This window comes from Carcharhinus amblyrhynchos, chromosome 23, assembly GCF_965287045.1.
Source record: "Carcharhinus amblyrhynchos chromosome 23, sCarAmb.v2.hapA, whole genome shotgun sequence".
NCBI classification, from domain to species: Eukaryota; Metazoa; Chordata; class Chondrichthyes; order Carcharhiniformes; family Carcharhinidae; genus Carcharhinus; species Carcharhinus amblyrhynchos.
The window spans coordinates 6,690,458-6,834,636 of record NC_137346.1 but is presented as its reverse complement, the minus strand read 5'-3'; the positions used below and the strand labels follow the sequence as shown (position 1 = coordinate 6,834,636).

At 43.9% G+C, this 144,179-nt stretch overlaps 2 protein-coding genes across 3 annotated transcripts; both read left to right on the top strand.

Moving 5' to 3' along the window:
• The first annotated feature begins 32,198 nt into the window (after positions 1–32,198).
• dhx40 (DEAH (Asp-Glu-Ala-His) box polypeptide 40) lies at positions 32,199–62,250 on the top strand. Of its 2 annotated transcripts, XR_013889287.1 has the most exons (18): positions 32,199–32,642; positions 33,515–33,660; positions 34,707–34,826; positions 35,893–36,126; positions 38,470–38,536; positions 39,856–39,987; positions 43,573–43,672; positions 45,719–45,805; positions 46,499–46,681; positions 48,700–48,780; positions 50,533–50,690; positions 52,482–52,596; positions 54,574–54,682; positions 55,083–55,177; positions 56,445–56,514; positions 57,544–57,772; positions 58,894–59,204; positions 61,239–62,250. XR_013889287.1 is itself a non-coding variant. In XM_080210642.1 (17 exons), the coding sequence occupies exons 1-17, from the start codon at positions 32,444–32,446 to the stop codon at positions 59,004–59,006; spliced, it is 2,238 nt and encodes a 745-aa protein (XP_080066768.1). In that variant the 5' UTR covers positions 32,199–32,443; the 3' UTR covers positions 59,007–61,226. The 2 variants fall into 2 exon arrangements, 1 of the variants encoding a protein (XP_080066768.1); XM_080210642.1 differs by lacking the exon at positions 61,239–62,250 and having other exon boundaries at positions 58,894–61,226.
• A 14,535-nt stretch (positions 62,251–76,785) lies between these two features.
• cltca (clathrin, heavy chain a (Hc)) lies at positions 76,786–140,589 on the top strand. Its single transcript, XM_080210792.1, has 33 exons — positions 76,786–76,927; positions 77,043–77,187; positions 97,202–97,409; positions 100,796–101,064; positions 101,590–101,751; positions 102,552–102,665; positions 103,872–104,045; positions 107,448–107,645; positions 108,030–108,230; positions 109,591–109,743; positions 111,047–111,169; positions 112,069–112,206; positions 114,520–114,684; positions 114,785–114,965; positions 117,249–117,412; positions 120,532–120,657; positions 121,283–121,425; positions 122,047–122,281; positions 123,112–123,234; positions 124,065–124,210; positions 125,458–125,641; positions 125,723–125,915; positions 126,073–126,230; positions 126,706–126,870; positions 127,213–127,320; positions 127,542–127,709; positions 127,785–127,934; positions 128,718–128,849; positions 129,827–129,937; positions 130,324–130,494; positions 131,185–131,406; positions 138,813–138,888; positions 139,606–140,589. The coding sequence occupies exons 2-33, from the start codon at positions 77,146–77,148 to the stop codon at positions 139,725–139,727; spliced, it is 5,025 nt and encodes a 1,674-aa protein (XP_080066918.1). The 5' UTR covers positions 76,786–76,927; positions 77,043–77,145; the 3' UTR covers positions 139,728–140,589.
• Positions 140,590–144,179: the final 3,590 nt, after the last annotated feature.

Here is a 144,179-nt window from a genome sequence, read left to right as displayed (position 1 = left end):
ACTGTGAAATTCCCCTAGTCATCAGGCTTTGGTGCCTGTTCAAGTCAATGCACCCTAACCAGCACGTCTTTCAGAATGTGGGAGGAAACCCACACAGACACAGGGAGAATGTGCAAACTCCACACAGACAGTGACCCAAGCCAGGAATCGAATCTGGGTCCCTGGTGCTGTGAGGCAGCAGCGCTAACCACCGCACCACCGTGTTGCCCCTGTCTATTGATCTATCTGCGTCACTGAAGTTCCTCATCCCTGGAACCATTGATATGAATTTTTTCTGCACTCTCTCCAATGCCTTCACATTCTTCCTTAAGTGCACATAGCAAATCATCTGAACCTGGACATTATAAACTTGATACCAGTAATCACATCGCAAGATCACTTTACGGAAATGAATGTTGACATTCAGTGTCACATTAGGGCTGAGGTCCAATTTCATGAGACAAAGTTAGGGAAGGATTTGTCTGTTAATTAACTGGGAACTGGATAGTTAGTGGCCTGAACCAGCACTGACATCAATATGTTTAATATTCTGATCTGTGACTGCAATAGAAAGTCCCCTCCGCTTTCTCATTCCTCGTGTGTTTTTCACCGTCCCTGCGAAGGACAGCTTTCCACTCGAATCGAATTCAGCCTGGAACAGTCTCCCCACTGCCTTAATGTCGGCTGGGACTCAGTTAGTTACTTTATTGCCCCAAAGTCAGCAGGGTGTGGATTCAGGTTCTACTCGGGAAATGTGAGATCAAGGCTGACCTTCCTGGAACACTACTGAGGGAGTGCTGCACTGTCTGAGACTGGGGCCCAGTCTGCTCTCAGATGGGCATAAGAAGGAGGCCATTCAGTCCATTCAATGGGATCATTGCACTATCCCCGTATCCCTCGATAGTTTGGATCTATAGAAATCTATCGATCTCTCTCTTGAACATGCTCAGTGACTGAGCCTCCACAGCCGTCTGGGCTAGAGAAAGATTCACGGCCCTCCAAGTGAAGAAATCTCCCCTCATCTCAGCCCTAAATGACCTGCCTCTCATCCTGTGTCTCAGTCTCTGGTTCTAGACTCCTCTGCTGGAGTAATGGCAGTAACCTGTACTTTTTCTGGCCCAGGCACGTTCATCACTACTTGCGTCCTTGGATCATCAGTTATCATAGAATCGTAGAACCCTACAGTGTAGAAAGAGGCCCTTCGGCCCATCGAGTCTGCACCGAACACAATCCCACCCAGGTCCTACCCCCCCTATCCCTACACATTATACCCACTAATCCCTCTAACCTACACATCCCTGGACACTAAGGGGCAATTTCTTAGCATGGCCAATCAACCTAACCAGCACATCTTTGGGCTGTGGGAGGAAACCGGAGTACCTGGAGGAAACCCGCGCAGACATGAGGAGAATGTGCAAACTCCACACAGACAGTGACCCAAGCTGGGAATCGAACCCAGGACCCTGGAGCTTGAAGCAGCAGTGCTAACCACTGCGCTACCATGCTGACATACAGTTATGTCTATAACACATTGGTTAAGTACTTTGGTGCTTACAGGTTCGAAAATATTTCTTGATGGCAACACTGACGTCTAGGGCATCTCTCTAATCCTTGAGTTATTCACATGTTTACGAACAATCAGTCCCTCCATGTCTACTGGTTACATCAGGAGTCCGGTCTCAAAGACAATAATTCTGGAGATCTAACATGATCCGCTACCAAAGTTTCATATCATGACACCATGTCATAGTTATGTACTTAAAATGTTTTTTTCTCTGTTTTTGGTCATGTGATGAACTTTCTTCTCTTTCCAGCATTTTTTTCATTGGCCTTTTTATCGTATTGGTTTTTGTGCTGTTCTATTGTTCTGGAATTTAATCTCAGTTTCTTTCTCTGCCTGAATTGCTGATTCTGCTGCCAGTTTCACTGCTTTTACCTCTTCAGTCCATAGAATCCCTACAGTGCAGAAGGAGGCCACTCGGCTCATTGAATCTGCAACAATCCCACCCAGGTCCTATCCCTGTAACCCCACACTGTTACCCTGCTAATTCCTCTATCCTCCCGGGACACTAAGGAGCAATATAGCATGGTCAGTCAACCTAATCAGCACATCTTTGGATTGTGGGTGGAGACTGGAGCACTCCGGAGGAAACCCACAGAGATACGGGGGGAACATGCAGACTCTGTACAGACAGTGACCCAAAGCTGGGAATCGAACCCGGGTCCCTGGAGCTGTGAGGAAGCAGTACTAACCACTGTGCCACCATGAGAATAATTTCTCATTGTCAAGTTTCCTTTCTTCAATCTCATTCATCTGATTCAATTCTTTACTGAACTTGCTTTTATTTTTTGATTACTTTTTCAAAGAGTTCAGTTAATTCTCCATTATCTCATGAAGTTCTCCTGCTACTTAATTCGTTTTGTTCATTTTTGCCATTTTTTTGTTCAAGTTTGCTGTCAGTTGTTTCATCTCATTGTTTTAATATCTTCCCTCGAGCTTTAATTCTTTTTGCCAATTCCTCTTTATGTTCAATAGTTCCTAATTTCTTTTTAAATCTTTAATTTCTGTGTTTCTTCCAAATCCATCATACTCTTACTGGACATACACATTTCAAAAATGGAACCTTCAATTCTACTTGTTTTAACTCCAACTAAACCCTTTTAGGCTTCACTGTTAGTCAGGTCTGTTCCAATGAAGTGTTCACTTGTTTCCATTTTGGAATTCTCTCATTGCTCTTCTTGTGGGGTCTTTCATTGCCCTCTTTCTGGGTCTGATACTCTGGTTTATTGCCCTTTAAGGGACAATAGCCACATGTAGTCGCTGTTGCAATGTAAGAAACACAGCAACCAATTTGAATATAACCAGCTCCCCACAAACAGTAATGAAATAACTGTTGATTACAGTTGCTATGCCTTTAAGAAATGCGTTTATATAATGTTTCTTGTGAATGGTGTGTTTAAAATTCAATTGTTTTACATGGTGCCAATTTGTCTGCACCAGGCAGCTCACATGCCTACAAATGCAGGCTAATGATTGACTTAAGCGAGGCATGTGTTTGTTTTAATCTGAGTTAATGTATTTTTGCTTATTTTGTTTTTTTCCCTGAGGTTTCAGAGTAGGGTTTTGATGAGGTTGATTGGGAACATAAGAACATAAGAAATAAGAGCAGGAGTAGGCCATCCAGCCCCTCGAGCCTGCCCCGCCATTCAATAAGATCATGGCTGATCTGTCGTGGCTCAGTTCCACATTCCCGCCCTCTCCCCATAACCCTTAATCCCCTTGCCTATCAAAAACCTATCAACCCGCATCTTAAATATATTGAGCGAGGAAGCTTCCACCACTTCAACGGGCAGAGAATTCCAGAGATTCACCACCCTTTGAGTGAAGAAGTTCCTCCTCAACTCCGTTCTAAACCGCCCCTCCTTTATCCTGAGGCTGTGCCCCCTAGTCCTACTGTCCTTTCTGAGCGGGAAGAGCCTCTCCACCTCTATCCTATCCATCCCATTCATCATTTTATACGTCTCAATGAGATCTCCCCTCATTCTTCTAAACTCTAACGAGTACAAGCCTAGTTTATTCAGCCTCTCCTCATAGTTCAACCCCCTCAACTCCGGAATCAGCCTAGTAAACCTCCTCTGCACTCCCTCCAAGGCCAAAATATTCTTGCGTAAGTACGGCGCCCAAAACTGCACACAGTACTCCAGCTGTGGCCTCACCAGTGCCCTATACAGCCGCAGCAAGACCTCCCTACTTTTATATTCGAATGTTGCCTCCAGACCTGACAATCTCAATGCACACATGGCTAACACCTCCACCTTACATAGAAACCCTACAGTACTGAAAGAGGCCATTCGGCCCATCGAATCTGCACTGACCACAATCCCACCCAGGCCATACCCCCATATCCCTACATATTCAACTACTAATCCCCCTAACCTAAGCATCTCAGGACACTAAGGGCAATTTTTAACATGGCCAATCAACCTAACTTGCATATCTTTGGACTGTGGGAGGAAACCGGAGCACCCAGAGGAAACCCACTGTCAGTAAGCTCATCAAACCTGTTGCTGCCTTTACCGTAACTCGCACCAAGTCTTGTTCAGTCCTCTTCCTCACGCTCAATCATCTATTCTGGCTCCTGGCTCACCTCAATTGTAAACTCTCATTGTACAGTCCCTCAGGTAGATGTATCAACATCCTAGGATTTACCATTGACTGAACTGTCCTATTCCTATAAACACTGTGGCTACCAGAGCAGGTCAAAGGCTAGGAATCCTGTGGTGAGTAACTTATCTCTTGACTTCCCAAAGCCTGTCCACCATCTACAAGACATAAGTCAGGAGTGTGTTGGAACACTCTCCACTTGCCTGGACGAGTAGAGCTCCAAAAACACTCAAGAAGCTCAACACCATACAGGACAAAGCAGCCTGCTTGATTGGTACCCCATCCACCATCTTAAGCATTCACTCCCTCCACTGTTTCAGTAGCAGCAGTGTGTACGACCCACAAGATACACTGCAGCAATTCACCAAGGTTCCTGAGGCAGCACCTTCCAAACTCACAACCACTTCCATCTAGAAGGACAAGGGCAGCAGATCCATGGGAACGTCAGAACCTGGAAATTCCTCTTCAGGTCACTCACCATCCTGACTTGGAAATCATCATCAAATCTCTACAGTGCAGAAGGAGGCCATTTGGCCCATCGAGCCTGCACCGACAACAATCCCACCCTGGTCCTGTCCTATTCCCGTAACACCACATATTCACCTTACTAATCCCCCTAACATACGGGGCAATTTAGCACAGCCAATCCATCTAACCTGTGCATCTTTGGACTGTGGGAGGAAATCGGAGCACCCGGAGGAAACTCAGGCAGACACGGGGAGAACATGCAGACTCCATACAGACAGTGACCTGAGGCTGGAATCGAACCGGGGTCCCTGGCGCTGTGAGGCAGCAGTGCTAACCACTGTGCCACCAGTATTTTGATCTGAGTCACTTGTACCCTGCTGATTGCGGGATCTTACCGTGTGCAGATTGCTGCCACACTCCCTACATTGCAATCGCGACTGCACCCCAAACACACTTCATTGTCGGTGAGTCGCTTCTGAGGTGCTACGTAGGGGCGAGATCTTTTATTCTGCTATTTGCACTGGTCGAGATCTCTAAGCATGAATGACCCTCCGCCTTCAAGAAAAGATAAGCCTTATCACTGCACACAGGGTGCCAGGAACGGGAGCCCATGCAATCTGGAGCTCATTGACTCACTGCCATCTGGTGTACAGCCTGTCAGGGGAATGCCCTGCCACCTGGGTTTTAACCCATTCAAAGCACATCCCTGAAACAGCGAGTTAAAATCAGGCCCCTCTTGAGGAGTTCCTCTCTCTGCATGTGTCAATTCGCAAATGAGGCAGCATCATTATACCAGATTCTTGGTGGCTGCAGCATTGCCATGGAGATGATACAATATGCAGCATTTATAGGTCCATCTGTTATGGGTAACCAAGACAACACACTGATGTCCTCGGGAGCTGACTGTTTGCGAAGATGATTTTCTGTGCTTGGGTAAAGAGAATATAAATAGATGTCAGCAGCTTGCCGTTTCACACATTAATATGCTTCCTTCTGCAAACTCTCCGGGTCGACAGTGTCGCTCCTGATCCACGGCTCAAATAACAATCTCACCTGAGTTATTTAATCTGACAGATGGAGAGGGGAAGGAGACAGAGCCCCCATTAAACAGATAACTCTACAATCCCGGTTCGATTCCCGGCTCGGGTCACTGTCTGTGTGGAGGCTGCACATTCTCCCCATGTCTGCATGGGTTTCCTCCCACACTCCAAAGCTGTGCAGGTTGGGTGGATTACAAAGAGCAAAGAACGGGACAGCACGGAAACAGGCCCTTCGGCCCTTCAATCACATTCTCCTATCTAGACCAATCGCCTGCATCCCTCTATTCCCTGTTTGTCCATGTGCCTGTCCAGATCAGTTTTAAATGTTGCTAACGTGCCTCAACCACATCACTTGGCAGTGCATTACAGGCCCCCACCACCCTCTGTGTAAAAAACTTCCCCCACACATCTCCATTGAACCTTTTCCCCCCTCATCTTAAACTTGTGCTGCTTGTAATTGTCATTTTTGCCCTGGGAAAAAGCTTCCAACTGTTCACCTTATCTATGCCCCTCGTAATTTTATAAATTTCGATCAGATCGTCCCTCAGCCTCCATCTTTCCAGGGAGACCAATCCCAGTTTATTCAATCTCTCTGTGGCCATGCTTAATTGCCCTTTAATGTATTACAGCATCACAGCGTTATAAAGGAGTATTGGCTCCAATCCTGTCCAACTGGAACACAAAACAGCTTCCAAAAACTACTTCCTGAATTTATATACTTCATCAACATCTGCCTCCCAACTCAAACCCCTGAATTCAACCCCTTGGACAGGACCCTAAAGGAGAACTTGTCAAAACCTAAACAATTCTCTGGAATTCTCTGCCCGTTGAAGTGGTGGAGGCTGCCTCGCTAAATATTTTTAAGAAGCGGGTTGATGGGTTTTTGATAAGAGAAGGGATTGAGGGTTATGGGGAGAGGGCGGGAAAGTGGAACTGAGCCACGACAGATCAGCCATGATCTTATTGAATGGCGGGGCAGGCTCGAAGGGCTAGATGGCCTACTCCTGCTCCTATTTCTTATGTTCTTATGTTCTTATGTAATGCTGTAACTCGTGATAACTCGAACCAAGCCCTGTACAAACAGTAAAAACAATCTCCCACTTAGCCCGTCCTCACAAAGCGAAAGCTAATGAAGAAATTCACATCCACATTTATGGTTACAAGTTAAAGCACCAACTCCAACTGAAGGAAATTTGGCATGTCCGCTACCACTCTCACAAACTTTTACGGATGCACCATAGAAAGCATTCTTTCTGGCTGTATCACAGCTTGGTGTGGGCTCCTACTGTGCCCAAGACCGCAAGGAAATACAAAAGGTCGTGAATGTAGCCCAATCCATCACACAAACCAGCCTCCCATTGACTCCGTCTACACTTCCTGCTGCCTTGGCAAAGCAGCCAGCGTAATTAAGGATCCCACGCACCCCGGACATTCTCTCTTCCACCTTCTTCCGTCATGAAAAAGATACAAAAGTCTGAGGTCACGTACCAACCGACTCAAGAACAGCTTCTTCCCTGCTGCTAAAGACTTTTGAATGGACCTACCTCGCATTAAATTGACCTTTCTCTACACTCTAGCTATGACTGTAACACTACATTCTGCATTCTCTTGTTTCCTTCTCTATGAACGGTATGCTCTGTCTGTATAGTGCGCAAGAAACAATACTTTTCACTGTATGTTAATACATGTGACAATAATAAATCAAGTCATACTGCAGTGTGAGATTAGGTAGGACACTAACCTTCCAGCAACATCTATGGACAAGATCAAGTCCAGAAACTACTAGGTTGCCAAATGAACTGGCTCAGCATGGGGAGCTGTCACCATCTAAACATCAGCACACACTCCAGTAGACAGAGTGGTTTATTAAGATAACTTTATTTATTAGTCACAAGTAAGGCTTACATTAACACTGCGTTACTGTGAAATTCCCCTAGTTGCCACACTCTGGCAGCTGTTTAGGTCAATTCACCCTAACCAGCATGTCTTTCAGACTGTGGGAGGAAACCCATGAGGACATGGGGAGGTCGTGCAAACTCCACACAGACAGTGACCCAAACCGGGAATCAAACCCAGGTCTCTAGCACTGTGAAGCAGCAGTGCTAACCACTGTGCTACCATGCCATCCCCACTGTATTAGAATATCATATAGACAGACAGATAGAGGGGAAGATGGAGAGATAGATAGAGAGTGAGAGATAGCTAAAGATAGATAAAGAGAGAGAGAGAGAAAAAGACACAGAGACATATGGAGAGAGAGACAGAGAGCAAGACATAGAGGGACTGATGGAAGGACAGGTACAGAGACAGAGAGACCGAGAGAGAGACACACTGGGGGACAGATGGAGGGACAGATAGAGAGACAGAGAGACAGATTGAGGACAGAGAGAGACAGAGAGAGGGAGACACAGAGAGGGGACAGATGAAGGGACAGATAGAGGGACAGAGAGAGACAAAGAGAGGGGTGATTCTCTCAGCCCATTGCGCTGCTCTAGCAGGTTCCCCGCTGGGCGCCACAACCTCCATGTGTCAGATGTTAGAAGTCGTCAGCCAATTTCCGGCACAGAACTGATTACAATGTTTAAATAACTATTAGAATATCATAGTCTCCACAATCACTACCCCCTCCACCCGCCCCTGACCTGCCCGGCCAGGAGAGGTTCCCTCCAGCAGGGTTTACAACTGCTCCCCACTAATGGGGAACCTGACCCTGGCTCTGCCCAATGGGCACCATGGCACCGCCCACCAGGCATCCGGCAGTGCCAAGGAGGCAGGGCCTGATGGGGTGCCACCTACTGAGGCCAATCCATGACAATGGGAGTCCCGCTGCCACTCTGCCAGAGGATCGCTGAGAGAGAGGGAAGAGGGTGATCGGGACTGGCCATCCGGGTGGGGGGGATGGGGGCGGTCAGGGCTCCTGGGGGGAGGGGGGGGGCAGCAGATCAGGTCTGGCTGTTGGGGGGAGACATCGAGCCTGGCCGGGAGAGGTCCAGGGGGCCAGTGATCTGGGGTGGGGGAATCAGAAGGCCAGCGATGCAGGGCTGCAATTGGCAGTGCGGGCCAAATGTCCATCCTGAAAGGTTGGTGCATGCGCAGTGGCCCTGCTCAGCGCTGTCAGCCTCTCGGGTGGGAATAGGCCCTGCTCCGGATTTTCAGAGTAAATCTCACTCGGGCACTCTGCAGTTTTCACACAAATTCAACACTTAAGAGTTGTTTTGGGAGAACTGCCCCCAAAGAGAGAGACGGAGAGAGACGGAGAGAGATGGAGAGAGAGAGACAGACAGAGAGAGATGGAGAGACAGATGGAGAAAGGGACAGAGAGGGAGAGACAGAGAGAGGGACGGATAGAGAAACAGAGAGAGAGACAAATGAAGAGACAAAGTGAGAGACAGAGAGAGAGAGAGAAGGAGACAGATAGAGAAACAGATGGAGAGACAGATGTAGAGATAAAGAGAGACAGAGAGACAGATAGAGACAGAGAGAGAGAGACAGATGGAGAGAGACAGATGGAGAAACAGATGGAGAGACAAATGGAGAGAGAGAGACAGATTGAGAGACAGATGGAGAGAGAGATCGAGAGTTGGATGAAGGGACTGATGGAGAGACAGAGGGAATTTTGTGACACAGACACAGCTACCATTGGTGGAATGATTATAACCAGGAAGAGGCACGGGCCGAGATCTGGAGGAGCACAGAGATCTCCAGGAATGTGAGAAACTAAATGGGCAAAAAAAAACTGGGCAGCAAACCAAACAAGGAGATGTCAGGACAGATGGCCAAATGCTTGGACAATGAAGGGGAGGGGAATGTCCTAAAGGAGGACAGAGCGAGAGGTAGGGAGTGCGAGAGAAGGAGTTCCCTGTGATTTGGTCCTATAAGCACCTTGCTGGATGTTCAGTTAATCCCTGTGGCACTGTGAGCATTGCCAAAGAGCAGCCGCCTGCCGCCATGTTGATGCAGACTCTGACGCTGCCCCCAGAGACTCACCTTCCCACACACACGGACAGTTTCTCTCATCTCTCCTCTATTGGCCATTGCAAAGTTTTTACTGACAGCCTCACCCACTCCTGGTGTGGCCCACTTTCCGCACCATCCTTCACCTATTGGCTTCACACTTTTGTTCTGATGGTGCCCATATTAGCGCCTCTCCCACCACCAACACCCCCACCAACCCCCCCCCCCCCCACCCCCACCCCCACCCCCTGAGTTCCCATCATGCCTCACGTACACCGTGAGGTACCTGCAAGCACCGGGAACATTGCTTTGTCAACAAGTGACTGGTTTAAAACGATTAACCCAGAGAGAGGGCAGGAGGGGAACATGTAAAGCTCTGGTATGGTAATGTGGCCCCTGGAAGGGGGCAATGATTGGGCTGGATCCCAGGGAGACGGAAGCCAATTGGGAGTGAGGGGCTCGTGTCCTGGGGTAGGGGAGGCCCTCAGTTGGAGCCAGGGACGGGTGGATGTGTATCGCAGTTCCATAAGACCCCTATCTTGTATATTATATTAGATCAGTTAATAAACCATCCCTTGTTGAAGCCACATTGAGTCACCTTCCAATTTATGACACTCTGGGGTCGACCTCTGTGTCAGAAAGCTGCAGGTTCAAACCCCGATCCCGAGACTGCAGCAAGATCCCACAAACAACAATATCACAATGACCCTTCGTGTCAGGGGGACTAGCAGAGTAAATAAGTGTCAGAACGGGGAAAGGGCCTGGGTTGACTGTTGTCAGTACAGCCTCGATGGGGTGAATAGTCTCCTTCTGTATTGTAGGGATTCTATAATCCAAGACAGGAAAATCTCCATCGAATCTCTACAGTGCAGCAGTAGGCCATTCAGCCCATCGAGTCTACACTCTGAACAAGCATCGTACACACGCCCCCATTCTATCCCATAACAGGTACATTTAGCATGGCTAATCCACCTAACCCACACATCTTTGGAGTGTAGGAGGAAACTGGAGCACCCGGAGAAAACCAGCATGGGGAGAATGTCCAGGCTCCACACAGACAGTGACCCGAGGTGGGAATTGAACCCAGGTCCCTGACGTTGTGAGACAGCAGTGCTAACCCACTGACAACCTCCCCCTCCCCCACCCCCGCAGACCACCCCACCCCTTCCTGGAGGCAGACCCACCCGATAGGAGGCAGACTCCCCAACCCCAGCAGAGCACCCCCCTCCCAGCCCGCCTGGATCGCTGGCCTCTCTTCATCCCAGACTGATCCCCATGCAGGGGAACCCCCAACCCCCACTGATCGCCCCCGAGGCCCCGTCCACAACTGGCCCCTCCCACTCGGCATTGCCTAATGCCAGCTGGGCAAGGGTACTTTCCCCTTTGGGCACTGCTGGGGGCACAGGCTGGTACTGCCAGGGTGCCCATGCCAGGGGGCACCCCCACTGCCTGACCCCCCGGGGGAGGCCCCCTTCATCCCAGCAGGATCTCCTGCTAGTTCCACGAAGGCCTGGAAAATTCCACGCCAGGCCCATAATTACATTTAAAATAGATTTAAAATACTTTTAAAACAGATTAAAATCATTTACCTCTCTTTCTGCCTGTTTCCAGCGCTGTCCCGACTGTGCCCGTTCTCTAGCTCTGGGAAACTTGCATGTGTCGGGATTGCACGCACAAGTCCTGCAAAATGGCCAACACATGCGTCTGCCGACCTGACCCAAAAGAAAATTTGTGGGTCGCAATGGGAGAATCGCCCTCATTGTGTACCGTTTTGGTCTCCTTGTGAGGAAGGATGTTTTTGCTCTCGAGAGAGTGCAGCGAAGGTTTACCAGGCTGATTCCGGAGATGGTGGGACTGATGTATGAGGAGAGATTGACCAGGTTAGGATTGTTTTCACTGGAGTTCAGATGAATGAGGGGGTACCAGATAGAGATTTATAAAATTCTAACAGCGCTAGAAGGGTAGATGCAGGGAGGATGTTTCAGATGGTGGTGGGTGTCTAGGACCAGGGGTTCTAGAGTCTGGGGATTTTGGGTGGATCATTTGGGACAGAGATGAGTAGACATTTCTTCACCCAAACAGTGATGAGCCTGTGGAATTCATTACCACAGGAAGTAGTTGATGCCAAAACAGTGAATGTATTCAAGAGACAGTTAGATATAGCACTTGGAGCCAACAGGATCAAAGGTTACGGGGAGTGAGCAGGATTAGGCTATTGAGTTGGGCAATCAGCCACGATCATGACGAATGGCGGAGAAGGCGTGAACGAGCAAGTGGTCTTCTCCTGCTCCAGTCTTCTAAGTTTCTATGATACCATCAACACATCTATTCCACTAGAGGCCCAAACATTCTAGACCACTGCTACACAAATATCAAAAATGCCAACCGCTCTATCGCTCACTCACACTTTGGTAAATCTGACCACAAGGCTACTCTCCCGGCTTATAATCAAAAACAGAAAAGAGAGAATCGGTCAAACAGTCATGCAATGTTGGTCTGAGGAATTGGGCAATATACTATGGGACTGCTTACAATCGGTAGATGGGTCAGTATTTACAAACTCTGTGACCAGCCTGAACGAGTGCATCACTACAGTAACTGACTTCATTAGTAAATGCGTAGAAGACTATATGCCAAAGAAACAAATCTGCGTGTTAGTGATGGCACAAATCAATTCCTGCCTGCCAGACTGGATGGATCCACTACAGTTCACCAATAGCCTCAACAGATCCAGAGCAGGTGCCATCTCCGTGGCCTTACACTGAACCCTAAAGTACCTAGGTCACAAAGACACAAATGATAGACTCCTATTCATAGACTACAACCCTGCCTTTAACAGCATTATTCCTATGAGACTCAACTCCAGATTTCATGACCTGGGGCTCGGCTCCTCCCAGACACTTGCCAGACATCTCAAATAACTTTTGAAAGTTTCTGCCTGATACCATCAAAGTTGGCTTTACCGCAATTTAGAATTTTAACTTCTGGGACAGACCTATCATTCTCCTTGGCTATCTTAAAACTAATAGAATTATGGTCACTGATCCCAAAGTGATCCCTCACTTACAGTTCTGTCACCTGCCCTTCCTTATTTCCCAAGAGGAGATTATGTTTTGTCCCCTCTCTAGTCAGGCCATCCACATACAGAATGAGAAATTCCACCTGAACACACTCAACAAATTTCTCTCCATCCAACCCTCTAATACTATGGCTGTCCCAGTCAATGTTGGGGAAGTTAAAATCTCTGACTATTACCACTCTATTTTTCTTGGCGCTATCTGTAATCTCCTTACATATTTGCTCCTCAATTATTTCCCACCGACTATTTGGGGGCCTATAGTACAACCCTATCAAAGTAATTTCCCCCTTCTTATTTCTCAGTTCTACCCATATAGACTCAGTGGCCGAACCCTCAAATATATATTTCTCTCAGTACGGCCTTGATGTTTTCCCTAATCGAAAGTGCAACTTCCCCTCCTCTCTTACTTCCCGTTCTATCTTTCCTATAGCATCTGTACCCTGGAACATTAAGCTGCCAGTCCTGTCCCTCCCTTACCCATGTTTCAGTAATTGCTAAAATATCCCAATCCTATGCATCCAACCAAGCCCTGAGTTCATCTGCCTTGTGTGTCAGGCCTCTTGCATTGAAATAAATGGGGTTTAATCTGGACTTCTCTTGCTCTCTGTCTTGCTTTTGCCTGATCTGTCTATTACTAGGATTACTGACATTGCCTTTAGTACTTAATGCGCTCTCTTTAACTTCTGTGCTGTCCTCAAACTTCTCTTCTGTCTCCCTACTGCTTTGGATCCCATCCCCTCCCAAACTAGTTTAAACCCTCCCGAGAGGCTCTAGCAAATCTCCCTGCCAGGACTAGGACTAGGGGGCACAGCCTCAAGATAAAGGGGCAGTTTAGAACAGAGTTGAGGAGGAACTTCTTCACTCAAAGGGTGGTGAATCTCTGGAATTCTCTGCCCGTTGAAGTGGTGGAGGCTCCCTCGCTAAATATTTTTAAGACGCGGGTTGATGGGTTTTTGATAAGAGAGGGGATTAAGGGTTATGGGGAGAGGGCGGGAATGTGGAACTGAGCCACGACAGATCAGCCATGATCTTATTGAATGGCGGGGCAGGCTCGAAGGGCCAGATGGCCTACTCCTGCTCCTATTTCTTATGTTCTTATGTTAGTCACCCTGCACTTCAAGTGTAACCCACATAGTGAGCAAGAAACAATACTTCTCACTGTGTGCTAATACACGTGACAAAAATAAATCAAATCAAAGTGCGGGTTAGGTTGATTGGCCATGCTAAATTACTCCTTAGTATCAGGGAACTAGCTAGGGTAAATAAGTAAGGCTTTCGGGATGGGGCCTGAATGTGAGGTGGTCTGTGCAGACTCGATGGGCCGGATCTCCTCATTCTGCACTGTAAAGATTTTAAATCTTTCCTGCCTGAAAAAGTTGGACAGGAACTAGACTACTCTCTGGAATCAGTTACATTCTTGGACACACACATCTCCATTAAGGACAGCACTTCACTGTACCGCAAGCCCATGGATAATCTCACAATGCTCCACTTCTCCGGCTTCCACCCTAAGCACGTTAAAGAAGCCATCCCCTACAGACAAGGCCTCCTTACATACAAGGTCTACTCAGATGGGAAGGATCGTAACAGACACCTCCAGATGCTGAAAAATGCCCTCATAAGAACAGAATATGATGCTCAACTCATCAATTGTCAGTTCCGATGTGCTGCAGCGAAAAACTGCACCGACCTCCTCAGAAGACAAACACGGGACATGGAGGACAGAGTACCCTTCATTGTCCAGTACTTCCCCGGAGCGGAGAAGCTACGACACCTTCTCGGGAGCCTTCAACATGTCATTGATGAAGACAAACACCTCACCAAGGCCATCCTCACACCCCCACTTCTTGCCTTCATACAACCTCAAACAGACCATTGTCTGCAACAAACTACCCAGCCTTCAGGAGGACAGTGACCATGACACCACACAACCCTGCCACAGCAACCTCTGCAAGGAGTGCCAGATCATCGACACGGATGCCATCATCTCACGTGAGAACACCATCCACCAGGTACATGCTCTTGTCTCAGCCAACATTGTCTACCTAATGCGCTGCAGAAGAGGATGTCCTGAGGCATGGTACACTGGGGAGACCATGCAGACGCTACGACAATGGATGAATGAGCATCGCTCGACAATCACCAGGCAAGACTGTTCTCTTCCTGTTGGCGAACACTTCAGTGGTCACGGGCATTCGGCCTCTGACCTTCGGGTAAGGGTTCTCCAAGGCGGCCTTCACAACACACGACAGCACAGAGTCGCTGAGCAGAAACCGATAGCCAAGTTCCGCACACATGAGGACGGCCTCAACCGGGGTCTTGGGTTCATGTCACACTATCTGTCACCCCCATATCGACTTGCCTGGGTTTGCCAAATCTCACTAACTGTCCTGTCTGGAGACAATACACATCTCTAACGCTCTCCCCACTCACACCCTGTACCTTTAAGACTTGATTACCTGTAAAGACTCGCATTCCAGCCATTATCTTGTAAATTGAGTTTGTGTCTTTATATACCCTGTTTGTGAATAGAATTCCCACTTACCTGACGAAGGGGCAGCGCTCCAAAGCTCGTGGATTTTGCTACCCAATGACCCTGTTGTTGGGGTGCTGTCAGACTGTGTTTATGATGTGGGTATGCCGGCGTTGGACTGGGGTAAACACAGTCAAAAGTCTGACAACACCAGGTTTTAGTCCAACCTATTTATTTGATAATATACTCACTAGCTTTTGAGGGGACAGCCTCTTCGTCAGGTGAATGGAGAGTTCAGAACAGTTCAGAACTCTCCATTCACCTGACGAAGAGGCTGTCCCCTCGAAAGCTAGTGAGAATATTATCAAATAAATAGGTTGGACTAAAACCTGGTGTTGTCAGACTTTTGACTGTGTTTACCCCAGTCTAAGGCCAGGGCTGAAGTAGCAGAAGGCGGTCCATTACCTTTTATGGGGAATATGCAAATAAGTAGGCAGGAATTTTAATCAAAGATTTTCTTACTGGAGAGGATCAGTCAGAGATTAATGGGAAAAATAAAGCAGGATTGATCAGCTTGGTGCAGAAGATTCTCAGTAAGGTAAGAACATGGCTTTTTGAAACAGAGTAAGTATGACTGTAAGATGTAGTGTTTGATATTGGCTGGCCATGTGGGCAAGTGTTTTGCAATATTTACCTGGGAGGGGTGGAACTGTGATTTTGGTGGTGGTTTCCCCTGGTTGAGTTTATCCCATGATACTATCAGTGTGCTGATACCTGTGATGTCCTGAAATGTGGGGGTATTCAACTATAAAATGTGGTAGTGGGGTACTGTGCTTTGCCTTGATGTGTTTAAGCTCATGCATGTTTTCTCTGCTTATGTGCTAGTCTAAAAAGTCTGACAACACCAGGTTTTAGCCCAACCGATTTATTTGATAGCAAACCCACAAGCTTTCGAGGTTTCCCTCTTCGTCAGGTGAATGGAGAGTTCTGGCCTCGGACAGAGCAATATAAAGCACAGACAGTTTAGAGATTACTGATTAGAATGCAAATCTTTACACCTAACCTGCTGTTCAAGTCTTAAAGTGGCCGACAATGTGTGTGGAAGGAGCACTGATCACAGGTTAAAGAGATGTGTATTGTCTCCAGACAGCACAGTAAGTGAGGTTTTGCAAACCCAGGCAAGTCACGGGGGCTACAGATAGTGCGACATGAACCCAAGATCCCTGTTGAGACCGTCCTCATGTGTGTGGAACTTGGCTATCAGTCTCTGCTCAGCGACTCTGCGCTGTCGCGTGTCGTGAAGGCCGCCTTGGAGAGCGCTTACCCGAAGGTCAGAGGCTGAATGCCCGTGACCACTGAAGTGTTCGCCAACAGGAAAGGAACAGTCTTGCCTGGTGATTGTCGAGCGATGTTCATTCATCCGTTGTTGTAGCGTCTGCATGGTCTCCCCAATGTACCTAGTGTTCAGGGGGCAATGGATGATGTATTTTTATCATTAACTAGAGAGGCTTAGAGAAAAAAATGCTATTGTGTCATTCAGTAAAAAGTCTGACAACACCAGGTTTTAGTCCAACCAATTTATTTGATAGTAAACTCACAAGCTTTGTCAGACTTTTTACTGTGTTTACCCCAGTCCAACGCCGGCACATCCACATTGTGTCATTCATCCAGAAACAAATGATACCCCCTTCTAAAATGACTTGTTGCATTATATATGCTGGCACGGTGGATCGCACTACTGCCCCACAGCTCCTGGGACGCGGGTTCGTTTCCTGGCTTGGGTCACTGTCTCTGTGCTGTTTGCGCGTTGTCCTCGTGTCTGCGTGGGTTTCCTCCGGGTGCTCCAGTTTCCTCCCACAGTCCAAAGATGTGTGGGTTAGTTGGCCAGGCTGAGATGTGTAGTTCAGAGGGATTAGCGGGTAAACATGTAGGGATAAGGAAGTGGAGCCTGCGTGGGATTGTGGTCGGTGTTGACTCGATGGGCCAAATGGCCTCTTCCTGCACTGTAGGGTTTCTATGATTTCTATATACCTTGGGAAATGCTCTACTGCAAAATTTGTGATAATAGGAACTGCGTTAATACAAAATAGAGATTGATCATTTTCTAATACAAGCTGCTGTTGTAGGTAGTTTTCATTGAAAACCCTTAAAAATACAATTGCAATGATCCAAAAACTCAGCAGATTTGTGGGGAAGAGTTGACGGGGGCAATTTTCCCACAAAAAAACTTTGTGCCTAGATTTTCCTGTCTTTTTTTGGTTGTACTTAGTGGGATGAATTTCTGGCAGTCTGTGAATCACTGAATTCACTGGGAGGATTCATGCCAGTAGGAGGGCCTACTCCTGCCCGAGAGGCAGGCATCAGTGAGCGAGATCCAGCACATTGGAGAATAGGATCAAAGGTTATGGGGAGAAAGCAGATTGAGGCTACTGAGTTGGGTGATCAACCATGATCGTAATGAATGGGGGAGCAGACACGAAGGGCCAAATGGCCTCCTCCTGCTCCTATCTTCTACATTCTTTCAATGGGCCATTGTGCATGCGCCAACCTATTATAAGGGAAACATTTTGATTCCAACGTTTCTTCCTTTAGTTCCAAAGACCTCAACGCTTGCAACATTTTGCTTTTGTTTTAAATGTTCAACCACTTTAAATCAATATATTTTTCTTATGAGCGAGTAGGCCATTCAGCCTCTCGAAGCTACTCTGCCGTTTAACACATTCATAGCTGATCTGACAAGTCTGATTCCACCTCACCCTGATCTCATATCACTCCCCTTACTGACCCAGTATCTATCCACGTAGAGGTTTACAGCACGGAAACAGGCCCTTCGGCCCAACTTGTCCGTGCTGCCCTTTTCTTTTAGAAAACCCCTAAGCTAATCCCAATTGCCTGCATTTGGCCCATACCCCTCTGTACCCATCGTACCCATCTATCTAAATGTTTCCGAAAAGACAAAATTGTAGCCGCCTCTACTACTACCTCTGGCAGCTTATTCCAAACACTCACCACGCTCTGTGTGAAAAAATTGCCCCTCTGGACACTTTTGTATCTCTCCCCTCTCACTTTAAACCTATGCCCTCTAGTTTTTTTTTAATTTCAGAAATATACTTTATTCATGAAAAAATCTCAATTAAACCATTGCAAACTTATGTGCCTAAAAATTTCAAACAGCGCGCAAAAGACATTTTTACAGTCCCGGGTGGTTCGTTTTTAATGCTGCGTACGTTTATCGTGGCAAACTTTAAGGCCATTTTTACAATTTAAAGGACTTGTCAGTTCTTGTCCGCATGCTCTAGGGGTCGCATCCCTGTGACGTTGACGAAATTCTGCAGGGCTGAGGTGGCAGACCGACCCTGGCTCCGACCCCCGACAGCGACTGGGTGACATTTGTGATGTTGGGCTGCCGTCGGTTGGTGCCGGGGTTGCAGGCTGGTCTCCACGATGGACGTTGTTAGTGTCCTCGTTTCTGCTCTGCGGGGTCAGGACGGCCTCGGCAGCACTGGTGCCTCCGTCGCCTGGATGGGCCACGTCCGTGACGGTGTCGGTGGTGGTTTGCGACTGCTGTGGTTCCCGTGTCGCTTTAATGCTGGGCCGTTTGACATTTCGTCATCTGCCAGCTTTCTTTTCCTCGTCTGAGGAGACGTCACTACTGGAGGCTCCGGCTACCACGGATTTCCTTTTCCGGTTGTTTTTCCTTGACCTTGCGTCCTGCCAGGGGTTCTCAGGGCCTGCTTCCTCTTGCTCCATGACCTCTGCATCCTCCGCTGTTGGTGGTGTGGATGTGTCATCCTGCTGCATTGGGGGGGGGGGGGGGGGGGGGGGTGGTGGTGGTCCACCCCTGCTTCGGAAGCTTTCTCCGGATCAGCTTCCGTTGCGGTGGATTTCTTGTTTCCTGAGACGAGAGGGGCATTTGCCTTCCTTGCTTTGCCTCTGGTAATCTGGGCGTAGGTGACTTTCCGTACCCGGGGAGGAACGTCAGCACGTCCTCCGCTGGGACGTAGGGGTTATACATTTGGAAAGTGATAACCCGGTTCCGCTGGGACGGCACGGTGAACAGGGGAGAGGGGCCCCTCTTTGCCTTTCTCCTTGAGCGCTGTCAGGAACTTGAGGCATCCTGCCAGGCTCCTGAACCTGACGTCCACGTAGGGCTGGTTGCTGTATTCAGCCTCACCGTAGATGTCTGCTGCTTGGAATCCGCAGCACTCGAACAAAACCTTCTCGACGAGGTAGTCGCGGCCCACGGGCGAGCCTTCTCCTGAAGGTTTGACCCGGATGGTGTTGGGCAGCTCTTGGCCTGTAGCTCTCGGAGCAGCTGCAGCCATAGCTCCAGAACACTGAGTCGTACTGTACCAGCGTTAGGTCCAAGCCAGAGGCTTGAAACCAGCATGAAGATCCGCCAATAGCAGCAGAGCTCAAGTGTTGTAGACGGTCACTCGTTCTGATGCCTGGAATCTGTTCTGATAAGAACAGATTTCTCTAGGAAAAAAACTATAGAAATGATCCCTAAAGGTATAGCCCTGGGCAAACCACCTGTTTGATCATGGTTTCATCCCAGCCAGTAAGTATCGCTGGTCACCAAACAAGGAAAGCTATAAGTTTGGAGCAGCAATTTAAAGGATTTTTTTTTCCAAAAATATACTTTATTCATAAAAATCTCAAATAAACCATTGTAAATCTACATGTCTTTGAATTGCAAACAGTGCAGAGTTGAAACTTTTTACAGTTCTATACAAATTACAGTCATTACATTTCAATACTTAAAGCTATATAGATGCCTCAATAAATTACTGTGTGACGTTATTGCTCAGATTGGCACACAGTCACACAGATCGAGGGTATTCTGCAGCTCCCGGGCTCTCGGTCTGCCTCCGTTAAAAGGTCTTACAGTGTGGACTTTCCCCATTGTGCCTTCATGGCGGCTGCCCCAAGCTTCAGCGAGTCCCTCAGCACGTAGTCCTGGACCTTGGAATGTGCCAGTCTGCAACACTCGGTCGAGGACAGTTCTTTCAGCTGGAAGATCAGCAAGTTTCAGGCGGACCTTCACTGAGTTGATGACCTTCCAGCAGCAGTTGATATTTGTCTCGGTGTGCGTCCCCAGAAACAGCCCGTAGAGCACTGTGTCACCGAGCTGCTCGGGACGAACCTCGACAAATACCACTGCATCTCACTCCAGACCTTCTTTGCAAAGGCATATTCCACAAGGAGGTGCGCGACTGTCTCATCAGCCCTGCAGCTGCTTCGAGGGCAGCGTGCGGTGCTGTTGAGACCTCGAACGTGCATAAAGGATCTGCCGGGGAGTGCCCTTCTCACCGCCAGGCAAGCCAGATCTTGGTGCTTGTTTGTCAGTTCTGGTGAGGAGGCATTCTGCCAGATGACACTGACCGTCTGCTCAGGGAACCATCCGACAGGATCCGCCATCTCCTTTTCTCTTAGGGCCCTAAGGATGTTACACGCTGACCACTGCTTAATCACCATGTGGTCAAAGGTGTGTTTGCGGAAAAATTTCTCCTCGAAGGACAGGTGCTGTGGTGCGGTCCACCTACTCGGAGCGTTCCGCTTGCTACATCCCTGTACCGGCAATGACCATTTCCCGGGTTAAAAACAGACAGTGGCGAAGTTACAGAAAGGATTCAACTAGCCTCAGGGTGAAGCTGACCACATTGTCAGGGTGAGGCAGCTGGGAGATACCGAAATAAATAATCCCACCTCTCACTGCCCAGCTGATGGGTGAGGATTGAAAGCTCATTGGGCTTCCTTCGCTTGGGTGAAAGTGCAACTTAATCAAGTAATGGACACAGAAACGGAGAGACAGCAGCAAAAAGCAGCCTGGGTCCACAGCTCAACCGGGCCTGGGTTCACATGGCTCAGGTTGATGAGCAGGCTTACATTCACACTGCAATGAAGTTACTGTGAAAATCCCTCAGATTGCTGCTATTTGCTTTGCGTCCAGATTATAACCCCGTCTCGCAGTAAGCAAGCCCCGACTGACAGCATTCTGCTTCTCCAAAAATATACTTCTTTGTTAAAATATCTGCAAAAACATTACACACTTTCCAAAATGGCCATCACACAAAGTGGAATAATATCATGTTCTTTACAGCTGAGCGAGTGGGCGAGGAGCTGGCAGATGGAGTATAATGTTAGCAAGTGTGAGGTTATCCACTTTGGCAGGAATAATAGTAGGAGGGATTATTATTTAAAAGGCGAAAAGCTGCAGCATGCTACGGTGCAGAGGGACCTCGGGGTCCTCGTGCATGAGTCGCAAAAACCCAGTCTGCAGGTGCAGCAGGTGGTCAGGAAGGCGAATGGGATGCTGGCCTTTATAGCGAGGGGGATTGAATATAAAAGTAGGGAGGTCTTGCTGCAACTGTACAGGGTACTGGTAAGGCCGCAGCTGGAGTACTGTGTGCAGTTTTGGTCGCCTCACTTGCACAAGGATATTTTGGCCTTGGAGGGAGTACAGAGGAGATTCACTAGGCTGATACCAGAGATGAGGGGGTTGGACTATGAAGAGAGACTAAATAGACTAGGTCTGTACTCGTTGGAGTTTAGAAGGATGAGGGGGGATCTTATAGAGATGTATAAGATAATGAAGGGGATGGATAGGGTAGAGGTAGAGAGATTCTTCCCGCTTAGAAAGGACAGCAGGACTAGAGGGCACAGCCTCAAGATAAGGGGGGGTCAGTTTAGAATAGAGTTGAGGAGGAACTTCTTCACTCAAAGGGTGGTGAGTCTCTGGAATTCTCTGCCTGTTGAAGTGGTGGAGGCTGCCTCGCTAAATATATTTAAGTCACGGGTAGATAGATTTCTGATAGACAAGGGAATTAAGGGTTATGGGGAGAAAGTGGGAAAGTGGAACTGATCCACTTCAGATCAGCCATGATCTTATTGAATGGCGGGGCAGGCTCGAAGGGCTAGATAGCCTACTCCTGCTCCTATTTCTTATGTTCTTATGTTCTTATGAGTGTGTGAGTGAGTGTGAGTAAGAGTGTGTGAGTGTGTGTGAATGTGTGAGTGAGTATGAGTGTGAGTGTGTGAGTGTGTCAGTGAGTGTGAGTGTGTTTGTGTTACTTATGAAGCTGGTGATTATTTCTGATTTTTACTCTAATTAATTTTGTGTCTGTGATAATTACGGAGCTCGGGCTGATGGAGATTCCCTCGGTGAGACGTAGGCAATCAAAGACAATCCCGGGTTTTCCCAAGGTTTCCCTGACAACCAGGTGTGTGGGATGAGCGGGGAATCCGTCCCTGGAGAAATCCACCCCCTTGTTGTCATGGAGCGATTTCCATAGGGATTGGGATCAGCAGCATTGGAAATTTAATCCCCCCACCAACCCCCCTCCCCAATATCCTTCCTTTAAACCAATCCCCACCTTCTTCCCTCCTTCCGGAATCACTTCCAGCCTCAAATCAGAGGATTGTCAAAGGAAGTAACATTTACATTTGCTTCCCATGACCACAGGTTGCCTGAAAAGCGGGTGGAAGTTTCCGGATTTAATGCAGAGTGACAGCAGGCAGGTCAGGCAGCACTGAAACCGCCCAAAGGGGGCTTTCTCCACCGTCTCATTAGGAAGAAAATCCAAGAGTAAGTCCCACCATGTCTCATTGGTGGGTGACCGCTGATCGAGCCTATCCCACCAGCAACATAGCTTTTTAAAGACCCCTCAATACACAAAAGTCTAAATAGAATACCACTCCCATAGACCCCCCCACAATGGATACTGACACTATCATTAAGAAAGCTCACCACTTCTACTTTCTCAGAAGACTAAGGAAATTTGGCACATCGGCTACAACTCTCACCAACTTTTATAGATGCACCATAGAAAGCATTCTTTCTGGTTGTATCACAGCTTGGTATGGCTGCTGCTCTGTGCAAGACCGCAAGGAACTACAAAAGGTTGTGAATGTAGCCCAGTCCATCACGCAAACCAACCTCCCATCCGTTGGCTCTGTCTACACTCCCCACTGGCTTGGCAAAGCAGCCAGCATAATTAAGGACCCCACACACCCCGGACATTCTCTCTTCCACCTTCTTCCTTCGGGGAAAAAGATACAAAAGTCTGAGGTCACGTACCAACCGACTCAAGAGCAGCTTCTTCCCTGCTGCTGTCAGACTTTTGAATGGACCTACCTTGTATTAAGGTGATCTTTCACTACACTCTAGCTATGACTGTAACATTACGTTCTGCACTCTCTCCTTTTCTTCACAATGAACAGTATGTTTTGTCTGTACAGCATACAAGAAACAATACTTTTCACTGTATGCTAAATGAGGGGAGAGATACAAAAGTGTCCAAAGAAGCAATTTTTTCACACAGAGGGTGGTGAGTCTCTGGAACAAGCTGCCAGAGGTAGTAGTAGAGGTAGGTACAATTTTGTCTTTTATAAAACATTTAGACAGTTACATGGGTACGATGGGTATAGAGGGATATGGGCCAAATGTGGGCAATTGGGATTAGTTTAGGGGTTTAAAAAGAAGGGCGGCATAGACAAGGTGGGCCGAAGGGCCTGTTCCCATACTGTAAACCTCTATCACTCTATGTGGCAATAATAAATCAAATCAAATCATAAACCCCACATCATACCTGCACCCATCCACCCAATGCAACAACCCCACCCACTGGCATTGACCCCAGTACTGCCCATGCCAATCTTGCTGCCCAGGAAAGAGCCTCTGTCCCCTTGAACAGTGCACCCATCACAGCTCCCCCAGCATATCTATCTGCCAGGTGCATGCCAGGGGGGATACCAGTTGTAACACATGTCGGTGTGAATGGTTAAGGTAACGGGAGGGGCATTATTAGACATACAGGCTGATAATTAGATTAAAATTGATGAAAGTAAGGATCTGGGTGTTGAAGGTCGAGATTCCCGGTACGTCAGTGTTGTGTGGCAGGGGCAAACGGGATGGGATTTCCCACCGGAGTGAAGCACAAAACGGGATTTTGCATTCCGGTCGCCATTTAGATGGGATTGCAAAATCCCGGCCAATGAAGTATCTTCAGTCTTGCAACGTAGGAAACTTGGCAACCACTTTGTACACAGCACGGTGACACAGTGGGTTAGCACTGCTGCCTCACAGCGCCAGGGACCCGGATTCAATTCCAGCCTCGGGTCACTGTCTGCATGGAGTTTGCATGTTCTCCCCGTGTCTGCGTGGGTTTCCTCCGGGTGCTCCGGTTTCCTCACACGCTCCAAAGATGTGCAGGTTAGGTGGATTGGCTGTGCTAAGTTGCCCCTTACTGTCAGGGGGGCTAGCTAGGGTAAATACATGGGGTTACGGGGATAGGGGCTGGGTGTGATTGCAGTCAGTGCAGACTCGATGGGCTGAATGGCCTCCTTCTGCACTGTAGGGATTCTATTCTATAATTTCTAATCTCACCTCCAAACAACCTGTATCCAGTTATAAATTCCTGCCCCCTTTGCTTTGGTTCTTTCAGAGTGCAAGAGAAAGTTTTGTTTTTTAGAAATGATTTTAAAGGGACGCATTATTCCCTGAAGCGGTCGGTGCTGTGAAGTAACCCTCAGAATTAGTTCACCTAAATTGGCCTCTTGATGAAACCTCAACACGTGTTCTGTACCGTTCCCCATCACATGGACAATTGGCGACCTCTGGTGGACATCTTGAGATTTGCAGTATTTCACTGTGTGATCACTGAGCCCTGGTGACTCACTGAGCAGAACTCTCCATTCACTTGACAAAGGCTAATGGCTTTTGCTACCAAATAAACCTGTTGGACTTTAACCTGATGTTGTGAGACTTCTTACTGGACTCACTGAGCAGCAGCTTGGGTCATAGATACTAGAATCATTGCACCTTCTAATACAGAAGGTAGCCTTTCAGCCTATCATACCCATTGGTTCTGCCAGCCTTCTTCTCCCCCTCCAGCCCAGGGATGTTTTTCCTTTTAAGTATTTATCCAAGTCCCTTTTATTTGATTTATTAGAGTCACACATGGGCTTACATTAACACTGCAATGAAGTTTCTGTGAAAATCCCCTAGTTGCCACACTCCAGCACCTGTTCGGGTACACTGAGGGAGAATTTATCATGACCAAATGCACCTAACCAGAGCACCCAGAGGAAACCCATGCAGGCACGGGGAGAATGTGCAGACTCCACACAGACAGTGACCCAAGCCAGGAATCGAACCCGGATCCCTGGCGCTAATGAAGCAGCAGTGCTAACCACTGTGCCACCCACAACAGAAAGAGATTCTCCTTATGTCCCTCGCCCTTCATAATTTTGTACATCTTTAGTAAATCTCTCCCTAACATTCTCTGCTCGAAGGAGAAGCTATCGCAGCTTCTGTCGACCTTCTACACTCACCGAATTCGCTCATCACTGGCGCCATTCTGATAAATCTCCTCTGTTTGGGTTTTGAAATTTAATCGGTCTGATTGACACACTGGCTTTCTGTATGAAAAACAGAAATCTTTGTTTAATCAAGCTATGAAAGATTCGAGCAAGTATATTTCAGAGACGACACAAAGGAGCTAGGCGTGACCCACATTTCCACACTTGGCAACTCAAAGCAAGAGTTGAAAAAAAACTCAACCAAAATACACAGGAACAACTGCAGACATAAACATTCAACTGGCTCGCTGCTCCCTCACTACAATCGGCTGCTCAGGGAGATGGGATCTTATCAGCCGCACCGTGTACACAACTACTGTCCAGCCAACAGCCCCACGAGCCCCTACAACTGCAATGGAACAACAACAGTCACCACGGCAACGAGGACCACGAGAGTGACACTCTCTGAACAAGGAACAGCGCCCAGAACAAAATCAACTTGCCCATGTCCCAGTCAGAGACCTGCACAGTTTGAAGCCTGTGGCTGGAATTTTCCAGCACTTCACGCTGGATCTTCCAGTCCCACTGATGTAAATGGAGATTTCAATGGCTCACTGGCTCCACCAAGGGGTGACTGGGAGGGAGTGCTAGGTACATAACGCATGTGCAGAGGTATGTGCAGAATAAACAGTTGTCCATGTATGAGGACAGTGGGTAATTAGGGTAACTCACAGGATCTTGCATGGAAATGTATGTTTTGTTCACTAGCGGGGTGGGGTATTTGTACCTTTCGTTCAATAGGAAAAGGGGACATTTGGCTTTTGAAATGTAACGTCCCTGATCGACACATTGAGCTTTCCACAGTCATGTGACTATACCATGAGGCTGCCTGTGGAGGAGAACATCTTAAGATCAGTTCAATAAAGACCTCACACTGAGAACACACTGGAGGAGACTTCTGTCTGTGTGTATGAAACACTCTCCAAGGCCTTAACGTCCTGCCGTAAATGTGGTGTCCAGAATTGAACTCAATACCCCGGCTAGCTTAGCAATAACTTTCTTTGTATCCTATGCCTCTGTCTACAAAGCACTTGTCCTGCCTGCTTCAGTGACTTGTGTATGTACACCCCGGATCTCTGCTCCCCTTTTAAAAAAGAAAAACTATTTTTGAGAATACCTTTTATAACTTAAAGATATCCCAACGCACTTTAAATTCATGCATTCTCGAAGCATAGTTAATGCAGCAGTGTAGAAAAATCAAGAGCCAATTTACACACAGGGAGATACAACATCAGTGTGATAATGCCCAGGTCACCCTGTTTTTATGGTTGTAGAATCATAGAATCTCTATAGTTCAAAAGGAGGCCATTTGGCCCATTGAGCCTGCATCAACAACGATCCCACTCAGGCCCTATCCTCATATATTTACCCTGCTACTCCCCCTGGCACAAAGGGTCAATTTACCACGGCCAATCCACCCAACCTGCACATTTTTTGGACTGTGGAAGGAAACCGGAGCACCCGGAGGAAACCCATGCAGACATGGGGAGAATGTGCAGACTCCACACAGACAGTGACCCACGCCGGGAATCGAGCCCGAGTCCCTGGCGCTGTGAGGCCGCAATGCTAACCATTGCGGGATAAATGTTGATGAAGGTGCCAAGGAGCACTTGGCTGCTCTTCTCCAAATAAAGCCATGTGATCCTTTCAGTCTACCTGAGAGGGCAAATGGGGCTTTGGTTTAAAATCTCTTCAAAAGACTGCACCTCCAACAGTGCAGCACTCCCTCAGCACTGGGAGTGTCAGCCTGGTTTAGGATTGGGCACAGAAAGAAGTCTCACAATACCAGGTGCCCACGGGTGTCTCTATGTGGTCACCCCAGTCCAGTGCCGGCATCTCCATATCATAGCTCAGGAGTGTAAATGGGGCTTGAACTCAGATGTGTAAACGCAACCAACACAGATTGTACTGTGGGCCAGTTTACTCAAGTGCAGTTCCAGGTAATGTGATACGACACTGTCCTAATCACCCCCCCCACCTTGGTTCCCTTTGCGTCCACAAATTTATTGACTTCGGTCTTCAAAGCAGCCAGGCACCATCCAGCTGACGGAGGCAGCAGTGCGGCCGAGGTTACTCTGACCCTGGAAAACAGGGACTCAAGGACACCGATATTGTCCAAGGCGGAGACCGGCCTGCGACCCCGGGCACCAACCGAGGGCTACACGACAGTGACGGTCACCCAGTCGCTGTCGGGAATCTGAGGCAGGGTCGGACTGCCACCTCATCCCTGCAGAATTTCGTCAGCGCCACAGGAATGTTGCACCTGGAACGCCCTGACTGAATGAGACATAACAACTGACAAATCTTTTAAATTTTAAAAACGTCTTTAAAGTTAGCCTCTATAAATGTAGACTTGATGTGGAGATGCTGGTGTTGGACTGGGGTAAACACAGTGAGAAGTCTCACAACACCAGGTTTAAACCTTTAAATCTTGCATCTTTGTCAAAACCTGATGTCTGTGTCAATATGCGCAATCTTCTTGCAGATCCTTTCCACTTGGATCTGGCAGTTTGCGGTGTTGATGGTAGTCACGATGTAGAGATGTCTTGTCTGCTTTCTTGTATCTTTGTAAAAACTTGATGAAGTTGAAACTTGATGATATAAAAACTTAAACCTGGTGTTGTGAGACTTCTAACTCTATAAATGTACGCAGCGTTGAAGACGGTTGGAGATGTGTGGCCAGCTTGTCCCACCTAACCAAGGCCGACCTGCTGTTCCTGCAGGAGTGTGGGACACCTCACCTCAGCAGCTACAGGCGGTGGTCGAGTGTGTGGCCCCACGGACCGTCCATCCTGCTGTGGGGGAGGTGGCCTTACCATCTCCGAAGTTAGGGAGGTGGTGGGAGGGGGGGGGCCGCCTCCTCGTAGCAGGCGTACGAGAAGCGCCCTCTCAGGCAGATTAATATGTGTGCCCCCGCCGAGAAAACCGAGCGGCTGGCGGTTTTTGAGCAGCTGCCGTCACCTCCAGGCCGGTCATTCTGGGGGGGGGGATTTCAATCGTGTCATCGACAAGGCCGACTGATCCAGCAGGGCTGGAAACAAACTGGACGCCACGTCCAGAGCCCTGCCGCAGACGTCTTCAGCAACCCAGCAGACGGAGGGCAGCGCAGGTACACGAGGTCGTGGCCCGACGGGTCAGTTCGCTCCAGGATTGACTTTATGTTTGTGTCCCGCGCGCTCACGGTCAGGCCCACCGACCTCAGGCTGCCGTTCTTTTCTGACCACTGCCCCCTGCTGGCCCACTGTCACCTAGAGGAAACCAGGAAGTGGGCAGGGGTTCCTGGTAGCTAAATGTAGAACCGTTGACCCCAGAAAACCTCGAGGTACTCAAAAAGGATTACCAGGGTCGGAGAACGATGAAACCTTCTGGTTTCTGGTGGGAAACGATTAAGGGAAACATCAAAAGGTTCTTCATTCATAAAGGGGGGGGGAGGAAAAGCATGCAGAATATGCTCCAACTGCAGTTGACGGGGGTTGATGTCAAGGAGGATCTCAAGGAGGTGAAGAGCCAGAAACCCTCACCCTTTGTCTCAGAGGCCTCCAAGGTCATCTTCCGATCCAGGGACCGCTCCGTGGAGCAGGATGAAACATGCTTGCGTTTCTTCTTCCAGAAGATGCAAAGAGAAACCTGTGATCAGCAGCCTGAAGGAGGAAGATGGCTCTGGAAAGTCATCGCAGTCTGACATTCTGAGGACCTACAAATCCTTCGATGCCAGAGTATATGACCTGAAGCCTCCCAGGTTTCCTGTTGTCTATCATGCGGGTCTCAGACGATGGCAAGCGGGAGAGCGTGGACAGACCAGTATCTCTGGATGAGCTGACAAAGGCTGCAGAGTTCTTTCAGAAGAGTAAAGCTCCCGGAAGCGACAGCTTACCGGCTGAGTTTTACTCAGCGCTGTGGGATTTGATGGGCCCGGACCTACTGTGAGTATATGAAAGTATGCTTTTGGAAGGCAGCATGCCAGAATCCATGAGGAAAGGCATCATTACCCTCATCTATAAGCACAAGGGGAAAAGGGAAGAAATTAGAAATTGGCAGCTCATTTCACTGTTGAATGTGGATTACAAAATTCTAGCCAAGGTCATTGTCAACCGGGTCAAGTCTGCTCTGGGATCGGTGATCCACCCTGATGAAACCTGTGCTGTACCCGGCAGGAAGATCTCTGATAGCCTCACACTACTCAGGGATACAATCGCCTATATGCAGGACAGGAGGTGGACACCTGCCTCATCAGCCTAGCCCAGGAGAAGGCGTTTGACAGAATATTGCACATCTACATGATGGATGTGCTCTCCAAAATAGGCTTTGGGGAGGGAATCAGCAATTGGATCTGGCTGCTCTACACAGACATCAGTAGCACAGTTTCAGTCAATGGGTAGGAATCAGATAGCTTTCAAATCAGGTCTGGAGTCAGACAGGGCTGCTCTCTCTCCGTCCTTTTTGCGTGTTGCATTGAAGCCCTTGCCGAGGCCCTCAGAAGCGACCCAGGCATCAAAGGGGTGACAATCCCAGGCAGCGGAGGCACGCAGGTCAAAACCTCCCTGTACATGGATGATGTGGCTTTCTTCTGCTTGGACCCCTCGTCTGTTCGCAGGCTCCTCCAGGTCTGCGAGCAGTTCGAGCTGGCCTCGGGAGCCAATGTCAACCAGGGTAAGAGTAAGGCCACGTTCTTTGGGAACTGGGCTGACAAATCCTTTGTCCCCTTCACCGTCAGGGCAAATTACCTGAAGGTGCTGGGGATATGGTTTGGAGCGGCAGGGGCATGCGCCAAAAACTGGGACAAGCGCATGGCGAAAGCCAGGCAGAAACTGGGCTTGTGAGAGCAATGCTCCCTCTCCGTGACAGGAAAAAAAACCTGGTGATCCGGTGTGAGGTGCTGCCCGTGTTGGTGTATGTGGCGCAGGTGTGGCCTATCCCCAAATCCTGCGCTGCAGCAGTGACGCGGACCATCTTCAAGTCCATCTGGAGATCAAAGATGGATCTCATCCAGAGGGAGGCGATGCACAAATCTCCAGAGAACGGAGGGAAAATCGTTCCCAATGCCGCCCTCATCCTGATGGCCACCTTTGTGTGCGGCTGCATCAAGCTGTGCGTAGATCCTCGGTACACTAACAGCAAGGGCCACTACTTTTTGAGGTTGTGGAGGATGAGTCTGGCCACACTGCCGCGGAGAGCTGCAAGTAGAAATCATAGAAACCCTGCAGTGCAGAAGAAGGCCATTCGGTCCATCGTGTCTGCACCAATCTCAATCCAACCCAGGCCCTACCCACATATTTTACCCGCTAATCCCTCTAACCTACGCATGTCATGACTCTAAGGGGCAACTTTTAGCACGGCCAATGGACCTAATCTGCACATTTTTGGACTGTGGGAGGAAACCGGAGCACTTGGAGGAAACCCAGGCAGACATGAGGAGAATGTGCAAACTCCACACCTACAGTGACCTGAGCCGGGAATCGAACCCAGGTCCCAGGAGCTGTGAAGCAGCAGTGCTAACCACTGTGCTACCAGGCCACCCAAATGGTTGGACTGTACTGCAGCACCTGACCTTCGAGGAGAAATTTTTCCACAAACACACCTTTGACCACATGGTGATTAAGCAGTGATCAGTGTGTAACATCCTTAGGGCCCTAAGAGAAAAGGAGATGACGGATCCTGTTGGATGGTTCCCTGAGCAGACGGTCAGTGTCATCTGGCAGAATGCCTCCTCACCAGAACTGACAAACAAGCACCAAGATCTGGCTTGCCTGGCGGTGAGAAGGGCACTCCCTGGCAGATCCTTTATGCACACTCGAGGTCTCAACAGCACCGCATGCTGCCCTCGAAGCAGCTGCAGGGCTGATGAGACAGTCGCGCACCTCCTTGTGGAATATGCCTTTGCAAAGAAGGTCTGGAGTGAGATGCAGTGGTATTTGTCGAGGTTCGTCCCGAGCAGCTCGGTGACACAGTGCTCTACGGGCTGTTTCTGGGGACGCACACCGAGACAAATATCAACTGCTGCTGGAAGGTCATCAACTCGGTGAAGGTCCGCCCGAAACTTGCTGATCTTCCAGCTGAAAGAACTGTCCTCGACCGAGTGTTGCAGACTGGCACATTCCAAGGTCCAGGACTACGTGCTGAGAGACTCGCTGAAGCTTGGAGCAGCCGCCACGAAGGCACAATGGGGAAAGGCCACACTTGACGAAGGAACAGCGTTTCCGAAAGCTTGTGGGTTCACTATCAAATAAACCGGTTGGATTTTAACCTGATGTTGTGTTCTGGAGTCAGGTTGCTGTTCTGGAGTGTGGCAGCAGAGGGCGCGGGAGGGAGGCGGCAGAAGCTGCTGTTCTGGAGTCTGGCAGCAGAGGACGCGAGAGGGAGGCGGCAGAAGCTGCTGTTCTGGAGTCTGGCAGCAGAGGGCGCGAGAGGGAGGCGGCAGAAGCTGCTGTTCTGGAGTCTGGCAGCAGAGGGCGCGAGAGGGAGGCGGCAGAAGCTGCTGTTCTGGAGTCTGGCAGCAGAGGGCGCGAGAGGGAGGCGGCAGAAGCTGCTGTTCTGGAGTCTGGCAGCAGAGGGCGAGGGAGGGAAGCAGCAGCTACAATGGGCTCCTCTTTCCCTTTTACACTCCTTGTTTCTCATTGACACAATGATGTCATCAGAGTGCGACGTGTTAATGTTTCCTGTCTTAGGGAGGAGGGAAAGAAGGGGAAAGAAAGAGAGGAGCAAAGAGAAAGAGGGAGGGACAAAGAGAGAGGAGAAAGAAAGAGAAATAGAGGGAGAAAGAAAAGGGGAAAAGGAAGCAAAGGGGAGAAGAGGAGCAAAGCCAAGAGAGAGGGAAAAAAAAGAGAGAAGAGGAAAAAGAAATAGAGAGTGAGGGAAGAGGGTCAAAGCCAAGAGAAAGAGCTGGGAGCCAGCATTCTATGTTTGCTGAAGGGTAGTGTGGCAGGATGCCCAGGAGGAGGGGGGAAGGAAAGGGTCTGTGCCTGAAGGATGCCACGTCAGGAGGGTCTGGGTCCAGGTTGCTGCCCATTCACCAGCACAAGGAGCGGCTGGTCCAGGCGGTCAGGGACCATCCCTTCCTCATAGTGACGGGTGAAACAGGCAGTGGGAAGACCACCCAGTTACCACAGTATCTGTACCAGGCTGGTAAGGAAGGATTTAAACTCCAATCGAGCCTTTCCCCGATTCCTGTGGAGAAATTAAGGGACATGGGGGGGTGGTGGGGAGGGGTTGAGAGTTGTGAGTGTGGGAGGGGATGGTAGCAGAGCTGCAATGTGGCACAAACAGGCAGAAAGCGGGCACAGGGGTAATACGGAATGTAAAGGTGTGAGTTGTGAAGAAACGTGTCCCAAATGCATCCATGTGGGAAGACGGGAGAGTGGACTCAATTACAGGACAATCCTGTAAAATAAACACCTTCCCCAGCCTAAGAATGCCCCAAAGTCACTTTACAACCAGTGAAGGCATTTCAAAGTGCAGTAGCTGTTGGTAATACAGGAAACATGCACAGTAAGATCCCACAAACAGCAATGTGATAACGATCAGATGACCTGACTCTTTTTGTGATGTTGATTTGAAGGATAATTATTGGCTAGGACACTGGACTTAGCACCTATGTTTACTTCGCAATGGCAGCCGCGGGATCTCTTCTCATCCACCTGAGAGGGAAGATGGTTTAATATCTGATATGAAAGGCAGCACCACTAACAGTGCAGCACTTCTTCAGTACGGCACTGGGAGATCTTGTGCTCGAACCCTAGGAATGGGACTTGAGCCCAAGACTTCCTGACTCATGCTACCCACCAAGCCATGGCTAATACCATTGGCTTTGGGTGTAATGCCCTTTGTAGTTGGATAGCTGTGACACAAGTGGGATAAATGAGCTTGGGCCAGGAGCTGTAGCAGATCCAGCCTGGGGGAAAAGGGTATTTAGGAAGTTTCTCTTTTTGATGAGCAGACAGCTGAATGTTACTGGTGAACCTTTTTCTTTCTTCTTCACCCCATGCCTCCCAATCCAGGACTTGGAAGGCATGGAATGATCGGGGTCACACAGCCACGACGTGTCGCTGCTATTTCTGTGGCACTCAGAGCAGCGGAAGAGATGAAAACCTCTCTGGGAAAGAGAGTGGGTTATCAGGTTCGCTTCGACGACTGCACCTCTGAGGTGAGAGAGACGCGATTGAGTTTAATTTTCCTGTGTGATCGGACAGCGACTCAGCAGGTTGGCTGCCCAGGCTGGAGATCAAAGATCAATAGATTTTTAAAGTAGGCTTTCATTAACACTACAGTGAAGTTACTGTGAAAATCCCCTAGTTGTCACACTCTGGCGCCTGTTTGGGCACACTGAGGAAGAATTTAGCACGGCCAATGCATCTAACCAGCACACTTCGGATTGTAGGAGGAAACAGGAGCACCCAGAGGAAACCCACACAGACTTGGGGAGGACATGCAGACTCTGCACAGACTGTGACCCACGCCAGAATTTGAACCCAAGTTCCTGGCACTGTGAAGTAGCAGTGCTAACTGCTGTGCCACCACATGCCGGAGAAAGGAATCGAATTTCCTTTATTCTTTCAGGAATGTGAGCATCACTCAGAGTTTGTTGCCCATCCTCAATTATCATTTGGGTTGTCTGGCTTGCCCCACCTTCAGAGGGCAGTTAAGGAGACAGACATATGGCTGGAGGTATAGAACCCCTACAGTGCAGAAGGAGGCCATTTGGCCCATTGAGCCTGCACCAAGCCCTATCCCCGTAACCCCATGTATCTACCCTGCTCATCCCTCTGACACTAAGGGGAAATTCAGCGTGGCCAACCAGCTCATCTTTGGATTGCAGCAGGAAACCGGAGCACCTGGAGGAAACCCACACAGACATGAGGAGAATGTGTAGGTTCCACACAGTCAAAGGCTGGACCTGGTTGACATGTAGGTCAGATTAGTGAACCAGGTGGGTCGATTGCTATGATGTCATGGTTACTGGCTTTATATTCCAGAGCTTATTAATTGGATTAAAGTTCCTCCAGCTGCCATGGTGGGATTTGAACCCATTTGCCCAGACTCTGCAGATTACTAGTGAAGAGACGTTACTGCTGTGTCACTGTCTCTCGCTGGGTGGTAGCTTGTGTGGAGCATAAACAGAGCTGTCACGCTGCCTGGCCTGTTTCCGTGCTGCCAATCCCGTGTGGTGGCTGATTTTTATTCTCTCCCCAGGAGACGGTGATAAAGTACATGACCGATGGCTGTCTGCTGCGAGAGATCCTTCAGGACCCGGGCCTCAGCCGGTACAGCATCATCATTCTGGACGAAGCCCACGAGAGAAGTCTCAATACAGTTACGTGACACTTTGCTGTCCACAGTTTTGCTGCGTTGGTTGGTGATGAGAGGCTTGGGTTTTAAACGGGAGCCTGATTTATCTTTTAGCTGATGTTTTCCCCTGCCACAACACAACCTCACCCCGTAGAAAAGTTACAGCACAGAAGGAGGCCATTTGCCCATCTTATCTATGCCAGCCCAAGGACACCCCACCTTCCTGCACCCGGCCCATAGTCCTGCAGCTTTCAGCACTTAAGGCGCGGATCCAGGTACTTTTTAAATGAGTTTAGGGTCTCTATCTCCACCACCAACTGATTTACTCCAACACAACACCTCAGAATTCTGGAAGTCTATTCAATCTCCCCTTATCCTTCCCTGCTTTGAGGAGAACCATCTAAGCTCCTCCAACCTCTCTATGTAACTGAAGTCCCTCATCCCTGGTACCCCGATTCTGGTAAATTTCCTCTGCACCTTCACCTTATTAGGATTATAGAATCCTTCCAGTGCAGAAGAAGACCATTCGGCCCATCAAACCTGCACCAACAACAATCCCACCCGGGCCCTATCCCCATAACCCCACGTATTTACCCTGCTAATCCCCTGATACTCAGGGACAATTTAGCATGGCCATTCAACCTAACCTGCACATCTTTGGAGTGCGGGAGGAAACCGGCGCACCTGAAGAAAACCCACGCAGACACAGGGAGAATGTGCAGCTTGCACACAGTGACCCAAGCTGGGAATCGAACCTGAATCTCTGGCACTATGAGACAACAATGCTAACCACTGAGCCACCATGCCGCCCCATGTCAGCCACACATGGCAATGTGCTTATCCATTGAGATCCGCGAACCCTGCCACAAGGGTGGTTGTGTGGGGTTACAGGGATAGGCCCTGACTGGGATTGTGCTCGGTACAGACTAGATGGGCCAAATGACCACCACCTGTACTGCTGGGATTCTAACCCATTGCAACCAATTGGCTGGTTTACTACAGAGGAGGCATTGACATTGCGATGTGTGCAGCAGTGGGCAGGGTTTGTGACGTAAATCACCTCTGAACGCAGCGGGCTTTCTCCCTGCAGGACATTCTCTTTGGTTTACTCCGGTCCCTGTCGACATGGGTGCCGCCGTCACAAGAGCGCGAGATTCCCCTAAAGGTCATCGTGATGTCGGCCACACTGGAGAGTGAGAAACTGTCGGAATTCCTGGGCGGATGTCCTGTCTGTCACGTGTCCGGCAGAACTTACCCCGTCAAGGAAATATTCTGTAACCTCATCGGACCAAAGGACAAAGAGAGCTCCGGTTATGTTAAAGAGGTGATTCCGAATGACTTATTCTGATTATATCAATGTGAGCGCATCACCACAAGTGGGTCACCATTCCAGTTTAAGCTGGACTGTTTTGGTTTGATTTGATTTATTATAGTACGCAGTGAAAAGTATTGTTTTTTGCACGCTACACAGACAAAACATACCATTCATTGAGAAGGAAAGGAGAGAGTGCAGAATGTATTGTTACAATCCTAGCTCGGGTGTAGAGAAAGATCAGCTGAATGCGAAGTAAGTCCATTCAAAATTCTGATGGCAGCAGGGAAGAAGCTGTCCTTGAGTCAAACTTTTGTATCCTTTTCCGACAGAAGAAAGTGGGAGGGAGTCCGGGGTGGGTGGGTTTCTTAATTTTGCTGGCTGCTTTGCCAAGGCAGCGGGAAGTATAGATAGAGTCAACAGATGGGAGGCTGGTCTGCGTGATGGACCGGGCTTGGTTTATGAATCTTTGTAGTTTCTTGCAGTCTTGGGCAGAGCAGGAGTCATACCAAGCTGTGATACCACCGAAAAGTTTTATGGTGGTGGGGAGGAGTGTGTTTGAGTGTTTAAGTTAGTGTTTAAGTTCATGTTTTAAATGCTGCTTTCAGGACTCAATCTCGATTGATGCTTCAGTACTGAGGGAAAGCTACACTATCTAAGGTGTGACCCTTTGGCTGAGATTTTAAGCCAAAGTCCTGTCCACCTGTAAATGATCCCATCGCGTTGATGGAACGAAATTGGAGGGGCACAGTGGTTAGCATTGCTGTCTCACAGCGCCAGGTACTCGGATTCGATTCTCAGCTTGGGTCACTGTCAGTGCAGAGTCTGCACGTTCTCCCCGTGTCTGCGTGAGTTTCCTCCAGGTGCACTGGATTCCTCCCACGATCCAAAGATGTACGGGCTAGGTGGATTGACCATGCTAAATGTCCCCTTAATGTCCAAAGATGTGAGAATTAGGGGATTAGCCATGGGAAATGTGCAGGGTTATGGTGATAGGGCAGGGAAGAAGGCCTGGGCAAGATGACTCTGTCAGAGAGTAGGTGCAGACTTGATGGGCTGAATGGCCTCTTCTGCACTGTCGGGAGTCTATGATTGGGGAGATTTCCCGTCCTCCTAACTCTGACCACCCATGCATCACTCACTTCCATTACCCTGCCTTTAACATCTGTATCTTGAATCGTCTAAGCACAATGTTCTGAAATCCCGAACCCCAAACCTCTCTGCCTCTGCACGCTCCCTTAAAACACCTCGCAGCAACCTTTCTGACCAAACTTTTAGTGCTCTGTTCTGATGTTGCTCCCTCGAGCTTGGTGTCGGTGTTTTTCTGAATTGGCTTCTATGAACCCTCTTGAGGTGGTTTATTCAATGATGCGTGCTACCTAACTGCAAGGTGGTGTCCTGGAGAGATGGTGGCACATCAATAATATCACTAGCCAAGCAACCTAGAGGCCCAGGCAAATGTCCTAAAAACATGAGTTCAAATCCCACCATGGCAGCTGGTGGGATTTAAATTTAAGTAATTAGTCTGGAATTATAAAGCTAGTTTCAGTGACAGTGACAATGAACTGTTGTTGATTATTACAAAAGGTTTAAAGCTTATTTATTGTTGTCATAAATAGGCTTACATCAACACAGCATGAAGTTACCATGAAAATCCCCTAGTTGCCACACTCTGACGCCGGTTCGGGTACACTGAGGGAGAAGTTAGCACGGCCGATGTACCTAACCAGCGTGTCTTTTGGACTGTAGGAGGAAATCAGAGCATCCGGAGGAAACCCATGCAGACATGGGGAGAACGTGCAGACTCTGCACAGTCATTCAAGCCAGGAATCGAACTCAGCTCCCTGGAGTGGTGAGGCAGCAGTGCTAACCACTGTGCAGCCCATCTAAAGACCCATCTAGTTCACTGATATCCTTTAAGGAAGGAAATCTGCCGTCCTGACTTTGTCTGACCGACACATGCAGACCCACAGCAATGTGGTTGACTCATAAGTGCCCTCTGAAATGGCCAAGCAGCCCACTCAGTTCAAAGGCAATTGGGGTGGGCAGCAAATGCTGGCCTCGCCAATGATGCACTTATATCTCAGAATAGAGGAAAAAAATATTTTTGCCTCAACCAGCAGCACCAAGAACTTGGGTTAGCTGGCCTTCTGTCTCTGTTACTCATCGATTTTGAGATCCTGCTGTAGATATTAGGTCAACAAACTTGCCGACAGGGTAGTAAATATACTGCAAACTCAGTTGACTCGGAAGAACATCCTGGGAATGGGATAGGCGCTGTATAAATACAAATTCTTTCTTTCTAAACGGTTTGTTTGCTGAATGTCACGGTCATTCCTTGTTCCTCATTTCCAGGTTGTAAATGTCACTTTGGACATTCACATGAATGAATCGGAAGGAGACATCCTAGTGTTTTTAACAGGTGGGTCACATTGTCATGGGCTGTTCCTGCAGCACAGCCTAACTATACTAGGCCGCATCTGGAATAATGTGTGCAATTCTGGTTGGCACACTACCAGAAGGATGTGGATGCTTTGAAGAGGGTACTAAGAAGGTTCACCAGGATGTCACCCGGTCTGGAGGGTTTTAGGCACGAGGAGAGGTTGGAAAAACTCGATTTGTTCTCACTGGAACAACGGAGGCCAAAGGCGACCCCTTGGAGGTCTACAAATTTATGAGAGGCACAGATAGGGTGAATAGTCAGAGGCTTTTTCCAGGGTAGAAGGGTTGATTATAAGAGGGCACAGGTTCAAGGTGAGGTGGTAAGTTTACGGGAAGTTTTTCCACACTGAGGGTAATGGGTGCCTAGAACACACTGCCAGTAGAGATGGTGGAAGCAGGCAAATTAGCAACATTCAAGGCATATCTTGATAGGTATATGAACGGGCGGTGAACAAGTTTGATTTGATTTGACTTATTATTGTCATATGTATTAGTATACAGTGAAAAGTATTGTTTCTTGTGCTCTATACAGACAAAGCATACCGTTCGTAGAGAAGGAAACAAGACAGTGTAGGATGTAGTGTTACAGTTATAGCCAAGGTGTAGAGAAAGATCAACTTAATATAAAGTAGGTCCATTCAAATGTCTGATGGCAGCAGGGGAGAAGCTGTTCTTGAGTCGGTTGGTATGTGATCTCAGACTTTTGTATCTTTTTCCCTGACGGAAGAAAGTGGGAAAGAGAATGTCCGGGGTGCATGGGGTCCTTGATTATGCTGGCCACTTTGCCAAGGCAGTGGGAAGTGTAGACAGAGTCAATGACGGATAGAAACCGTGTATCGGTTCAGGCTTGCTGGGCCAGAGAGCCTATTCCCATGCTGTCTTGCTGGTTGTTCTTTGTTCAAATAATGTGTCTAAAACAGATCAGCTGGTGATTATCAAATTTATTTATTTTATGAGTTCAAAATCCTGGAACACTCTCCTCATCCATGTACATGTTGTATGTTGGATAGGTCTCTCACAGAGAGAGCTTCTCTGAGTCTTGTATGGTTGAACATTAAGTGTACATATGTAATTATGTATGTATGGACTCCATAAGTGCATATGGTTTAGTGTAGGCAGATATCATGAACGGTGCAGGCTTGGAGGGCTGAAGGGCCTGTTCCTGTGCTGTACTTTTCTTTGTTCTTTCAATGATGAACCAAATGGCGGCTTCTTGTGCTTTAAGTTTCTATGATGCAAAATGCTCTGTTCCATTGAATGAGGCGCGACATGTGCTCTTTAACCATTTTCATTCTGTAGGGCAGTCGGAGATTGAGCGAGCATGTGACTTGCTTTTCCAGAAGGGAGAATCAATTGATTACCAATACGATGTGAGGGATCGATCGGTCGAAGGGCTGCTCATATTGCCACTATACGGGTCTATGTCAACAGGTAATGCCAATAGCAATTTTTTTTTTAAATGTTCTTTTTGCAGTTGACTTCATTTACTTCTCTGTCTCTGGCCTCCTCTCTCGCTGTCTGTGGGGCAGGGAGCTTTTTTCCCAGAGCACTAACATAAAGCTCCTGCCATGTAGAATGGTGTGACTGCCCTTCATTATCCCACCTGCTACAGGGGCAGCCATGGGTCCTCATTGGCAAAGCTTGGGCCGGAAAACTCAGTGTGGAAAGAGGTGCCTGAAGTTGACTCGTTCCCCTCTTGGCAAGACCATAAGACATGGGAGCAGAACTGGGCCATTCAGCCCATCGAGCCTGTTCCGTCATTCAATCAGAGCTGATATTTTTCTCATTCCCATTCTCCTGCCTTTTCCCCATAACCCTGATCCCCTTACAACATAGAACAGTACAGCACAGTACAGGCCCTTTGGCCCTCAATGTTGTGCTGAGCTATGTCCGAACACAAGATCAAGCTATCCCACTCCCTATCATTCTGATGTGTTCCATGTGCCTATCCAATAACCACTTGAAAGTTCCTAAAGTGTCCGACTCCACTATCACAGCAGGCGTAAATATTACATTATCTGTTTGTTTATCTTAAAGACACTCAATGACTTGGCCTCCACAGTCTTCTGCAGCAAAGAGTTCCGGACATTGGGGAGGGAAGGAAATTTGCTTAAAGCCTGCACAGGTCAGGAGTGTGATGGAATACTCTCCATTTGTCTGGATGGGTGCAGCTCCAACAACACTCAAGAAGCTCGACACCATCCAGCCTGATTAATTGATGTTCCTTCCACAAACAGTTCCTCCCTCAACCACTGATGAACAGTGGCAGTTCTGTATTCCATCTACAAAGCGCCCTGCAGGAACTCACCAAGCTGCCACCTTCCAAACCCATGGCCACTACCACCTAGAAATACAAGGACAACAGATGATAACACCATCACCTGGGCTTTCCTTCACTGGCGCAGGGTCGAAATCCTCCCCAACTGCAATGTGTCATAGAGGTTTACAGCATGGAAACAGGCCCTTCAGCCCAACTTGTCCCATGCTGCCTTTTTCTTTTGAAACTCCTAAGCTAATTCCAATTGCCTGCATTTGGTCCATATCCCTTTATACCCATTTTATCCATGTAACTATCTAAATGCGTTTTAAAAGACAAAATTGTACCCACATCTACTACTACCTCTGGCAGCTCGTTCCAGACACTCGCCACCCTCTGTGTGAATAAAGTGCCTCTCTGGACACTTTTGTATCTCTCTCCTCTCACCTTAAACCTATGTCCTCTAGTTTTAGACTCCCCTACCTTTGGGAAAAGATATTGACTATCTACCTTGTCTATGTCCCTCATTATTTTATATACTTCTGTAAGGTCACCCCTCAGCCTTCTACGCTTCAGAGGAAAAAGGTCCCAGACTACCCAGCCTCTCCTTATAACTCAATCCGTCAAGTCCCGGTAGCATCCTAGTAAATCTTTTCTGCACTGTCTCTAGTTTAATAATATCCTTTCTGTAATGGGGTGACCAGAATTGCACACAGTATTCCAAGTGTGGCCTTTCCAATATCTTGTACAACTTCAACAAGACATCCCAACTCCTGTACTCAATGTTTGATGAAACCAAGCATGCCGAATGTCTTCTTCACCACTCTGTCCACCTGCGACTCTACTTCCATAAGTATGAACATGTACCCCTAGATCTCTTTGTTCTGTAACTCTCCTCAATGCCTCCCTATTAACTGAGTAAGTCCTGCTCTGGCTCAATCTACCAAAATGCATCATCTCGCATTTGTTTAAATTAAACTCAATCTGCCATTCGTCAGCCCACTGGCCCAATTGATCAAGATCCGTTTGCAATTGGAGATAACTTTCTTCACTGTCCACTATGCTACCAATCTTGGTGTCATCTGCAAACATACGAAACATGCCTACTATTTTCTCATCCCAATCATTAATATAAATGACAAGTAACAGTGGACCCAGCACTGATCCCTGGTCACAGGCCTCCAGTTTGAAAAACAACCTCTACAGCCAACCTCTGGCTTCTGTCAAGAGGCCAAAGGGTGATTGTGGAAGTACCTACCCCACACAGACCGCAGCGGTTTAAGATGGCAGCTCACCACCATGTCAAGAACAATCGGGGATGGGCAACAAATGTGGGTAGCACCGTGGCACAGTAGTTAGCACTGCTGCTTCAGTGCCAAGGACCAGGGTTCGATTACCAGCTTGGGTGACTCTGTGTGGAGTTTGCACATTCTCCCCATGTCTGCGTGGGTTTCCTCCGGCTGCTCCAGTTTCCTCCCACAGTCCAAAAATGTGCGGGTTAGGTCAATCAGCCACAATAAATTGCTCCTTAGCGTCAAGGGGATTAGGGTGAATATGTGGAGTTACGGAGGATAAGACCTGGGTGGGATTGTTTTCGGTGCAGGCTCGATGGGCTGAATTGCCTCCTTCTGCACTGGAGGGATTCTATTGCCAGCAATGCCCAAGAACAAATAAAGAAATAGAAAGGAAAAAAGAGCAACTAATGGTTGTCTTAACTGTATGATGAGGATTCCCTACTGTTGTGAGGATCTTGTTAAAACTGGTAACGTTTCAAACAGATTGTGAAATTTGGAAGGATGGACTTTACCAGGTCTAAGATTTAAGCATCTTCACAAGAACGGAATAATTGACTCTACGCTGCCAATGGTAGGATTGGAACCAGAGGTTCCGTATGTCGTTTCAAACCCTGAGTTGCCGTTACAATCCAACATTTGGCAGCTGTCAGCCTCCCCACACTCCCACTGTCCCTCGAGCTTCTCCGTGAAAAGAATTGCACTGGTTTCCATCTGGCTATCGGTCCCTCGCATGAACTGGTAAATTGTCTTTGTGACTCTGAGAATTTATGAGACTGGCTCCATATGGACTGTGCATCTCAAATTGTTGAGTTCTCACTAAAGGGAGATTTACTGTGCATCTAATTAATGCTCTACTTGCCATGGGAGGGTTTAACTTTATTTAGACAGTGTAGAGGGAGCTTTGCTCTGTATCTAACCCCCATGCTGTACCTGTCCTAGGAGTGTTTGATGGGGACAGTGTAGAGGGAGTTTTACTCTGTATCTAACCCTGTGCTGTACCTGTCCTGGGAATGTTTGTTGGGGACAGTGTAGAGGGAGCTTTACTCTGTATCTAACCCTGTGCTGTACCTGTCCTGGGAGTGTTTGATGGGGACAGTGTAGAGGGAGTTTTACTTTGTATCTAACCCTGTGCTGTACCTGTCCTGGGAATGTTTGTTGGGGACAGTGTAGAGGGAGCTTTACTCTGTATCTAACCCTGTGCTGTACCTGTCCTGGGAGTGTTTGATGGGGACAGTGTAGAGGGAGTTTTACTTTGTATCTAACCCTGTGCTGTACCTGTCCTGGGAGTGTTTGATGGGGACAGTGTAGAGGGAGCTTTACTCTGTATCTAACCGCTTGCTGTACCAGCACTGATGATATCTCTCTGACAGTTAAACTAATAAACTGTATCTGATTGCGGAAGCAATGTTTTAATTGACATCTAGCATTCTCTGATCTCAATCCTAACTGTGACTTCTCCTTCAGATCAGCAGAGAAAAGTTTTTCTTCCTGCACCACCCCACATCAGGAAATGCGTTGTTGCTACTAATATTGCAGCCACTTCCTTGACCATTGATGGAATAAGGTGAGAAACACAAGTTTGATTTCACTGGCCCTAATGGCCCTTGGTTCTTTCAACGTCTCTTCCAAATGTGCTGACACATTGAGGATATCTAAATGCCATCAGTCCATCTCTCGATTATACCTCGAGCGATATTGGAAAATTACTCCAGTTCAGACTGAATATTGATGCTGTTTGGCTGTGGGGAGAGTTATTGAACAGATCAAACCTGGCGCCTCTCATAAGCAAACCTAAGAAGAGGGTGTTGCCTAACGAGAAGCAGCAGGAGATCTGGTCAGTACCTGCTGCAGAGTCGGTGATATAATCAACTGAACAAAGAATTGAACAAAAAACTGTACAGCACAGGAACAGGCCCTTCAGCCCGCCGAGCCTGCGGCGATCACATTGTCCTATCTAGGGTAATCACCTGTATTGCTCTATTCCCATCTGTTTATGTGTCTATCCAGACAAGTCTTAAATGTCGCTAATGTGTCTGCCTCAACCACCTCACTTGGCAGTGCATTCCAGGCCCCCACCACCCTCTGTGTAAAAACATCCCCTGCTCATCCCCACTGAACCTTCCCCCCCTTATCTTGAACTTGTGCCCCCTTGTAATTGTCATTTCTGCCCTAGGGAAAAGCTTCCACCTGTTCACTTTATCTATGCCCCTCTTAATTTTATAAACTTCTATCAGGTCGTCCCTCAGCCTCCGTCTTTCCAGGGAGACCAATCCCAGTTGATTCAATTTTTTCTCATGACCAATACCCTCCACACCAGGCAACGTCCTGGTAAATCTTTACTGTAGTCTCTCCAAAGCCACCACATCCTTCTGGCAGTATGGTGAACAGAATTCCATTATTCCAAATGTGGCCTAACAAACATTTTATATAACTAACATAATTTGCCAACTTTTATACTCGATGTCCTGGCCAAAGAAGGCAAGCGTGCCATATGCTTTCTTTGCAACCTTTTCCACCTTTGGGAGGTGACGGCCTAGTGGTATTATCTCTAGACAATTCATCCAGAAACTCAGCTAATGTTCTGGGGACTCGGGTTCGAATCCCGCCACGGCAGATGATGGAATTTGAATTCAATAAAAAATTATCTGGAATTAAGAATCTACTGATGACCGTGAAATCATTGTTGATTGTCGGAAAAACCATCTGGTTCACTAATGTCCTTCAGGAAAGGAAGCCTGTCGTCCTTACTCGGTCTGGCCTACATGTGACTCCAGAGCCACAGGAATGTGGTTGACTCTCAACTGCCCTCCAAGGGCAACTAGGGATGGGCAGTAAATGCTGGCCAGCCAGTGACGCCTATGTCCCACGAATGAATAAAAAAAATCCTTTGAAGTATGTTAATGAACAAGATTGTCAAGTTCAACATATCAATCTGAGGGAACCTGAGAAAACTCTGCCAAATAGAAAGGGAAAGTATTCCTGATGCTTCAGGGTCTAATCTAAGTGAATATTTCAGTGTATCACTGAGAGACTCAATATCTCAGTGCTGTCTGTAAGAGCTTACTGGCTGCTACGTTTCCAACATCACAACAGTGACTACACCCCAAATGCATTTCATTGGCTGTAAAGAGCTTTGGGACGTCCTGGGGTTGCGAAAGGTGCTATATAAATACAAATTCTATCTGTCTACCAATTTAAAAGTTTATTTACTCTAACGTCAAGTCCAGAATTACAATGCCAAGAAATGAGAGATTTAATTCTTACCCTGAAATATTTGAATAGAATTGAGTATCTCTTCAACCAGTCTCTTATGTTATCAGGCAATGTGCACTGTGTTTTGTGATTGGAGTTAGCTACTAGTATTGTGTGGTGTTAAATGCCAGAAGGTGGGAATGATCTGGACCTCACTGCCTGAAGGGGTGGTAGAGGCGGGAACCCTCACAACATTTAGGAAGTATTTAGATGAGCAGTTGAAATGCCATAGGATACAAGGCTACCGACCAAATGCAGGAAAATGGGAGGATAGGTGCTCGATGTCTGGCACAGGCATGATGGGCCGAAGGGCCTCTTTGTGTGCTGCAAAATTCACTTCTCAACTCTTTAATTACAGATACGTTGTAGACTGTGGCTTCGTGAAGCAGCTGAATCACAACCCCCGAGTGGGACTCGACATACTGGAGGTGGTTCCAATCTCAAAGTAAGTGTGTAAAAAAAAAAATTAATTCCACGAATGCACTGAATTTCAGTCTCATTATATAGAATCCCAATATCCCAAATCCCTCATTCTAATTGAACAGAATTCCGATGGAGCAAATCCTTCTTTTTCCATAGAACCATAGAATCCCTACAGTGCAGAAAGAGACCATTCAGCCCATCGCATCTGCCCCAACACTCCAAAAGAGCATCCCACCCAGATCCTTCCCTCTTCCCTATTCCCTTGCGCATTTAGCATGGCTAATCCACCTAACCTACACATATTTGGACAATTTAACGTGGACAATCCACATAATCTGTACATTTTTGGACACTGACAGGCAATTTCATGGCTAATCCACCTAACCTACACATATTTGGACTGTGGGAGGAAACCGGAGCACCCGGAGGAAATCCATGCAGACACCCGAGGCCGGAATTGAACCTGGGTCCTTAGCGCTGTGAGGCAGCAGTGCTAACCGCTGTGCCATCCATACTGAGTAGAAATTCAATTGATTTAGACTTTTTCCTATTCACTCTTCTGATGCATAAATTCTAAACACAATTTAAAATTAGCCGTTGGTAAAGAACAAAAGGATGATTATGGCTCCTCAGTGCATCACTTTCAGATATTTGCGGGGGGAATCTGTATAAGGTGAATGTTCTTTTTAGTTCAAACCCCCTGTGCCCATTGCAGGAGTGAAGCTGTGCAGCGAACAGGAAGAGCTGGAAGAACGTCTGCTGGGAAATGTTACCGGATCTACAGCAAAGAATTCTGGGAGACATGCATGTCTGATCACATGGTACCAGAGATCCAGAGAGCAAGTTTAACATCCGTGATCCTTACCCTGAAGTGTCTCGGAATCAACAACGTTATTGGGTAAAGCAGTTCCGATGCCCTTTCCGTTCCTGTCTGCCATGTTTAAAGTTTGTTTATTAATGTCATACGTAGGCTTACATTAACACTGCAGTGAAGTTACTGTGAAAATCTCCCAGTTGCCGCACTCCGGCGCCTGTTCGGGTACACTGAGGGAGAATTTAGCACGGCTAATGCACCTCAGCAGCACATCTTTCAGACTGTGGGAGGAAACTGGAGCACCCAGAGGGAACCCCCACAGACACGGGAGAACGAGCAACTTCCACACAGACTGTGACCCAAGACGGGAATCGGACCTGGGTCCGTGGTGCTGTGAGGCAGCAGTGCTAACCACTGTGCTGCCCGTATGTCTGCACATGTGAAGGGCAAAATAGAGACAAAGTGTTCAGTGGTAATCACTTATGATAAGAAGCTGCAGAGACCTGAACCTGATGTGCAATTTGTTATGGTTACTGTTGAATCTTAAGCCAGATTTCACAGCGCCAGGGACCCAGGTTCGATTCCTGGCTTGGGTCACTGCCTGTGTGGAGTTTGCTCATTCTCCCCGTGTCTGCGTGGGTTTCTTCTGCGTGCTCCGGTTTCATCCCACAGTCTGAAAGAGGTGCTGATTAGATGCATTGGCCATGCTAAATTCTTTCTCAGTGCACCCAAACAGGCGCTGGAGTGTGATGACTAGGGGATTTTCATGGTAACTTCATTGCAGTGTTAATGTAAGCTTATTTGTGACTAATAAATAAACTTTAAATGTCAAAAACTTGAAAAAAAATCTCTCCAATCCACTGTATCAAATCTCGATGGGCCAAACTCTCCCCCATTTTCTCCTGTTGAATACTTCCTCACTGAGAGTTTACATGAAGTGGGTGTGGGTTCATTTAAAAAGTGGGTTAAGTATATATAATTAATTCTGCCTTCTGTAGTTTTTCGGTTCAACCTGTTTTTTATGGAGCCACAGCTGCAACTTCCCACGTGACCCAGGATCTCACTTAATGCTGAGGGCATTAAGCTGCATTGACACACAAGCTGTGGTGCTGGCATAACGTGCGTTCCCTTTAGTTAAAACTTTTAGTGTCACAAGTAGGCTTAGGTTAACACTGCAATGAAGTTATTATAAAAATCCCCTTGTCGCCATACTCCAGCGCCTGTTCGAGTGCACTGAGGGAGAATTTAGCACCTAACCTGCACGTCTTTCAGATTGTGGGAGAAAACCGGAGTACCCAGAAAAAACCCACATAGACATGGGGAGAACATGCAGACTCCACATAGACAGTGACCCAAGCCGGGAATCGAGCCTGGGTCCCTGGCGCTGTGAGGCAGCAGCGCTAACCACTGTGCCTCCCAGTACACTAACACTATAACAATATGATAACCACGCCTGAGTCAAGCCCCAATTGTTTTCCTTCTCTCTGAAGAATTCCTCTGCTCAGACCTTTCCTTTGCCTGATGTGAAATGCAGACTCCGCAGTGAGGCCTGATCCACTAACCCGAATCTGAAGGTTTTGGGGGTGGTTGGCAGAGCCGGGATTCAGGAGTTGCCCCCCCCCCCCCCCCCCCCTCCCTCCCTCCCTCCCTCCCTCCCTCCCTCCCTCCCTCCCTCCCTCACCCTCACCCCACAGCCCTGTGGGGCTTAAGCAGCTCAAACCAGCATCTTACCAGCAAAGAGCCCTGGTAAATCTCGCACTACTTGTCCAGCTAAGACTAACCCAGTCTGGTTAGCAGGATTATCCAGACCAGAACGCCAGGCAAGGCCAATCAGGATTATTGCGGAGCCGATTGGCTCAAATGTGCAATTGGTAACAGGTTCCCATTTACTGTAATTGACCCTGAGCGGACCGCATCCTCCAGGACAACAAATAAAAGCCAATTATATCATCCTGCAGACTGAGGTTATAGGTGAGGTCTGTCAGATTGGTGCAGGCTGGCACACAGTCCAGTGTCTCACTGAACCGGGGGAGCTGAGGAACAATATCGTTCCCATGGAATTCTCCTCTCTGCTGAGTGAAGTTTGTTTGGTTACTCTGCAGGTTTCCATATCTTGACAGCCCGGAGGAGAGGCACATCCTGGAGGCACTGAAGAAGCTTTACCAGAGTGATGCTATTGACAGGTGAGTGAGTGAGTGACCCCATCACTACTTTGTGTTCAGTTAAGTAACTGGTAAAGACCACCAATGCAGGCCCGCCCGCCCTCCCCAGTGCCAGCTTCCCCCCCAGTGCAGGCCTCCTGCCAGTGCTTCTCCCCTCCCCCCCACCAAGTGCCAGCCTCCTCCCTCTTCCTCACTCCCCCTCTCCCAGTGCCAGCTTCCTCCCCCCAGTACAGGTCCTCCTCCCCCCCCGCCACGGTGCAGGCCTCCCCCGTACTGTATTGCAAGCGTCAGCCTGGTTTATGTGCTCACGTCCTGGAATGGGTCTTGAACTTCTGCTAGCTAAGCCCATCAGACACTCGGTCATTTTAGTAAGTCACCCAGCTAAACGGTTACATTTCTCTCCCAGTCACTAAGTAGCTGTTGTTAGATTCAGGAATTTGCCGACGTCTTGTTCTCTGGTTCAAGCGTACAGGTTTATTAGGAGTTCCCTTTCTGTGTTACATGATGTTACCAGTTTCCTATTGTTCTCTGTCTTACAGTCATTATTATATATTATTTCAGAGAACACCCTCTCACATCCATTGGTTAATTAAACACATTTGCAGAGGGGGCCAACTCTAATTAGTTCCGACCTCTGATCATGCACTGCCCACAAGTTAGTGATCTCTGCCAAGGTTAGCTGATCATGAGCTGTGAATGTATATGCTGATCTCAGCATGTTGTAACATTGTAACATGTCCCAGCACAAGTAAAACTTGAGACTTCAGTAGAATTTATCCTGTGAACAAACATTAGTACAAATGCATTGTGGCAAATGTTATAAAAATTATTTTAAAAAACGGTTGGTTTCTCACATTCTGTATTTCTAACATGTTCAGATTTAATTTGAGGATCCCCAGCTTATAGTTACCCTTGGTCCCACCCCAGGGGGTAAATTATAGCTACCTTCCCATCATTGAAGGTAGCTGATGAACATGAGACCAAGAATCTAATCTGGGGCACATGGGGTGAATATTAATCAGTAACACAATAGCTTCCCCATTGCCCTCGCACCCCCCACCCTCTCTTCTCAATGGTCCAGAACTCATTGAAGAGTGTCACTTTGCCCCAGAGGACAGGACCTTAGAAGTCCTATTAACTTATCTCCTGAAAGCATAGGAGACAGGAAGATCTGAATTTATGTTTTATTTGTTCATGAGATGGGAATGTCGCTGGCTGGGCCAGTATTTATTGCCCATCTCTGAGGGCATTTAAGAGTCAATCACATTGCTGTGGATCTGGAATCACATGTAGGCCAGACCGGGTAAGGACGGCCGATTTCCTTCCCTAAAGGACATTAGTGAACCAGATGGGTTTTTACAACAATTATGATCATTAGTAGACTTTTAATTTCAGATTTCTACAGAATTTAAATGTCACCACCTGCTGTGGTGGGATTCAAACCTGGTTCCCAGAGATTACCGTGGGTCTCTGGATTACTAGTCCAGTAACAATGCCACTATGCCACCACTCCCCTCCTCTTGCCTTTCAGGACCTTAGGGCTATTGGAATATGACAAAAATAGCATTCAATTTGTGCACAGCAAGTTCCCACAAACGGTAATGAGATTTTGAGGGCTGAATAATCTGTTTTAGTGATTTTGGTTGCAGGATAGATATTGGCCAGGATTCATGGGAATAGGATCTTTGGATTTTTGTCCCCCTGGAAGAGTGAGCAAGCCTTGGTTTTTGCAGAGTCCTCGTGAGTCATTTTTCTCCCTCTCCTCCTCCTCAGGACGGGCTGCGTGACCAAACTCGGGAGACTGATGGTGGAATTCCCTCTCCTGCCGTCTCTGACACGGGCACTGATAAAAGCCGCAGAGTTTGGGTGCGAATGTCTTTTGCTTCCGGTGGCCGCCATGCTTTCCGTGGAAAACGCTTTCATTCGACCAGGTAAAAAGAATGGCCTCTTGAGAAAGGTCCTGAATTTACACACACATTGTCCCAGAATCTGAACTGTGGTCACTGTTACATGAAGGAAGGTGGCAGTCATTTTACACATTACAGAGTTATATAGAAACATGGAAATTAGAAGGAGGAGTAGGCCATTCGGCCTTCTGAGCCAGCTCTGCTATTCATTATGACCATGACTTACTATCAAATTCAATATCTTGAGCCCCCCCCTTCCTCTCATATCCCTGATCCCTTTAGCCCCAAGAGCTGTATCTAATTTCTTCTTGAAATCTCACAACGTTTTGGCCGCAAATACTTTCTGTTTTAGTGAATTCTACACATTCATTGCCCTCTAAGTGAAGAAATTTCTCCTCACCTCAGTTATAAAAGCTTCACCCCTTATCCTCGAACTATGACCCCTAGTTCAGGACTCCCCTACAATTGGGAACATTCTTTCTGAATCTACCATGTCTAACCTTGTTAGAATTTTATAAGTTTCTATGAGATCCCCTCTCACTCTTCTAAACTACAATGAATATAATCCAACTGATTTAGTCTCTCCTCATATGACAGACCTGCCAACTCAGGAATCAGCCTGGTAAACCTTCTCTGTTCTCCCTCTATCGCAAGGATGCCCTTCCTCAGATAAGGACACCAAAACTGCACACAATACTCCAGATGTGGCCTCACCAATGCCTTATACAAGTGTAGCAAAAATCTCTATCCCTATACTCAAATTCTCTGGCTATGAAGGCCAACATACCATTTGCCAACTCGGGGTGGGTTCATTGAGAGATGGTGGACCCACAGTACTCACTGGCTTGGTACAGTAGAGGGATCGGAAAAACTCACCATAACCCCTTCAAACAATAACAGGAAATGCGGGAGCCGCGAGGGAAACCCGAGGTGGATGTTGACGGGCTGGCCAGGAGGACACTGGCTGAGGTTCTGTACTCTATCCTATTATAAAGGCAGAGGATCCTATTATAAAGGCAGAGGTTGATCCTCTCTCTGAGAACTAACACTTAACCACTCAAAAAAGAATATCTCCCTTCATAATCTGTTAAAGAGTGTGTAGAAGGGTAATATCTGCCCTTCAACTTTTTGTGGCTAAATCAAAATAACTACCTGAGACTGTCTCTAAAAAAGCAACAAGTAACATTTTATTTTTCTAACAGTGAACAAATTAACTAAACTGTTAACAAACATAATAAAACATGATTCTAATGGAATGCTGTCTAGATAAATCCAATTCCCACTTATTAACAAAAAGTATAGAATTTTTAGTCACTCTCTAAATACAACCAGGTTTTATCTTTTGTCTTCACTATCGAGATGAGGCTTTCTTTTAAGACATAAATGTGGCTATTAGGGTGGCAGATGGCAGTTACCGGCTGTGCGTCTGTCTCTCTCTCTCTCTCTAAAGCTGTGAGCTGTGGCAGTTGCTGGCTCTCGAGCTTGGAGCTAGCTGCGATATCTTTGATGTCATAGTAACATCCCCACAATAGGATTTGGTTTACAGGTTACCAAAACATCAATTTCAAATCTGAGAGGCTGTTGTTATTCAAATGCCTAGTTTAAATTGATTGGTTAAAATTCAGAAACATGTTCTAATTCAAATGGCTGAAGCCTGTTACCAAGGCAATCCTGCTGTTTGGCCCTTCAGTACAATGTTTCAATCTGTGTACTGCATCTACTCAGTACAGAAAAAAACTACTTTTTTAACAGAACCATGAATTGCTTTCTCCTCTTAGCACTTTACAAACGCTAACTTCACATCATTCCCTACAGGGAACCCGGAGAAACAGAAGGAAGCGGAGCTGAGGCACCGGGAGCTGGCACAGGAGGCTGGAGGCAGCAATGACTTTGTCACCTTACTCACCGTGTTCAAGAGGTGCAGAGAGAGGTAAGGGCAGAGTGGGAGGTTAAGGAGAAAGCCTCGGCTTAACTGGGACAGGCAGGGTAGAGTACCGAGCTAGAGTAAAAGCAAAATACCCTGGATGCCGGAGAGTTAGAATAAAAACACAAAATGCTGGAAAAACTCAGCAGCCTGGCAGCATCTGTGGAGAGAGAAATAGAGTTAACATTTCAAGTCCAAAATGACTCTTCATTGGGACTCTTCTAGTGAACCAAAGTGTGGTGGACGCTGGGACAGTGAGTACATTTAAGGAGGAATTCGACAGATTTTTAATTGGCAATGGGTTGAAGGGTTATGGGGAGAAGGCAGGAAAATGGGGATGAGAAGCATATCAGCCATAATTGAATGGCGGAGCAGACACGATGGGCTGAATGGTCTAATCCTGCTCCTGTATCTTATGTAGCGGCATATTGGACGATGCTGCTAGATCTGGGTTTTTTTTAGCACTTACTGCTTTTATTAGCAAATTGGGCTGGTGCAAGCACTGCTTAATGGGAGATAGGGCAGGCAGATTTATCTGTGTGATTATTGATGGAGGTCGCGGACTAATTAAAAAGAAACAGTTTGAATTTCTATAGCACTTATTGGAACCTGGAAGTCTCAAACCCAAGTACTTTTGAAGTGTGGTCAGTCTTGGAAATGTTTGTGACTTCAGTTTAGGGTCTCACCTCAGACAGTGCAGCACTCCCTCAGTTCTGCACAGGGAGTGTCAGCCTGGATTCTGAGTTGGAGTCGCTGAAATGGGACAAACAACTCAAAGGCTCACTGGGCAACCAATTAGGGACATCCACAGAAAGCCTGTCTCTGTCGACTATTCATACTGGAAGGGGGCATGAGCACAGGTTGAAGAGAAACCGAGAAAGGGGGGGAAGCTTACTGGACCCGAGGGAACTGCAATGCCCACAGGGTTTAATGAATACATTCACCACCTGATGTGGTGCTGGCCTATTGCACTCAGAGAACTGGACAGGAGTACCACAGTTACTCTCAGTGCACCTCATTGGGGATGGGAAGACCTGTCAGAGCTTCTGTTTGCTGTTCACCCCATAGTATCACAGAATCCTCTAGTATAGAAGGAGGCCATTCAGCCCATTGAGTCTGCATCAACCACAATCCCACTCAGGTCCTATCCCCATAACCCCATGCTTTTACCCTAGGTAGTCCCCCTGACACTAAGGCTCAGTTTAGCACTGCTGAGCCACCTGACATCAAGGGCAGCACAGTGGTTAGCACTGCGGCCTCACAGCGCCAGGGACCCAGGTTCAATTCCGGCTGCAGACACTGTCTGTGTAGTGTGTGCACATTCTCCCCATGTCTGTGTGGGTTTCTTCCAGGTGCTCCGGTTTCCTCCCATAGTCCAAAGATGTGCGGGTTAGGTGGATTGGCCATGCTAAATTGTCCCCAAGAGTCAGGGGATTATAGAATCATAGAATTCTACCGTGCAGGAGACGATCGGGTCTGTACTAAACACAATCCCACCTAGGTCCTATCCCCATAACCCCATGTATTTCCCTGCTAATCCCCATGACATTTTTGAAGTGTGGGAAGAAACTGGAGGAAACCCATGCAGACATGGGGAGAATGTGCAAACTCCACACAGACTGTGACCCAAGACAGGATTTGAAACTGATTTCCTGGCGCTGTGAGGCATTAGTGTGAACCACTGTGCCGCCATGCCACTGCTGTAGAATGCGTGGATGTTAAGTAACAACAGGAGCTATGGAGCTCCCATGATCAAATTGGCTCCAGAGCTCACCATCAGGTACTGCAGGACACAAAGAATGGTCACTTGGGCAAAGTGCTGGAGGGCAGTCTCGGATAAACTGTTGATGAGGTAGGAGACAACCCTGTGTGAGTCACAGTCCCCAACGCAGAGTCTGTTATGTACTGTTTATTCTCTTCTGTTGTTGGTTTGCTGCAGCCCCCCTGTTCCTGTGAACTCACCAATGTGATATTCGCCCTCAGTGACTCTCCGGCTACCTGGTGCCGTGAACATTGGATCCACTGGCGGGCGATGAAGACTGCGTTTAGCATAGAGACACAGCTGCGAGAAATACTCAACAAACTCAAGCAGGTAGGGGTGGCCGAGTGTCTTTTTAATTGAATTTCAGTTTAAAAAATATTTTTAAGTGCCTTTGACAAAGAAGCCATGATGTGGAGATGCCACTGTTGGATTGGGGTGGGCACAGTAAGAAGTCTCACAACACCAGGTTAAAGTCCAGCAGGTTTATTTGGAATCATGAGTTTCAGAGTGCTGCTCTTTCATCAGGTGAGCCCTGGAGTCACTCCGAAAGCTTGTGATTCCAAATAAACTTGTTGGACTTTAACCTGGGGTTGTGAGATGTCTTACTTTGGCAGTATTTCCCCCTCTCCTCCACTTTGTCGCTCATTCTTGCTAGTTCGCGCTCTCATGTGGGCTGTCTCACTTGCCTCTCAAAATTTACACCAAAGGCTCACATCCTTGTTGTTTGCAGAGGAAGGACTTCCCCACGGAGAAATTTGATGGCTCCAAGTCTGAGCTACTGCGGAGATGTTTGTGTGCTGGCTATTTCTGCAATGTGGCCAGAAGGTGAGACAGACAGCTCCTTGCCATGGTCAGAGATCCCCGTCTCTTGCCAGCCTCGTGGGTCTGAGTTTTTTGTTTAATCGAGGATAAGTAGTTAGCAGCACTGATGCCAGCTCGGATAGAATAGAATCACTGCAGTACATAAGGAGGCCATTCGGCCAGTGGAGTCTGTACTGACTGCAATCCCACCCAGGCCCTATTCCTGTAACCCCCATTTCCCCTGCTAATTCCCCGACACTAGGATCAATTTAGCATGGTTAATCAAAATAAAGTTTATTTATTAGTGCGACAAGTAGGCTTACATTAACACTGCAATTAAGTTACTGTGAAAATCCCCTAGTCACCACACTCCAGTGCCTGTTTAGGTACACCAAGGGAGAATTTAGCACGGCCAATACACCTAACCAGCGCGTCTTTCAGACTGAGAGGGGAAACCGGAGCACCCGGAGGTAACCCACACAGGGGGAACGTGCAAACTCCACACAGACAGTGACCCAAGCCAAGTCCGTGGCGCTGTGAGGCAGCAGTGCTAACCACTGTGCCACTGTGTTGATATCTGTAAGCCAAGAGAGGAGGAAAACAATTACTCTCAGACCTGTGACTGCGGCCTGTGTGAAACTGTGGTGCCAATTTTGTGTCAGACTCTGGAGATTTGTACTCTGTGGCCCTGTCCCAACTCAGTTCACACAGAACCCTGGCAGCTCACGGACCTGGGATCTTTCTAACCTATTCGCTCTGGGGTGGGTCTGAACCTAAAACAGAAGTGAAAGGTCAGAGTTGAATCCACTCCACCCCTCAGTTGAATTTATTTTGCGACAGAGGATCACGCTGTCAGCAGAGCCACTTTTACATGGAGGAAAATCTCCTGTCTGTCGAGATTTCCTCCCTTACAGTTTGAGGAGATCTGATCGATCCTGGTTTACGTGTTCAGTTGAAATTTGCCACGGTCTTGATTTTTAAAATGTGTTCACCTTACCCTGTGTTTCGCTGGCTAAGCCAGATTAGTGATCCTGACCCTCTGCCAAGATTCCCGTCCTTTTATTGATGGATCCCAGTTCTCTCCTTGTTCATGTTCCCTGGTTTCCACTTAGGAGTTCGTGGTTTACTCCGAAACCAACATGAACCACACATGGGAGGATGGTTTATTTCATTCCCTTCTCAACAATCCCGATGATAACGGACTGGGATAAATTGTTTGCAGGATGTAGGAAAACAGATAACCTGACAAAATACAAATGCTAAAAGTAACACTTGATGTATTTCTTTACAGGTCTGTTGGTAAAAGCTTTCACACCATGGACGGACATGGTTCCATTGTCTACATTCATCCGTCTTCTGTTGTACGTAATATATTGTTGCGCTGTTTATCTGTAATTCTATTTCTCCTCACAATATTTCCACCGAGGGGCATTCACAGCTGAGCCTGCTCCTGTCCTGTCATATTTTATCACAGTCCTACAAGATACTGTTTGTTGGGCCTTTATGATATGATTGATCTGTGCAATGTGGTGGCAGTGGTTAACACTGCCGCCTCACAGTGCTAGATTCCGGCCTTGAGTCACTGTGCGGAGTTTGCACGTTCTCCCCGTTCTGCGTGGGTTTCCTCTGGCTGCTTCGGTTTCCTCCCACAGTCCAAAGATGTGCAGGTTAAGTGGATTTTAAGATAGAAACAGGGAAGTTGTTTCTACTGGCAGGTGAAACTAGAACTAGGGGGCAAGTCCTCAAAATAAGGGGGAGCGGGTTTAAGACTGAGTTGAGGAGGAACTTCTTCACCCAGAGAGTTGTGAATCTGTGGAATTCCCCGCCCAGTGAAGCAGTTGAGGCTGTCTCATTGAATGTTTTTAAGGCAAGGATAGATCGATTTTTGCACAGTAAAGGAATTAAGGGTTATGGTGAGCGACGGTGCAGTTGATGTTGTCTATATGGACTTTAGCAAGGCCTTTGATAAGGTACAGCATGGTGGGTTGTTGCATAAGTTTAAATTTCACAGATGTGTGTCTGGAACAAGCTGCCAGAGGCAGTAATAGAGGTGGGTACAATTTTGTCTTTTAAAAAGCACTTAGACAATTACTTGGGTAAGATGGGTATTAAGAGGTATGGGGCAAACCGGGCAATTAGCATGGTGGTAGAAAAAGGGCAGCATGGCCAAGTTGGGCTGAAGGGCCTGTCTCCATGCTGTAAACCTCTATGACTGACAGCTCGTGGGGAGGCTAGATCCAGTCGGTATTGGGTAGAGAGCAGGGGGACTGGACTCTCCCTTGTGCTGAGAACCCCGTACAATACAAAGATGGGCAGAGGAAGGTAAATGCCAAATGGGAGCATTTTTGAAAACAACCTCACTACAGCAGCTTTCTTAAACCTGTTCCCAGCTATTCGACCAGGAAAGTCAGCTCGATTGGATCATCTTTCACGACGTTATGGTCACATCTAAGATTTATGTGCGGACGCTGTGCCCGGTCCGTTACGAGTGGGTAAAGGATCTGCTGCCGAAGTTGCATGAGGTTGATGTGTACCAGCTGAGCAGTGTGGCAAGGGATGAAGTGGCCACTGGCATCACCCAACGGTGCGAGGTAGCACATAAAACCAAGCAACAATCAGGTGAGCTGCCCAGCCTCCAAATCCTCTCCCCTCCTTTTCTCAGCACAGTGGCTTCTGCAGGGGACGCAACTGCTATCTGGGGTCCGTTCCTCATGTCTGAGCACAGTGGATGAACTTTTCATTTACTAATTCATTCACAGGACGAATTCACAAGTGCCGCCGCCAAGATTTGATTTGATTTTATTATTGTCATATGTATTAGCAGACAGTGAGAAGTATTGTTTCTTGCGTGCTATACAGATAAAGCATACCGTTCATGGAGAAAGAAATGAGAGAGTATAGAATGTAGTGTTACAATCATAGCTAGGGTGTAGAGAAAGATCAACTTAACATGAGGTAGGTCCATTCAAAAGACTGATGACAGCAGGGAAGAAGCTGTTCTTACACAATCTGTAATTATCTTGCAGTTGTGTTTTTGTCTATATATGCTGTGTTTGTGAAATCTACCTGTCCACTCACCTGTTGAAGGAGCAGCGCTCCGAAACCTCATAATTCCAAATAAACTTTAATCTGGCGTTATGAGACTTCATCTGACAACGGTTAAGTGAACACACAGCAGAAAGCAAACCTGGGTATGCCCCCTCCTCTTCCCACATGTTTACCACTGTTTTATCACTGAAGTTTACCACGTGTAGCTTTGAAACGTCGGAACTGAAAGCATTAACCTGTGTCCGGGAATGCTGACTGTCACTGTTTCCAGGGTTTAAAAAGGGCAGCTGGATGTCTTTGAGCTGGTATGGACAAGTTGGGCCAAATAGCCTCCTTCAGTGTTGTAATTTTTCTGTGGGATGTGGGCGTTCCTGGTTGGGCCGTCCCAAATTGCCCTTGAACTCAGCGTCTTTCAGAGGGGAGGCATTTTAAGATCAACCACATTGCCGTCACACGTAGGCCAGGCCAGGTAAGGAGGCAGATTTCCCTCTCTAAAGAACACTAGCAAACCAGATGAGTCTTTACAACAATTGACAATGGTTTTCACGGTCAGTGTTTTAATTGTTATTGGATTCAAAGTTTGTCATCTGCCGAGGTGGGAGTTGAACCTGGGCCCAGCAACAGTAGCATTAGCCACTGCCTCCCATGTCAAATGGGTATGTTTAACTTGCCACATTTTTTCCCCCTTGTAGAGCAAGCCCAACAAGAAGCTCTCAGAAAGTTGCAAAAGAGAAACGATGAGAAGTCCATATCGGACGCGAGGACTCGATACCTACAGCGCAAACTGGACAAGTCGCAGAGCTGAATGGGCCAGTGTCTCCAGAAGAGAATGAGGGTGTACAGGAACCCCGGATCCCCAGTGCCTGACGAGGGCTGAATGATGCACAATTTCCCAATCATTCTATAGGAAGAAGGCTCTGTATCTTCTTAAGGAAATGAATGAATATCAGTGGCTCTCTCATGCCAATACATAGACAGCATTGAGACCAAGTGTGCTCCTCAGGTTAGAGTGAAAGAATCATTTTAAAGGCGTATATTGTTACTTTTAAAATTTATTCCTATCATAAACCCTACATTTCTATAAGAAAGGACCAATATAAAACTATAGATCATAGAATCCCTACAGTGCAGAAGGAGGCCATTTGGTCCATCAAGTGTGCACTGACAACAATCCCACCCACGCCCTATCCCTGTAACCCCACATATTTACCATACCAATCCCCCTGACACAAAGGAGCAATTTATCATGGCTGACCCACCTCATCTTTCTAGCTCTCAGATAGCAACATTCCAGCTTAAAGTAAAAAGTAAAAGTTTATTACTCACAATTAGGCTTACATTAACACTGCAATGAAGTTATTATGAAAATCCCCCAGTCTTTGGACTGAGAGGGGAAACTGGAGCATCTGGAGGAAACCCACGCAGACATGGGGAAGACATGCAAACTCCACACAGACAAGATACCCAAACCTGGGAATCAAACCCAGGTCCTCAGTGCTGAGAGGCGGCAGGGCTAACCACTGTGCCACCGTGAACTTGTCACGTTGAAATTATGTCCTCTTGCCACTGAAGTGTCTCTTTTGGCAAGATGGTATTATTACAGCATGACCGGTTTTGTGCGCGTAAATGTGGGCTAACGATTTGTTTTGAATTATTATTGGCACAAGTACTGAGAGAAACACGGATATGGTCAGTCCGCAGTGAGATCAGTAATACATCCCAAGTCTCTCACCACTCCTTGTGTTGTGGGGACTGGCTGCAAGTATTTGTGTCAAAGTCAGGGGTTTTGTGAATTAAAGGAACACAACCAATAGGGAACAGAGATAAAGTTTTTAAAATGAACTAAAAAAAAGGCAGAGACTTGCACAATGGATTGCTGCACTTTATTAACATCGATAGAGAGACAGAGATTGCAAACATTTCAAAATTCAAATTCCTAGGGAGAAAAAGAGGTAAAATTGGCCAAAATGACATAAGCAAGGACATTGAAGAATCAAAACTCTCAAATCAGTGCAACAAGAATTTATAATGTAAAACATTGATAAGGAATTTACACAGATTTAAGATTTTTATAAATTATATATATTACCTGTTAAATCCTTTTCAATTAGTGGAAACCATCTTGAAGTGTGAGGACCATCAAACAGACATGCAGTTTAGGTGGATTGGCCATGCTAAGTTAAATTGCCGCTTAGTGTCATGCTGACTAGGTGGGGTAAATGCATGGGGTTATGGAGGTAGGGCCTGGGTGGGATTTTGGTCACTGCAGACTTGATGGACCGAATGGCCTCCTTCTGCACTGTAGGATTCTATGAGCTTAGAAACTGTCTGTGCGGCGCCTGCATGTTCTCTCCGTGTCTGCTTGGATTTCCTCTGCCTGCTCTGGTTTCCTCCCACAGTATGAGAGATGAGCTGGTTAGGTGCATTGGCCATACTGAATTCTCCCTCGGTGTACCCGAACAGGTGCCGGAGTGTGGTGGCTAGGGGATTTTCATAATAACTTCATTGCAGTGTTAATGTAAGCCTAATTGTGAGTAATAAACTTTAACTTTTTACTTTAAGCTGGAATGTTGCTATCTGAGAGCTAGAAAGCTTCCAAAAAAGTATTAACACCCAAATATTCAGGGTGTAACTGCCTTTAAACATTGGAGTCTAGCAGACATTGGAAGTGCGTACGGGTTAGTCATCCATATACTAATATTGGTACAAAAAAACACATTTATATTGTGCATTTAATATAACAGTGTGAGACAAAGATGGGGAAAGATTAAATAAATGAAATTAATAAGTGACAGTCATTTCATGGTTCTGATTCATGGATAGATAAACTAATCCTTTTTTGTTGAACTCTTAAATTTATTTATTTTTTATAAAGTATGAAATTTACACCAAAACAAAGTTTCCTGAAATATCTTCTGTAAAAATGGTTTATTTTTAAGAATGGAAATAAAATTTAAAATGTTTAAAACCAATAATCCTGTCTACTCAGGGAGTGTCAAAGCTGAATTTGTTTTTTTTTTTCTCCCCATAAATTTAGGATTGACCCTTTCACAGCGGCATCAGACAGAGGTGACAATGGTGAGGCTATCGGAACAACACACACTTCTGATTTCTGTGCAATGTGTTATATTATTTCATAATTCTGCTAAAATGGCTCTTAGTTCACTGACTAAATGCACCAGCAGCATGTCGCATCAATAAACTAATTAACTGGAAAATATTTCCTTCAATACTTTTGTCCCATCCTCATTACTGCTTCCTGTTTTAATGCTAGTATATGATGGAGGAATGATACAGCACCTTGCCAATTACCTTCAACAAGTTTATTCTACACGCAGCACAGGAGAGATGCAATCCTTGCAGTCCTCCCACACCAACTGTTCCAGCTGTGTCCATTTATACTTTGATTTGATTTATTATTGGCACAAAAATGGGGATAAAATCAAAAGTATTAATTCTTGTGTGCTATACAGACAAAACATATCGTTGATAGAGTATATAGGAGAGAAGGAAAGGATAGGGTGCAGAATGTAGTGTTATATTCATTGCTAGAGAAAGATCAACTTAAAATATGGTAAGTCTATTCAAAAGTCTGACAGCAGCAGGGAAGAAGCTGTTCTTGAGTCGGTTGTCACATGATCTCAAGACTGTCGTATCTTTTTCCTGATGGAATAAGGTGGAAGAGAGAACATCTGGGATGAGCAGGGTCCTTAATTATGCTGGCTGCTTTTCTGAGGCAGCAGGAAGTGTGGACAGAGTCAATGGATGGGAGGCTGGTTTGGTTGATGGATGGCGCTTTGTTCACGATTCTTTGTAGTTTCTTGCGGTCTTGGTCAGAGCAGGAGCTATTCCAAGCTGTGATATAGCCGGAAAGAATGTGCAGCTGTAAAAAAGTCAAACTTTTTTGGAGGTTGAGCCCCAATAATCATCACCCTGTCTTTAATAAGGCAATGAGCTTAACAATGTCATTGCCAAAGCATACACTTCCTTATACACTGTCCTCTCATTGCCAACTCGCATTTGTATGACAATCCTTGACACATGGAGCCTGTGTTTAGCACTCTATTCACTCACAGGAGTCTGGCCTTACCCATTCGTTACACCCATATGTGCCCTTTTCATATTTCACTAAGTTTCCGTAGTCCCAGATGAGATGGAGAGCTTAATTGATGGTAATTTAACCTGAGGGTCGCCACATCTCAGGCACTGGAGGTTGAGAAGACGGGGCCTTTGTGAGTAACCTGAGCTGGTACAGGAATTGAACCTGTGCTGCTGGTGTCACTCTGCATCACCTGAGCTAAACTGACCCACTCATAGCTTCCACATGCACATTTTTCACATTTCACAGCAATTCCTGGCTGACTGAAGCATTCTTGGGCCTGGCAACCCAGTGAAATCTGGCACCCCTCAGATTCCTTTTAGAGACAAGACTCAGAAAAAATAAGTTTTTAACCTAAGTGAGGCTTGTTTTACCCAATGTTGTTGACAATAGTGGCACAGTGTTTATGACTACTGCTTCATCACGCCAGGAACCCAGGTTCAATTCCTGGCTTGGGTCACTGTCTGTGTATAGTCTGCACATTCTCCCCGTGTCTGCGTAGGGTTCCTCCGGTTTCCTCCCACAGTCCGAAAGACATGCTGGCTAGGCGCATTGGCCGTGCTAAATTCTAATTCTCCCTCAGTGTACCTGAACAGCGTGGCAACTCGGGGATTTTCATAGTAACTTCATTGCAGTGTTAATGTAAGCCTACTCATGACTAATAAATAAACTTTAATTACCAGGATACAGGATCAAATTCACTCTGTAAATCTCTTCTTTAAGGTCCTCTATAAAAATCACCTTTAGGACCAAGATTTTGGGTCATCCAACCTAACATCTTGGTGATACATTCCAGCGTTTTACTACCTTAAGGTGCTATGTGAATGCAAGTTTTTTGTTATTTCCCTGCAGCAATGTTATTAATGTCTGCCAGGGTGCTTTGGTAGCGCAGTGATTAGCACTGTTGCTTCACAACGCTGGTGACCCGGGTTCGATTCCCGGCTTCAGCTGACTGTGCGGAGTTTGCACTTTCTCCACATGGTCTGTATAGGTTTCCTCCGGATGCTCCAGATTTCTTCCCAGAATCCAAAAATGTTGGGTTAGGTTGATTGGCCATGCTAAATTGCCCCCAGCGTCAGGAGGGTTAGCAGGTTAAATGAGGATTACGGGAATAGGGCCTGGGTGGGATTGTGATCGGTACAGACTCAATGGGCCGAATGGCCTCCATCTGTACTGTAGGGATTCTATGATTCTTGATTTTGCTCCAGATGTGATTCCAGCCTGGGCTGGCCTGAGTGGGGGATATGGGAAAGTGGAGGCAGGTGCAGGCTCAGGACTATGGTTCTTTATCACATGGCAATAAAGAGAATATTGGTGAACAAGTTGTCCACTCTTATGCAATTATTTATCGGGCTTTGATCTGGGTCAATTGCGTTCCTTTGGATTGAAGGAGTCCTGCCGCTGGGTGAGCTAATAAGGTTGGCGTGAAATACAAACAAAGAAAGTTAGTTTAATTCTGTGGTCCGTTCATGCACACATTTGGATCTGTGTCAGCAAAAAGATCAATGTTTCCCAGTATTCTAAATACCATTGGTGTATTTGTTTAAACAGATTATAACATTTGCAAACCATGTATGCTTGTGGTCAGAAGCACGCACAGAAGCATCTGTGTTTTATGTTCATGGCTGTTGGAGTTGCATTGTAAAGGTTGAAAAGTAACTGTGCACAGTGCAGAGAGCTTGTACCACGGGATCTGTCACAGCCATCATTGACTCAAAGGCTTTCACCAAACCAGAGCCAATCCGGTATAAATTTGTTGCAAAAACATTTTGACAACAAGAAAATTCACTGCCTTCCTTCCTTTGGATCAGGACGGAATCCAGTCTTCTCCAGATTCTCGGCCAGTGGCTATAGTTACCGGCAGCCTTTGCAAACTGTCCGAGTAACATTAACAAAGAAAGACCTGCACTTATATAGTGCTTTTCATGATGTCTCTGCGATTGAAGTGCTTTTGAAATGTACCATACTGGAGCACAATTTAAAGTTAAAGTTTATGTATTAGTGTCACCCTAATACTGGAATGAAGTTACTGTGAAAATCCCCTAGTCATCACACTCTGGCACCTGTTCAGGTACACTGAGGGAGAATTTAGCAATGCACCTAACCAGCACAGAGAGCTACCACAAATAAGAGTATGATTATGACCAGATTTTGATTTTGTGTGATGTTGATTGAGAGATAAATATTGGCCAGGACTCTGAAAATAATGGAATGGTGGCACAGTGGTTAGCACTGCTGCCTCACAGCGCCAGGAACTTGGGTTTGATTTCCGACTTGGGTCACTGTCTCCCCGTGTCTGCGTGGGTTTCCTCCCACAGTCTGAAAGATGTGCCGGTTAGATGCATTGGCTGTGCTAAATTCTCCCTCCGTGTACCTGAACAGGCACCGGAGTGTGGCAACTAGGGGATTTTCACAGTGTTCATGTAAGCCTATTAGTGACACTAATAAATAAACTTTAACAATAGGGCTGAGAAGGGGGATGGGGCCTCACATAAAACCTCATTCAAAAAGTACCACTTGCGACAGTGCAGCACTCTGTCAGATATACTCAGGTATCCATTTGGTTCTCAAGTCCTGGAGTGGGACTTGAACCAGATGCTTGTGACTCAGAGGCAAGAGTGTTACCTACTGAGCCCTGACTGAAAAACATTTGGCAGCTGACAGTAAAACTTTGTGAAATAAAAGCAAAGAATATTGGAGACACGCAGCAGGTTAGGTGGCATCTGTGGTGAGAGAATGAAAAGTCAACAACTTGAAATATGAACTTGGTTTCTCTCTCCACAGGTGCTTTGCATTTCCAACATTCTCTACGGGATATTAGTTTATTTATTAGTGTCACAAGTAGGCTTAAATTAACACTGCAATGAAGTTACTGTGAAAATCCTGAAGTCGCCACATTCCAGTGCCTGTTCGGGTACACTGAGGGAGAATTTAGCATGGCCAACACACCTAACCAGCACGTCTTTCAGAATGTGGGAGGAAGCCTGAGCACCCGGAGGAAACCCACGTAGACACAGGGAGAACATGCAGACTCCACACAGATAGTGACCCAAGCCGGGGATCGAACCCGGGTCCCTGGCGCTGTGAGGCAGCAGTGCTAACCACTGTGCCACTGTGGATTTCCAGCATCTGCAGTATTTTGCTTTCACTTTTTTTTAAGCCATGCTGGGATACAGTTGTACGGATGCCAGCACTGGTAGCGGTCCAGATGGTGAGTCACGACAGGCTGTCTGCACTCCTGGCTGCCCTCCAACTTCCTACCCTCTACAAACCTGAGGTCATGCAAAACTCTGCTGCCTAGCTCCTAACTCACACCAATTTTTCAACCCTTGTGCTCGGTATGCCCGTGGGTGTGGCAATGCCACGATTTTAAAATAATCATCCTTGTTTTCAAATACCTTCTCTTCCCCCCTGTAATCTCCTTCAGGCCCCAGGATTATATCCCCATTGGAATATCCATGAATCTGTTAATCGACCTCTTGAAAGTCCCTGATCCTAATTGCTCTTCTATCAGAGGTCATGCCTTCAGCTACCTTTTTTCTATTCATTTGTAGGACATGGGCATTGCTGGATAGCCAGCATTTATTGCCCATCCTTAGTTGCCCTCGTGATGATGAGCTGCCTTGGATGTTTGATACAATTGACTGTCTCGCTTGACCATTTCAGAGGGCAGTTGAGAATCAACCATATTCTATGGCGCTGGGGTCACAGGTAGGTCAGACTGGGTGAGGACAGCAGATTTCCTTCCCTAAAGGATATTAGTGAACGAGGTGGGTTTTTCCGACAATTGTTTCGTGGTCATCAGTAGATTCTTAATTCCAGATATTATTCATTGAGTTCAAATTTAATTTGATTTTGGCTTTGAAACCCGGGTCCCCAGAACATTAGCTGAGTTTCTGGATTAGTAGTTTGCCATAATACCACTAGGCCATCGCCTTCCCTGGGCCCTAGAATCTGGAATTCCCTCCCTAAACCTCTCTGCCTACTCTTTCTTTCTTTCTGTCGCTGGATTCTGGGGAAGTGCCGGAAGATTGGAAAACGGCTAATGTTACGCCGTTGTTTAAGAAGGGTGCCAGGCAAAAGGCGGGGAATTATAGGCCGGTTAGTTTAATGTCTGTGGTGGGTAAAATGTTAGAATCCGTCATTAAGGAGGAAATTGCGAGGCATCTTGAAGGGAATTGCTTGATAGGGCGGACGCAACACGGTTTCATTAAAGGGAAGTCGTGTCTGACAAATTTACTGGAGTTCTATGAGGATGTGTCTAGGGCAGTGGATAGAGGAGAGCCGGTGGATGTGGTCTTTCTGGATTTTCAGAAGGCGTTTGACAAGGTACCTCACAAGAGGTTATTGCAGAAGGTCAGGGGACATGGAGTTGGGGGTAGGGTGTTAGCGTGGATAGAGGATTGGTTGTCAAATAGGAGGCAGAGAGTGGGGGTCAATGGGTGCTATTCGGATTGGCAGTTGGTGACTAGTGGGGTGCCCCAGGGGTCGGTGCTGGGGCCTCAGCTATTTACCATTTATATAGATGATCTGGAGGAGGGAACCGAGTGCAGGGTGTCGAAATTTGCTGATGACACCAAGATTGGGGGAAAGGCAAATTGTGCGGAGGGTGTGGAGAGTCTGCAGAAGGATCTAGATAGGCTGGGCGAATGGGCCAGGAAATGGCAAATGGAATTTAATGTTGGCAAGTGTGAGGTGGTCCACTTTGGTAGGAAGAATGGTAGGAAGGACTATTACTTACGTGGCAAAAAACTGCAGCAGGCGATGGTGCAGAGGGACCTCGGGGTCCTTGTGCATGAGTCGCAAAAACCCAGCTTGCAGGTGCAGCAGGTGGTCAGGAAGGCGAATGGGATGCTGGCCTTCATAGCGAGGGGGATTGAATATAAAAGTAGGGAGGTCTTGCTGCAGCTGTATAGGGCATTGGTGAGGCCGCAGCTGGAGTACTGTGTGCAGTTTTGGGCGCCGCACCTGCGCAAGGATATTTTGGCCCTGGAGGGAGTGCAGAGGAGGTTTACTAGGCTGATACCGGAGTTGAGGGGGTTGAGCTATGAGGAGAGGCTGAATAAACTAGGCTTGTACTCGTTAGAGTTTAGAAGAATGAGGGGAGATCTCATTGAGATGTATAAGATGATGAATGGGATGGATAGGATAGAGGTGGAGAGACTCTTCCCGCTCAAAAAAGACAGTAGGACTAGGGGGCACAGCCTCAAGATAAAGGGGAGGCGGTTTAGAACGGAGTTGAGGAGGAACTTCTTCACTCAAAGGGTGGTGAATCTCTGGAATTCTCTGCCCGTTGAAGTGGTGGAGGCTACCTCGCTAAATATTTTTAAGAAGCGGGTTGATGGGTTCTTGATAAGAGAGGGGATTAAGGGTTATGGGGAGAGGGCGGGAAAGTGGAACTGAGCCACGACAGATCAGCCATGATCTTATTGAATGGCGGGGCAGGCTCGAAGGGCTAGATGGCCTACTCCTGCTCCTATTTCTTATGTTCTTATGTTCTTCCTTTAAAATGCTCCTTAAAGGCTACATCTGCCTCAAACTTTAGTCATCTCTCCCATATCTCTTCATGTAGTTCAGTGTCAAATGATGTTAACTATCGGAAGAAGCACCTTTGGGGATGTTTCGCTATGTTGAAGGTGCTATATAAATGCACGTTTTTATTGTTGCTGCAAGTAGCTTATAAATGTACTGTTCAGTGGGCAACGGTCACTGGGCAACATTCAAAAGTGGGCACACTGGACTAATTTGTCCTCGAGCGCCCCCCTCCCCAGCCCAGTACAAGGACATTGATGGTGAGCTTCCTCAGTGCATCAGCTTCCTGACTGCGGGTCTGTGTTTATAATGCACTTAGACAGCCCATCAGGGCGTGGCTGCTAATCCCCTGGGGGTGAAGACAGATTTGGCAGGCGAGGTTGTTGTGTTCTTCCGATTGGATAGATGCAGAGGAGCAGATTAATTGCCTCGTCCCTCGGTGAAAGGTTTCCTCAGGTGGATTGGTCGGGAACCAAATAAATCAGTCCTCAAACGGATTGTGAAACATATTGAATGGCAGCTATCATTTTGGTAGCTGCCTAGGACCCCTAGAATCCCTACAGTGCAGAAGGAGGCCATTTGGCCCGTCAAATCTGCACTAACTCTCCGACAGAGCATCTTACCCAGGCTCACCCTCCCTGCCCTATCCTTGTAACCCCATGCACCGCGGCCAATCCACCTAACCCATACATCTTTGGGCACTAAGAGGTAATTTGAAATGGCCAATCCACTAACCTGTACTTCTTTAGACTAGGAAACTGGAGCACCCGTGGAAACCCACGCTTCTGGATTGGCAATTTACCAAAGGAGATTTTCTTGCTGCGAGTACAAATAGAAGATGTTTTCCCTAGAAGTCTGGAAAAATCTTGGGGAAAAGAAGAGAGTGACTGAAACCAGGGCATGTACAAATAACTGGCAGGCCCCAGTACATAATTCTGTTCCACGTCAGAGAAAGTTAGAGATTTCCAAATACCAATGCCAAAAGCTGTTTCAATGCAGATAAAACGGAGGCTATTTTTCCAGGGCATATTTCATTACTCTAACACTACAGCTGGTTAAGACAGTAGCTACCAGAAAGGGCCTGGAAACAATCCAAAGGTAGCTGATTTAAGTTGCAGCAGGGGTATGAGTGCGACAATTAATCTTGCTCGTCCCACCTGAGTGAAGTGTTGCTATGCAGGGATCGATTTGAGGACAGGTTTGGGCTTGGGTCTGCTTTGATTAATGACAGACTGTCCTCAATCGCTCATGAAGCTTTGGAGAAGTATTGGAAGAACCTTGTGGAGCGGAAACCGCAGAAAGAAGCCAACCTGGATGAGATTGGAGAAAAACCGATGAAAAAGAAAGCACTTGGACCCATTCTTTGAATGTATAGAATGCCTCTACTTTCTCAGAAGACGAAGGAAAATCGGCATGTCAGCTACGACTCTCACCAACTTTTACAGATGCACCATAGCAAGCATTCTTTCTAGTTGTATCACAGCTTGGTGTGGCTCCTGTTCTGCCCATAACCACAAGAAACTACAAAGGGTTGTGAATGTAGTCCAGTCCATCACACAAACCAGCCTCCCATTGACTCTGTCTACACTTTCTGCTGCCTCAGCAAAGCAGCCAGCATAATTAAGGACTCCACAAACCTCGGACATTCTCTCTCCACCTTCTTCCGTCAGGAAAAAGATACAAAAGTCTAAGGTCACGAACCAACCGACTCAAAAATAGCTTCTTCCCTGCTACAGTCAAACTTCGAATGGACCTACCTTGCATTAAGTTGATCTTTCTCTACACCCTAGGTATGATTGTAACACTACATTCTGCACTCTCTCATTTCCTTCGCTATGAACGGTATGCTTTGTCCGTACAGCGCACAAGAAACAATACTCCTCCCTGTATACTAATACATGTGACAATAAATCAAATCAAAAATCGAAAAAATGACCAAATTGGCATTTTGTTTTCTTTTGAAAATGGCGCATTCTTTGATTTTTTTGTGCAAGGGGCTTTGTAATATTGAATGCACTTTTAAGTTTTTAATTCTGGAGTGAAACTTGAACCCATTGCTTTTGTAAGGAAAGGGTTAATTAGACTGAACTGAAGCCTGCTCATGTTATACTGCTATTGATTTATCTTAATATTGTAGTAATAGTGACCTTTAGCCTTCATCTGATAAGCAGGGAAGTTTAAGTCAATTGAAAGGAGCGCTGGGATATTGAACCAGGTCTAACATTCAAAGCAGTGATCAGTTAGTCACTTCAGGGAACATAACTAAAGGCATGTTGTTGAATACTGATTAGTGCATTTCATCAGTTGATAACAAGCACAGAAAAAGCAGTTGGCTCTGCAGAAGGCAACATCTGGATGTCTCTCATCATTTTTAACTGGGCTTTCAATAGAAAAAGATTGGCTAGCACAGAGTGCTGCCAAATGAAATAAGAGTTTTAATTAAAGTTCCATTTGGAATAGCAAATGTGGGATAAAAAGTGAGGGGACTGTATTGTTCTTTTAAAAAATTGTAAATAAGAAAAGTTAAATCAATGATATTCTGATATCGAGTTGTATTTTTATAATTATGTAATTCAGAATTGCATGGATGGAGTGAGAGAAATCTATACAAACTGGTTGTTTGTAATGAGTATCCATAAAGGCCTAACTCAAATTATTTATCACATTTCAGTCCTTCAATTAAACCAGCAAAGCGTGCCAACTTTTAAGTGTTTATTTAAATAGTGCTGGACATGTGCTGTATGTTAAGTAGATCTCTGAAGCTTGATTTTAAGTATTTAAAACCTTATTGATTTTCAGGAGTAAGTCATAAATAAAGACTACTGCCCTAACACTTCCACAATCACTGAAGCCATAATGTAGAGACGCCGGCGTTGGACTGGGGTAGGCACAGTAAATGCTCGTGCTACCAAATAAACTTGTTGGATTTTAACCTTGTGTTGTGAGACTTTTTACAATTGCTGAAAAAAAGAGTAATGTGGTCTAAGATTTTCGTTTTTCCTTGACATGCGAGTTGAGGAACCTGCCGGTGGGTTCTCAACTACTGTCTACCACAAGACTACGTTAATTGGTCAATATACACATTGCGGTTCCTACAGTTCGATGTGCTACAAGATTGTCTTCATCGGCAACCTCGGAAATATGGTCCGAGCCATTTACTCACTACGCAAGCTTGTTGCTGAAATAGGGAACATCAAAGCCATTCTGTGGGTTAAAAGCTACTATGATCAGATCATTGATCAGTCTAGAATATAGAATCATACAGTGCAGAAGGAGGCCATTTGGCTCATTGAGTCTGCACCGCCAATCCCACCCAGCCCCTATCCATATAACCCCATGTATTTACCCTACCTAGTTCCCCTGACACTAAGGGATGATTTATCATGGACAATCCACCTAACCCACACATCTTTGGAGTGTGGGAGGAAACTGGAGGAAACCCACGCACACATGGGGAGAATGTGCAAACTCCACATAGATGGTGACTCAAGCCAGGAATCGAACCTGGGTCCCTGGCACCGTGAGGTAGCAGTGCTAACCACTGCGCCACCGTGACGCTGAGATCGTGCAATTTCATGAATGGACCCTGGGCTGCCACTTTCAGTTTACACAGTAAAAAGTCTGACAACACCAGGTTTTAGTCCAACCTATTTATTTGATAATATTCTCACTAGCTTTCGAGGGGACAGCCTCTTCGTCAGGTGAATGGAGAGTTCTGGCCTCAGACAGAGCATATAAAGCACAGACAGTTTAGAGATTACTGATTAAAATGCGAATCCTTACACCTAATCTGCTGTTCAAGACCTGAAGTGGCTGATAATGTGAGTGGTAGGAGCACTGATCACAGTTTAAAGAGATGTGTATTGTCTCCAGACAGTACAGTAAGTGAGGTTTTGCAAACCCAGGCAAGTCACGGGGGTTACAGATAGTGCGACATGAACCCAAGATCCCTGTTGAGACCGTCCTCATGTGTGCGGAACTTGGCTATCAGTCTCTGCTCAGCGACTCTGCGCAGAGTCGCTGAGCAGAGACTGATAGCCAAGTTCCGCACACATGAGGACGGTCTCAACAGGGATCTTGGGTTCATGTCGCACTATCTGTAACCCCCGTGACTTGCCTGGGTTTGCAAAACCTCACTTACTGTACTGTCTGGAGACAATACACATCTCTTTAAACTGTGATCAGTGCTCCTACCACTCACATTATCAGCCACTTCAGGTCTTGAACAGCAGATTAGGTGTAAGGATTCGCATTTTAATCAGTAATCTCTAAACTGTCTGTGCTTTATATGCTCTGTCTGAGGCCAGAACTCTCCATTCACCTGACGAAGAGGCTGTCCCCTCGAAAGCTAGTGAGAATATTATCAAATAAATAGGTTGGACTAAAACCTGGTGTTGTCAGACTTTTTACTGTGTTTACGCCAGTCCAACGCCGGCATACCCACATCATGACTTTCAGTTTACCCAGATTACCTTGGAAGGGTACGGTGTCTCAGAAATCTGAGCAACAGGTAAAGTTAACCGTCATACGCTGTTACTATGTAATAGCAGCACAAGTGATACTCTCCACCAACAGAATGCTGCCATCAATCCAAAAGCACATTCTGTCTACCACACAGATGAATGACCAGCAGATCATATCAAACAACACATAACTTCAGCAGTTCGCAATAAACAACCAGCCTGTGCTTGTAAAACCCAGAATATATGGTCAACACGGTAGCACAGTAGTTAGCACTGCTGCCTCATGACACAAGGGACCTGGATTCAATTCTGGCCTTGGGTGACTGACTGTGTAGAGTTTGCATCTTCTGTCTGCGTGGGTTTCCTCCCACAGTGCAAAGATATGAGCAGGTTAGGTTGATTGGCCATGCTCAATTGCCCCTTAGTGTTGGGATTAGCAAGGTAAATATGTGGGGTTACGGGGATAGGATCTGAGTGGGATTGTTGCTGTTGCAGACTTGGTGGACCAAATGGCCTTCTACTGCACTGTAGGGATTCTACGATCCATGATGATTCCATGGTGTAATTCTGTGATTGAACAGCACTTGCTAAACTATCCTGACTGTGCTAAAAATTACAGTGAAAACCAATTTAAGATTATCAAGTGGACTCACAGCCTATGCATGCTAGAGGTCACGTATATTCATACTTGGGCCCTGTTGTTTGCAGATAGAAGAAATGGGTCCATGCGTTGCGCCTTTTTCAACTAAACAAAAGCTTAGGGGACAACCGTTTCATGATTCATCCCCCATGGCAACACTTTGACCAATCAAAGTTGGCTTGCCAATTTGAATTTGAAGGAACGCTTGGCAGTGGATTGTTCCCTGTTGCATTCTCCATGATAATGCTTCTACCAATCAGAGTCCACTTGCCAACCAATCAGTACTCTTTTGTCGTGCTGTATAAATTGTTATTCCTTTAACTGTTGGCATTCTTGCCATCTGTCCTGATGAGTGCAAGATGAAAAGCTTTGACAGCATCTTCTTTTTCAGCAACATTTAAATTCTGTACTACCAAACGACTACTTTCACAGTCGTATGCAGTCATCCTTTGACTTAGTGGTAATCTATTGGTATTTCTACCAAACTCTGTTCTTGTTGTTTCTTGTACCCCAATTCTCTCTGTGGGAGGCATGACAGGTGGCATCCTTACCTCTGGGCTAGAAGTTCTGCACGTGGGTCTGGTTCGGGAATGGAAGATCCATTCATAAAGTGGGCAAATATGTTGATTATCAGCCTGTAAACCCAACGTGCCTGGTAGTAGGCAATAAGAGCAGGAGAGTTTCCTGATCAGTCAAACATTCCCAGCCCAATGATGCCTCAGTTTAAAAATTCTCATCCTTATTTTCAAATCTCTCTGAGATATAACCCCATTTCTATCTCTATAAACTCCTCCAGCCCTGTAACCAACTGAGAACACTACCTTCCAGCAACCCTGGCCTCTTTTCCTTTTCCCACTTGCTGTGCTCCACAATTAATGGCTGCTGTCTCAGCTTTCAACTCTGGAATTCCCTCCCTAAACCATCTCCAAGATGCTACCTTGCTGCCCAAGCTCGCCCTAATGTTTCTTTCATTGGCTTGGATATGTTGAGATATTAAAAGTATTACTTAAATACAAATTGTTGTATCAATAACTCCTTACCCGCAAATCCAAACAGTGACAGCTGATACTCTCCAGCTGTTCCCCCCCCCCCCGTACCCTGTGGTCAAGTCCAAATGCCTTCATGATGAGGTAAAATAGTAGCAAAATAGGAAGTGAATCCTGTGCTCCAGACCCCACTACCTCATGCGAGGTTCTATCCTATACGCACAGAAGTTTATTTAATAGTCACGTAAGGCTAACATTAACACTGCAATGAAGTTACTGTGAAATTCCCCTAGTTGCCACACTCTGGTGCCTGTTTGGGTCAGTGCACCTAACCAGCACACCTTTCAGACTGTGTGAGGAAATCCATGCAGACATGGAGAGAATGTGTGATCGCCACACAGACAGTGACCCAAGCCAGGAGTCAAACCTGGGTCCCTGGCGCTGTGAGCCAGCAGTGCTAACCACTGCACCGCCCAAAGTCCTGCAGGTTGAGAATCAGCCTGTTCAGTCACATAAAGATCCAAGGCAGAAACCATGACACTGATTACACATCAGCCTTGAATTGAGGGACAGCCGATTTAAGTAGTTTTCGGCTTTGAAGGGAAGTGACTGAGAGATTACCACATAAGAGATAGTAAATGGTTGAGTAATCATAAATCCAGAACACCATTACAGGATAAATGCTTGACATCAATCCTATTGTTGTCTTTTACTTGTTGGAATGTGCTCCCACAACAGTCAATCAGAGCTATTTTCCACACAGATACACAGCACATGAAATGGAGTACATTAGAGAGAAAAAATAAGGGATTATTTAGGAAATAGTAGGGTGTATTGTTAAGTATTGAAAGGCATGTTGCACTGTTGCAGGTCTAAGCTTTCAGATGAAATGTTACATTGAAGCCTTGTCTGCACAATCAGGTGAATCTAAATTTATTTGAAGAGCTGGAAGTTCCCCCCAGTGTCTAACTTTTATCACTTTAGCAGCATCATCAAAAAGGATTATCCAATAAGAAATCTCACTGGCGATTGGACATGGCGTACAGGAAAGAGATAAGAGCACATAGTGAAATGGTACAATGACAATAATCTCCCCCTCAATGTCAGTAAAATGAAGGAGATAGTCATCAACTTCAGGAAGCGTACTGGAGGACATGACCCTGTCTACATCAACAGTGATGAAGCGGAGATAGTTGGGAGTGTCACGTTTCTCCATGTTCAGATCACCAACCACCCATCCTGGTCCCTCCATGCTGAAGCTATAGTTAAGAAAGTCCATCAATGCCCCAACTTTCTCAGAAGACTATGGAAATTCAGCATGTCTGCTACAACTCTCACCAATTTTTACAGATGCACCATAGGAAGTAGCCTTTCCAGATATATAACAACTTGGTATGGCTCCTGCTTTAACCAAGACTGCAAGAAAACTACAAAGGGTTGTGAATGTAGCTCAGTCTTTCATGCAAACCAGCCTCCCATCCGTTGACGCAAATACGTTGATTATCAGCCTGTAAACCCAACATGCCTGGTAGTACGTCGACACATGTCGACAATCCCACTGCCTTGGGGAAGCAGCAAGCATACTCAAAAACCCCATGCATCTCAGACATACCTTTCACCTTCTTCTGTCAAGGAAAAATTACAAGAATCTGAAAACACATCCAACCGACTCAAGACTCATCAGAGTTTTGAATGGTCCTATCAAATATTAAGCTGATCTTTCTCTTCTCCCTACCTGTAACTGCAACACTATATCCTGCACCCTCTCCTTTCCTTCTCCCCAATGTACTCTAATAAATAGTATGCTTTGTCATGTAATGCACAGAAAACAATTCTTTCACTGCATCCCAATACAAGTGACAATAATAAATCAAATCATTGTTTACAGGACATGCTATAGGGCAGCACAGCAGTTAGCATTGCTGCTTCACAGTGTCAGGGATCCAGGTTTGATTTCGGCCTTGGGCGACTATCTACGAGGAGTTTGGACATGTCTGCGTGGGTTTTCTCTGGGTGCTCCAGTTTCCTCCCACAGTCCAAAGATGTGCAGGTTCGGTTGGTTGGCTATGCTAAATTTCCCCAGAGTATCAATAGCAGGGTTATGGGGATAGGGTCTGGTGGGATTGTTATCGGTGCAGGCTCAATGGGCCAAATGGTCTTCTGCACTATAGGGATTCTATGATATGCAGATATGAGGCTGCATTTCTTTCTTTATGACAGTAACCATACTTTAAAAGTATTTCATTGGTGGTAATTGCTTTTTGAAATGTCCCGGGGGGGGGGGAGGGGCGGTAAGAGTTGTGAAAAGTGCTATGAGGTCTGAAGGCTAGAAGTCAAATGCCTAAACTCATAAATCCAATTCATGTATTTGCAACTGAGTTGCACAACACACCTATACTGGAATAAAAATAATCAAACAGTGAATAATATGATCCCCTGCTGAGAGAGGACACCACAACCTTCTAACATTGCAGAGACAGCTCCAGCTTCTCAATGAATGGAGTCAGGAGCCGGAAGTGAGGAGTGCAAACCCGGAAGGCGGGGCGGAAGTGGCGTCACGTCATGTGCCAATGATGTGGCAGATTATCAGCCCTCCGCCAAAAGAAAATAGTCCGGCCTTTACCCGGACAAAAAGCACGAATCGAGTGAATGAAACCCGGTCGAGAGGAGGCTGAACCGAATGTAATGGTGTTTTAGGGAGGAATGGAATAATAAAAAGGCGGCGGCGGGAAGTGTGAGGGGAGGGGAGGGGGAGGGGTTTGGTGGTGTAAGGAGCCGGAGCACTCCCTCTGCTTGCTGTTGGCCGCGGCCGAGAGGGGAGGGGGGAGGGCGGGCGACCGGCGGGGCGGGCGGGGGCTGTAGCGCTCCGCTGTTTCCGGTTTTCCGCCATTGCGGCTCCGCTGCGGCTCGGCCCCTCGGACCGTTTATAAAAGGAAGAGGCTGAGGCAGAGGGAGCAGGCCGGGCTGTGTGAGGGAGAGTGAGAGTCACTCAGCCTAAGCATACAGGTGAGACCCGAGTCCGATCAGCCCTTCCTCCCTCCCTCACCCTGTCATTGAGCGGCCGCCTGTCTCCTGAGGTAAAATTCGGTCTTAATAATATTTTTCTCTCTCACTCGCACAGATCCACCCCATTTCCCTGCCGGAGATTTGACTTGACGAAGCCGCCAGACCGAGGTGTCTTTTTTTTTTCTTCCCCCTCTCCTTTCCTTCACGTCGTCGTCGACATGGCTCAGATTCTGCCCATCCGCTTCCAGGAGCATCTACAGGTAATAAAAATAATCACTTAACCCACCCTCCCTCCCTCCCTCAGGGCTCCAAAGCCCGACCTTAGTTTCACTCCCCTCTTCTCAGGGCTCCCAAGCCTCAGCCCTGGACAAATGTCATCTCCACCCACCCATTGAAAACTTTCCTACAATCATCATCCTCCCTCTAAATTTTATAAACCACATTTGGCTGCTTTCTCTCTCTCCCTCCTTGTGCGCCCCCCCCCCCCCCAATCTCTTTGAATTTTTTTTTGCTTCTAGGGGAAGGTTCAACCTTGAATTACACCCTGACACAGTTTCCACAACGTCACCCGTATGAGGAAATGCCCATCCACTGGATTTTAATTTTGTTTTTTTTTCTTTCCCTACCCCACCCCTGGTCTTTTACCTTCCCTTCCTGGTGGCCCAGGAAGTACTGAGGCTGCCACAGGATGGGTGTTTTCAGAGGGTGGGGAAGGTTTTTGCCAAGTGCTGGAGCCCATTTAGTTCCCACCCACTCGAAATATTTCTCAAGCTTAACAGAAGGAGTAATGGGTTTTATATTGAAACTTTCTCCATGAACCCAAATCACCTGCATATTTTAATCTGAAATCCACCTCTTGATCCCCTTACTGTAAATTGCTTGCTTAGCATTTGTGGCCTAACATGACATCCTTGTGATGACTTAATGAAATTGTTTTTAAATGTCTGATTTAATTCTAGAGTGAAATATTGCAGTTGTTACCAAAGGGTCTTGCCTTCAGCTGAGCTTTCAGAGGAAGAATTTAGTTTCAAGTTGAATCACTTTAATGAATGTAGTGTATCTATGGACAGGTGCTGTTACAATGTTAAAGTGCAAATTTCTATTATACACCCTTGATTCTTTGCCAGATTTGCATTGTTTCATGTAGTTACATTAATAACATCCTGATGTTTTGTATCTTTTCAAATTTGGTTGGATGTGTCTATGACTGGTTCCCAATAACCAACAGATGTGGATTAGTCATTACCTGACACTAACCTGTAGTTTGCTTTTGAATTAAAAGCTTGATGTGGGTTAATTTTAAAAAAATGGTTATTTGAATGTAGAGTTCCTGCAGCTTAAAATCTAATGAAGTATTACTTGGACTAGTGTCTGGAATGTGGTGAAAAACCATTTTTGCAATGGCATGATATCATTGCTGCAAATGATTTTTGAAATTCCTTTTACCTGTGTTTTAACTTGTCAAGAGATGCCACTATTTTTTTGCTACCTGCTTAATTCTCTTCCAGTGTTTTTGGGAGGGAGGTGGAATGGAGGCAGAAGACATCACAACTCTGCAATAAAAACACTTTAAACTCTAAAAGATGCATTCAAATGTTAAATCTGCCTTTGCCCTGGAGGTGCTAACTAGATGTTGCTTGACAGCATTTAAGGATACAGTTGACATCAGTAGCTAAATGCTTTAATTTCTAACTTGATGGCATCAATCAAGGTTGTAGTCACGTTGGTACTTGGCTATTTTAACTAGATTCAACCTTGTCAACAAATTCCAGTTGACCTGTTTCTCAGATCATGTTTTTACTAAACTTTGTACTCATTGTTTGGGCTCCCTGTTTGCATAACATTGTCACAATTTAGTAAATTAAGCAGTGCTAATCAATTTTGCAAATGTTAGTCCAAAAACTATGCTGGTTTATTAACTCTGGACTTGTGCAACTTTCCTCTAGGTCCAAAGTGCAGAGAAGTTATTCCAATTTATACTGTTTGGAGGGGTGGGGGGATGTAAAACATATATGGCTGTTAATATGTAGGGTGATGCATGCACTTCACCTATCATGTAAATTCATAGTTGGGTGCAGCATTGATCAACATGATTGCATGCAGTGAATATCATATTTAATATGCAAGTACATGGCAGTATTGTATAGTATTTTATCCTAACTGCAGAAAATTTGAATAAGTCACATTCTTATCCTCCAGTCACTTGGAATATTTAAATGAGTGCATCTTGTGACCCCCTAATGAACCACTTCTTACCTGAGGATAGGCATCCAGTTCAGTCCTAAATATAGTAATTATATTTTTACAGGAGGGGGTGGCACATTCATTATCCTTGTAAATATCAGCCTGTCTAATTTAGTTTTCCTCCTCATTTGGTCTCCTACAACAAACATGTCTTAATTTCTCCAGCTAGCGCAGAATACAAATCTTCATGACCAGTCTATTCCATTCAATGACCACTAGCAGTGTTGGATTGCAAAGCAGCTGTGCTGCCTTGAGTAACTCCTTTGGCTTTTGGGTATATAACTTCAGCTGATCACCATCCCAATCCTTGATCTTTGTAGCATTATTTGCTTCTGCATTGATTTAATTCTGAATAGGGCCCAGCAAAACAAGGCATGCTTTGGCCACTGATATGGTCATCTGGTACTGTAGTGACTTTAAGCTGTGACTGGTGATTTAACCTGATGATCACTCCACTGCAGGCAAGGCTGAGAAGACAGCCTTCATGAACAGCCTCAGCTGGTACAAGAATTGAATCTGTGCTTTTGGCATTGCTCTGCATCATTAGCCAGTTGTCTAGCCAACTGACTGTAACCAACCTGCTTGCATGTTCTGATCTAGAAACATTGCTAATTAATGCAAGCAGTGAGGCAAATCATTGCTATTAGCAGGTGACCCTGGATGCCTGACCAAATAGTTTTGAAGTAATTTACTGGTTTCAGTGCATCCATTTTGCTTGGCCTTTATAAAATGGTTTTAGATGCAAGATTGTTACAACCAAAATTAACCAGATTCCAATGTTTTTCAGTGTAGGATACTAATTAGAGCAACTTCCAAATGTAGCACACTTAGCATACTTTCCTACTTGAGCTCCATGTTAACGTGGCAAATGTCTTGTACTGTATCAAATGGTTGTAATCAGTTGAACTAATTGTATTTGGTCTGGGTGATGGGAGGAATGTTAACATGTTACTGGTTTAACAGTTACATCACACTGGATGGGCTGCAATGTTTTGTAGCTAAACAGAGGCAATGTTGTCTTTTTCTCAACTGTTTATATAACGTCCACTGAAGTTTCAGTCAGTCCATCAAAGACTGACTCACCTGATTATTGTACCCACAGCTCCCACCTGCCAACTCACCAGATTTTCCAAGGCACTTGTCCTTGATCTAATTATTACTCTTAATTTGATCCTATTTCTAACTCTGTAAATAGGCTATGGAGGAGGGCCTCATGTTTATTTTCTACAGCCTTGTGCTCCAGCCAGCAGCTTCCTGTCCACTACTGTCCTGCAATTCTTCCTGCTCCACTGTACCATTGATAGCCTTCATTGTGTCTTTTTCAAATCTTGCTACATCTGCTCCACTTTGATTAATTCTGTATTCTTGGTCTAGATTTTCTTGGTTTCTGGGATGTGGTGTTGTGATACTACTTCCTGGTTTAGGTCAGCTTTTGTGAAATGTCTTTTGCTGCATTAATAGTTCTGAAGTTTTCTTGCAGTAATCTGGTCAGTCCTACAATTCCTGTGAAGAATCCAGAGCTCCTGCTTTCAGCTTTTTTTCTTACAGCAGGCTCTCCCTTGGCTGAAATTTGACTCGCTGTGCTCCATTGGCTTATTTTAAACTTGTTTGGGATTGAGGGAGAACTGTTTAAGTGATCTGCAGGTAATTGGTGCAGCAATTCAACTTGCCACAGATCAACTCTACAACTTCCTGTCACCCTAATGAGTGTAACATGTATTTGAATTCCATTTTTGGGTGTTGGTCTAGTGCTATAATTTTAGTGTCTGTAAAATGTCCAAAGCCATTTCATGAAGTGCCTTTTTGAGTAAAAAGCCCAAAAGTTTGGGGAGGGACTTCCAGAACATAGGGCTGCTGAAAGCTTTTTTGCAGTGACAGAGGGATGGAAATCAGATGTGCAAGAAATTAGAATTAAAGGAAAATGGGAATAGTATCTGGAGAAAATTGGAAGGAATGAGGCCATATAGGATTTAAAACAAAGGATTAACATGTGAATATCACCATGACCTTGTCTGGGTGGGTGAAGGGAAAGTGATACACAGATCTGAGCAAGGACATGGTCATCCCAAACTCTGCCTAGTTTATGCAATGTGAAATGGAATAGTGAAATCTGAAGGAACAAGCATTTCAGCAGCAGATGAGCTAGGCAGGCCAAAGAAGATGATGGTGCAGAGATGGAAATGGGTGGTCTTTATGTTGTGGACAAACTCCTTCTGGAAGGGGAAGTTTGCAGACAATCTCAGCCTCTGCTTCCTGTAATTACATAAAGTTTTTCTGCAATATATTTAATTCAGCTACAATACTTAGCGATGTGCTTTGAGATTCCAGATATCACTTTAGATTGTGGGGAAAGCTTTCCCCACTTTAGGCTAGGTAATAAAATGGATTTAAATCTTTCAGAAGCTTTGAAATCTAAACAGAATAGTGGCATTCACAACTATTTTTGATTCCCATTTTGTCTCATCAATTCACTGAATTGTGATTACATTACAAAAAACATTGACGAGCCTGATTTTAAATTCAAATTGGCTTCTTGACAAACCCAGCCACTTCCGGTAAGTGTCTGACACAGAAGGAACAGTGGATTTTTAAATGACTCCCCTTCCTGTGTATTTTGAGTACAAATGCAGTATTAATGTTTCCAGCTGTGTGCTTAGTTTTTGTTCCTCATTGGTTGTAGTATTTACTGACTAGCTCTTTATTGGTGCTGTATTGTCCTATTTATCTGAAGTTATAGCTGTTCACTTGGCAGCTAGTTCTCTGAAATTAACCCATGGCTCTAGAATTGGAATCTGTTTCCATTCTTCAGCAAAAGGCACATCACAAGCTTAAAACACATGCAGTTAGAATAATTGATAATCTACTGCCTGCATATTTTTGAATTTCCTAGCTTTCAATTCCATTGTACAAGTCAGTGCACACTGGCTGCTTTTGAACTTTTTTCTGTGGGAGCAGTCTTAATTGACTTTGGATATACTAAAAATATTTTTGCTCTTGGCACAGAATGGGAGATGCAGCTGCATCAGTGTTACCACAGCCCCTGCTATTTGCTCATGTATGAAAAAACATAACACTTGAACATTTTAATATTGGAATAGTTCTTGGAAATTAGTGAATGCACACCATAAGGTTTGCTGCAAAATTTCTAATTATCGCAGTCTGGGATATTTTACAAAGCTAACTGAGGGCATGTTCTCTACTTGTATCTTCCCTCATTCTTCAGCTTTTATATAATAAATAATCCCTTGGCATGATTTCTGCAATAGTGAAAACAAGGTTGTCACCTTCCAAGGTACCTCAATTTACCTTGTGGATTAATTTTCAAGTTAATACTTGGGCAAATGGTCAAAAGGTAGAGATTAGGGTTCCACAACTCAGTTTAAGGCAGTTTCAATATCAATGGTAGCAGTTAAAATGGGATGATTCAGCAAAATGACTAGGTGCTGATATTTGGAGGATGGTAAGTTTCAACAGAATGAAGCCCTTTGAAGATTCTCATCCTGGTTTAAATCCTAATGATCCTGAGGCATTGTGGGTTGCTGAACAGTGCATGAACAGGACTTGGTTTGGAATAGAGTTTTGAATGACAAATTGGAGACTAGCCAGGAGTGCACTGAGTCCAAGGAAATGGAATACAATGGTTTCTATCTTGCTTTGCTTCCTGCAGGAAGCATGAGCTTTGATAGTAAAATAGTGTGCACCTATGCTTGATTTAAATAAAAAATGCTGGGAATATTCAACAGTTCTGGCAGCATCTGTAGGGAGCTGGTATTAACAGGAGTCAATGTCACATGCTTTATTATTGCTTTAAATAACTGATATTATGCTAACAAAGGCAATTGTTAGCCCTGATGACACCAGCTGGCTAAAAGCAGTCACTGGTATGCTTGTTTCCTAAATTGCAGTACTTAAAATCCAGACATTTGAATGACTTGTTTTACTGGTCTAAACTCCAACTGAAGCAAGGTACAGCTATTGATATCCCTTAATCTTATTTCCACTGGGTGTTTTATACTCAAGATCTGGCTCTTTTGACTGCTTTGAGAAGCTATCACATTGTGCAAAATTTTCTCCTTGACCTGATCACACATTGATGCTGTTAATGAGCTGGTTTGTTCTAGCTGCAGATACTCTAACGTGGAGCAATTCCAGCATGGCTTCATGGGCCAAATTGTTTGAGATGGCTTTATGTGGAGAGTACTCTTTACCACCTTGGTATAAGAGAGCAAAAGCAGTTTTGTGGACCCAAATATTCATCAGTTTAATTTGTTGTCCATAGACCATCAGTTTTATATTGAACTGCCCCCCCTATCTTCCAATACACTTTAGCAAAAACAGCTTGGATCCCTTGTCACCTGAGACTGTCAAGTCATTGTCTTTCTCTCTTAGCATGGGACAAGAACTGATATCTGTTCAAAGATGAAATAAGTTCCAAACCCAAATTCTATATTGGTGGACTTGGATCTTGATCTCTAATCTTAATGTATCAGATGCATAACTGGTTAGTCATTGATAGTAATAAATGACACCTGAAAGGCAAACAAAGCTAGCTTGTCTCTTGGATAGGAATTTTGAAGCACTAGTGGGATTTGATACAGTACTAGCAAGCAAAAGGTTTGGCTGTTTGAAGTGATATTTAAAATTGGAAGAATGGCAAATCAAATAGTATGAACCTATTTCAGTAGACCCTCTCACCCCTTCTGATCCTTTAGTCCCAAGAGCAATATCTGATTTGACTTTTGGCCTCAAATGTTCTTTGGTACTGAATTCCACACTCACCACTTTGGATTAAGAAATTTCTCCCTCTTCAAAGTTTACCCCCATATCCTCAAACTATCACATTCTTTCTGAATCTACCCTGTTTAATCCAATTAAAATTTTGTTTGAGCCCCTCTCGCTCTTAACTCCAGTGAATACAATCTTAATCTCTCCATGGCAGACCCTGCTGTCCCAGGAATCACCTAGTAAACCTTCACTGTACTCCAAGGAAAATGCATCCTCTAAGGACACCAACTGCCAGGTGTGGCCTCACTGACCCTGGAAAACTTCAGTAAGATGCCCTTATTTCTAGAGGATTTGACTATATGAAGGCCAACATACTATTTTACTGCCTGCTATACCAGTGTGTGCTTTCAGCAACTGATGCACAAGAGCACCAATCACTGAGTATCCACCCCCTCAATTTGCACCCATTCAAGTAGTAGTCGTTTTATTGCATATGCCCCCACACAGCCTGTCCAAATCAGACATCTCTGCACTCCCACTCAACCTTGTACCATTTCCAAATGATACATTTAGTTCCCTCTTCCAAATTATTAATGTGAACAGTTGCTGTCCTAGCATAGATCCCTACAGTACCCTGCTGTTCTCTACCTGCCAATCAAGACCCACTTATGCAAATTCTTTACTTCCTATCTATCTTGAGACATTACCTGCAATCACATCCATTTTTATTTTACCTAGTAGTTTGAGACTTGAGGCTAAATAAGCCACACCCATTGGTTCTCCTGGCCACACTAATTAAATCCTCAATTCAAACACCTCCACCATTATCCTCAAGCATTTTTATTCCTGTAGACCTATTTTTAAACTTGCTATTTTGACTCCAGACTTTTGATACTGGAAATCAATGAACACCAAGATCCATGCTCCACATCAAGTTAATGTCAAGTTAAAAATAGATTTGGATTCTGGTTTTATCCCTAGCCTCATTAGAGAAGTTGCTTCCCAAGTACCCAGACCAACCAAATTGGAATGGTGCAAAACTACCAAGCATCAGCTTCAAATGCTCCACTTGATCTACCTGGCTTCTGACTGGATTGGGAGGCATGAGGTAAATATGTTGGGCTGTTGACTAAACCATGGAGAATAAGCCCTCTGATCAAATCAGGTTAAAGCTAGAATGCAGTATATGGTGTAGGCAGTGTTTTTGTTTTGCTGATTGCATTCTACTCCCTGCAGCTGACAATTAAGTTGAGCCTCAGATTTTTGGCTTTGAAGGAATTTGATTTTTCTAGAACTTGGACAGCATTATCAAGACTACTGGTGGTTTATTTGGGCTGCCACTGATCTTGTTCATTGGTAGTCCAAGCACCCATGAAGCAATTGGAGGTACCGAGTACAGTCATGCATCTTGAGCTTGATCTAGTCTGTACTGAACAAATCTGAATTTTCTCTGCATAAATGTGGTTGGGATGTAGTTTGATTTGGTCATGTGGGTATTGCTGGCTAGGCTAATTTTTCAGAAGTTGTGTTGAGCCACTTTCTTGAATGCTAGTTGCCACTCAATCATACCTGGATGTTGACCAGGTTTTGGTGCAAATGGACATGGATTGTTTCAGTAGTACTGAACCTGAAGGATTGATCATTGAAGCAGCTGAAAATAGTTGCACCTGCATGTACCTGGGGTTTCCACAGCAATGTCCTGGGTTTGAGATGATTGACCTCTAATAACCATCACCATTGCTAGATGTCATTTTGCTAGGGCTTCTTGATGCCACACTTGGTCTCTCCTGAACATTAAGGCAGCATTTGACCAAGTGGCTGCCTTTGCTGGAAATGAGTCAGCTTAGCTGAAAGATATGTTAGTGATCACTTGGAGGTCAGATGCTTCCAGTCAATGCTCTGGTCAAGTTGTCTCCCTTAGGATGTTTGCACAAGTGCACTGTTGGCTGAGGCTAAAATCTGACCTCATAGGAAAGCCTTGCTCCTATTAGTCTAATGTGTTTTGGAGAATACTAAGCAGACAGACCAGAGAAGAACAGCCTGAGAGCTTGCAAGATACAACATTGACATGGCAAGGCAAGTTTTACTTGGTTGCAATGTAGGTCAATTGACAAACTGGAGATGGATACACTTTTTCTGGAGTGGTCATGGCAGTAATGAGCATGGTGAATCCAACTCCAGCAGTCACAATTGGTCACCTTGTTTAGAAACTTGCTAGCCTACCTAAGGGTGCAGATGACTGGCTTGTAACACAACAGCTTCCACTACAGAACAGAAGTCAAACCACTCTGATCAGCACTATGCCCCATGACAAACAACCCAGATGAGTTCTTCAGACAACTAGACACCCTGTTATCAGCAGTGAACAGTACCAACAAGCTGATCTTGGCAATTTCAGTGCAAGAGTAGGGTGTGACTCTACAACCTGGCAGTTATTGGGAGGCATGGCATGGATAAGTGTAACAGTAACTGCCTACTCTTAAAGTTCTGTGCAGCACATGACCTAATCACCAATGCAATCTTCCATCTGCCTACCTGTAACAGACCTGGATGCACCCCTGCTAAGCACTGGCATCTTATTGACTGTCATTGTCAGGAGAAGACAGGCAGGATGTCAGTGACCAAGGCCATGTGTGGTGCTGACTGCTGGACAGATCAAAGGCTTATTGTCTCCAAAAATGAGCTCCATCAGACCCAAAAGGTGTCCACAAGGAAGCAGGTTATAAAAGAATCAATGCAGCCAAGCTAAAGAACCCCCAATATAGCTTCAGCACTGGCTGAAGACTTAAGCTTGCACCCACACCTTGCAGGCAGTGCTGAGAACAACCTGGGAATACTTCAGGGATGCTGTCCATTCACTGCACTGAAGATGCTCAGGCCCTCTACCCACAAGCAGCATGACTGGTTCACTGAGATTGAGAAGGCTCTACTTGAAAAGCATCATCTTCATCAGGCCTGTCAGAACAAACTATCAGCTGCCATGAAAAATGCTTTTACCAGTGCTCACAGGACAGTGCAGAATAAACTGCATAAAATGCAGGACTCTAAGCACCAAGGCAGATGAAATACAAGATACACTGACAGTCTAATGGTTCTATGAGCATTCAACAGACCTCAATCTTGGAGTTCTCCTGAGTACAGATGGTACAACTCATTAGAGGGCTCAGCTACTGCAGAGATGGGCTGGACACTGAAGCTGCCCTCAACCAACCCTCATTAACAGTGAGGCAATAGACAGCATTTCCCAGGTTATCAACTGTGCCATGGATGACCCATTAGCAGAAGCCAAAGTCTCTCCAAAAGCTGCCCATCAGCTATCCAGTGGTGAAAACTGCAGGGCTAGAAGCCATACCCACAGATCTACAAAGCTGCTGGTCCTGTATCAAAGCTCACCAAGTTTCAGTTTTTTTTGGAAAGCAAGGATCCATTCCTCAAACTTAAAGATGCTTCCATTCTCTTGTAGAGGTATATAATTGTCAAGTATGCAACAACTACCAATGAATCTAACTGCTCTCCATCACAAAAACCTTCAAGTCCTAAATCTGGTCACTCACCTGGAGGTGGGCTGGCTTCCACAATATCCTCAGGACTAATTTTTTTTTTCTTTTTGCTGCATGCCAACTTCAGAAGTGTCAGGAGCATAATTGCAAGCTTTACACAACCTTCAACCTCAAAGCCTTTGACACTCCAAGACCTGTGGAGGATTGTCAAAGTTCAGCAGCCTGCCTGCTGTGCCCCCCCCCAATTCATTCACCAGTTCCATGATGGCCAGAATACTGGATGGCAGAGAACCCACAAGGCATTCAGTCACCAATGGCATCAAACAGGGTTCTGTGCTTGCACCCACAATGTTCACCATGATTACTGCCATGTTGAAAATGATGCCTTCAGGACAGTGCTAGAATCAGCCTCAAGCAGAGTGGATGGGAACCTCTTCAACCAGAGGAGACTTCAAGCTATTGCCAAAATGGAGACTCTTCTCAGACTTCCTCTTTGTCAATAACTGCACCCTGTATACTGGCTCAGAGCCAGAGATGCAAGTCAGTATGGACAAATTTTTCCACAGCTTATGACAAGTTTGGATTCACCAAAGACTGAAGTTGTGCACTGTACACAACCCAAATCACAATCAAAGGGCAGAAACTACAGGCAGTGGACCAGTTCACTTGGCAGCACCCTCAAGCTGTAGCTATTGACAGAAGTTAACTGTAGAATATCAAGGCAAATTCTGCTTTCAGTAGGCTGCTCCACTATGGGAATGTAAATCAGCCCAGTAACAAAACTGAAGTGCTACAGTGCTGTTACTCCCTTCTATATGCCTGTGAAACATGGACTGTATTAAAGGCATGCAAGACAGCTCAATTGTTTCCACATGTCTTTGCAGAATATTACACCAGATGGCAAGACAAAGTACCAGACACAAATTCTCAGCAAGTCTACCATGAGTCCACACAATGGCAGCACAGGTCATGGCATCTGGTATGCCAGATGAGCACATACCGAAGCAGCTCCTTTGGGGAACTCTGCTGGAAGATCTTCACATAGGCAGAAGAAACATGACAAGCCTTGATGATGTTGCTTGACAAACATGACCACCTGGGGAAACAGGCACACAACCACCCTACCCAGTCCTGCCTCATCCACAAGGGCTGTCAAGCTTACAATGTTAGGTGCATTGCTGAAGCACAACTTGAGCACAGGCTGTGCAAGTCCAGAGCCACCAGCACAGTGCATATACAAGTCTGTCCAATATGTGCCATGACATTGTGCCCAAATTGTCCTGATCAGTCATATTTTCAGACACTGCATCCAGCCTCAAGACATGGTGTCATGGTCCTCTGGCAACAGTCACTTATGGATTTAGCAGGTTCCTATTAGCCCAGCTCCTAGCTATCTTGAAGACTGTAATGCTTTTTTAGTATCCATAGAGTTAACCAGGTGGGTTAACTCCAAGTACCCACTTAACAATTAATCTCCAGGTGACCTTCCAAAAGTTTTAAGGCAATAAATGCTGGCCTAGACAATAATACCCAGATGCAATAACAAATTTAAGTCAAATCTCTATGGGTCTAGCTTGACTCCAATTAGAACTCTATCATAGTTTGGAGCCCCTGACTTCACCTGTGCATTTCTTCTCTTCTACTGACTTTGCACAAGTTGAACTAGTAATTAATGTACATGCCCAAAAATTCAAGTGAATACTTGGAGTAGAGTTGTAAAATGCTGGCCTAATTTTCTCATCAAACAGAGCTGGTATTTATTGGACACCATTTTGAAGCTTAGCCATGCATTGATTTTAACAGCTAGAAGTGCATCATTGGCAGGCATGCCTGTGTACTATAGGTGCATTTCAGACATCAACAGTTCCACCATTCTTGATCTACAGTTGTCACTAATGGGCAGCTTGAGCTCAACTGGTTCAATGTAACCACTTGTATTGATTTTTAGTGTGAATTTGCTGCCTCTAATCAAAAGTATTACACTAGAAGTAATTCAGTTGAGGAACCTCAGTCTCTGCCTTTTGCTTATCCACCCTGCATTCATTTGGAGGAATTTGTTTTCTGTTGGAAGAGCTTGTGGTTGAACATGACAAGTGGAATGACTATTTATTTTTATAGTGCCAACTGTCTTGATGCAGTGATTGCAGCAGGACATGATTTGTCTACTTCAAAGCTGGGAATCTGGCTTCTAAGTCTTCAAACTTAGATTTTGGTATGAATTATGACCTGCTAAATTAGTGCCCAAGGAAGTATGCCCCCATAGTATGGGTAAGAAACTTAAATTTGGGTGATGTAAGCCTTTCAGTTTTCCAGTTTGGGGTGGAAGATAAGACCACTGTCTGCAGGCTGCTTTCTTGACATGCAGTGCTCCAGAAGGGTGTGACAAACTTGCTACCTGACTAGCCCATAATGCCTAGTCAGAATTGATAAACTTGCGTCCTTTTTCTTGCTGCTGTGAATGGATCTGCTTCCAACTCAAGCACAAGTCAGCTTTACAGCATGGAAACAGGCCCTTCAGCCCAACTTGTCTGTGCTGCCCTTTTTTAAAAAAAAAACCCCTAAGCTAGTCCCAATTGCCTGCATTTGGCCCATATCCCCCTACCTTTACCCATATAACTGTTTTAAAATATTTTTTAAAAGACAATTTGTACCTGACTCTACTACTTTCTGGCAGCTTGTTCCAGAATTCACCACTCAAAATTGCCCATCCTGGACCCCCTTTGTGTATCTCACCTCTTAAAAGTATGCCCTCTACTTTTTTAAGATTTTCCTATCTTGGGAAAGATATTGACCATCTGGCTGATTTTATGCCCATTTTATAGACCTCAAATCACTCCTACAGTCAGGGGTGGGGGAGAACCCCCCCCCCCCCCCCCCCCCCCCCCCAATCTGTTCAGCCTCAACTCAAATGATCATGTCTCTGTAGCATCCTAGTAAATCTTTTCTGCAGTCATTCTAGTTTTAATAATCACCTTTCCATAAGTGACCAGAACTATACACAGTATTTCAAGTGTGGCCTTTGCCTTGTAAAACTTCAGTGTTCTGATAATGAAACCAAGCACACCAAATGTTTTCACCACTCTGTCCACCTGTAACTCCACTTTCAAGTAGCTCTGAATATGTATTCCTAGATCTTTGTTCTGTAACTCTCCCCAACCATTAAGTCCTGCCCTGGTTCAATCTACCAAAAAAATCACACTTGCCTAAACTCCATCTGCCATTCATCAGCCCAATGAATGTTCAGTATAGGTTTATGCAGCAAGTATAAAAACTTCCTGTTGGATAGGAGGAAGTGGTTTTCATAGTCTGTTTTAGAGTATTGGCTGTCTGAGGTGAAGGAATACATGCAAGATACCTGTTTGGTCACTGGCATGCTAAAATGTTTGTTACTGTTTAGTGTAAACATCACTTAAAACCAAGAACAAAGTGATTATAGATTAAGCTTTGGGGCATGTTCTTGACACTTCCCAAAATATACCAGTTTGTCTGCATTGGAGTCCAGTCACTTGGCTCCCCTGTTCAGTTATGATTTTGACAGCAGCTTTGCATCCTTCCTAGAATTCAGTGAAGTTCTTTCTGCTGATGGAAGCAACCTCCAGGAAAGTGGCAAATTTGTTCAGAGCTTTGAGCTTCCTGAAAGATATTATCTTGGCAGGAATGTTGAAGTTTTGGCACTTCTATTCATGACCAGTGTCCAAAAACTATTGGTCAGTATTTGCTTTTTACTCTGCACTTATCTTGAACAAACATAGCTTACAGATCACAAAGCTTGGCATTAACTGGCCCTTTGTTCATTTTAGTTTTAGTTCTAACTTGATTTGTTTTAATCACTAGTCTGACCCTGCTGCACTGTCCCTCAGTGCTATACTGGTAAGAAGTAGGAGAGGACATGCAAGAACTTCTATATCCCATGTGGTGTCTACCCCATTTCCCTACCAGACCCATCTTGTTTCACTTTGATTTGGGACCTTGCATACAAATCAAAGTCTTAAGTTCACATTTAAACTCCATTTTAACAGTGTGCTTTAATGTTGCTAGTGTTTGTAATCCATTAGCTGCTCCCACCAACATCTCTCCTTTGTATCAAGCTTCTCTAAGCTTAACAATCCACCTGGAGCTATGATCCACATCAGCAAAACTAGATTATTGACCCACCTTGTCACTTCAGCCCTTATCTAAACTATAAACCATTCCCATACTTAGCCACCATTTGCCAATTTTTTGTTACCTGTTGTACTCATTGTCTATGCAACCAACTGTGGAATTGTTTGCCTAGTTAGTTACTTTGCACAGTTGCAGTCTTACCAATGATGCAGATTATCTTGCTGTGTCATAATGAAGCCATTTTTAAAATGGCTCAGTTGTAGTTGTAAGTTTGCCATAAATTGTTACTGAAGTATAGTACATACCTTCCAAACAGGTAATCTATCTTGAAGGAAAGAATCAATGGGTTAACATGCAGCAGCAAACCAAACCTACATATTGGGGTAAATTTTTAAGAATTGTAAAGTAGTGTGGGGGCAGCATGACCTGATCATGGTTGCCATGAATACAATAGATGCATTGGATTCCCCATTCAAAACTAGTACTGTATTTTCATTAGTAAAGTTTTTTTGTTTAAATACAACTAAACAAACTGGATTACTTTTCTAGGGATGGGCAAGTCCTGTTTCACTTGCTCATAACATTGAGCAATAGTAATTCCAGTTCAATTTTCTCAATTTAAATTGAATAATGGTTAACATCTTAGAGTACCTGAGACCTTCCTATACCTGACCCTAGGTGGTGATCCCATAATAAAGCTGACTGTGACACTGAAAATCACTAAAGCCTGTTAGCACCTTGGGCTAATTTATGGATTAGCCAGCACTAAGAACAAGACAGATTTTACTAAATGAACCACTGTTTCAGTCCTCCTGTATACTGATTTGAGTGGCCCTGTGGCGAGTGTGGAGCTATATTGACTAGCCGTTTAATTGCCTTTTTGATATCCATGCTGTTACTAAAATCCTAACTCGTACAACAAACAATTTACTGCTTGTAAGTGTTCTAATTAACATTGTTCAGAAATGGCTTTAGTAGTAGGACAAGCCTTCATCAGTGAGGTTGGAGCATTGGTCCTGATTCCTAGCCTGTTCATAAGTACTAGAATACTCTTTTTTTTTTTTCCATTTTGACTCCATTTTTGTCAGTACCATTTTTGGTAATTGAAAGCATCTTTGACAACTTGTATTACAAGACTTTTGCCTGTGAAGTTGCCATTTTTCCTTCTGCAGTGGAGATCAAAGTTGTTCATGGGTGCAAATTTTGAACTAATGTAACCCACCGATCAGAAAATTGGGAACTTGAGGTAATTTCCTTAAGGTGATTCTTGGACATAACCAAGTTGGTGGATAATGTGCTGTTTCATCCCTGGTAGGTAAAGGGATGAAAGGTTCAAACCAGCACTAGAGAGAGCTTTGCAGAATGCCACCCGAGACCCTTTTGTTTGGCTCACTATTCCAGCTTTAATCTTGTATGCTAAAGTTCCTGGATTAACTTTTGTTTTAGGTCATTTTCTTGTGTTTAGTCAAAACAAAGTTTGCTTCAATAGTTTGATTCCACATCTCCACCCTTGAAGGTTACTTGTGCTGGACTCAGTACTTGATGCTTGGAGTTAGCAGCATAGCTGCATTTCATTTTTATCCTTTTTTACTTGATTTTGCAGTGGAAAGGCTAGAAGTCAGCTGTAGAACTTGCACTGCAGTGGAAATCTATGAACTTTTCAAATCAGTAATCAAATACAAGCTTCTGGGCCTGTTGGAAAGTGCAAGTTTATCTAGCATTGGTGGGAGATGACCAATGTAACCACACCCAACTTTTGTTCCATGTTTAGTTTCTCTTGTAACCATGCAAGAAAAGGTGTGGTCACAATGTTACTTGTGAAGGTCATGCAAACCTTAGTTAATCACATCAGTGCCAAACAGAACAATTTTTATTGACTATGCTGTTTTCTGCTGGGAAGTAGAAATGCCAAGTATTTTCTGGTTTGTGGGGTAGTGGAAAAAGGCTTTAGTTAAACTTCAAGAATTTCCTAGGCTGTTGCTGAGCTCTGCAGGGATGATTTTAGTTTAGGTTTCATCCAAAAAACCCAGAATTTGCTGGACATCTGTTCGACCAAGCCATCAATTTGCCTAAAGAACTGGTAATCCTTCCTCAGACTTTGGTTTAGTTGAAGAAATTAAACATTACTGTTATACTAACGTCTGAATTAATTGCATTTCTGTTCTGACACCTAGCTATTCAACTTTGTAATTCAGTCAGTGTCCTGTTTTCAAAAGTTGAAGGCAGATGGTTGTGCAAGTAATAAAGCATCTTGGCTAGAGCACCTATTTCAGTCTGTGGTATTAACAAAGAATTGTAATTGTACAGTATGTCATTAGTGAAAAGTTTGCGCACTAAGTCAAAGCACACCATTCATGGAGGGTGCAGAATGTAATGTTGCAGTTATAACTAGGGTGCAGCTTAATGTAAGGTAGAGCCATTCAAAAATCTGGCAGCAGGGAAGAAGCTGTTTAGTCAGTTGGTACAGATCTCAACTTTTCTATCTTTTTTCCTGACAGAAGTTGGAAGTGTCTGGACTGCATGGGGTCCTTGATTATGCTGGCTGCTTTTTTCCAAAGCAGTGGGAAGGGTAGATGGAGTCAGCGGATGGGAGGCTGGTTTGAATGGACTGGGCTTCATTCATAACCCTTGAGTTTCTTGTAGTCTTTGACACAGCAGGAGCCATACCAAGCTCTGACAAAGCAGAGAATTCTTTCTATGGTGCATCTGTAGAAGCTGGTGAAAGTAGTAACAGACATGCTAAACTTGCAAACAGTACTTAAGGATCGAAAATCTAGGCCACTTTTTTTATAAAACAGTCCCTGTGCTGGATTTTTCTCACCAGCCTTGCTGAAAGATTGATTTTTGACTAATAGGATCAAGGATGTCAATTTGGTGGCTGGCTGGACTTGATTACTTTGGATTTTTAAAACCCACCAAGTCTTCCATGGTGACAAATACAACCTTTCAAGTTTAGCTCTTTTGGTTTGCAAGAAATAATGCCTGTTCCAACTTCTCTGCTGTCAATGTTTGAAATTTGGTAGCTGTTTGAACTTGAATGGAACAGCCTGGAGACCATGTGTATTATGGAAAGTGGTGTTAACAGCTGCTTGAGTTTTAATTGTGTGGAAATTAGAAAGTATGACCATTGTATCCTTATGTCATTTTTGATCTGAATGCAGTGGAATTCTAATGTAAATATGATATTCTTGTGCTGTGGTCCTGGATTAATTGCCTTGAATGGAAAATAGCTTCAGTGCAGAATGATCATATTGGGATGTAGATTCTCATTCTCAAGTTTCTAACATGGATCAGTGATATTCCAAGTTTGTGCATTCAACACTTGTGACTGACTTCAGTGCAGTGTTTATCAGATCTTTTTTGCATGAAGATGCCACAGCACTGTTCAAAAATAAATTCACTAGTGTCCTGGCCAACATTTCATCCCTCAACCTGAAGCAGATGTTCTAGTCACTCGTTTCATCCTGTTTGTAGGAGTCTGAGTGTAAATTACTTGTGATATTAGTGACTAAACTGCAAAGTGCATTTAGTTCTTCATGCCTGAACTAAGTTTGAAATGCAGGTGACAAAAGCAATCATTCAAGGTTACTTGCCCCTATGAAAAGGTCAGGAAATGTAGAAGATGACTGGTGCAACAGCACAAATTAGTGTTTCCTCAGTGCCAGCATTCCCTCACTTAATATTTCCAAATGCAGTTGTCTGGTTTGGTAGAGTTCCTGATTTTTGTACAATCTGACTTTGAAATAGTTTTACTCAAACACTGCAATTGTTAACTGCATAAATATTTGAGGCAATGGAGTGTTGAAGCCCACCCTCCCCTCTATCTTCAGAATTGACAAGTCAGTGCATGGAAATGTAGCAAGCTCAAGAACGTCCACAGTGCAGGAGGCCATTCAACCCCTTGAGCCTACACCTGGTGCACAATTATCCCCTATCAGCTAACCCCCACCACTTTTGGATTCTGAGGAAATGCACACTGCAAACTCCTCACTGACCTGAAGTGGGAATTGAACCCTGGTGCTGAGGCAACCTAAATAACATAATTCCCAACTGGTTTGACCAAGCTCCCAATCAAAGTTTGATCTTGACATCTGCAATTTAATTGGAATAAATGTACAATGCGTCAAAGCAATCTGATTCTTTGAATAATGCAGACAGATGGCAAAAACAGCATGCTGTCTGTCCTCTGATGCAAGATGTCTTTGCAAAAGACATGTGACTGAATCAAAATTGGTAAAACAATTTGAATTTTCACAGCAGTCACTGAAGGGATATTTATCTTTTACCAGCTGACTAGAGTTATGACTGTCTGCCAGATAACTTTTCAGTATTGTTAACCATGAATAATGTAGTACTCAACTGCTAGCTCTCCAAAGTGACCAAGGACAACTTTCTTGATCTCCATGTGTAGCTCAGTTACAAAATTGCTTCAGCTTGCTTTGTTTAAATTCTACATTTTGCAAGTGGAATAATCTCAAATGCAAAACTGCCATGTTGAGTGAGTCTTCATAAAGTACAACCAGTTGTGACTCTCTTCTACAGTAAGATGGGAATGTTTCAATAACATTAAATGTATTCTCTAATTTAACTTTCTGTATTCCACTGAAATTCATGTCCTAAATGCCATCTATGCATCAATTAGAATGAGATCTGGAAGAATGCCATATTAATGTCTCATGTTCAGATTTAGTACTGTTTGACATTTGAACTCTGGTGTTGTGCATATATTCATTCCAGAAGTGGTAACTTGCCACTGCCCACCTAAATTGAAAAGAATCTCATCCAACTCCAACCCCTCAAGTTGAGCATGATTTCACAAATCAAAAATACTTCTGTGGTGAGAATTTTAGTATTTGGGTCAGTGCTCTAAAATGGAGTATTGATCATTCATGACTGACTGGGGCACTTCAGTTAAAAATTGTCTAAACACCTGTTGCTCCCAACTCTAATCTGATATCCTGCAGCTTCCTGTTGCAGTTTGGAACTTCTGCAGTTTTAGATTTATATGAATGCAGTAGATTGCACTCATTTTATCCGTCAGCAGGATGAGTTCTCATTCTTTTAAAGATTGGTAACTTTGAGATGTGAATTATTTTAAACCTTAAATACTGGATATTCACTTCTGGTTAATTTTGACTGGATTTTTAGATTCCCTGGTTTCCCTTTGATTCTGATCAAGTTGCATAATTTAGACCTAGAACCAAACCTGTCTTGATCATTTTAAATATTTCCACTTGTATCCAGGCATTGTCATTGCAACTTTTCCATTGATACTGCAAGTATCAAACATTTGCTTGAGTATTGTATTCTGGCCTTCAGTCATTTCTTCAAGCCTGCTCTGGCAGGCAGTCTTACTGCATTAGCCCTGAAAGGCAAAACCAATTCCTGCCCATAATACTTGAGAGCCATGAAAGTGGAACTAATTGTCAATGCTAACTGGTGCACATGCTTTAAGTAAAAAGACCAATCATTTTTCAATTCTTGCATGCTTGGATGCCCTTATGAACTAGCTTCCCTTTTTCCTCATTTTGTGGGCCACCAGTAAAAAGTGAAACTTGGTTAGAGGCATAATTGAGCCAAAGAATAATGGTTTATTATAAGCAGTTGTAACATTGTAGAAATTTTCATTGTTTCCACACCTGTCCAGTAGCCTAGCTTTTGACATTGATGCATTTCTGGTTCATTGCCATTTTTGTTTCAGCTCCAAAACCTGGGCATTAATCCTGCAAATATTGGGTTCAGCACTCTAACAATGGAGTCTGACAAATTCATTTGCATTCGGGAGAAAGTTGGTGAGCAAGCCCAGGTGGTCATCATTGATATGAATGAACCCAACAATCCCATTCGCCGTCCAATCTCTGCTGATAGTGCTATTATGAACCCAGCTAGCAAGGTTATTGCATTAAAAGGTAAGAATGTGTTCATAATGTTTTTAGTTTTGTTTCATTGGGTATTGTATTTGGTTTAGATGGGTTTTTCTTTTGGTCTTTGAAATACAAGTTTGTGCAGACTCAGCCTTGTCACTGCATTGCAATTCAACTAAATGGTTTCCTTCATGAGCTTGTCCACTTTGACTAAAGCAAGTGCATGCCTTTCAATGGTTGGATGCACATGGAACCAAGCTGATTAAAGTAAAAATGAAGAGCAAGGCATCTTTGGCTGGAAGCATCTAGGAAGTAACACTTGAAATAAACTCCATCTCAAAGATTTTAATTTAGTGTCTAAATGCATCCTCCATCTCTATCCATCAACTCCTGTCTACCATTTTGATGTAGAGGTGCTGACATTGGACTGGAGTAAACACAGTAAGAAGCCTTACAACATGGTGTTGTGAGACTACTTAGTCTACCATTTTGGTCAATGAGCTGAGAATGTGTATTTATTAAACTTCCAGTTTGCACTAGACTTGAACCACACTAAATTTATTGAATTATCTTAACTTTTTAATTGGAAATTTCCATTACTTGGCAAAAGACTGAAAACAAATTTAGAATATTGTCCCAGTGCATGCACTTGAGGACATGAACAATCTTAGCATTCATATGAAGCAGGATTAGGGCATTTGACTGCTCAGCTTGTTCTCCCATTTTCATTAAGGTGGTCATTGTGGTTTTAGTTCACTTTCTTACCCCTGGTAATCTTTGACTCCCTTAGTCAAGAATCTATCCACTTAATATTCACCATCTTCCCAGGGACACGAACCTCAACTTCTAACTTAAATGGGAGACCTATTAACCTTTAAACTGGTGACCCACACAGGAAGCTTTAGATCCTGGGTTTCATAACTGGAATCTTGAAAAAAAACCTCACTGTTAACTGGTCTGGCTTGTGCGCAACTAGTTTCACAATGTGGTTGGTACTTAAACTGCTATTGGTTCTGTCTCCCTTGAAGGGTGGGTACTGAATGGTGACTTTGCCAGGAACACATTTTGAATGAAAAAGCTAATCTCAAGCTACCTGTGCTCCCTAGTGAAGGAACACTTGGTGTCATAGGATAATCCTGTTAGTCTGCTCCATCACTGAATGTAAAAGGGAAAATGACAAATGATCTCCTTCCCTGTTCTTGGAGGTTCCTTTGCATACTGTGTAAATGTAGTTAGCTCATTGAAAGTAGCCTCAGCAGTGTATTTAGTGGATGCAGTGGTAGTACAACATTAACTTTCAGTGAGCTAATAACATGTGAATGCAGTGATGTGTACAAATGTTTCTTCTAGTTGGACCCATCTTGCAAAATAAACTGGGGTGATGTATGGTGTGCCACTTCCAAATTACAGAAATCCTAAGTACTTCTTTAGCCTTGCAAACTAATTTGATGCTGTAACCTGGAAGTCCTAAAAGTAAATAGGATTCTCCCTATCCCATCTAGACACAAGATATAGTCTTGCCATATGATCAGAATAAAAGCTGCACTCATCTTGGGCAGATTTAAACTTATCACTTGGTAAACTTAAGTGTGGGGGGAAAAAAACCCTCTAATTTCTGACAGCTGAATTATTTTAAATGCACAATTGAGCTGCAAAACCCATGAACCCTAATTTGTGGAAAAAAAAACTTTCTTCCTTCAGCAGGAGTGCTGATTTACATCAGGACTTTATTTTTAAAGCTATTTTAAAAAAGCTTTGCTTTAGCTATTCACTTAGCTTCCCCTACCTAATCCCTGGATGTCTATTTTGTGTAAATGCATATTGCTCCAAACTTGCATACATGTATTCAAGAATTTTTCACCAGCTAGGTATGAAATTAAGTCTACTAGTGAAATGCAGTGACTGCTTTATCTTGCATCTGTTCACAAAGCAGTTGGAGATTTAAATCGCCAGGCAGCCTGCAAAAGGTTAACTTTTTATTATAGCTTTTTGTGACGCTTAATATCTGGAGCTTGTTTTACTGATTCAATTACTTTGCATTTCTTTACTGCTTTCTTTGTATAAGCAGATGGTGAGTTACTTTAAATCTAGACACATGATTCTGGTCCAGTTTATAAACTGTTGGGTTTCCAGCTGCTGTACTGGAAGACTAAACTGTTCCTTTATTTAAAAATTGAAGGACCCTATGAATTAAACTGACAAGCCTGAACATTTTGGTGTTTTTCTTTGTCAGTACTGATTTGATATTCTTGTGCTTCAACCACCTATGTGAAGGCTTGAGGCCTCTTTATGAATAGCTGAGTATGAAGAGTTACCTGACTGAAATTGAAACCTTTCTGGTTCCTAGCAGCTTGGGGGGTAATTAAAAAAATACAACTGAGTCCTGGTAATGTCAGGCATCTTAATCAATTTTTAGCTTGTGCTGATTATAACACTGGTTACATCCCCACAGCTTGCAATGCACAATTCTTTGTCTCCATAGGTCTGAATTCTGAAACAGGGTGAGGGAATGCAAATTGCACATTATGAACTGGATCAGAACAACCATGAGCCTGAATTTTGCATTTTGAATTCTATGTAGTGTTGTGTACAACTGGATATTTGGGATGGGAACAAGCACTAAGCAGTTGGGTTTTTCCCCTGTACTTAAATCCAAGAGTTTAATAATTTTTTTTCTCAATCTTCACTTGTCAGGCTCGATAGGAAAAGTTGGTTTGAGTCTACTAGTGTACCTTTTTTATTCTGATCCCTGTTAAGTGTCTTTAGGCACTCAACACTTTGACCCAACCTTTAGTGAATTGTGGATGAGCTTTTGCACCAAGAAAACTTAAATGCAGTTCAGCAAAATGCTTGGCTTAGATTGTAGTGTTTTCAAAAATTCTCATAGCCACAGAACACCACCAATTATTTGTTACAAGTGGGAAAACTTTAATCTCATTGAGTGCTAGTTGTAGATGTTCCCATCCTTTTGAGTGCTGTGTTGTGCTCCAGAAACGCATACAAATGAATGCTGTTTGGTTCAGACCTGCTATCATTCACATGTACTGCAATCTTGTAAAAAGTTATCTTTTTACAAAACAACTATAGACAGATACTGCATTGCTCTGGCTTATATACCTAGTATCAACTGGACAAGTAGTCCTGTGATTAGTTCCTTGACTGACTCAAATTAACTTGATTTTTAACATTTGCAATTCAGTAAGAAATTACAAATGTTTGTTCAAGCTGTACAATCACTTGGTTAAATTGTAGGGCATCAAATCTACTCTACTACTATTACACCACTTTAAGAAGGGAAACCTGTAAGTGAGCTTTACTGGCCTGCTAACTAAAAGTCTAAAGGGAGGATTGAGCTAAATATTATAGAGCATTTTGGCAGTATCTGTTTAGTCTTAGTCTTTTGGATTCACTATTTCTTCACATTCCTACAGCTGGAAAAACACTGCAAATATTTAATATTGAAATGAAAAGTAAGATGAAGGCTCATACCATGGTGGATGATGTCACTTTCTGGAAGTGGATTTCACTGAACACAATAGCCCTGGTAACCGACACTGCAGTCTATCACTGGAGCATGGAGGGAGAGTCTCAGCCAATGAAGGTCTTTGACAGACACTCCAGTCTAGCAGGCTGCCAGATCATCAATTACCGTACTGACGCCAAGCAGAAATGGTTACTGCTCATTGGTATCTCTGCCCAGGTATATACAGAATTCACTAGGTGCTACTTTTTTTGTGAGTAAAGTTTTTTCCTATATTGCTTGCATGTGGATGTTGGCTTAAGGTGCCAACTGTGTCCCACTGCTTATTTTGGGGCTATGTGGTGGCATAGTGTCCCTCATTACATCTTTGGCATTTATACCCCATTCAACAATTGCTGGTTTTTCTAAGCATTGCCTTAATGCTGTACAAAGATACTGGTGGGGTTGAGGAAGGGCAGGGAGTAAACAGGTGTGGCTACATCCTGCCAGAGGGCAAATGTACTACAGTTGAGAGCTGGCCTTGTGCTTGCTGTTTAACTGCAAAAGTAGCTGAACTACCCACAATTGCTTTTGGGGTTACAATTATTTTCTGAAATTCACCATTAAAAAAAATAATTGTGGTAGCTCAGGCATGTGCACCAACTGGGCTTAATGCATCTTTGGCATCTTTTTTTTTCTCCCAAACTGGAAGAAAGCACGAGCTTTAGGTTCCTCTAACTTTGTAAATTTGAATCTTTTGAACAGCAAAACCGTGTGGTGGGTGCAATGCAACTATACTCCCTGGACAGGAAAGTATCTCAGCCAATTGAAGGACATGCAGCAGCCTTTGCACAGTTCAAAATGGAAGGCAATGCAGAGGAGTCCACTTTATTCTGCTTTGCTGTCAGAGGACAAGCTGGAGGAAAAGTGAGTCTGCCTTGGTATCGTGTTCATGGGACACTGGCATTAACTAGTACTGGACAATTGTTACCTTTGAATTGTTTGTTCTTTAACAAGCAGGGCTCTACTTTGGTTCTAAGGTGGTTTTGTCAAATGTGGTTTGCAAACACCAGTGGGGTGTGGGGGTGGCACTAATACCAATGCCATTCTTTCACTTTCTGACCCTAGAAGTGCTGATTGTTCAGTTCTGTGGTGGACTGAGTAGAAGCCATGAATAAGAGCAGCACCATGACAGGGTGGTGGGGGGAGGAGGAAGGGAAGAAAGAAACAAACAGGGAACAAGAGTTGTAGAGTGTTCTTTCAGAGTTTGTGCAGACACAATGGCCTTCTGCACTAAGGGTTCTGTGGACTTGTCCTTCAGCTCCAGTAACAGATTTGAAGTTTTCTATTTCCTAGCCCATTGATCCATAGTGCCTGCAATAGCCACAGGAGGTTTGGAATGTTTCTAGTTCGTATTTTGCCATTTAACAGCTGAGTACATAAAACTGCCTAATATTTAAGACTCAGGAAGAAGGTTAGCCATAAATCTTCCAAGCCTGAAGTAACTTGTGCTGTGACATTTGTGTAACTGTGGCTTTGTGTTCAGTTGGAAATTAAAACAATGAAAAACATAACCCAGTTTCTTTCAGTTAGTACTTGACTCTGCAGTAATTCATCTTAATGAGCCAACATGGTTTGAATCTAGTATAATGCTAACTCCAGTATTTAATGAACTTGATTTGTGATTCTGTTACCTGTATGTATACTCCTGTCTGGTTTTCTTCTAGCTTCACATTATCGAAGTGGGTACTCCTCCCACAGGGAACCAGCCTTTTGCTAAAAAGGCAGTGGATGTCTTTTTCCCACCAGAAGCACAAAATGACTTCCCTGTTGCAATGCAGGTAATTGAGTACTATGCCACTTTATCTAGTTTCTTCAACTGTGTTCTGGAATGAAGTACAGAACAGGCCCTTCAGCCCTCCAAGCCTGTGCTGATCATGGTGCCCTAACTCAAAATCTGCCATTACTTGGTTTGCATCACTCTAACCCCTCCCTATTCATGTATCCATTCAGATGCCTCAAACATTGCTAATCTGCCTGTTTTTCCACTGCAACCCCTGGCAGTGCATTCCAGGCACCCATCAATCTGCAGTAAAACATCTCCACACACACACACACACACACACTCCTTTTTGTAATTGGAACTTCCATTCTAGGGTGGGGGAAAGCTAAGTACGCACATTCTCTCCAAAGCTTCCACATTCCTCTAGTGTGGTGACCAGAATTGGACACAATACTCCCTGTGGCCTGTATGCAACATGATTTTCCCAACTCCCTACTCAATGCACTGGTAAATGAAGGTGAGCATGCTATATGCTTAATCACCTTGGCTGCCTTTGTTGCCACTTTTTTAGAACTATATGGACCTTCACGCTTCAGATCCCTATGTTAATGTAGAATAATATCCAAGCCATTGTGCAGGTTTGGGAAACTGAAGGTACTCTTACCACCTGCAGGTTGGATTAACATTAAGATTTTCTATGCACAAAATAGATCAACATGAAGAATTAAAATGGCTAAGCCTTCTGTTCCTTCAGCACTTGCATGGTACATACCTGTGCATGTTGGCTGCTTGTGTGCCAAAATGGTATCTGACATTAAATTGGTTTAATTCATTCATGGAACATGGCATTGCTGGCTGTTGGTAAATATTAGCTTCAGTGCACTTGAATTCCAAACTAATGGTACCACAGTTCTGTCAAATGTGTACAGAATCTCCTTTCCTTATCAACATTGTATTTACTGTTTGTACACTAACACCTGCATTCTTCTACCTTGCACAAGATTTTGATACTGGCTGCCTTATAGGTTGGACTAAAACCTGGTGTTTATCCCTTTCCACCAATATATTCCTACAGCACACTGACTAATTGGTTCTTGTGGTCTGGGACAGTTCCTCCAGAGGTCCTGTATGCACAACCTAGCTAAAATTTGGGTGAAACAAATCATTGCACAATTTGAAGACTAGTCTACTTTAGTGCCTACAAAAATTAGTTTTGTCTGAGTGGTATGCAGTAACTTAATGAACCTCTTTTCTTCCCTGACAGATAAGTGCAAAGCATGATGTTGTCTTCCTAATCACTAAATATGGATATATCCATCTATATGATTTGGAGACTGGGACCTGTATTTACATGAACAGAATTAGTGGTGAGACCATCTTCGTTACAGCAGGGCATGATGCCACATCTGGGATAATTGGAGTGAATAGAAAGGGTCAGGTAGGAAAATATATTGAGTTGGAATTATTTGGCTACAAGTTTCTAGTTTACTGTTTTCATGCATGCAGTTTTTGTTACCTAGCCTGCTGTGGATTTCTACTTTATCTCTACTCCATTGGTATGCTGTCCCTTAGTGGGTCCTTCATAGGAATGTCAGCTCCCAGGCCGATGTGGCTCAGCTTGCCCTGTTAGTGTGTCTAAGGTGAGCCTGTTCAACCAGTTTGACATTGGTGGCAAGCCCTTGCCACAAACACCTGTATATCCCAGTCCCTTCCCTGCCCACAAAGCTGAAACCTGATTCCACAATCTTAAATCTTCAACTGAGTTTTAGCAACCCCTCAAATTTGGCACAGCATGTTTTCATTGCATCACTAAAGTGCCTTAATGCCTTTTAAAGTTGAACTTTATCTTCTGAATAAAGCTACATTGGTGTAATTTAGAGGCATAAAGTGCTCTGCTCAGTTAGCCAGCCTATTGCTTCATAAATTATAAATGTGCTTCTGGGTTTCCATTTTTAAATTTTGAGCCCGTAGTGGACTGTTTGGCTGATTTGACCTATTTTCTATGGCATGTGGTGAGTCAGTGACCTTTCATGGTTTTGAAATACATAGAACTAACATGTAGGGCAGTTTTAGAGCAAAGTTCAGGTGGCAGCAGGTTTGTGAAGAGGAAGTGTTAATACAAGAATCAGTCAATTGATCCATCACTTGCCAGTTATAGCAACATTAATTTTTAATGTGGAAATGTGATCAGTGTTGGCAGCCATTGTATTTAACCAAAGGTCATCTTTGTTCAGTGTTCCTTTTGGCAGACAGTGGGGGGAAGATTCTTTTTTGTTTAGTGTTTTGAAAGTTAGTGTATTATTCAAAATGAAATACAATTTTCTATCCCAAGGCACTTTTCAAAAATTCTTTGCTTAATTTTCACAAAGACAAATTAGGCCAGATCTCTTGCACCAACCTGAAAGGAAAGAGACTTGTATCATGTCTCATCTGAGACAGTCAGCCTAGATTTTTGTGTTGAAGAACTGGAATTTTCAACTTTATCTAGTTGAAATGAAGAGATTGCAGTAGAGGGATTTGAATGTCCTGGTACACAAATCCTGTTCAGCATACAGGTGAATGCAATGTTAATACTCCTTGCAATAATGTGAGGCTGTTGTGTACTGTTTTGATCTTACTTGGGATATAATTGCATTAGAAGCAGTTCAGAAGGATCACTTGAAGGACAAGTAGGCCTATATCCATTACAATAGGAGCTGGGCAGGGTAGGTGCTTAGAGGTTGTCTTGGGCATTAGGGCTAGGAGAGTTTTAAAATAAGGATGACTCATTTAAGATGGAGAATTTCTAAAATTTGGTCTAGAGGCAGCATTTGACTTGTTTGTTAATGTCAGTCTGCATAGGTTAAGGAGGGGAGACAGCAAAGTGAGGCCACAATAGCATTAGCCATGACCTACCAAATGACAGCAGACTGAGGCTGAATGGTCTACTGTTGCTCCTAATTTAGTTGCAAATAACTATGGTTCTAGATATTTAATTTCAACCTCGCCTTTCAGGTTGAGTTGTCTTGCATCAATCTGTGAGCAGCCTGGAATTTCTTGCATGTGCATAACTGCACTGCCATGGTGCCTGTAACATTGATCTTGCTATTTCATTTCATTGCATGTGTGGATTGGTAATGCAACCCCATTCCCTTTTGAATGTCTAACTGTAAAAGGCCATGTTTTTGAGCATGTTTGTATTTGAAATCAACATTTTGTCAGTTAATTGCCCATTCCACAAATTTACAGATCTATTTGTGAGAAAATGTATTGATATTTGCTTACAAGCCATTTTCCACCAGTATAAACCCTACCACATATGCTGTTACTTGCAAATTTTGGTGTTGTCTGAGCTAATTGCCACTCTTATCTCCTGTGTAGGGAGCACCAGAAATGGGCTAGGATCAAGGCTGGAGTTTGTCTATGTTGATAGATTAGATTAGTATTTGCTTTGCTGTGACCTTGAACTTCCTTCATGATTTGAATTTTATATCCTGTTTTTTAAAAAAAAAAGCAAGCATATCATAACTATATAGCATAGATTTAAATAGTTGGAAAAATTACTATCCTGAATCCTACAATCTCTTTTCAAAGTAAATTCATGTTGTAGCTATGGATGATATTACATCTGCAATGGCTGTCCTTGGGACCTTTTTTGTCTCCAGTCAACAATATGAATCAGCCAGTGCACACTAGACCTAGCCTGGGTCCATTTCAGCATTTAAAAACTTGTGAACTCATTATTCTTCCCATTCTAGTTGCTAAGTTGTGTTGTAATGAGTAGGCTGATTATTGAAGGATTGGAGTTGACTTGTATCAACAGTTTTTAATGTACTGCTCTGTGCTGTAAATGACAAACCCAAGTCAGTCCCAGATTTCCCTAAAAGCTTATTTTGAAGTGCCAGATCAGCCATGATCTTATTGAATGGCGGGGCAGGCTCGAAGGGCTAGATGGCCTACTCCTATTATGTTCTTATGTCCTGTTTCCACCACCCCTATGGGCAATGAGCTCCAGGCAATTTCATTTTTTGTTTTCCCACAATTCTGCCTCTTGGCTCAAGCCCTTCAGCTAAGAATTTTTTGCTTATTCAAACCTGTCAATCTGGTATCAAATCTCCTTGTCTTCAAGGAAGACAACCATGGCCCCTTTGACCAATGCTTTATAACTCAAATGCCTGATCACAGCCATCCTGGTGAATCACCTCTGCACCCTTCAAGGACTTTGTACTATGGTGACCTGACTGGGCACTAACACCTGAGAAACCCTCTCATTCTTGTATTGAATACTGGGTATTTTGAGTTGAGCACTGCAGGCAACATAATTTCTGGATTTGATTACATCCAGAATATCTTGATGGATTAACCAGATCAATATTTGCCATCCAGTTGGCCTTGCTTTTAAAAACCACATTCAATGTGAATATTGAATAACTTGGGTGATTGAACAGGTAAAATTTGAAATGGGATGGCATAGTAAGTGATTTGAGGAAACACTAAGCCGGTGAACAAGGTTTTTAAAGTTTTAATCCCAAGGGCTCATGAACAAATCAAACATCCAAACTTTCATTGCTCCAGGTATCATCAACCTTGCTTGTACCAGTACAATGCTGTTGTGAAAAGACACCAGTGCCTAAGCTGTCCAGAATGATTTGTCATTTTGCCACTATAGATATTTGTAGAACTCTGCATTTCAATAAATTGCTTTGGCAATGTTAAAATATTGCATTGGACTGGTAGTTCCCCCATAAAGCTCAAGTTTCATATCAGTTCAACATTAAAGTTTTACTAAACTGCTTTACAGCCATTTACATTAAAAATGATTTACCAAATGGTGGTAGCTAACAGCTGTTTACCTTTGCAGGTGTTGTCTGTCTGTGTTGAGGAAGAGAACATCATTCCTTATATCACCAACGTTTTGCAGAACCCAGACCTTGCTCTGCGCATGGCTGTGCGTAATAACCTGGCTGGGGCTGAGGAACTTTTTGCTCGCAAGTTCAACACACTCTTTGCTCAGGGAAACTATTCTGAGGCAGCAAAAATAGCTGCAAATGCACCAAAGGTAAGGCACAACACAATGTAGCAAAAATTAAGTTGAGATGAAATAGTTTGCTTTTGCCAAAAAGTGGATCCATGGTTTGTTAAATGCAACAGGTGCATTAACAAATTGAAGCTTTGTACATATTTTTCTCATGTGACAATTGCAGAAGATATTTCCAGTTTAATGCATAAGTAGTTTGGAACCACTTCAGTGGCAGCCTTAGTCATTTGTGGTACTGATTTGACTCTGCTTCAATCATGTGTAAGAACTAAATCTGTTTAATGGCAGGTATAATGAAGTTTAGACATTTTTGACTATTGTCTTGTTCAGTAGTTTTCCATAATGTCAATATGTGGACTTCATTCAGTTTACTTTGCTTTGACTTAATGTACTTTTTTAAATCAGGGTATCTTGCGCACTCCAGACACAATCCGCCGTTTTCAAAGTGTACCTGCCCAGCCAGGACAGACCTCTCCTTTGCTACAGTACTTTGGAATCCTGCTTGATCAAGGGCAGCTCAACAAATTTGAGTCTTTGGAACTATGTAGGCCAGTGCTACAGCAGGGCCGCAAGCAATTGCTTGAGAAGTGGCTAAAGGAGGATAAGGTAATTTTTGACGAATGGCATTCTTAATTGGATTCATCCCCCAGACTACTATTTGTACACTTATTCAAATTTAATGCAACTACTTTGCTTGCTACACTTTCCAAGATCAGCATAGAATAATTTGTCCTACAGGCTTTACTGTGTCATGCATTCAATTTGGGCACTGGCTGGGCCTGCATTTATTGCCCACCCATAACTACCCTTGTATTGAGCAGCCTGCTGGTCATTTCAGAGGGCAATTTGGGGAGTCAAACGTAGGCCAGATCAGGTAAGGGTGGCATATTTCCTATCCTAAAGGATGTTGGTGAACTAGATAGATTTTAATGTCAGTCAACAATCATGAGCTTTTAATTCACCATTTACTGTGGCAGAGTTTAAGCCAGTGACAGTGCCATCCTCTCCCTGCAGCATGCTGGTAGCATGAATTCCAGGTATCCAATTCTTTCAAGTTGCCTTTTTTTTTTTTACAGTAAAGTTGGAAGGCTGCCCAGATCTGCTCTTCACTAGAAGCTTCTGTTGGTTAATGACATTGTTAAATAGCTGATGGGCTGTGTTGCTCTGAAAGCTACTACCTTGAACTATGTAATTCATAACTTGGCACTTTAGAGCCTCCATCTACAAGGCTGGAATGTTGTTGTGCTTCTGAATGGAGTTTTAATGCAAGTTAACCTAGGACCAAATAGGTTACTTGATTAACTGGACTAATCACCCTCTCCACCAACAGATGGATGCAGCATGCACAGGTGATGCATGGCAACACCTTGCCAAGCTTGCTTTATCTGCCATGTAGCCTCTATGAAGTGTAGGACCACCATAATCTTACTGTTCCTAAGTGGCACAATCCTGATTTGACTACTTCCATTTAAAGTTGAGTAGATTTTTCCAAATGAGTGGAAATATTAATTCATTGTTCCTGAAATGATTGCAATTTTCTATTATACCTGCCTCTTTGTTCAAACTTGATGTCTTGCCTCAAGTGTGAACTAACTGACTTCCTACTGTCCTAGTATTAGTCAACCATATTTACTGAATCTAAATTGTGTAGGCCATTAATTTTTGTAGCTAGCACATTGTATCAGACCTAATAACATTCAACTTTTTTGCCTAATGATAGGAAAAATGCTGAATCAGAGGTTTTAGCAGAATTAAACTTGCCAAGAATTAGTACTCAATTTTAAATTGTAGTTGGTTTGTAAATCAACTCCAGAGCTGTGGCTCCATGTAACAATTCCCCCTTATTTTCACATGCCTGTGTCACAGTTGGGTAAGAATGTTCTCCTGATTTTATAAGTGGTCATGCACTAGTAAGCTGAACTTTTTAGTAGTTTGTGATCTAATGGGTCTGTTTTTGTTCTTGTAGCTGGAATGCTCAGAGGAGCTTGGTGATATTGTGAAGTCTGTGGATCCTACATTGGCACTGAGTGTTTACTTGAGAGCAAATGTCCCCAACAAGGTGATCCAGTGCTTTGCTGAAACCGGCCAGTTCCAGAAGATTGTGCTGTATGCTAAGAAAGTAAGTCTTGCTGTGACTTAACTATTTGTTCAGCTTGGACAGGAGACAATTTTAGACTTTATTAAATCTGCTTTTCCTTCTAAGGATTTGACCAATCTCCTTTATTCATTCAGTTCTGTTCTTTCTGGGAGTACTGTTGAACTAGTTGGAAGGTCCTTCAACTCCAACTCCAACTCCAAGTCCTAACTGCCTTCAACCTAAAACTAATTTTCAGAGCTGTGCATAATCCTTCACTGCTCCTGGGACACAGGCAGGAATGGGCCACAAAGCCCTACCAGTCAGCTTCCATTAAAGAATGGCTGGCCTATCTATCTCTTTTCCCATCCTAGTCCCAAAGCCCTTGATGGTAAATCTACTTAGTTTGAGGGTTGATGACCTGAGCATCTGCATCCCTTCTGGGTAGAAAATTTCACAACCCTTAAATTTCAGCTCAGTTTCCAATGAATCTCTTGTTCTGAGACTGCTAGTTAATGTTTTGGCCAGTGCAATCTACTTTAAAACTACAGATTTGTTTCCCATGATGTCCTTGTTAGTACAGTAAGGTAGTCATAATTTGGGGATTAATCCAGTGAATCTGTGCTCCTCATTACTTGAGCTAAACTATATGGTGCTTTTGTGGGGTTAAAACTTGTGCTTTTTGTACTCAGCCCCTGACAGTGATGGACAATTTGATTTTCTTATTGCATTTTCATGTTTGATTTCATGTGCAAGAGTCCTCCCATTCCTCTGCCTGTCTGCATTTACTAGTGCCCTTTTAAAAAAAAAAGTTTTTCTATTAGTGGATAATTTCAGTTTCTGAATTCTTCTATACCGTCTGCCATGTTCATGCTCAAATATTACAATTTTTCTGCCTCGTGTCCTGCTTGCCACTTTCCCACTTCATTTTTGTCCACAAACTAAACTTGGATACATCACACTGTTTCCCTCATCCAAGTCATTAATTATAGATTGTATTGCACTTGACTGATGCCCAAGCATTGATTCTTGCAATGCCTTGATTGCAAACTGAAAATGACATTGCTGTGTGTGTCTGTTTGCCTTTAATCTAAAGCTTTAGTGAGTCTGAGTCTCAGCAACCTTTATCAAAATGTAGAATTTTAGATTTGTATTGGGATCAGCTGCAAAAAGTGGCTCTTATCAAAGTTAAGCCACATCTAAAATGTGTTTAAGATTTGATGCAGAAGTTCTGCCTTTTTCTCAAGAATCCATTTAAAGCTGTAGGTTTGGAATTGACGTAGCTAGATAGTTGACTGTTGTAGGTGTGTATTTGTTTATTGCTCAACTGTGGCCCATCCTTGTTCAGGTTGGTTACTCGCCAGACTGGATCTTTCTGCTGAGGAACGTAATGAGAGTTGGTCCTGATCAAGGACTTCAGTTTGCTCAGATGTTGGTTCAGGATGAAGAACCTCTTGCAGATATCACCCAGGTAAGGGAATTTTCTCTTTGAAAGTGAGTCAATGCAGAAAAGAACCCTTGTACTTCAGTTAACCTTGTTATATTGCAAGAATGTCTTTCCATGTCTTTTGATCTCAATGTCTAAAATTACTTGAATGTTTAACACTATATATATTTTAATGTTAACCTGAATTAATGGACTGAACTTTGATCATTCTGCAGTGCTCACTAATGTGACTTGCTCACAAGAGGACCTTGAATTATTTTAATACACTAAGGAAACTAAGTATCAAATTTCCAATTAACATAAGGGGACCATGCCACAAATTAATCCAATAGAAGTGGACTCTGAGCCTGAAAGTTCCTCCTATTCTGAATTGGATGCCAAGTATTGGAAGTGGGGGGGCACAATTGGTGCTCATACCAGAAAAAGTGGTGGAACTAGCTCTGGATTGTTTGAACCCTTACAAAATGTACACTTGCCCTTTTTTTTAAGGCACTACTTTTGCAGTATTTGAGTTATCTGAAATGTAGTGCTTTGAAGGGTGTTGGAAGCCAATTAATTGGTAACATTCAAAAGGGAAATTTGGTACATGCTGAAAGGGGGGAAAATACAGCTTTTGGTTTAATAGAACTGAATGTGGATGAAGGATGGGTCTACCCATCTTATGAATTGTCCTTTTGTTACAAAAGGATTTTAGCACATCAGTCTCAACCTTGGGAGTTGAGCCTGACAGGTATCAAGTATCATTTTGTGGTGGCTTGGTCAAACAAGGTGAAAACACACTGGCCCTCAAGTGCATCCCTTTTTCTGGTAATAGGTTATTTTGTTGCAGTGGAGAGATTATTACAAGAGACATCATTTTGCAGTTGCTTTGTGAAAATTCTTCGTATTTCAAACCACAATTTCTCTTTACAATCTTGTTGCAGATTGTTGATGTGTTCATGGAGTACAACTTGATCCAGCAGTGCACTTCTTTCTTGCTGGATGCCCTCAAAAATAACCGTCCATCTGAAGGCCCTCTACAGACTCGCCTCCTGGAAATGAACCTCATGCATGCCCCTCAGGTACACTTCATTTCAATATGTGAAGGGTAGGTTGTGGAGAACTGTTTTTAACCCTCTGGGTGGGAGTGGTAGAATTGAAAGTTGCACTTGTCCTGTTGGCAATATCCTTGTCCTTTTTATCTAGTGATCCAGCTGAATGGATTTAATTGTATGTGATATCTGGTCTGAAGGGCTGTATAACTTTAAAGAACAACACAGCATGGGAAACAGGCCCTTTAGCCCAACACACTCACTGCCATTTTAACATTTGAGTGCCCTCCTCTACCCATGACCTTTGTCTACACCTACTGGGGAAGATTTGAGGGAAGGCTAATTTGGTGTAACAAATTGCCCCTAATCAGCCTAAGAGCACATTTTTGGGATGTGAGAGGAAGCCAGAGCAAACCCACACAATCACAGGGAGAATGTGTGCAAACCCCCACAGACACCAGCCCAAAGCCAGGTATCTGCACAGCAAAGTGATAATCACCTGAGCTGTCATGTTGCTTGTCAGATGGTCCAGTTTAAGTGTACACTAATGACATGAAGCACTAAGCAACTTTCAAAGCCACATCCAAGAGCAGCCATCGCACGACCCACTGTGTTTGCCCCTTGGCCAACAAAGTGGACCAAATCACCTAATAAGTAAAAAGACATCAATAAACATGCAAAACTTAGACATTTACAGAATCCCCAGAAGCACAAAGCAAGTGAGCTATGAAATATTTTGGAAGGTCCATAGGAATCAATTGATTCCCAGGGATGTCCCAAAGCTCTTGATCTTTATTTAGAAAAGTCTCCTGTATCCCTCCATCTCTAGTCTCTTGTGCCTAAAGTAAGCCTTAAACAACCCCAGCGTGTCTGCCTCCACCACCTACTTGGCAGTGCATTCCAGGCCCCCGCCACCCTGTGTGGAGGAAAAACCTCCCTCTATCAAAGGAGTTATACCTCACCCTAAGCCCGTGGGGCCCCTTGTAATTATTGTATCCAACCTAGGAAAAAGCTTACCACTGTTCTCTTTATCTAGACCCTTCAATCTTATACCTCCTAAGGTCTCCCCTCATCCTCCACCTTTGTAAGAGAACAGCCCCAGTTTGCTCAATCTTTCTTCTTAGCTCAGGCCTTCTATACCAGGCAACATCCTGGTAAACGTCCTCTGCACTCCAGGGTCTCCACGTCCTGGTAGTAAGGCAACCAGAACTGGACACAGTACTCCAAATGCAGGCAAACAATCTGTACAACAGCAACATCAGATGCCAGCTTTATATTCTATACCCCACCCTAAAAGGCAAGCATACCATCGGCTGCCTTCACCTTCTCCACCTGTACTGCCACCTTCAAGGACTTGTGTACTTTTCTATACTCTTAATAGGCCTGCCATTTAAAGGACAAAGAACAACACAGCATGGGAAACATGAGGTCTGAGCCAGTCAATTTTCTTGCCACAATGTGGTACTTCATACAATCCCCACAGTGCAGAAGGAGGCCTTTTGGCCCATCAAATCTGCACTGACCACAATCCCACCCAGGCCCATCCCCTTAAGATACTTGCCCTGCTAATGCCCTGACAGTAAAGGTCTATTTAGCATGGCCAATCAACCTAACCCCCATATCTTTGGACTGGGAAAAACTGGAGCACCTGAAGGAAACCCATGCAAACTCCTCACTCACCCATGGCTGGAATTGAACTTGGGCCTCTGGCACTGAGGCAGCAGTGCTAACCACTGCCAGTGGAAGTTGTGTAAAATGTGACATGCTGTTGGGGTTAACTGAAAGGGGTGTTCAAAGCGAAACACCAATACTGGCTATTCATCTAAACAGATACAGCACAAGCCATTTAAGCTAAACCTGTTTTTCATCTGTACAAATTTCTCATGCTATCACTATATAGATCTCCTTTCAGTTGAAGATATTTGCTCAGTATCACCCTTTTGAATTTGTAGAGAATTTTAAGGTGCTTTTATTTTTAAACTTGTTCTTGACTCAAACTGGCTGCTGCTTCATGGTTTTTCTGCAGCTGGTACCACTACAATGCAACTTGTGGTTGTCACTTCAAGCCCTCTAGTGGTTGCATGAATGGTGTACATATCAGCCATTTGTATTATACAACCTTGTCAGACACATGCCATTAGTTAGCTGGTAATTGGCAATATCATTTGCATTCAATATATTCATTAGATTTCCCTGGCTATTTGTGCTGATATGTACTGTTTTAATGTAGAAATGCTTATTTTCACCTGAAGTAAGCATTTATACTGATGCAAAACAACTTGTCAATATAGCTTTTATTTCTCTTAAGCTGGTACATTAATGTAAATCGATTTTGGTTTTTAGGTTGCAGATGCTATTCTTGGTAACCAGATGTTCACTCACTATGACCGTGCACACATTGCTCAGCTTTGTGAGAAAGCTGGACTGCTGCAAAGAGCCCTAGAACATTATACAGACCTGTACGATATCAAGCGTGCTGTTGTGCATACACATCTACTCAATCCTGAGGTCAGTAAATAGAATCTATTTGGTAATGTAACTTGTGTCACTTAAACTATTTTAGCTTTGACATTCTAAAATCATTTTGCCATTGTAAATCTTCCAACAGTGGCTTGTCAATTACTTTGGCTCCTTGTCTGTTGAGGATTCTGTTGAATGTCTGCGTGCCATGCTGTCTGCTAACATCCGTCAGAATCTGCAGATCTGTGTGCAAGTTGCCTCCAAATACCATGAACAGCTTGGGACACAGCAGCTGATTGAATTGTTTGAGTCTTTCAAAAGTTTTGAAGGTAGGTCCTAAGAGGTTTGGCTCCACTTCCTGGAAATTCAACTGGAAGGGTTTTTGTTATAAATAATCCATAACCAGCTAAGAATGGGTGATGCCGCATCCTGTCTATCACAAATTTTTGTGCAGGATCATTTGTGCAGTTTAGTATTTTGTGCATGTTGAAACAGCATAAAGTGTACTTGTTTTTTCCAATCCTTTTGAAGTAATTGGACAAGAGACTCATCAAAGTTTTGTAAATGTTGGTATGGCAACAAACAGGCTCACCTATCTTTGTATAAAGCACCTTGCTTGTTTTCCAAGTACATAATGGTGTACTGCAGACTATTCAAAGGTTCTTTCTATCCTATGTCCCAGTAAGAAATTTCCACAACTCATCATTGTCATTCTGTCCTTACTGACCTAGGTGGTTTAAATTCTAAATCCTTACCCTTTTATAAACTGCTGTGCTTTGGTTGCCTTTTTCTATTTGAAATCTCCAAGCTCTCATACTGTGCCTTCCTGATCTACCCGTCTGTCCTCCCCTACCTCTTCTCACCAATGCTTTCAAGAGAAAGCAGCTCAAATCTACCAGTTCCCCTCACTCTTTGAATTGTCTTTTGGGTCTGTTACAAGTTTGAACTAGTAAGAACATAGAAATAGGAGCAGGAGTAGGCCATCTAGCCCTTTGAGCCCACCCCGCCATTCAATAAGATCGTGGCTGATCTGAAGTGGATCAAGTCCACTTTCTTCCCATAACTCTCAATTCCCCTGTCTATCAGAAACCTATCTACCTGTGACTTAAATATATTTAGCTAGGTAGCCTCCACCACTTCAATGGACAGAGAAATTCCAGAGATTCACCACCCTTTGAGTGAAGAAGTTCCTCCTCAACTCTGATCTAAACTGCCCTCCCTTATCTTTTGAGGCTGTGTCCTCTAGTCCTGCTATCCTTTCTAAGTGGGAAGAATCTCTCTCTACCTCAACCCTGTCTATCCCCTTCATCTTGTATGTCTCAGTTTAGAAGGATGAGGGGGATCTTAGAGGACAGGCCCACCCCCTCATCTCCAGTATCAGCCTAGTGAACCTCCTCTGCACTCCCTCCAAGGCCAATATATCCTTGCACAAGTACAGCAACCAAAACTGCACAGTACTCCAGCTGCAGCCTCACCAGTACCCTGTACAGTTGCAGCAAGATCTCCTACTTCTATATATTCTATCCCCCTTGCTATAAAGGCCAACATTCCATTTGCCTCCTTAATCACCTGCTGACTGGGTTTTTTGTGACTCGTGCACAAGGACCCCCAGGTCCCTCTGCACCATAGCATGCTGCAGCTTTTTGCCTTTTAAATAATAATCCCTCCTATTTGCCAAAGTGGATAACCTCACTTGCAACATTTATATTCCATCTGCCAGGTCTTCACCCACTCGCTCAGCCTATCCAGATCTCTGAAGACTTTCCACACCTTTTCATGCAATTTGTTTTTCCACTCCTCTTGTCATCAGCAAATTTTGTCACCCTACACTCAGCCCCCTCCTCCAGATCATCTATATAAATGGTAAATAGTTGAGGCCCCAGCACTAATCCTGCAGCACTCCACTAGTTGCCAACCAGAATAGCACCCATTGATACCAACTCTCTGCTTCCTCTTTAGACGACCAATCCTCTATCCATGCTAACACCTTATCCACAACTCTGTGCACCCTAACCTTCTGTATCAACCTTTGAGGCACCTTTATCAAACACCTTTTTGGAAATCTAAAAACACCACATCCACCGGTTCCCCTCCTGTCTACTGCACGAGTCACATCATAGAAATCCAATAAATTTGTCAAACATGACTTCCCCTTAACAAATCCATGCTGCGTCTGCTCAATCAAACAATTTTCTAAATGGTAGTATGCTTGATTGAATAGCTGCCACACTATTCAACAAAAATCCTTAAATTCATGTGAGCATCAGTATACAGATGTATTTGTCATTTTTGGCACAAGTGCCCATCCCAATTTTTCATTGGGAGCTGAAAGTGAGGACTGCATTAAATGGTGCAGCAAGTGCTAGTTGTCCCAAGAGCCATGATTTGTTCCTTTTGTTGCCATCTTTGATTTTTGGAAGCCTGACTAAATGGATGGAGATTGGCATGATGTTTGAAATTAGTCAGGCTGTTTCAGTAGCAATTCATGAGGCAGGGCTATGAGATAATTGGGGTATTGGTTTTCCATGACTTTACCCAGGAATGTTGCTGGCTACCTTCACCCAAACATTCTCATTTTATCCCTGTGACAACAACTTTGCTTTGTTTGTAAGGTCTGTTCTACTTTTTGGGCTCCATTGTAAACTTCAGTCAAGATCCAGAAGTCCACTTCAAGTACATTCAGGCTGCCTGCAAAACTGGGCAGATCAAAGAAGTGGAACGAATCTGTCGTGAGAGCAACTGTTATGACCCAGAACGTGTGAAGAACTTTCTTAAGGTAGTAATTCAATTTCATGGCTCTTTCTTGGTCCTCCTGCATATACTATACATACCAGTGTATTAATTTAAAATATTTAAGTAATGCAGAGTTTTAAGCTGTCTGGGTAGAAATACAAAACTAATTAATAGCTGACAATCAGTTTTCCTGTGACTTTTTTAAGGAAGCTGTCTTGTGCTCTTGCCATGAAAACTGCATTTTTACTATCATTAGCTATATATGTAAATGTGTAATTATTGCTTTCTGATTATTCCTGGCAGTTGTGTGGGCAATACAGGGCATCAATACTGTAATTGGACATGGTAATATCTTGTTCTAAACTCCATCACATTCCATCTTAAATGAGCACTTGGTGCCTGTCCAAACTTTGAACATTCTCAAATTTGTGAAGGCCATAACTAAGCTGGATATCTGCTTCTAAACCTGTTAATCCCCACACAATTCACTGTCTTGTAATTGCAATATGCAATTTGTCATGTGAAAAACAAAGGCTTGACTGCAAGCAGCTTTTTAACTGGGATGCGATAAATGATTGAAAAGCAAAGCTGGTCTCAATTAGCTGCTCTAAACTGGAAGTATAATGTTAGCAATATAATGGTCTAATGTCAGTTATTGGACTGACTTTAAGAAAGCAGTTGCAGGGTGCCAAGTAATAAGTAACAGCAAATAGGCTTTAAACAAAACCAAATCCTAGCTGCTTTCTCAACTGAAGATCCATAAAGCTTCTACAAAAATATAAAATGGGTTAAATCTGTTTTGCTGAATTAATCTGTCAGCTGTGCATTAAATGACCATGTTAAACTTGTTCAACTGCTTATTGGTTTGTATAATGTTGAACTGAGTGACCAGCTGTTGATGGAAGCTATTATTTTTTGTGCTGTTCCTTATCTGGAATGAGCAGGACATGTACCAGGTAAATGTTTGCAGCGCAGGCCTTTCCTCCCCCCTCCCCCTTATTTCCATAAGACTATATCCTATCCTATTTGTGCAGGACAGTGCTCTTGGATATGGCAAGACATTGGCAGAATATCATTTGTAAAGCCAGCTTAAAATGATCTTGCTGTTTTGATTTTGTAGTAACTTCTCAGAATATAATCTAAAACTTGTGGAAATGTGGCTGACATCAGCCCAACTTCAAGGAAAGCCACTATTGTAAAGTGCATTCTAAAGTTGTTTGGTCTGCTTTAAGTGAAGATCGAAATAGAAATGTAACTATTTGCTAGGGCCTGTTGAAGAGGATTTTCATCTTGCTCTGGACTTGTGAACTCCCATACTAACAGATGGATGGTGGCTTGGTTCACATTAAGGAAATTCTTGCTGTTTTTGATGTAAATTAGTGTCATTGCATATCAAGGTGGAGAGATGTAGTTAGAATTGCTTTTACCTTGCTCCTAGCTGAGTGCAAGTACAATGATTTTAGAACTGATCTGGCTTCATGCCAAATCATGAACTAAAGATTTGGTAGTTTTCTTGGTGGGTACTTGTGCCAAAAGGCTAAGACAAGACTAGTGTGGCAGATGTAGCTACATCTGCATAGCTTTCAATCACAAGTGGCAGTAAGTTGGGAGTTGGCCACTTAATTGCTCTAGTCTTGAATTAACATGGATATCTCCATTTGGCATTAGCAAAAGCTAAACTATGAATTTGGAAGGTAGTCTGCAACTCATTAATTGTGGGGAATGCAGACAGCTGTTCTTTTCAGTAGTAGCCCCATGGGTGGTAGGCCTCAAACCATTGCAGATTATGCAGCTCACTGGATACCAGTGCACATGTCCTTATGACTTGGTTGGGCCATTGTGTGGTGGTGTTGAACTACAGGAGTAAGTTACTTGTTCATTTTTTACCTAAAAGCAGGATGTGATGCAGTGGAATTTGAACACTGTTGCTTTCAGTATGGCCTTGTTTTAGGTACAGATGTTGGTCTCTTAGTTTCACAATGGGAGTAGGGCAAAACTGCTGAAGTTGTGAAAGCTCACTTTGGTCTATTCTGACCCCAGCATTATCCCACTGTTGCAAGTGTCAGCAATAATGCTGCTAGGCTTTGAAGAAGAAATTGTGGAATTTATTGGAGTCCATCTGTTCAAGAGAGTAAATTTTTGCTTAATGAGCTGAAACTGTGGATTAAAGCTGGTATAAATCAGAGCACTGTCTGCTTCCCAATCCCAGAGTGCTATTCCTGCAGTAACTGCTAGCTTCAAAACCATCACTACTGTCGTAGATGTAGGGTTTTTAACCTTTGTTGTTGTGTTCAACCAATAACTGGTATGAAGTTTTCACTAGATCTCAACATCTTGGGAATGAAGATTAGTATTCAAGTCCCACATTCCAGGGTGGTTAATCCCAAGTTTCAATAGAATCCAATTTGTGTTGAGATGGCCCTTAATGAATCAAAGCAATACATATGCCATGTTGCATTGATATTGAAGATTTAAGCATTGTTTGATATTCAACCTATTTTGGCAGCTGAGTAGACTAGAAGTGTTTTGTAGTTCTTGCTCCCAGGCACATAGCTTGTTTTTCCCATTCTTTGCTCAAACTGTGTGCTCATGCTTGAAAGGAATGTAAACTAAAATTCAACCCAGTTTTGGTGTATAAACTAAAGCTCAATCCATTCGGTTTGAGCCTTGGTGCAGCCCAAAGTGTTTGCACTCAGCAATTTGAGTCATTTCTGTACGTGCACACAGCAAGAGATTAGTGACTAGTTCTTTTTTGGATCTTTCAACATATGAACTATCATCGCAATCATGAAATGTAGATTTTAAAGAGTTTGTAGTTTTAAAGGCTGGTAGGTTATGTGAAAGATCAAGTACTGATCTACATCAGTATCTTCTAGATTCCATACCTGAATAAACCACTTGTGGATGCATCTAAAGACATGGCTACTTTTGCTGTAGTTTTGACTTAATTGGCAAGTCAGATCAAAATATTTAAAATTCAATCAAGGCTGTGCATTTGACCAAACACCAAGTGGTAGCATTTGTCATTATGAGAATGTATATTGCACTTGGTTCTGTCAAAGGGAGATTCAGAGCAGTTGTAGGAAGTCTGTTTATACATCCGTTCAAATACACTGCATGCACAAGACTGACGCACTTTTTTTTAAACCATTGTTTTCATAGGAGGCCAAACTGACTGACCAGCTGCCTCTGATTATTGTTTGTGATCGCTTTGACTTTGTGCATGACCTGGTGTTGTATCTGTACCGCAACAACCTGCAGAAATACATTGAGATCTACGTTCAGAAGGTGAGTGGTGCAGATTAGAACTGGAAATGTTTTGGTTCTGTCTTGGGCGGGTGGTTTGTTACATTTCTGGGGGGGTGGTGTGGCAGTAATTTTCCATGTCCACAAGCTGAACTTGGTTTTTATGTAGGCATTGCTGGCAAGGCCAGCATCTGCCCATTCTTAGCTGCCCTTGTGTAGCTTAGGCCATTGCAGAGGATAGTTGAGCCTTGTTATGGGGTCTGGAGTTGCAAGCCAGAATGGGGAAGGATAAATGATTTTGCATTAATTCATGTAACAGGCTTTGAGCATCATAGAATCCCTATAGTGCAGAAGGAGGCCATTTTGATACATCAAGCTTATACCAACCACAATCCTAATCCATTAACTCTTAATCTCCTTTTTGAGACTAAGAGGCAGTTTACCATGCCCAATTTCTCCACCGCCACCAAACATCTTTTGGACTGTAGGAGGAAACCACCAGAGCACCTGGAAGAAACCCACAGACATGGAGAACATGTAAAGTAGTCACCCAAGGCCAGACCCAAACCCAGATCCCTGGCACTACTGTTTCTAAATGATCATTCTCAAATTATTCAGTCCTAATATGCATCCATTTACAACTAACAATGATCTTTTACTTTGATAGGTGAACCCAAGTCGTTTGCCAGTAGTAGTTGGAGGGCTGCTTGATGTAGATTGTTCAGAAGATGTTATTAAGAATTTAATCCTTGTTGTTCGTGGACAGTTCTCCACAGATGAATTGGTTGCTGAAGTAGAAAAAAGGAACAGGTATTGTAATCTAACTTCTGTCAGACATTTTTCACTTCCTAACTGGTTTGGTAACAATTGCAGGTTCCAATTCATAAATTCGTAACAGTTGTGAAATGGTAAGTACCAGTGACAGACTTTCCAAACTGGGCCACTGAAGGACTTGGGTAATTGGGACAAACCTAGTTTGATTTCTGATTTCTCACTCTGCCCCTCAATCCCTTTGAAATTTAGCAAATGTGCCAGACTGGTCCAACTTCAGTCAAACACCATCCCTGGCAGTCCATCTGATTCTAGTCTAAATTTTTAGTTTAGACATCTGAGGATTAAATGAGCAGGAGACCAATTGTTGTCTCTGTACTGCCATTCAACATGGGTGATCTGAGTGTCTTGAATTCTATTTTCCTGTCTTCCTATAAACCCTTGTAAATAGAACTTTTTACCTTGAAGTATATTCAGTGACCCAGTCTTCACTGCTCCCTAGTGTAGAGAATTCACATGACTGTTCCTGCCTCTACCACCACTTTGTTTTTGAGGGTTTGTCCTAAGCCTTTACACTACACTACTGATTCCTATTTGTGAGGCTTTTGTATGATGCTGCATGTTTTGGGCACTGGCCACTAACTTGCAACTTTTTTGCAGGCTAAAGTTGCTGTTGCCCTGGCTGGAATCAAGGATTCATGAAGGATGTGAGGAACCTGCCACCCACAATGCACTCGCAAAAATTTACATTGACAGCAACAACAACCCTGAACGTTTCCTACGGGAAAACCCATATTATGATAGCCGTGTGGTTGGTAAATATTGTGAGAAGCGAGACCCCCACCTGGCTTGTGTAGCCTACGAGCGTGGCCAGTGTGACATGGAGCTGATTAATGTGAGTGATAAAGGAAATGCTTTGCCCAACTATATCCAGTTAATGTACAATATGCAAACTGGGTTGATTCCTTTCCTGATATTGGTTCTTTTACAAACTTCCAGCTTGCTGTATACCTAGCCAGTTTAGGGCTTGTGAAGAACAGGTATCAGCCAATGTTGCAGCCATTTTGAGCATAGCAAGAACTCAACAGCAGTTTACCTTTTTTAAAAAAAAACATTGTTTTTGGAACATTTCATAGGGATGATTCTTGTGGTGCAAATGGGATAGTTAAATGGTCCTCTTGAAAGTAACCAATATAGCTACGTCCCTGTACAAGGAATGTCTATAAATTTGTACTCTGGCCTTGAGGATGTGTGCAACTATTTGAGCTAACCACTATTATTCAGTGGGAATTTCACAATACTAGAGTGCAGAAGAGCCCTTCAGCCCACTGAGTCTGCAGCAACACATGAAATGCTCTGACCTGCCCACTTGGCCCATCACCTTGAATGTTATGGTGTGTAAGTACTCATCCAGGTACTTTTGAGGCATCCTGCCTCTTCCACCCTCCCAGGCAGTGCATTCCAGACCATCACTCTCTTCTGGGTAGAGGTTTTCCTCCAATTATCCCCCCCTCACTTTTAATTTGTCTCCTTGTAACAACAGACCCTTCAACTAAAATTTTACCACACTGTAAAGATGACCTAAAGTTCATTGTAGCTGGCTTCAATATGAAAAATACATCTTGATTTTTGAAATTCCATATTTGCTTCACTTCAAGTAATTTGGTGGGGTGGAAATGCTTGCCCTGGAACTGTCCTTGAGATTCTTTTTTACCTTTTTAACAGGTATGCAATGAAAACTCATTGTTCAAGAGCCTGTCACGTTACCTAGTCCGCCGGAAAGATCCTGAACTCTGGGCAAATGTCCTGCAAGAGACTAACCCTTACAGGAGACCACTTATTGACCAGGTGAGAACCCATCTGATTTGTCACATTAGAATTTCAGTATTTGTGGAGTGGCTTTTTGTAGAAAGTCTCATTGTCCTAGGTGGTGGTTCCTGCTGAAATCCTAATACAGAATTGCATTATCTGTAAGAAGGTTACTGATTTTTTTAAACATAAACCAACCTCCTTGGTAGCATTTGGAAGCTTGTGAAAGCCTGCAGGTTTCAACACTAATTTTATTTAGTTGTTAATTGTTCATGTCATGACCATAATTGGTCACACAAACATAGATCCACTTGGAAATTATTGGCTTCAAGATTTGTATTGATGCACTTGTAGTCTTGAGGGTAAAGCATAACTTATAGTAAATGACCCTAGATTAAAATACCATACATTGAATAAGTCTTAAGAAACCTCCAAGCCCAGCAATGAGGAAAACCCAAAGCAATAGTTAGACAAAGCCATGAAATGATTTAAATGGAGTTGGTTTCTATAGTTCAAGTTCTTTAGTGTCTGCAGAAGGGTAGTATGCAGTCCTTGATGCTTTGCACTTCTGTCACTTATGGCAGTCCAGCTTCCTTGTGCTTAGAACACTGCTTTTGAGAAGTGTAAGACAATCTTTCTAAGCTTAGCTATGCCATTGACAATCATACAACATTGACCTTTGAATCAATTCAACTGATTCATTATCTATTCTCTGGCTGTCTGGAAGGTTGGTTGGAGTTGCAGCACATGCCACTTTTTTCTTCCCTACAGAAATCCTGATTACCTGCATAAAATGTGCATACTTTCAAGAATAATCTGTAGGAAATCAACTTGTATCTTGTGCTGAAGTTTACAATTGACTTTTCCAGGTTGTGCAAACTGCCCTGTCAGAAACTCAGGATCCTGAGGAAGTTTCTGTTACTGTAAAGGCTTTCATGACTGCTGACCTTCCAAATGAATTAATTGAACTATTGGAAAAAATTGTCCTGGACAATTCTGTCTTCAGTGAGCACAGGTACAACAATTCAGTTTGTTTTATAGTTGTAGATGTGATGTCCACAGCATCTGTGGAAAAGTCCAAAGAATCAGACTAACTGTCCACAGATGCTGTCATACCAGAGTTCCAACAGTTTTGTTTCATTCTGGCATTTAATATTTTGCTTTTAAAGATGAGCACACTTCAGCCAGTGGTGATGGTTTAGAGTTGTAACTTGGTTTGCTAGTTTTGGCATTAGATGCCATTTGAATCTAGCTTTTACAACAATGGCTCCCCTTTGCACTAGATGAGAACTATTTTTGGTTTTGTCCTCCCCTCAACATGGTTCCCATCTCTGGCCTACTATGCCTGGTGTCAACCAATTTACTGGCTGCTGGGTCACCAAAGGCTGGATTTAGAACTTCTGGTGTTTGCCTGCTGCCACCTTTTTTGGTTTTTTGCAATTGTCCTGGATGGGCAGAAGCAGCATCAAACCTGTAGGAGCACAAACCTACAAATCCAAAGAAAACACTCCAGTTTAGGCAATGCAGTAATGGATTTGGTAGACAAAACATTTCATAGCTTTTGCACTCTAGAATCAGGTTTATCATTCTAAGTACATGAATTGGGTACAGTATGGAAGGATACCAGAGTCCATGTTGGACTTGTTTTGGCAGGGGGGAAAGCTTGACACTATTGCTGTTCTTGCCAGTGCCTTAAATCTATGCCCTCCTGGTTCTCAACCTTCCAATGGGAACAATTTCTTCCTACCTGTTATGTGCAAACCCCTTGGATTTTGAATACATCACCAAATCTCCTCTTGGCCTCAAGACCAGTCCAAACTTCTCCAGTTACTTTTACTACTCAGTCTTGAGACATTCCTGCACCCTCCAATGCTTTCATAGCCACCTTCCCAAAAGTGTGGTGCCCAGAATTAACACTGAACCAGTTTCATGCAGGTTTAATAACCCATGAATTGTAGAAGATTATATATCAAACTATTTTTCTAATTGGTAATCACTAGAACAGACCTACATACTTGGTAAGTAGCTGATTTTTGCCCAACACCCAGATTATCCTGCAGTGCTTGCTGTAAGTCTTTGCTGAAAATAGTTGAGGTTCTGATTTTCCTATTTCAGACTGGGAAAGGAAGTCCATCTATACTGCATTAGGATATAGTGAAGTATGCTAATTGCTGTAAACCCATATCCAGGTGAACTATTGTGGTATCCTCTAGTGTAATAAATCTAAGTGCGCAACAATGCTGAACTTCCTTCCCCACCTAGAAATCTGCAGAATCTGCTGATCCTCACCGCTATCAAGGCTGACCGTACCCGTGTGATGGAATACATCAATCGCCTGGACAACTATGATGCACCTGACATAGCCAACATTGCAATCAGCAATGAGCTCTTTGAAGAGGCATTTGCCATTTTCAGGAAATTTGATGTGAACACATCTGCAGTGCAGGTTAGATGAAATATGGATATTTCACACTACCTTTTTAAATAGTTGAATTTACATAGTTTAACTCTACCCTATACCCTCCAGGTGCTGATTGAACATATTGGAAATCTGGATCGTGCATATGAATTTGCTGAAAGATGCAATGAACCTGCAGTGTGGAGCCAACTTGCTAAAGCCCAGCTTCAGAAAGAGATGGTTAAAGAGGCCATTGACTCCTATATCAAGGCAGATGATCCATCATCATATATGGAGGTTGTAGAAGCAGCCAACAAAAGTGGTAATGTTTTCAAATACTGCTGCTCTTCACCTGAGCTTTTACTTTGGTTTCAAACCCTGACTAGGCTTAATCTTGAGCTTCAGTCTTATTGTCTACCCATTAATGTGAGCAGGCTGGCTGAGTCTGCATTTACTATCTTGCCTTCTGTTCACTTCAGGAAACTGGGAGGACCTTGTTAAGTATCTGCAGATGGCCAGGAAGAAGGCCCGTGAGTCCTATGTGGAAACTGAACTTATCTTTGCGTTGGCAAAAACCAATCGCTTGGCAGAGCTGGAAGAGTTCATTAATGGTCCCAACAATGCTCACATCCAACAAGTATGTGTTTTTCCATCTTTGCAGTTGATGTGTAGTGAAGCTAAAATACACAACTCCCAAGTTTGAAATTGCAGCTTGAGGGTCTGAATGAACATAATGCAGTGATCAAACACCTTCCCTTAACTCAATGGCTGTAGCCAATTGTAATGCTGTTGGGTTTGGTAGAGATCTACTGACTGGGTTAGGGATTGAATGTGACCTTTTCGATGTGGGTCACTACTTGTTGCCTTGACTGTCTCTGCTATTGATGCATCCTGATGGCCTCTGACCTCCAGGTTTTAATTGGTCAGTGACAGGATGTCAGTCTCTTCAGTTTGAGAATCTTCAGAGCCAGATGAAAAGATAGAAACTCTAAGTATTTTCCTGTGTATTGTAGAAGCTGTTTATCGAAGTGGGACCTGGACATCAGTGGCATTTTGGTATTCTGGTTTCCATTCAATATTGTTTAGTAATAAAGCCTTTGTGTTTACCACAGGTAGGTGATCGATGCTACGATGACCACATGTACGAAGCAGCTAAGTTGCTGTATAACAACGTCTCCAACTTTGGCCGTTTGGCATCAACCCTGGTTCATCTGGGAGAATATCAGGCTGCAGTGGATGGTGCACGCAAAGCAAACAGCACTCGCACTTGGAAAGAGGTACACTTTTTTTTTTATTTTTGTCTTACTTTGGAACATTGGTTCAAGTGGGGGTGCAAGTAATTAGTAAGCACTGAGTGGAAGTTGTCTCTGCCTCCCCCTCAGTGAACCAGTTAATCATCTGTTAGGATTGCTTGCATGTTCTTTGGACACATGGTGAATTTTCCCTAAAGTTGAGGCAAAATGGCTCCCTCTAAAAACAAAAGTCAGAATAACAAGAATTGTTTTGATATCTCCTATAACTGGACATTAGCTTCCAAGTAACAATTGTCTAAACTAGTAGCTGTAAACTTGTGTATATTCATAACCAGTGTTCTTGGTTTGTGTTTTGCTGGTTTCCAGGTGTGTTTTGCCTGTGTTGAAGGGAAGGAATTCCGCCTAGCTCAGATGTGTGGCCTTCATATTGTTGTACATGCTGATGAACTGGAGGAACTTATCAACTACTACCAGGTAATGCAAGAAATGTAGCCTCATCAGATTACGTATCTTAAGGCAGTTGCAAAAGTTTCCTGATTTGTGTATCAACTCTAAAAATTGTGCTGAAAACAGCTTATTGTACCCCTCAATAGCAATCTAAGCAATTTTCAACTCTTGTAAAGAAACCATAGGTATTTGACATTACTCCTGTAAGTTGGTTCTGCTTGCACTGCTCAATGTAATCTGTTTTACAGGACCGTGGTTACTTTGAGGAACTCATAACCATGTTGGAAGCAGCTCTTGGTCTGGAGCGTGCTCATATGGGAATGTTTACTGAATTGGCAATCCTATACTCCAAATACAAACCACAGAAGATGAGGGAACACCTGGAGCTCTTCTGGTCCAGAGTCAATATTCCCAAGGTAGATATGCTGTGTCTTTTGGCTCGATGGAAGCTATGTACTTTCAATGAGTACTAACTGGCTGTAATTGCACAGGTGCTGAGAGCTGCTGAGCAGGCTCACCTATGGGCTGAGCTAGTCTTCCTGTATGACAAGTATGAAGAGTATGACAATGCCATCATTACCATGATGAACCACCCAACAGATGCATGGAAGGAGGGTCAGTTCAAGGACATTATCACAAAGGTAAACAATACTCATCAGGTAGTCAAGTTCTGAATTTATCCTCACCTAGGGCAAATCTGTGGACCATTTACCTCCAATAAGGATTAGCATTGCTTCCTTGCAGCACCAGGGACTTGGGTTCAATTCTGGCTTCAGGTCACTAGAGTTTGCACATTCTCCATGTCTGTATGGGTTTCCTCCCTCAGTCCAAAGATGTACACGTTGAGTTGATTAGCCATGCTAAAACTAACACTAGTCAGGGGTAATATGAGAGGTTATGGAAATGGGACCTGGATGGAATTGTGGTCAGTGCAGGCTGAATGGCCTTCTGTAGGGATTCGGTGATATGATTCAGTTTTTGTCATGTGGTTTGTATAACAGATGTTTTCTTAATCTGTCAACATGCTATTTGTCACATACCCAAAACAGTGACTTTCAAACCAGCAAAAATTAGCCTTTTTCTTGTAAGGAGCTGCATTTATGGCCTGGTGGTAAGTTCACAAATGCACAGGCATTCAGTCAGACTGTTTTAGAAACAGGCTAAATCTGGCCAAGACTATAAGGCTGTAATGTGGAGTTTTAATACTAGCTCTACCCACTGAGTGACACTAGCAACCATATCTCTTGTATAAAATGCCACCTAGTGGCTAGAGGAAGCTAGAAACTGATTCAAAGCATATTGTATTTTATTCCAACCTTGTTGTAAATTTTGCTTGTGTTTTAGCCTTAATTTGCTAGAGCCAAAGTTTTGGTTCCTGTCAAGTAACCTTGCTTAAACTAATATTTAACTTGCATTTTTCTAAGGTGGCCAATGTGGAGCTCTATTACAAAGCAACACAGTTCTACTTGGAGTTTAAGCCTTTATTACTGAATGATCTGCTCATGGTGCTATCTCCTCGTCTGGATCATACACGTGCTGTCAACTACTTTACTAAGGTACTTCAGTTTGCAAATAAATTGCAAAATACTACCATACTAGAAACCTGAAAGGAAATGCTGAGAAACTAAAGGAAAGGGGAACCCTGCATCCCTGTCAAGTGGCTAGCACTAACTGCCTCAGTGCCAGCAAACCCAGTTAAATACTGGAGAGTTTGCATATTGTCCCTAACTGCATGTTTCCCCTTCACAGTTCATGGGGGTTAGGTTGATATGCAATTATTCCCCAAGAGGATTAGCAGGGTAAATGTGGGGTTACATGGATAGCACTTGGGTGGGATTGTTCAGTGCAGGCTTGATGGGCTGAATGGCTGCCACCTGCACTGTAGGGATCCAGGGTCCTGTTCTACAGCTGTTAGTGCAAGCAAGCTTTGGCCTTATGGGGGCTGTCTTACCTTAGCCTGGTCCTGTTTCCTCCACTGTCAATTCCCTCTGCCCATCTCTCATGGGCAAGTGTTTATCCTTAACTGTTCAAAGAATGATAGGTGGGACTTGCTAGTCTTAAATGGCTTGATGTGTAAACTCTTATCCTGCCAGTGAGGTGAGTATAGATATCCCAGTAGTGGAAATGTATGGGTGAAATTGGGACTGGCAACAGTAACATCTAGAATAACAAAACTGAGATGTGCTCAGTTAACTTTCAAGAAGTAGTGTTTTGAAGATGGACCTAAGTTGCTGATCTTGAACCTGTGGTGCACAAACCACAAGAAAATGCTGGAAAATCTCAGCAGGTCTGGCAGCATCTATATAAAGAGCCAATATTTTGAGTCCAGAGGACACTGTCAAAGACAGTGGAAGATATTTATACTGCAGGATGAGGAATAAAAGATGACAAATTCTATTTGGCATTGCAGTGGTGCTTATGATTTCTCATGAACAGACAACTCTAACCTGATATCAAATTTATTTTGGAGCATCTGTTCCTGTTTTGACTTTTAAGCAATAGGGTAGTTGCAAACCATTTCTTGTTTTTTCAGGTGAAGCAGCTGAATCTGGTCAAACCCTATCTGCGTTCTGTACAAAGCAACAACAACAAGTCTGTGAATGAGTCATTGAATAACCTGTTCATCCAGGAGGAGGACTACCAGGTAGGTGAAACTTGAATGGAAGGTGCTCAATGAGCAGCTGTTATCATTGTTATATCCTGAAGTTGCACTTTGATAGACTAGTAGTGCCCACTGTACCCTATTGTTAGCATTATAGTGAGCATCTTTATGTAATATAGTGAGTATTGTGACTGACAGTAAGGGTTTTCCAGGTCCAGTCTTACCACAAGGGAGTTTGTAGTGGAGGTAACCAGTTAAGAGTCCATGCCATACTATATTAAGAATGAATATCATAATGCATTTTTGACTATCTTTTTGGCCCAAGTTACCACACCAATAGTTCATCTGATCAATTCTGGTTCTTGTGGTTTGTACATAGGTGTTTGTCTACCTGTACTGTAAGTTAAACAAATGTCCTTTATACTTAGGCTCTTCGCACCTCCATAGATGCATATGACAACTTTGACAACATCTCCCTGGCTCAGCGGCTTGAGAAACATGAGCTGATTGAGTTCCGAAGAATTGGTGCATATCTGTTCAAGGGCAACAACCGTTGGAAGCAGAGTGTGGAGCTATGCAAGAAGGACAGGCTTTACAAAGTAAGATCTCCTCACTGCTTTAGTATTTGGTCCATGATCACCTGATGGAAGTATCACAAGATTGCTTTTCTCACGGGTTGAGCTCAGAGTTGGAGTGCCTAACAGTCAGACTTTCAAAGCAGTGTAACAGACTCCTATTCACTTGTCCCACATGACTGAAGATTAAATAGTTTATACCTTCAGTCACCTTGAAGTCCCATCAAACCTAAAATGTTAATGCTCTGGAATCTGCATGCAAGCTTGTCATTATTTGACACTCTAAACTGTAGTTACAGCAAATTATTGCATTTGTATTTTAGAAGTATTATCACATTTTTAATCTAGACACTGGAATGGCATAGGGTGACTTGAGGGGCCCAGAGAATATGAACATAAATCCAGAGTACTTGTACTTTGTGCAATGCTTGGTTCTGGCCACCTTGCCATGAGACTGACCTTGAAATGGAGGGCTCAAGGATTACCAGAGGAACATCAACATTGCTTTCAAGAGTGAACTATGCATGTAGATTGACTCTGCACTTAGTGCCCATCTTTGTAATATGGAATACTCTAGCATGCATTCTTCACTGAACTTTGGGTACTCCTAGAGAGTAGCTCTTGGTCAGACAGTTGTAAATTTTAAAGCCAGTCTGGTTACTGCAGTGGTACTTGCACAAGTAAGTTAATGTACTCTTATGTTCAATTTTCCAGGATGCTATGCAATATGCATCGGAGTCCAAGGATACTGAGCTAGCAGAGGAATTGCTGCAGTGGTTCCTTGAGGATGGGAAGAATGAGTGCTTTGCTTCCTGTCTATTTACTTGTTATGACCTGCTGAGGCCAGATGTTGTGCTTGAGCTTTCTTGGAGGCACAACATAATGGATTTCTCTATGCCATACTTCATCCAGGTGATGAGGGAGTATCTCACAAAGGTATGTGACAGTACACAAGTGAGCTTGAAGGAGGTTGGTGTAGCTCCAAGGCACTTAACAGTTTGTGTTTGAAGTGTTCTCATGTTTTGAGATATAATGACTATACTGCAAAATTGTCAAATGATTTCTGGTGAGGTTTACAATGGAGATTAGAATTGTTTTGAAGCCTACAGTACATAGCAAATTTTTAGCAGATCTAAAATTGTGCTGTTTTGCTAGTCGAGTCAACCTAAGACTTGAATCATGGCTGATACTAGGCTATCAGGCCTAGTAAAATTTGTGTTGTCTGGCTCCTGTCATCTAGAGTAAAATACTGATTTAACCTAGATTAACCAATTCTGGTACTCATGTTTTCTCATTCTAAAAATTTTTTCCTAATTATCATTCTAAATATCTGTTCTTCTGACCATCCATTCTAGGATAAATATTAGAGCTCTTAATCAAACCATTTAATAGTTCAGATTTTGACTTTGCTGCATTTGCAAATGTGGCTGAGTTTGCCCAACCACCCCTTGTAGACTGGCACAACCTGTTCCATTTCACTTAAACACTTGAACTCTGCCATAAATTGTACTAATTGAGATTGTTGCATTGCAGCTCCTTTTTGGTTTGAAAAATCAGTCTTAAATCTGGTCTCCAGTTTAAACATCCTTTGGAATGTGTTGCAGTGCAGACTCTTTTTAAAACTGATCCTAAACTAAGATTGCAGATGGACATTTTTAAAAATTAAAAATCAATGCTGGCTTAATGGCAGACCTGTCCTAATGAAGTAATACTACAGTACTATAAAGCTGTTATAAATGAGTTTGTCTTGGCATAACTCCAATGACATACCTTTGGCATTAAACTGAGCAATAACTGGAGACTCAGCAGATTTTTTTGCTTGCAGAACTAAACCAAAAACTTGTTCAAGGAATTCTGCTAGGTCCCCTTGTTGGAGTTGTTATCCTTTATGTTTTTCCTGTCCTACTTTGAACAGTGCGCTGATGTTACACTCCCTGCTGTAGAAGGGCATTCGTTTTACTTGGTAATGTTAAACTAAGTTTGATTAGCTTAACTAAGACTTGGCTCTCAGTCTTGTATTGGGTGTCTTGCCATAACTTGTGCTTTTTTTGGATGTGACAAGAATTATGCTATAGTTTTGATGGTTCTTTAAGTGACAATTTAACTACTTGAATGCTGTATGGAATGGGATTCCATAAGTGGGTTGCCTCTAATTTGAGGTTTTGGAATTGTCAACTGTTACACAGCACGAATGTTGGTGCATATCCCCAGACAAGGGCATGTGATTGTGGGCATTCTCTCTAGTCCTTGCTGTACAAAACTTGATTTGAATAGCAATTCTTGAATTGAATCACATCAGATGCTGAAGCTGCTGAAATTGTGACGGCAAGAAACTTGAGGTGGCTAACACTTATCCAGTTCCCCCTACCCCCCCACCTGCAGCACTTTGTTTACATTAATGCCCTATCTAATGACCTTGCATTCCTGGCCAAACTTTCCTGTGCAAGAGTTGTGATCCTCTTAATATGCTTGCAGTGTCTTATTTTGATATTTAATTGTTTTTCTGTACCTGTTGCAAGTTACCTTTGCTTGCAGATGAATGGCATAATAAAACTTGGTATGGAATCCAACTTGATGCAGCCAGTGTAAATTTAAATTCCATGCAGCCATAGGTTGGCTAGTTTACTTCAGCTAAGTAATGGCAATAATTTGTCTTGGGTTGACTCCTTCTATGGAGTATAGTGGGGATGAGCAGGGCTTGCTTTCTGCTTCATCTTGAAGCAAAGATTTTATCCTTGAAGTTTAATGGTTAATTGCGTCTCGTGTGACTTGCTGTCTAGTTTGGGGAAATGGCAACATCAAATGTGGAGGTTTGGGAATAGTTAGAGTTGGGTATAGGGTACTGAAGCCTTAGAAGCTGCATGGATTTAGTGGAGCCTGACTTTGGAATAGGTTGTTGCTTAGTCAAAATTAATCCCAGCAAGGTGGTTGTCAAGTGAGTTTGATCAATTTTATTCTGCCATTATTCATCTGTATATTTGTCCTTCCTGATGTTTTGTAGTACACAATGCTGCTATTTACTGTTCTTTCTTCCTTCCCCTTCCCATCTCCCTGTTCTGGGTTTTCCTTGACTTTGCTCCTTTCTGTTGCTGTTTTCTACCTGCTTTATTGTGCTGGATGAGTTTGGATTCTAAGCTGCTACCCTCTGAATTCCCTTGCAGGTTGATGAAATAAAGAAAAAGGTGAAAGTTGACTCATTTTCCATCTTTAGTTCTGGAGACTGAAACTCAGGATATCTGCATGAATTGTTTCCTTCCCATCTTACACTGCTGCTTTTTTAATTCCACTAGATCCACTGCAAATCCTTGCGAGCAGAGTTAGAGCAGTTGAAACTGTTTAGTGAGGACCTTCAGTGACTCTTTTGAGTCATTGGCAGAAATGGGCAGGTGGTCATATGGTGACTGGTTCACAATCCCTGCCTTTTTTAGAACTTAAAACTGGACCTAAACTTTAAATAGTGAAAGTTTCCAATGTGAGTATTTCAAATCTTGTGGTGATAAGATGCAACCACCTTGCCTCTTCCAGAGGATTGTGAACCAGCTTATGAACTCGTTCTGTTAATAATTTCTGACAGACATGAGGCAGCTTGAGGGGTTTCATGATGGGACCTGTTCCCCACACTGTTTCTCATGAAGTTAGTCCCTGTGGTGCCTCATTGCTCAATGTTGGCTTTTGCCAACTGTTACAAGGATGAAGAGCCCTCTTTTATCTCAGGTGCCTTTCCATGTTAACATCTAATGCCCCCAAGTTGAGATGAATCAGCTGGAATTTATAATGCAACATTAAGGGGTTTAACTTGTCACAGCCAAGTGGCGCTCAGTGAAAATATTTCCACAGGGACTCTTGGGACAAGTGTGCAGCAGTGTTGTGGGTACGGCCATTCAGTAGCCCCCTCCCAGCTAGTGTGTGTGAAAAATGGGTAATGGAACTGTTTGTTTACACTTGAGCATGTGCAACTCCATTTGCAAGGGGAAATCACGTTTGAGGCCATGAAGCATTTCTGCTTGGCTGAGTGTGTGCTTTCAAAGAGCCTGTTTGGCAGAACCATCTCAGGGGTCCATTTTTTTGCTTCAGTACTTTTGCCTCTTTTTCATGCACACAAATGCTAAAAATAAACATCAGCATGTTTTTCTTGACCAAAACTGCAGTTTGCTGGCTGTAGTTTGTGGAAAAGCCTTTGTGCTGCAGTTACTGTTCTGCATTCTCTTACTAACTGCTATTAACAAAGGGGTATGTGAAGAATTTGAAACTTTTTTTATGCAGATCAGTTTAAAACTAACTTTATTCCAGTCCCACAAGGAGTTGATGCTTGTAATTTTGTGCTTCCTCTGGTCTTATGGCTGTTTGGATGTGTACAAAATATTCTCTTGGGCAAAGCACTGTCCAATAAAGTTTGTTTCAGGGTAGATTTTTGCATACTTTTAAAAGATGCTAATATTCTTTGAGGAATGTGCCCCAAATGATTAGGCATACTGAGATTTGGGTGAAATTTGCTAACAGTCGCAGTTTATTCTCCCATGTTTGTGGCATTATTGGCTTCATTGGAGTTGCTAGCTAATGAGGCCTCACTTGGGCATTAGTTTTGAGTTGCCTATAGAAGGCACTGGGAGGTGGAATATAAAATTTGACTTTAGTCAAAGGCTTTAACACTGCAATAGTTACTATGAAATTCCCTTAGCTGTCACTCCATCTGTTCAGGTCAATGCACATAACTGGCATGTCGTAGACTGTGGGAGGAAACAGGAGCACCGAGAGGAAACCCGTGCAGACTCCTCACAATCAGTGACCCAAGCTGGGAATCAAACCTGGGTCCCAGGAATTGAGGCAGCAGTGCTAACCACTGAGCCACCTGGAACTCACTGACAAAATGTGCACTTGATGCCCATTTTAAGATTAAATTTACCATAAGTACATCTACACCTAATGCAGTTAAATAGGACAGAACACTGACACAATATATGCAAGAACTCTAGTCAGAATCCTGACACAGGCTGAAGTTCATAAACTATTGGTGTCAATTTTAACAAGAATCTACTGTTTCCTCAGGTTGCCATGAAATATATTCCCATTAAAGCTATAATCCAGGGCATGTTTAATAAACAAATGCTTCCTAATCCAATTTAAGATTTCATTTGAAATTATTTTGTTTCAAATTGGGTTTGGATTCTTTTTGTCTTGGGGTTTGACCCTTGTTTGCATTAGTGCTTGGTTCTTGGTTTGTGGTTTTTAAACTTGATCATATTTTAAATCTTGTCAGTTATTGGTCTGAACAGCAAGATTTCTAAAAAAAAATTTATGGGGTCCATCAAATGCTTCTGTCACAAGCAATGTTGAGACTTTGCACAATTTGAGTACATTTGTTTTCAAGATCATAGACCAAATACACGGAGCAGTAGGTCATTCAACCCACCAAGTCTGTTCTGCCAGTCAAATGGGACCATGACTGATCTGATTTCCCCCACTCCACTTTCCAGCCTTATCCCAAACCCTTGATTCTCTTACTAATTGACCTGTTTCAGCTGCCTCCATACCTATGGTAAAGGATTCCAGTTTCACTATCCTCACGAAGACATTTCTTTTAATGGGTGACTCCTTATTCCCTCTTAGACCCTCCAAGAGGGAACAACCTCCAACATCTACCCTGTCAAGCCCTGAGAATCATGTTCCAAAAAAGTTGCCCCTCATTCTTGAGTTCATGGTTTATTTTTACAGGGGAGAGGGTCAATTTTTTTGTGCTTCAGATCATTGAAACAATTCAGGATCAAACAGATTTCTGCCCAGGGCTCTAGTGGTGAAACTTTTTTGGAAAGGAATAAGTTTTATTTAAAAATACAAAGCTATGGGAAAGATGAGCAAAAAAAGTCACAGCTTATTAACCAGTTTGGTTGCTGTAATACCAGTTTTGTCCCATGCCAGTAGCCTTTGATTTTAGCTTGTTCTGGATCTGCCTTTTGGCTAACTTTCTCTGCATACCTCTGACTAATACAGTAATCTGTTAACATTAACAAGCATGGGGGCAGGAGACCATTCAATGGATGAAGTCCAGGTGCAGGTATTGCATGCAACAGTTAATCATTTTTATACCGTGGTGATCTAAGCTCTGTTACTAACAGCTTGAGCAGTGCATAGTACATTTGAAATCTGTTAACACTGCTTGAACCTTTGAGGATTAAACAGCTTGTTTATTCAAGTGATGGCAGGCAGAGTTGCTGAGTAGTAAGGTCCTCGAGTTGGCTGTTTGGAATGCTCAAATTGGTCTTTTCTCTCCCCTCCAGAGGTCATTAACTAGGGCACTTGCATGGATTGAGCCACACTGGGAATGTATATAGGATTCCATAGGTTTTGCTGTAATGACTAAACTTGCTGTTATCAAACCTGAGTGGTCACATGAATGACCACCAGTGTAAAGAACTAGGGCAATATGAACATGGCCCTTCTGTTCTCTAGACTACACAAAATAACTAGATTTAATTAGAACTTTCAAATGACTCTCATTATTAAACTTTTTTTGTGGGCAACTTTTACTGAACCAGAAACTAAACTTCCCCATTTAACTTCTCTAACCTGACTGGACCTGTCATTTGCCTAATAGGTGCACTATTCTCTGCTCCCAATGGCTTTCTTCTGCTAACTTTCCCAGCTGGGTACTGATTACAGAACTGGCTTCCACTGAAGGTTATACAGTGGATACTTTTCCTCTAGCCTAAGCTGGGTGAATCTTCCAGTGTCATTTTTTAAATCCCCTCAACTTGGTTTCTAAGTGCAAGTTCCACCTGTGTTTTTGTACTGTGCAATTTGTCAGCATTTGCTGCTCCATGTCAAGACTGGCCTGTCCCCTGCTGTGTCTGACTGTAGACCACTCCCAAACTGCCATTAGTAATTTGTATGGATGCTTGTACCTGTCCCCCATGGCATTTTTGAAGTGCACCAACCTTGTATCCAGGTAATAATGCTAAAGTGATCTTTGATCCCAACTCCTTACATCTCCTTACCCCCTATAGTGCAGAAGGAGACCATTTGTTCCATAGTCTGCACTGACCACAATCTCCACATTCTATCCCTGTATTTACCCTGTTAGTTCCCCTGACACTAAGGGTCAACCTAACATGCACATCCTTGGATAACTTACAACCCAATATCTATAACATTTGGGATTTTGAGAGACTCGGTCTGTGGTGGTAGCAGTCAGAATATACCTTGTCTCAAACTCTTGAGCCCTTTAACTGCCGGGGTGACTCCTACAGGCCATCTGCTTCTTTACTCAATTTAAAGCTGCAGTCTCAAAATCTACCTTTTTATCCTGACATTTAACAAAACACTGAGTTTACAGTCTGACAAAGCAACATTTGAGTAGATTTTCTTTTAGGAAGCAAGATTAGAGGTCAATGTAGTTTTAAATCTGAAATTCTGCATCTTTACTTGGATGTCCTTCCTGGATTGTGCCTGTGGTTCTGTCTGTAGAGATTTGCTGATGTGGCAAAATGGATTCTTTTGCTGCCATGCTTGGTTCTCTGGGACTTGTTCACACAAAGCTACTTGATTGCAAAGAAGGTAATCGAATGGTGCTATAAGCATTCGTTGGAGGTCTTGTGGATACTTTGCACAGGTTTCACAGGAACATTACTTCAAAGAGCCAGCTTGCTTTGGAAAGATTGTGGTTGGCCTCTTGTGGAACTGGGTAGATTATCCTGGCTCATCCCTTGATCAAAGCAATAGGTGCTTTTGTAGCTTTGATCTTGATCCCAATCCAGAAGCTGTTGAAACTGAAATTGTATCAGCATCCATGTTTTCCCTCTCACCACCTGCTTCACAAGAATCAGTGAAAACAGGAAAACCTGCTCCCTGTCCATAGAATCACTGTGGCACAGGAGGAGGCCCTCTGGTCCCAAGTCTGCACCAACCCTCATGTTCCACCACATCCCTGTAATCCAGCACATTTGCCCCACACCTCAATGTGTTCCTCAATTGTACTTGTGTTGCATTGGGTGGAGGTGTCATATACTCCCCCCCCCCCCACCCCCCCCAAAGCCCTGCATGTTCTGCAGTTTACTATTGTGTATGAACGATCTTCATAATTCAGACACTTGCCCAGAGGTGTACAGAATGCAACATTGTGGCCTTTGCTTAATATTTTGCAAGTTGCTGAATGCAGAAATATCATCTTTGCCATACTTTAGATATTTGAATGAGTTGTGGTTTGTTTTGCAATCCATTGAATGGTCACTTGTTTCCTGTTTTGGAAATTTCTAACAATTTTAAGCATTTTAAGGCTTTTCCTTCTGACCAGCAGAAACATTTCCAATGTGAGACAAGTGACTGGTAATTGTTTCCCCCTTTTTCAGGTGGATAAATTGGACATATCTGAATCACTGAGGAAAGAGGAGGAACAGGCAACTGAGACGACACCCATTGTTTATGGTCTGTATTGTTGAATAGTATTTGCATTTTTTTTTTGTGGACTCAATTGTCAGATTTTAAAGAAATATGAACACATAGGCAGAAGCACTTAGACTGTCTGCCCAGGTCTAGTCTGACCTGGAGGTCACAAACTTCCCTTTCGCTGCATCTGATTGTCATTTTGACCAGTTCAGCATTTTGGACTTCACATTGTATTTAAACCCATGGTTTCACTTCAGTGACCTCCTGAACCAAGCTGTAACTACTGGGGTTTCAGTTCAAATTGCTTGCCCCATAATTTTAAATTCAAATGCTAGTGAAATTTGTCATCTGGTCCATTTTGCACATCAGTGAAAGATCACTCATACTGAAGCACTAATGCCACTTGGGAGCAAGCAATTACCACCATGATACCTGTCAGCCCACATGAACTGCTAAATGCTTTTGGTTCAAACAGGCATAATTGTCTCAACTGCACACTGCCACCCATTGTTTGTTTAATCTAACAGGCCTTTATGGTTTTCAAGTTGGGGTAATGCCTGAATGCAGTGGCAAGTAGATATAGATAAAATGCTTTTACTGGTCACCTGTTTTTAAAAATTTTTTTCTTGCAATTAGACTGTAGATCCACATTCTGGATTTTCTCTTTTGAAGTTCTGTTTCAAATGGCCCATATCTTGAGGCACTTGCTGTCATTGCAACCCAGAAATGTACTAATGATTGTCTCCTCCTGTGCAGGTCAGTCGCAGCTCATGTTGACAGCAGGACCCAGTGTGAGCGTCCCTCCACAGGCAGCCTATGGCTATGGTTATGGTGCCCAACCATACACTCAGCCTGGCACATATGGGTATAGTATGTAAGACACCAGTTCCCAAGTTACCCACCTGCTCAGCATCTGCCAGTTTCCCTCCATCTCAGTGGGGAAGAGAAAGCAAAGCTCTTTATATTGTATGTCATGAAGGACTTCAGTCTTTTGTTTTTTCTAGTTCTGAATGTTTGGATCACAGCTGTCTAACTCATCCTTCACATTCCATGTTAATTAGATTGTGATTTTCTTTGAAGGGGAATGGTTGTCGCATTTAAAGCTCTTGGTGCGAGCTCATGTCCTGCAATACAGTCTGTTGTAAAGATTTGCACTCTAGTGAGACAATACTTTTGATGTAGTAACTCCCAACTGTGTGAACAGCTTGTGGGCTGTATAAAAATAAAGCAGTAAATCTCATTGTATTCATAAAAGTTATGATAAAAGTTGAGTACAGGACTTGGCTGCTTATCTGGTATGTTAAGCAACAAAAACACTAATCACAGTGCACCCAACACCATGATCTGAAAGTTGGAAATTTGAGTAGTTCTGTAAAAAGGTTTGAAGGCATAAATGTTCACCTGACTCATTGATTTGAAACTTGGACTCTTCCCAATCTATGCAGGCTCTTTAAAACCATGTCAAGGTTTTTAAAGTTTCTACTACAATTGTTCACCCTTTCTCATGGTTTAAGATGGCCCCTTGTCCTAATATACAGTGCTGATGTGGGACCATTGTTTTGACAAACTCCCTGAACCCAGTCTGTGTTTCCAACCCTGTGCTAAGTAAGGTCTTGCATTTGCTGGATATTGTGGTGTGTTAGGTCACTGTCTTTGAGTGTACAGAATAAAGAATTAAACTGTCCTGTCAGTTTTGTGCAATTTGAAAACAGATTGAAAATAAAATAACAGGACTATGAATTTCTGCTGACTTTTTTTACTACGTGAATCATGACTTTGATAAATGGGAGGGGACAAAAGGAATTCCAGTTAGAAACATCCTATTAAGATGTTCACATGGGACATTGGTATCTAAGATTTCATTGGATTCAGCAAATATGCCTGTATCCCCTCAGTTGATGATTTCTCAGTCCATAGGATATTGCACATGCTGTCTCCTAACTAAAACTGGGGGTGAAGGATAAGTGTTAAGTTGAACCTGCATTTGAGAATTTATGAACTGTATCATGGAGTTAGCACTAATTTGGGTGTAGTTTCCTAACTTTGCAGTTTATCTAAGTTGCACTAAAACCTTCAAGATGTTTTCCTTGGGCAGTGGATGTCTACTATCATGCTCCAATCATCCTCAGATCATAACCCTGTCCATTTGTGAATAAGATATGTGCCAATGAAAGTTTTTTGGCTGAACGTCAGACCCATTTTCATTCCCAACCATTTGAATTTTGGGCATGTTCTTTCACCTTTTAGTGTTGTGCCACTGGGTACTTATCCTGAGTAGCATTCTTGAGCATTCACTAAATCTGGGTCAGCTTTTATTGTCATTTTATAAACAATATGAAATCTTTTTTGTTCTGTTCCTCCTGGATACCAGGTTTTAAATGCAAGATCATCAATATTGGACAGAGGTAGTCCTCTACAATCAGGCAGTGAATCACACTGGTGATCCTACTCCCTGGACAGGGGAGCTGTTGAAGCTGAATGGTTGTCAGCTGTATAAGATCAATGAAATGGAGATGCTGATTGGAATGCATTCTCCACACTTTTCCAAGTTGGGGTTTTTTGAGGAATGGAGGAGTAATTCAAGCTGGAGAAATCCTTTACAATATCCACTAACATGGGATAGGAAAGCAAGTTAGATGGCCAACCTTTAGTGGGTATCAATGTGATCTTGAAGGCAAATTGAGACCGTATACACAGGGTTTCTTTTTAGGACAGGAAACTGCAAGGGCAGGTTTGACTTGGTGCAAAGGTTGCTCAACAAATGGCTTTTTGCCTTGCCAGCAGTGTTCATTTTGAAAGGGCCAGGGGAAGAGTTTTTTATAAAAAGCAGAACAAATCCAACCCTGCAAACTACAACCCCCCTCTCTCAAGTGATGTAAGGGGTTGACTGCTATCAGAGTCCTTGCTTGGCAACAAGTAGATTGTTGGTTGTAGAGCTGATCAGTTGTCATTGCCCTGGGATATTACTGCAAGAGTTCCTTGGGCCTAGAACACCACTTTCAGCTGCTTTATCCATGATCTTAAGGTCAGAAATGGGGACATTGCTGAGCAATGTTTTGGTACCAATTGCAACTTGTCAACTGCTGCAGATGGACACCAGACTGTTTCAGTAACACTTGGCCAACATTCCTGAGGCAAGTATTTATCCCCTGCAATGACCAGCTTTAACAAGAGAATCCAAACCTCCCTTTGCCTTTCAATGATACTACCTTCATTGTAACATTGACTAGCAATTTCCTGGCAGTTACCATTGAAATTGAACTAGATCTGCTATAAAATCTGTGGATACAAGAGCAGGTCAGAGGCTGGGAATTCTGACATTTTAAATGTGCAAAAGTTGGACTGTGGAATAATGTACATGCAACAACATTGAATCACCACACTGTCCAGGATAAAGCAGTCCACAATTGGTGGAGGGAGGGGGATAGAAGGTGCCAATGCAGTGGCAGCAGTGCATGATCTACTCCTAGGTGACAGGTCACAGGTTCAGAAGCACCTTCTGGACCTGTGACCTGTCACCTAGAAGGAAAGGAGTAGCTGACAAGACCATATAGTGTACCTGTTAAGAGGTTTTTCTAAATGTTTTCTGCAATTGTAAGTAGGCCCTTTTTGGCTTCAGGTTTTTCATTGACACCAATTTGGAGTCTTTATTGTTGCTTGGGGATTTTTTTCACTGGACTACTTATGACTGACTAATAGGAGAAAAACTGATCAGTTGATAGCTCTTCAGTTATGAGCTGCAGGTTTCTTAAGGGGCAGCAAGCTGAAAATTCAAGACCTTGCCTTTCTGGAGGAGGGGGGGGGGGGGGAGTCTGCTGTTTTGTCAAGAATCCCTGATTTGGGAAGTTCAGACTTAATGTAGTCTATCCAAAGAACTGCAAACTTCATCCCAATGACTCAATCCTCATAAGCACTAGTCTCTGCGAATCATCTGTTTTGTTTGTGACAGCTCCCACATTTAAGGGTTATGCATGGTATTGTGGTGTCTAATAGTTGCTAATCTTATTACACTAACTATATTCTTAAACTTTAATCTCCCAAATGGGTCATAGGTTTCACTTCAGGTATGATTCCAATCATGCTTATCCTAGCCAAATTCAGGATGCAAAATTTATGATCCAGGAGGGCTCCATAAAACACGAGTTTCTGACTTGAATCATAACATGCTGCAAGCTTCTTGCAGACTGCCATCTTGGAATTATTATCACTTATCACTGGGTCAAAATGCTGAATTTCCTCCTAACAGCACCTTTCCTTCAACCCATGGACTGACCTTGTGCTTCAAGAAGGTGGATACTACCATCTCTGGGGCAAATTGCTATGGGCAGTAAATGTTGGTGTAGCAGTGTTGTACTCATGTCCAATGAATAAACTTTTTTAATCTGCTTATTGGGTTGATTCTTCTGCAGTAATAGATGCATCTGTCAAACTGGGGCTCGGGTGCTTCTGACATGTCTGCAATGGCTCATTACTTTTTCCAAATATTTTGCCTTTCTGCACACTTCTACTTGGCCTATGCTTTTAAAATCTGAACAGTTCAATCTAAATATCTGGACTAGCTTGCAGAAAAAATTGTTACTTGTCACCTGATTTTTAAACCTATAGTTGTACAGTAACATTGTGGCCATGGTGTTTTGAGGCCAGAACCTGCCCCTGAGCTTCCTGTCCCACTACTTTTCTCTATCGTCATGTATTGGCATACAGTGGAAAAAGTATTGTTTCTTCTATGCTTATATCCAAAGCATACCATTCATGGAGAAAACAAGTGCAGAATGTAGTTGGTAATAGCTGGGGTGTAGAGGAAGAGCAATTTGATGCAAGGTAGGGTCAGTCAAAAGGCTGACAGCAGGGAAGCTGCATCAGTTGGTACATGACCAGACTTTCTCCCTTTCCTAATGGGAGAAGGTGGAAGAGAATGTCTAGGATGCATGGGGTCCTTAACTATGGCTCCTTTTGCCAAGGCGGTGTGAAGTGCAACAGTCAATGGATGCAAGGCTGATTTTTGTGTAATGGTTTGGGCTACATTCACAACCTTTTTGTTTCTTGCAGTCTTCAGAGTAGGAGCCAGACCAAGCAGTGATAAAACCAGAAAGAATGCTTTCTATGGTGCAATTCAAAGTTAGTCATTATTGACTTGCCAAATTTCCTCAGTCTTTTGAGAAAGGCATAGGTAGGCTTTCATAACTAGTGTCAGCATGGGGGGGAACCAGTTCAAGTTGGTGATCTGGACACCTAAATTTGAAGCTCTCAACCATTTTCTACTTAGTCCCCATTGGTGTAGATGGGCATATTATCCACTGCTTCCTGAAGTCAATGACCATCTCTATTTT

Bases quoted from the DNA above. Each gene is read 5' to 3' on its own strand.
- dhx40 (XM_080210642.1), top strand. From the start codon at position 32,444: ATGCCCAGGAGGAGGGGGGAAGGAAAGGGTCTGTGCCTGAAGGATGCC. The intron at 36,127-38,469 runs GTGATTCCGAAT...CCTCATTTCCAG, and splicing joins GCTCCGGTTATGTTAAAGAG to GTTGTAAATGTCACTTTGGA. The intron at 39,988-43,572 runs GTAATGCCAATA...CTTCTCCTTCAG, and splicing joins ATACGGGTCTATGTCAACAG to ATCAGCAGAGAAAAGTTTTT.
- cltca (XM_080210792.1), top strand. From the start codon at position 77,146: ATGGCTCAGATTCTGCCCATCCGCTTCCAGGAGCATCTACAG. The intron at 109,744-111,046 runs GTAAGTCTTGCT...ATCCTTGTTCAG, and splicing joins TTGTGCTGTATGCTAAGAAA to GTTGGTTACTCGCCAGACTG. The intron at 126,231-126,705 runs GTATGTGTTTTT...TGTTTACCACAG, and splicing joins ACAATGCTCACATCCAACAA to GTAGGTGATCGATGCTACGA.